General features: G+C 47.5%; 4 protein-coding genes and 1 pseudogene across 4 annotated transcripts in view; 4 read left to right on the forward strand and 1 right to left on the reverse strand.

Annotated features, from left to right (window-relative positions):
* Positions 1–661, forward strand: part of LOC142574049 (beta-1,4-glucuronyltransferase 1-like) — a 3,321-nt gene extending 2,660 nt beyond the window's left edge. The window contains exon 2 of the mRNA XM_075683225.1: positions 459–661. Within this exon, the coding sequence (XP_075539340.1) occupies positions 459–656 (198 nt within the window). The 3' untranslated portion in view covers positions 657–661. The remainder of the gene's footprint in view (positions 1–458) is intronic.
* Positions 662–19,669: 19,008 nt separating this feature from the next.
* LOC142574619 (uncharacterized) lies at positions 19,670–32,655 on the forward strand (annotated as a pseudogene).
* Positions 32,656–47,111: 14,456 nt separating this feature from the next.
* On the reverse strand, positions 47,112–70,925 carry LOC142576040 (neuferricin). Its single transcript, XM_075685944.1, has 4 exons — positions 70,566–70,925; positions 70,307–70,447; positions 66,547–66,733; positions 47,112–51,315 (listed from the first exon to the last, which is right to left on the reverse strand). Exons 1-4 carry the CDS (start codon positions 70,891–70,893, stop codon positions 51,096–51,098), a joined length of 876 nt encoding a protein of 291 aa, XP_075542059.1. The 5' UTR covers positions 70,894–70,925; the 3' UTR covers positions 47,112–51,095.
* An 8,995-nt stretch (positions 70,926–79,920) lies between these two features.
* Positions 79,921–82,454, forward strand: LOC142574050 (neprilysin-like). Its single transcript, XM_075683226.1, has one exon. It carries the CDS (start codon positions 79,928–79,930, stop codon positions 82,190–82,192), a length of 2,265 nt encoding a protein of 754 aa, XP_075539341.1. The 5' UTR covers positions 79,921–79,927; the 3' UTR covers positions 82,193–82,454.
* Positions 82,455–98,886: 16,432 nt separating this feature from the next.
* Positions 98,887–115,128, forward strand: LOC142574051 (uncharacterized). Its single transcript, XM_075683227.1, has 6 exons — positions 98,887–99,009; positions 105,037–105,153; positions 105,849–105,958; positions 107,185–107,261; positions 111,493–111,564; positions 114,709–115,128. Exons 1-6 carry the CDS (start codon positions 98,989–98,991, stop codon positions 114,882–114,884), a joined length of 573 nt encoding a protein of 190 aa, XP_075539342.1. The 5' UTR covers positions 98,887–98,988; the 3' UTR covers positions 114,885–115,128.
* Positions 115,129–118,132: the final 3,004 nt, after the last annotated feature.

A 118,132-nucleotide genomic window follows, 5' to 3' on the forward strand; every position in this document is an offset into this window, starting at 1 on the left:
TTAATTACTGAGCGTTACTGGCGCTGTGCCAAGCTCGCCATGTTCGCACTGTGCCAAGAGCGCTGTCTGCCGTATGCATCGACGTGTACATTGCCGAGCGTCGCGAATGCATCCGAAATGTGAAACTACCTCCAAAATTGCTGCCCCGAGAATACCGCCCTTGACTACTAGGCTGCGCGCCTAGCTGTAGGTTTATCCAGCTTTCTTTCGTTTTTTTTTCTGTTTTTATTCACAGCCCATGACTTGTAATCTTTCGACGACAATTGCAAGTGAAACCGCGCAAGCTGCTAGCAGGAGGAGTACGTTCGCTTGGACATTGTTCACGAACTTCCACTTGTCCGCAGAGCCTTAGGATAAGCCAATTGCGTGTGACTTTATTTGTGGAGTGTCCTTTGCTTCACAGAGCAGCCTTATAAAAAGCGGTAACCCTCTCCCCTTTCTTTTTTCTTTTCTACCAGAACTACGAAATGTGCCTACGTGGCTACGACTTTCACATCCTGGACAATGCTTTCCTGGTACACGCACCCGGTATTAAACACTCATCTGGCAGGGACAACAAGCGCATAAATCCCTTTGTGCGAAAGAACAATGCGCGCCATGCGCGCGCCACGAAACGCCTCCGGTCCCGGTACCCATCGCTTGTCAAGGACTGTTAGCAACCCTGTCCGGTACGTGCATGTATTTTCGTGCTTGCGTGCCTGTGAGTACTTGGGAACTCCTGCAGCACATAGAAATGTGTATTATGCATGCTATAAAGCGCCTCTATGTTTCGTGTTATATAAAGCAGTTGTAATGGCTGCACCGTGCGTGTCCTAGTTTTCTTGATTACGCAGTACAGACTCATATACCAACACTTTCTAAACAACAGAAGCACCTGTGCTCTCTAATTATGGCGTCATCGGAGAAAGCCGGCGCTTCCTATATGCACGTGGTGCACCGACTATACAGGCGCCACTGATGGCCACCGAGCGGGTGCTTGCGAAAGTACGCTCGGGATGTAGTAGCAGAGGACAGCATTCTGCAGCAAGGAATGACTGAAGTTCGCGGCTGCGAGTGTTATTTTTTTCGGGTGCCAGACCACTGCTTCAGCTGTGACAACTGCAGGAAAGGTGCAGTTCTCTACGAGAGTTGATATGTACAGGATCTTACGTGCCAGGCGCATTTCGCAGGCAAGCGCGACGAAGCCCAGTTATACGAACTGTCGCTCGTGTTAAGTAGCCGCGTTGTTCACACGCCGACCCTACACTTGCGCCATCTCTTGTAGTATGCTGCAACCACACCGACTGCCCCCAGCGCTTAGCCAAGGGGCGAAGCGGGATTACAGAAGACGCGATATCCATGCTGGGAAAACAACGTCAGGGGACGCGTTTGAGTCGAGCATCGTATATATTGAGCTGACAAGCGCAGAGCATACAATGCGCGCCAGCGACCGTGTTTGCAAAGAATTCCATCGCTACGCGTCGCGGAACGGCCTGAAATTCCAATCCGAATGCGGCTTCCCTCTTCATTCGCGGCCAATCCGCCCGGAGAGGGACGGGGACGTAGTCGGGCTCCTGCGCCTACGTAATCGTGTGCGCATTGTGACGTTGCTTGTGGTGACATGTTACTTCGAGAATTATTCGAGGCAACATCTGTTATCTGTGCGATCTGTTGCTTGAATGGACGAATTGAAGTTTAGAGAAATAATAAAACACACAAACGGTATATCTGCGTCGTTTGTTTTTTCTTTTTTACTTCGCACTGAAACAAGAGAGATGTACTTCAGCTTCGTCTGCTTGTTCCCACGGTCGTGCGGTCACGTAAGCAGCTACCGAAACTATGCCATCTTCTACATAGTTCCAGCGCGTGACCCCGCTCTGCGATCCGCTTGTTCTGCCTCAGTATTCGTGTAGCACTGAATTATACCGCTAGTCATGTTTCATTGTGCACAGCGCGCAAAATCATGCGCTGCGCGGACGAGACAACCGCTCTCGCGCGACGCCGTCGGCGAAAATGCGCAGCTCAGAAAAAAAAAGCTAGGGAAAAAAATTAAGGCGGGGCCCGACGTATGCGTCACGTGATCCTCGAGGTCTGGTATGGGAGAACGCATGGAAGGAATTTCGCTTGCGAAGGCTAATAATAATATAATATTTGGGGTTTTACGTGCCAAAACCACTTTCTGATTATGAGGCACGCCGTAGTGGAGGACTCCGGAAATTTTGACCACCTGGGGTTCTTTAACGTGCACCTAAATCTAAGCACACGGGTGTTTTCGCATTTCGCCCCCATCGAAATGCGGCCGCCGTGGCCGGGATTCGATCCCGCGACCTCGTGCTCAGCAGCCCAACACCATAGCCACTGAGCAACCACGGCGGGTTTTGCGAAGGCTAGACGGGGCGAGTGGAGAGAGAGCCTTGCTTGGCAGTAGAGCCCGCCTGCTGAAATCATGGGTTCGCGGCACTGAAATAATTATATCTCGGCTATTAATGAGCCCATTTGAAAGATTATTGCGGCAGAACACTTTCTAGAGGACACGTAACAACCAGCGTATAACCAATATTTCCTATGGGGCCTGGTGAGGGGCCCTTTAAGGTGCCATCTACTTCCATAATTTCACATGAATTTTTCAGGGAAAATGAAACAGCAATACCTATAGCTTGTGTCCCAACAACCGCTAGCCAAACTGTTCAAAAAAAAAAAAGATTTGACAATACGTTTAAAGATGCAATTATAAGACATATGATGTTCAGTCGTCAGCGTCCTGACAACCGAATACCGTAGTTTTTAAAATCTTATGGTACGCCGTGTTTTTAATCATTTAATTCGTTGAACAGCTTGGCTAACGTTAGCTGGGACGTCCTACATAGCAGCTAACAGCAATCTTCGCGGTCAGGTACGTTCTTTTATGACACATTTTCCACACAGCGGCAATATCCAAGATGGCCTCGAGTGAAAAGGATAAAGCTGTTAAAGAAGGATTTGCCTATAATCATTCCGATTAAACAGCGGGATTTAGGCCTGTTACAAACAAGGCGAGGTGAAACCTGGTAGAGCAAATCAGCAACAGTTCTACATGAAACAACCAGCAAACAGTTCAACATGCCGGAAGCCACGCATAAAATGGATGCAAAAACATGAACTGAGTGGCAGTTGGCGCACTGATTGAGGAGGCCGCATAAAACCAACAATATCAGTCGTCGCAGCTGCTGGGAAGGGTTCGGAGGTCGCTTCTCCGAAGATCACCAGCCCCCGTGGGCCGATCGTAACAACGCGCAGTCCTGTTATGTATAAGTTTAGGCCCTGGTCGGTGTTTGGACAATGGCGCCGATAGAAAAAAGTTGGTCATCTCGCAGCGCCCTGCTTTATCCACTAACACTTAACTGTTGCAACGCGATATAGCATAAGAGGCCTAAACACGCTCTGTATATTTGGTTAATATTAGAGGTGGGCATATATCAACGTTTTCGAGTACAAATTGAATACGATCGAATCGCAAGTATAGAATATGGAATAGAATATCGTATATTCAAACGCAGACTCGTATATTTTCAGCAGGAATATTTATTTTGGTATAGTTAGTAACCAAACTCCGTATACGGTAGCCGACAAGAAGCATCATCTGTTTGATCAGCCTTTCATACACACTTTCTTTTATCCCAGTATATGGTAGCCGGCAAGAAGTATCTGTCTGACAAGTCATTCTACAGACTTTCTTTCTTTTCCAGTATATAGTAGCCGACCCGAAGTATCATCTGTTTGATTAGTTTTCCATACACACGTTCTCTTTTCCCAGTGTATATGGTAGCCGACAAGAGTCATTTTTATTCATCTGGCATCAACGAGAGCTCATGGCTTTCCAGCATGTTTACCTTTTTGCGCACGTTCAACGCACTTCTTGTGTCAGTGTCCATGACGTGCTCCTTTAATGGTTTTATATTTGTTTATAAGCGATGACGAAACCTACGACTGCGAGTTGTCGCAGCGTTGTGGAGCAGACACAAAATGAAGAAACCCAGCAGTCGTTCTGACGCGTTCGAACGGACCCCGTGGATATCTGCCGTTTATTCATATCGCACCGATAAGAAATCCGAGGCAGTCAGTGTGCTTCCACTTTCGCGAGTGTACCAAAAAAAAAATACTGAAAAGGTTCTGACGTGCATCATCATCATCATCATCATCAGCCTGGTTACTCCCACTGCAGGGCAAAGGCCTCTCCCATACTTCTCCAACAACCCCGGTCATGTACTAATTGTGGCCATGTCGTCCCTGCAAACTTCTTTATCTCATCCGCCCGTCATTCTGCCGCCCCCTGCTGCGCTTGCCTTCCCTTCCCTACGTTCAACAACACACATTTCAGCATTCGCCAGGTATACCCGCACCGAGATCATCCCCTTCCACTAAAGGTTAGTCCTAGACTGCTAACGTACCCGCTGAGTCCATCTATACAAGCTATCGGCCCGCCTGGGCTAAACAAGTCCAACGAGGAAAAATCACTCTGTAGTTCGGCTTTCAAACCAGTGTTAGTAAACAAACAATTTTTGCGCGTCTACAGTGTCAGCACAAGAAGCGATGAGCGCCGACGTGACACTTTGCTTGTGCTATCGCCGAAGGCTGCCAGCGGAACTGATGTCTGACGCTTCCCTGACGGATATATTGACTACAGAGACTAGTCGAATGAAACGCATGGATGAAAAAATTAATTTTGCATTTGCCTTGCGCGACGAAAAAGAAACGCATATTAAAATTGGTAGTAATAGCCCCTACAGCGTCCCTGGTCGATGGTTCATTTAACACTTTTTTTAAAGTTAAAATACTAATCCCAAAGGAAAGACACTATTGTGACACTTGAAGGCATAGTATTAAATTCCTCAGGGATCCGTTATTGGGGCCCCTTTTATTTTTACGCTTAAATAATGATATTGAAAGTGATCTTACGTCTTCATTTAGAATGTTTGCGGATGTCTGTTTCATATATAGAGTCAGAGATAGCGCAAGTGACGTTTCATCATTACAGACTGATTTAGACATTACAACAACATCCTGCAATACATTGGATATGTAACTCAATGTTCAAAAATGTGTTCACGTCAGTTTTTTAAGGAAGCGCGCATTTCAGTCACGTACTTATACCTTGAGTAATGTGGCACTAAAAAAGGTTGACGAATACAAATATTCAGGAATTTAAATGACGTTAGACTTAAGATGGAACAGGCACATTACACATATTAAGAATAAGGCAATAGGTTCACTGAGACTCCTGCGCCATAATTTTAGTCAATTACCGGATAAATTAAAAGAGCAATTGTATTTCACTTATGTTGGTACTTTACTTGATTACGGTTATATCTGTTTGGATCCGTACACGGCTGATCTCACGAAACAGCTTGAAAGAGTACAGAATTGGGCTGCTAGGTATGTTCTTTATGAATATAGTAGAAAATTAAGTATGACGAAGTAAAATTAAATTATCGTGGCAAGCATTAAAAGACCGATGAAAAAGTCCCAGGTTGAAAATTTTCACGCTGTTTATTATTCAAAAACATGGATTGGGAGAGAAAGATATAAGTCGCCTACTTATAGTCGATGGGACGCGAACATGCACTGAAAGTCCGCGAGTTTTCTTTCAGGGGCGACGTCTTTAGGTATTCTTTTTTTTTTCGATCTATAAGAATGAAACGGCTGTTTCGCGTGAGATTGTTAATATTGAAAATAATGATTCATTTTATCGCGCTTTATGTATGTGATCACTTTTTTCCTCTAAAACGTAATCCCCTCTGCTGTAATGGCCGCATGTGCGATGCGGGTATGTAATAAATAAATAAATAAATAAATAAATAAATAAATAAATAAATAAATAAATAAATAAGAGGCCAATACTCTCTTTGCCATTGTGTAATGAATGATACTCTTACCGAAGTTACGTGGTTGAAGTGCTTTCACTGGAGGTTAGCGATACAAACTTGCTGTACGTGCAAATCTTTTTCGAGCAACATGGGCAGTCCTTGTTTTGTAGTGCTCCATGACCTTGGCTACACTGATTCATACCATTGTTCTATATGTCAGTCACTGTTCTTGCCCCCAACTACAGCACACGTTGTCCCTATACCGTTCCAAGTATTGCAGAATGAATGGAGAGCAGCGCGTCAGTGACAACCCTGTGATGTTTCCGACAGCTGATCCCACAGTAGAAGGGTAGAAGCGGTAATGGTTTCGCATTCGAGCGCCTTTGCACGCTTTCGCCTGAGGCAACGAGCAGCGCGGCGCTGCTGGCGCCATCTCGCTCCTCTGAGGTGAACTGCTCCACACAAGGGGAGTCTACACTCCCCGCTCAACGGCATTGGAGAAAAGGAAAGAAACAACAGTACAAAAAGGTTAGCAACAAAAACCCGCTGTAAGCACGCTTTCTGTATCGACTTGGCTGGTGGGCAATCAAGGCGTGAACTGTCAACAAAGGCGACGTTTGTAAACTGTGGTCCTGAGCCTTTTCTCAGGCATATTGTACGTGTGACCCGGGACAATAAATCGGGCTTAATGCCCGTTGTACCCTCTCTGCCTTACATGTTCTCTCTGCCTCTACATGTCCTCTGCCTGTTCTGCCTCTGCCTGCCTGCCTCTACATGTTCTCTCTGCCTTACATGTCCTCTCTGCCTTACGCGGTTGCAATATTTTGTACAATGGCACGATGCACGCTGACAACGCGCAATTCTATGTGGCAGGCTTCGCGCTATAATATTTATGTGTTGGTCTAGCATGTGTTGCGTGACCATGCACCATGCATCGTGCATGTTCCTGTTCGTCTCTTGTATGTGGTACACCGTATTTACTTACAGATTTCAAACAATAGCTGCGATTTTACAGAAAGAGAATGTTGCGTAAATAGGAGCGTGAATAGGCGTACACTTAGCACAGCAAAGAAACACTGTGCTCCAGTATTTACGCCTAATTGGTCGCGGTAATTATGATATTGGATAACGCTTGCATTGCGCAGTAGGCGATTTCTCACTTGCTCCTTGTAGTTCGGCAGCTCTGCAGCGCAAGGTGTTATGCGAAGCAACACTGCGCAAGGCTTCCTTTCCGGTCGACCTTTCCTACAAACGCTTCGGCCGTCAAAGCAACTAAAAAGAAAAATAATTTGAGCTGAGTTTGTACCTTATTCTTGTACAATGTCAAAAAATACGGCAGAAAGCATCCTTTGCTGGCGATTATCTGCGTTAATGCGATTAGAAATTAACGTGCTGGTGCCTCTGTAATTTGTGATGAGAAATTCACTATTGGTAGAGATGTTAATCACTACGTTTATGTTATGTAATTATGGAGGGTGTTTGGAGTCGGACTGCTGGTACGATCTGTTGGGAACTCGGCGCTGACGCCCGTGGTTGTACCTGGGTCGCAAGCCCCAAGGGTAGCGTTGGCCTGGCGGCCTGGGGTACAACTGGAAGCATCCGAAGGTCCCGGCAAAGCATGAGTCGACTGGTAACAACGAAACAACTTGTTTATTTTAACATCGCAAAGAGTTGGCGGTCAGGTTGACCGAAGTAGAGAGACGGGAGAGCACTTCACTCAACAGAAGAAATCGGAGCCCTCCTTTTGGCGTCCGGGGGCAGCTGTTTTTATACTCTCGCAGTTGAGGGCAAGAAGGAACCCCTCAAAAGACGAGCACGTGAATGTACAATGGGCTAATGGTGACGCACACTGTCGTAGCGATGCCGTAGCACCATGTCGAGCACGATCTCGTAGCACCCTGTCGTGGCGCTGCCGGTCGGACACAATGACTGTAATGAGAGGATGGTCCCTGCTTTGGCATCGCCTGTTTCGGGCACAATGACTGGAACGAGATCCCTGCTTTGGCATCACCTGTTTCGGGCACAATGACTGGAATGAGATCCCTGCTTTGGCATCGCCTGTTTCGGGCACAATGACTGGAATGCGAGGATGATCCCTAGGCGGTCGCATCGCCGCAGTCGCGCCTGGAAACACCTGGCGATGAGTGTTGCGGCGACGACGATCGGGCCAAAATGTCTGCCGCCCCGCCGCAGTCGCGCCGGCAAAACCACGTGTCGCAGGCGAAACGCAACAGACCGCCCCGCCGGGGGAAGGAGATCCCGATGGACAGGGGACTGCATCCGCTGTCCGGAGGGATGTCGCTCGATGATGCTCATAACCGAAGTCGGGCGTCCCTCGACGTTTCTTGAGCGCAGCGCACAGAGAAGGCCTCGTTCTCTTGTTCAGGTTCGCACGGGACACTGCAAAGTGACTTCGGGAGAGTTCACATTTTTGTTCTCGTTCCCGGCAAGCGTTAGAACTACGCTGAAACTCAACCGCTCAGTCAGCAAGCACGGCACAACCCTCACTAAGCCCTGCCAGGCTCTTTCCCCTTTTTATACCACTGCCTAGTTCCTTACAGTAGTCTAGCATCACTCAGAACGCGTCCACAAATTGAAAAATTGCACTAGAAAGCATATCATCACTTTGAAACACTAAACAAAAGCAATATGTTAAAAAAAAAATCCTGCCTCAGGAAGAAAACATCAGTAACAAACAATTTTGAGGCTGATTCCTACGTTAGGGGCTTCGACTTAAGCCATCGGCGTTACCGTTGAGACTCCCCTTTTTGTAACGCACCTCAAAGGAATATTGTTGTAAAGCGAGGCTCCAGCGCAGGAGGCGGCCATTTTTGGGAGAGATGGTCTGCAGCCATTGGAGAGGGCAGTGATCCGTCTCAATGATAAACCTCGAGCCGGCTAGATAGCATGACAATTTCTGAACGGCCCACACGAGACACGCACACTCTTTCTCGGTGGCGCTATACGCCTGCTCACGACTGGTCAGCTTACGACTAGCATACAGGACGGGGTGTTCTACTTCTCCATTTTCCCGTTGGCACAGTACAACGCCCATGCCTCGCTCACTAGCATCGCACTGAACAATGAACCCTTTTGTATAGTCTGGCGATCGTAGCACAGGCTGGCTTGTTAGGGCACTCTTTAGGGCGCTAAAAGCTCTTTCCTTTGTCTCGTCCCAGACGACTGTTTGAGGCTCTGTCTTTCTTAGAGCATCCGTCAGGGGAGCCGCGATATCAGAGTACCTAGGGATGTACCTCTGATAGTAGCCGGCGACACCTAAGAACGACCGAATATCGGTCTTTGTGCGCGGTTGCGGAAAGTCTCGCACAGCGGCCACTTTTATTTCAGAGGGGCGGCGACGACCCTGACCAATCACGTGACCGAGGTAGACAACCTCGGCCTGTGCTAACTGGCACTTAGGAGCCTTGACTGTCAAGCCCGCTTCGCGCAGGCGGGTTAGCACTGCCCGCAAGTGTGTCATATGCTCAGACCAGGATGCGGAGAATATCGCTACGTCGTCTAGATACGGTAAAGCGAATTCTTGCTGTCCCCGCAACACTTTATCCATGAGACTTGAAAAACAGTATGGCGCGTTCTTCAAACCAAAACTCAACACTTTAGGACGGAATGTTCCCATTGGTGAAATGAACGCCGCATACCTACTAGCCTCTTCTGTAAGTGGAACCTGCCAATAACCCCTGACAAGATCTAGGGTGGAAATAAACTGAGCGCTACTAACTTTCTCAAGGCGCTCCTCGATGTTAGGGATCGGATAAATTTGATCCTTAGTGATGGAATTAAGCCTGCGGTAGTCGACGCAAGGACGAGGTTCCTTGCCCGGTACCTCAACTAAAATCAAAGGGGAGGTATAATCACTCTCACCTGCCTCAATAACACCGAGCTGTAGCATTTTCTTTACCTCAGCCTCCATAATATCGCTCTGGCGGGGTGACACCCGATACGCCTTGGATCGTACTGGCTCTGTGGAGGTAAGTTCTATATCATGAGTAAGTACAGAAGTCCTACCAGGCCTCTCAGAGAACAGACCTTGAAACTCTTGTAATAGCTGGTGTAGTTCGGTTTTCTGCTCAGGCGACAGCGGCGCTTTACTGATAAGGTCCCTAATGACTTGACCGGTGTCTTCCCTGTTCGTCACTGAGCCTAGTCCTGGAAGCTCGACCGGAAGCTCTTCAGGAACGTTTACCATCATGCACACCACTGCTTCCCTTTGTCTATAAGGTTTGAGCAGATTACAGTGGTAAACTTGCTGTGCTTTCCGCTTTCCTGGCAGACTTACCACGTAGTTAACGTCCGACAGTTTCTGAACAATTCGTGCTGGGCCCTCCCACTGCACGTCTAGTTTGTTGTTTAGCGCTGTGCGCAATATCATGACCTCATCGCCAACCTCAAAACGACGGGCCCTGGCTGTCCGATCATAATAAACCTTGGCCCTCTGCTGGGCCTTTGTCATTGCTTCACCTGACAACTCCTGTGCCCTTCTTAAGCGTTCGAGGAGCTTAAGCACGTACTCCACCACGACTGGGTCGTCGCCCCTACCTTCCCACGATTCTCGAAGCATGCGAAGCGGAGATCGAAGCGAGCGACCGTACACCAGTTCAGCTGGCGAAAACCCCGTAGCCGCATGCGGCGCGGTCCTTAAAGCAAACATCACCCCAGGCAGACACAGCTCCCAGTCAGTTCGATGTTCAAAACACAACGCTCTCAACACGCGCTTCATGACGGAGTGGAGCTTCTCAACGGAATTCGACTGTGGGTGGTACACTGAGCTGTGTAACAGCTTTACCCCACACCTTTCGAGAAAAGTTGTCGTCAAAGCGCTAGTAAACACTGTGCCCTGATCTGATTGGATTTCCGCAGGAAAACCAACTCGCGCAAATATGGGCAGTAGTGCATTGACTATCTCAACTGAGCTGAGTTCTTTAAGCGGCACTGCTTCAGGGAACTTTGTCGCTGGGCAGATCACAGTCAAAATGTGTCTGTACCCCGTGGCTGTTACCGGCAGAGGTCCCACTGTATCAATAACGAGCCGTCTAAAAGGCTCCGTTATGATAGGTACCAATTTCAACGGCGCCCTTGATTTGTCCCCTGGTTTGCCCACCCGCTGACAAGTGTCACATGTCCTCACGAAATGGTCTGCGTCCCGAAAACACCCTGGCCAATAGTACTCTTGCAAGAGACGGTCCTTAGTTTTCTTAACTCCTAGGTGTCCGGACCACGAACCCCCATGTGACAAGCGCAACAGATCCTGACGATAGCATTGAGGCACGACCAGCTGATCGAACTCCACTCCTCTTCGGTCTAGATACTTCCGGTACAGGACTCCACCTCTTTCCACAAAACGCGCAGTTTTCCTGGCGATACCTTCTTTGACATTGCAGCGCACGTTTTCCAGGCTGCCATCCTTTTTTTGCTCGGCTATCAAAGCCGACCGGCTGACTTTTAGCAACCTATCAAGTCCGTCTGACGTAGGCGCGATGAGCAAATCAGTAGATAGCTCTTCTAACTTTCCCGCGTCGGGCGTTTCCTCTCCAGTATCTGGCGCCTTTAACGTTACAGACTCAAGTTTATTCAGTTCGGGCGTGCTCGGAATATCAGCTTGCTGCGCCTCTGACCCTTTTTCGTTGTTTGATAACGTCGGCCCCGCAACTACCGCCTTTGCAGCGAGCTCCCGAACCTTCGATCTGGTTAAGGCCTGAACACTAGCTTCACCAAACAAAAGCCCCTTCTCGCTCAGGAGGTGATCGGACCTGTTTGAAAATAGGTACGGGTACTGGGGTGGCAGCATAGATGACACTGCCGCCTCTGTCTCAAGCGCTCCGAAAGGTCCTTCAATAAGCACTTTTGCTACCGGCAGACACACGCTATGAGCTTCCACGGCTTGCTTGATCCATGCGCACTCGCCCGTGAACATATGGGGTTCTACGTAAGACGGGTGAACTACATCCATCGTAGCTGCGGAATCGCGAAGCACTCGGCACTCTTTCCCGTTTACGAGGAGGTCTCGCATGTAAGGCTCGAGAAGCTTCATGTTCTCGTCAGTGCTGCCTATTGAAAAAAACACAACTTTTGGTGTTGTTTCCGGACACTGCGCCGAAAAGTGACCCGGCTTCTGGCACGTATAACAAACGCCCGCTCGCCTCATCTCGAACCGCTTTCTGCGTTCGGCTTCGGCTGCCGCCGTCTCCTTAGGTTCGGTCGCACTGCTTCCACTCGCATCCGCACTACGCGTGTTCCCCTTTGCTCTCATGGGTGTGAACTTCGGCCTCTCAAACTTCGAGCCAAATTCACCCTTTTGACCGTCCTTAGCTCCGCGAGCTCGACGCGTCACAAACTCCTCGGCTAGCTCAGCGGCTCTAGCCACCGTACTCACGTCTGGCCTATCCAAGACCCAGTATCGCACGTTCTCCGGTAACCGACTATAAAACTGTTCTAGCCCGAAACACTGCAGAACTTTATCGTGGTCACCAAACGCTTTCTCTTCTTTGAGCCACTCCTGCATGTTCGACATAAGCCTATACGCAAACTCTGTATATGACTCACTTCTGCCTTTCTCATTTTCCCGAAACTTCCGACGGAACGCCTCCGCAGACAGCCGGTACTTTTTTAGAAGACTCGATTTCACTGTGTCGAAATCCTCTGCCTCCTCCCCAGGTAGCACAAAAGAGATACGTAACGTTTTCGTAGCGTTTATCCAAGACGATAAAAACGGGTTACAGAAGACACGAATGAGAGAACTTCGGCGGGAATACGTCGGATATTTCTGCTAATGTCCGGCTTAATTGCTTTCTTGAGACGATCTAGAACAGGTCTGCAAGACGTATTCGAAAAGCTGGTCTAGAAATAGGATTGGGAAAGACACAAGTAATCCCTTTGCCAAAACTATTCGTAACCAATTTCTAAACGTTTTTAGGACGTTATCAAAAAGCTGGTCTAGAAGCGGTCTTGAAAGGTTTACGATCATCTGAAGCTAATTTTCGCGGGTGACGGGCGCGATGAGACATCGTTGTTCAAAACACGCGTTTAGTTTCGCCTCACGCGACTGGCCTATGCCGCGCAGACGTCGTCAGCCGCACCCGTTGGCACGGCCTAGGCCAATCGCGTGAGGTGAAACTGATCTGGTGTTTCGAACAACGATCTCCAATCGCGCCCCAGATGAGTAGAAGCGTCCGTGTTGACTGTAAGAGCCATGGCGCAGTGCCAAGCACTGTTCCCCGCATGGCCGGCGCATCGTCTACCAAGTCGCACGAAAATGAGCCTGTTAGGAATAATAAATCCTTAATACCACCTTTAGTAAGCTACGATGCTTACAACCACAATGGGAATGACATCCTGCAAAGAACAAATGGCCACGTCTTGGCAGGTGGCCAGACCAAGCCCTTCATGCCAAGAGTGCATGAAATGAGAACATTGTGACAAAGCAAGAACACTTTATTAAAATGTAATGCTTATGCAAGGTTCGAACAAACTGTGTGAGAAATGCAAATAGAAATAAAAGTACATCAACAATGACAAAAGTCGCAGAAAGGATTCGTAATGAACTCGAAAGTGAACATTCACTAGCACATAAACAAAATTCCAAGTACACATACAAAAATGAACAGAAAAACCTGGAGTGTACTAAAGTGTCTAATTTATCATAGTAAAGTGCGCGTGCTATTAGATGGACTAGAGTTATGCAGAAGTGACATCGGAGCGAATGGAAGAAGTAGACTGAAAAATGCAAGAGTATGAATTGGATGGTAACTGCCTCCAAGCAATGTTACCAATCATCTAGAAGCTTGAAAAGAGCACAAAAAGAAATACCACCGCATACCATCATAAAACAATCCTGTGACAGAAATAAAAAAAATGGGAACAATGCAAAATTGGAAATATTGCCTTTAGGATATATCAAAGAAGGTAATGGCGAGAAAAAAATAACCATACAACAAAAAAGCAATCAAGTGAAATTAGTACAGAATACTTAAACGGGGGATTCAGTGTAACAATTAAGTGAACACTACTGTAGTACAGCGAACGATGAGACAGTAATGCTGCATCTTGCCACTCCAGAACGTGAGAAATGAATATGCAAGGCTCATATTAGAAACTTACATAAACATGGAAATAAACTGGAATGCACTGGAAGCTGCATTTGTGTAACAAAGGAAGCAATGGTCATAATAAATAGTAAGTGTTTTATCTAAAAAGCCCTTTACAAGAGGCAAAGTTGTACCTCTCTGGTAAAAACAAAGTTGCAACGAATAATTTGCAAGCCAGCAAATACAATAATTAGCACACTGACATGTCCCACTTTGCGCACATCTCCAGTCTCCTAAAGTAAAAAAAAAGCACTCTGAATGAGAAAAACGTTTAACACATGTAGCCCAGAGCAAATTCTTTGCCAGTTCACTCACACTTTCACATCCAAAAACATCTGCCACAAAGTCCAGGCACAGTTCCACTGATGTTTACCAATTCACCCCCACTTTCACGTCCAAAAATATTTGGCACACAGTCCAGACAGAGCTTCATAGATAAACAGCTTGAGAGCACCCTACTGATTATTGTGCAGTCCCGCTGCTGGAAATAGAACTGCCGCACATGCTGGTAGTGGTTTCAATCTAGACACACTTGCTGCGCTGGACAGGTATGTTCAGATATCTGCACTGGTGCTCTATTTTGTCGAAGTAGACACATTGATGCACTACGCTGGTAATTGAAATGTTTTGAATGCACAAGTATTGGCTTCACCAGAAAGACTTGCCCACATACCACCACTGGCATATATATGCACTTGCTCTTCACTCAGTAGCATTGAACTTAAAGTGTTCCCTATGTGGGAGCCATGTGTAAAACCGGTGTCACACGACCACTCTCGATCGCGATCAAGCCCGATCCGGATCGAAATTATCGATGCGACTGGCTCACTCTCGTAGCTTGCGCAGAGGAGCCATCACGACCGAGAAATTCGATTTGTAACGGACTGGATAGCGGCTAAAAGAGCCCCGTGTGAAACCGGTACCAAATAATGCACAGACGTACGCTAGGAAAATGTGTTGCACAAGGACAAAGAACTGCAACATGCCCTGTTGTGCGAAGCGCGCGAACAGAACACATGTATATATATATATTAAAAAAAACTGCGAGAGCGCTTCGCGAACTCCATGCGCACACACGGCACCCGCACGAACTCGGCAGGCCGCCGTAAAGCGCGAAGGGCGCACAGCGTACATTCCGACAAATTTCCCAAACTGCAAACAATCGTACTACCTAAAGCATACAAGTTATTTTATACCAAGGGCATACTCGACTCACGTATGCAGTATGCACAAGCGAGTTATGCAGCGTACATGCTGTATCCATTCGCCAAATAGTAAAATTGATAACAAGCACAAAGCTACAAGGGACTCAATACATTACTACCATTTGAGGCGTCAAATAAAATCGAATTTGGCCGTTTCATATATTGGACACAATATATGGACACATGTGGTACACGGTAATACCATGAAATACCCATCACGTGGGTAAAGGGGGCGAAAACAAAATCGAGAACCTGAAGCGCAAACGATAAAAGCACGATATGGTGCACGGAAAATTCTGTCAGTGCGCTGTAGCGCGAGGGAAGAAAATAGGGTGAGCACTTGACCTCACCTTTTGGGATACCGCACTAGTAGTGAATCATTAAAAAAAAAGCCTGTTTGAACCAGTTCCCTTGTCTGCAACACTCTTGCTAAACGGGAGACTAAAATACCACGATGATGGCTCTATTGCGGAGATCGGCAAGGTGCGCACAGACAGAAATTTTGTCGCCTTTCTTCGCATTCTGCAAAATGCTTTCTTGTTAGGATCACGCATAGCGGCCGACCCGACGCTAGGGACACACAGGCACGATTTCGTCCCTCTAACTTTCGTCCTTATACTGCCCTTAACGCCTTAACTACAGCGTCAGTGAAAAGGCGCCTCACATAACATGACAGTGAACTTGAAGAGCTGATTAGTGCCCTCCACTCCGCGCCCTCCAATTGAAAACACTACTGATTTCCAAATTAATCTACACAAACAGATCGCACAACCCAAACTAATCACAGAACGTCGTTTTCTTGACGGCAAAACCCTGCAACACTTACATGACAAAGGGCAGCGGCAGCACATTCAGAACAGCCGCTATCATACCACAGCGCAATGCAAGTGCGATAACGTTATTTTGCCCGGCTCAAACAGATCGCACAACCCAAACTAATCACAGAATGTCGTTTTCTTGACAGGAAAGCACTGCAACACTTACATGACAAAGGGCAGCGGCAGCACATTCAGAACAGTCGCAAACAGACCATAGTGCCATGCGAGTGCGATAACGTAACTATGCCCGGCTTCACGAATAACGTGGCCGCCTTGATCAAATAACAATTGAAAACACTACTGATTTCCAAATTAAAACCACACAAACATATCGCACAACCCAAACTGATCACAGAATATCGTTTTCTTTACAGCAAAACACTGCAACACTTACATAGCAAAGGGCAGCGGCAGCACGTTCAGAACAGCCGCAAACACACCACAGCGCAATGCGAGTGCGGTGACGTGACGACACCATGACGACTCGACTATGCCCCGGCTCGCCCGGCTGCCCGGCATCACGAATCACGTGGCCACCTTGGTCACATGATTTGACGACGGTATCGCCACCTTGCGCAAGGTTGGATCGCGTTGATGGGTTGTTGAATATTGTAGAAGCCGCTAAAGAGGCTGACGCGCCGTGGCGTGGCGGTGGCGTTTTGAGTCGTTTGCAAAACGTATTCACCCCTCGTTTTTAAGCTGTCTGGCTTCCAACGTTATCAAAACGTATTCACCCCTCGTTTTTAAGCTATCTTGTTTGGAACGTCTTTGATGCGTCGATTTTGGTCAAAAATCCTTTTCAGACGTTGAATCCCTTAATACGACGTTTTCAAGACTTTGTGTGCTACCTGGGTCTCTATCCAAGCGAGCGACTACGTCGGCCGCCTCGCCGGGTAACAAAGTGAGCAAGCGCTGTGGCCACGTTTCCCGAGAGAACCCCTGCTTCTCGCACGTTCGCTCAAAGTTAACCAGGAACAAACCAATGTCCTCTCCAAGCTTAAACGGCCGCATCAGGTCCGTCATTTTGAACAATACGCGTTCTCCTGCACCGTGTGCCTGACTTCCATTACGAGCGCGTTCCATCTCTACCTCAAGACGCTTCATTTCCAAAGCGTGTTGACGGTCACGCTCTTGTTGCTCTCGCTCTTTCTGTTCTTTAAGTTCGCGCTCCTGTTTCTCTTTTTGCTCTTTAAGTTCGCGCTCCTGTCTTTTTGACCTCTCCTCAATAGTCTCAAGGCATTCCGACAGCTCGTCATCCTCAGCCTCTAACTCAAGAATAGTCCTTAGCAGTTCAGGTTTTCTTAGTTTGTCTGAGACATCCAGACCCAACTCTCTTGCAAGCTCCAACAATTTCGGTTTGCGCAACGACTTCAAATCCATGGCTGCTCTGAATGCTGCTTTCTCTACTGCTTACTATTGTCTTGCCGCAAACTAACCCGGCAGCAACGACAACCACAATTACCAGCTCTGTTTCTAACACTAACAAAAGCCTGGCAAAGCTCAGAAGAAGAAAGTCCCGCACTCACCAAACCTCGCAGGCAGGAATTCCGCGCAGTCGTTCCGCTGCAGGCAACCAGTCGTCACACAGGGCTCGTTGCACTGCTCCCGGATCGTCGTTGAGCTGCTCAGCATACAGTCAACTGCATCTCTTCGCTGCTGGCCTCCGTTGTCGCGATCTCACCGCTGGCAGACAGTTGTTTGAAGTCGGAGGCGATCTCACCGCTGGCAACCAGATGTTTGGGATCGGACTGCTGGTACGATCTGTTGGGAACTCGGCGCTGACGCCCGTGGTTGTACCTGGGTCGCAAGCCCCAAGGGTAGCGTTGGCCTGGCGGCCTGGGGTACAACTGGAAGCATCCGAAGGTCCCGGCAAAGCATGAGTCGACTGGTAACAACGAAACAACTTGTTTATTTTAACATCGCAAAGAGTTGGCGGTCAGGTTGACCGAAGTAGAGAGACGGGAGAGCACTTCACTCAACAGAAGAAATCGGAGCCCTCCTTTTGGCGTCCGGGGGCAGCTGTTTTTATACTCTCGCAGTTGAGGGCAAGAAGGAACCCCTCAAAAGACGAGCACGTGAATGTACAATGGGCTAATGGTGACGCACACTGTCGTAGCGATGCCGTAGCACCATGTCGAGCACGATCTCGTAGCACCCTGTCGTGGCGCTGCCGGTCGGACACAATGACTGTAATGAGAGGATGGTCCCTGCTTTGGCATCGCCTGTTTCGGGCACAATGACTGGAACGAGATCCCTGCTTTGGCATCACCTGTTTCGGGCACAATGACTGGAATGAGATCCCTGCTTTGGCATCGCCTGTTTCGGGCACAATGACTGGAATGCGAGGATGATCCCTAGGCGGTCGCATCGCCGCAGTCGCGCCTGGAAACACCTGGCGATGAGTGTTGCGGCGACGACGATCGGGCCAAAATGTCTGCCGCCCCGCCGCAGTCGCGCCGGCAAAACCACGTGTCGCAGGCGAAACGCAACAAGGGTAAGTCGTCTGCTATGGCAACATACCATGTGGCACATACTCAATGTCCCAGGTTATTTACTAGATCAGACGTCAACAGCTAGTACATAACTTGGTTCACTGGGAACAGTGGAGTAAAGAGGATGGATGGATGGATGGACGGACGGACGGACGGACGGACGGACGGACGGACGGACGGACGGACGGACGGACCGGACGGACGGACGGACGGACCGGACGGACGGACGGACGGACCGGACGGACGGATTCAAAGAAGGGAGAAAGAAAGTAAGAATGAAAGGAAGTTGCTGATAGGCTAAGAGCTAGTGCTAATCGCATTAAAGCCACACTAACTGTGAGAGCAGGCGTGGTATATAAGCAAGAAAAGACAACACGAATGACGGGTGCCGACACCTCCTGCCAGTTCCTGCAGCGGTTCACCGTGACGTCACGGATATTGACGACGCGTGCCCGGGCAATTTGTAATGGCGTTGGTGAACGAAATTGTATCCTAACTCAGCGAAAGACTGAACTTAAGAAATTTCAAGCCCTTGACTTTGAGTCACAAAAGACCAAATATATGTGATAAAATGCTTTGAACTACATTCGGACACACACAACGTTTCGTCCACACTGACTTTCCGGCACTGGAGTTCCGACACGAATTTCAAGAAATGCAAGTGACCTTCATTTCCGTTTTCTAAATTAAAACCTCTCAATTACAGCAAAATGAACAATGCGAGGGTTTATGCGAAACTAAAAACTTAACCTGGGATCTTATCTTGTGATGATTCATTTTATTTCGATTACTTCTCTCGCCTCCGGTCCGCCCATTACATCGCCAGGATTAGGAATTTTAATGCCCTAACGCAGGACATCGAATATTTTTACTCATGAGCCATCTAAGGCTTTCGACTTAATACGACGCCTTTTCTACAGCCACTTTCGGTTTCGTCTCCGCTATGTTGTGACGTCATGGCGCAGTATGCGGTCTTTCATGGCTGATGTTCTCTCATGTGTCATGTTCTTTCATGTCTCATGTTCTCTCATGTCGCCGATTCACTGTTTTCAAAGAGTTCTTTAACATAAGAGTATCTATTTCTCCTTTGTGTACTTTGGCCACCAGATTCTTAGTAAATTACCCTTTGTGCATGGGTTAGTGCCACAGCAGATGAGCATCATCATTATCATAAGACGAATATGGTCCGAGCCGTCTTCCTTCGTGGACCTGGCGCTCCCTGGTGGCGAAATGGCAGTGGGTGCCATCGTCCCTTGGATGTGGCAGACGTGGCACATCAGGAGCAGCCACCGAGTCTGGCGCAGGTTTTCGAGCGGTGCTGCCCAGCTCTCCTCTCGCAACTGTAAGGCATGGACGGGAAGATGTTGGCGAGCGTCACCATATGAGGTGAGGGCACTGGAACATCTCCAGCGCGTGTGTATCGCGCTAGAATGCTGCCCGCGGTCCTGACTGAGAGGGAGGCCTCATCGCCGCGCAGTGTAGTCGACGACCTCGTCTTTATTTTGCGCCTCCTTCGCCCACATGGCAGTGACTTGGCCGATCCTGTTTCCCGTGAAGTTTCGATTTCAAGAGTTAGCCACATACGGTTTGCTCCACCGCGAAACATTTCCTTCTCTATTCCAACCAACTGGCGTGTTAAATCTGCGTTTATTTGTCTGCATGGGTTTCATTGAATCACTTGAAAAAAGAAGTGTGCTGCGTATGTCTGCGAGAGGCCGTTTTCCATCCACAAGCTCTCCTCTACAGCCTAGAAGAGAAAATAGTTCCCACTGACCTGCATAGCTTTTTTCGGCACCTAATCCCCGTACAGCCCTTTACTCTGGGTGTGCTCGGCCACGAATAAGTATATGATGTCTAGGAAGAATACTTTCCTCCTTGTGGTGAGAACATGTGTATCGGAACTAAGACATGACGTACATATTTATTATAATTTTCGGAAAGCCCTTCGTGCTCGCCCTTCCTCTCTGACAGGACAACACTGAGTAGGAGAAACGTAATCGGTGGACGAGAGCGCCTGGTTCTTAAATGAGCCCTGCAGAGAGACCAATCTTAATTAACCATGCGAATCAATTGTTGCACCGTGACACTGTGTTTAAACTGCTGTTCTCATTTGAATTACTTGCTTGCTTATTGTCGATCCTTTATAGTGGGTGAGAGACGTATTGTGCGACAGGTTTTTCTTCCTTTTTGTCGCGAGGCTCGACTTTTGATATCTGGGAGACACAACGAGTATCTTGCGCCTTAGCTAGTGAACAAGCACATCCAATATTCAGCGATGAGCACGGAATAATCAGAGTGTCGGTATTTACCGATGAGCCTCTACGTTTCCCTGAACAAGAGTCCTCTGACGCAGCGCGGGCAACACCTAAATCGTCTTTGTACAAACTGTCTTCTGTAAGCGGGTGAGGTTCGTTGACTTGTTTCCCTGGAGAACCTGTTGCAACTGCTCTTCGAATGCGTGCAGCGATATCAAACTGCAGCAAGACCGAGCTCCGCGTCGCATATTGTGCCTTCCTCACCCCAAACATCCTGTTCGTGCTGTCTAATGTGGCCTATTTCCAGACACCTCGAACGGACGTGAAACCCTGTGCGCTTGTTGTCGCCAACCACTCGCAACGAAATATTGCGGACGTTTGTGCCACGATGCCACCACATCCCATCAAAAATGCGCAGAGCATCGCCAAGCCTCGGCTCCAGATCAGGAAGCCCCGACAGTCGTAGCAAGCCGCCAGCCGCGCACCGAATGCAGCGAATCTCGATCGGATCAGCAGTGACACTACCGACGGCAGCAAGATCATCTCGTCGCCAAGCAAAAACATGCCGCCCAAGTACATAGCGCAAAAGGATAATAATAATAATAATATTTGGGGTTTTACGTGCCAAAACCACTTTCTGATTATGCGGCACGCCGTAGTGGAGGACTCCGGAAATTTTGACCACCTGGGGTTCTTTAACGTGCACCTAAATCTAAGCACACGGGTGTTTTCGCATTTCGCCCCCATCGAAATGCGGCCGCCGTGGCCGGGATTCGATCCCGCGACCTCGTGCTCAGCAGTCCAACACCATAGCCACTGAGCAACCACGGCGGGTGAGCGCAAAAGGACTTCGTACTCTCCGACATTTCTGTGCCGTTTGACGAGAGCGTCACCCTCACGACGCAGGCGACTCACGAGTTCCTGCAGCACGTTCCGGTGCTGTGCTCCCGATGGCAAGGTCCCGTCTCGGTGGCCGTGTACGCGCCGGGAACCGACTATACGCGGTGCCGCTGGACAAGGTCGCCTTCCTGCGCCGCTGCGACGACCCGTGCTTGAGCGCGAACGTGACGTGGCACGTGGTTTTTGACAAAACGCAGGAGTTTGCAACGTTTGACCTGTGATGTTGATGTTTCTCATTGATAGCGTTTTATACCCCCATTCGCCTGTCCGGCACGTTTCTCGATATTATTACTTCTGCCGAACACGCGTATTATATGTGTATATTGTTTCGTTGTTTCAAGACCAATAAAGAAGTTATGTTATGCGCAAACTGGATTCTCTTTTCGTTTTTAGTCACACGATCCTTTATATGGCTTATTGTTCACGGAATAACCAAATGGTCCACAGAAGACTGTGTGCTAATGTTTTTCCGACAAAATGTAACATTGTTCAAAAAGGCGACATTTGACTTTCGCAATATGCTGGCTATATGCTACGGTTCTAGAGTGCAAAGGGACCCATTAATTTGACTATGCCTGCGGCGGTAAAATATCTTGATACGCCTCTGCTAGTGGGTAAGTGCCATATGTAGTGCGCAGCAGCAAGCAAGCGATTCCTGTACCCCCGTTCTAATACCACAGTAAGAAGGGCAAATCGACACTTCGAGCGAGTGCATTTCGCCGTTAGCGTCACTCGCAGGCTGTCAGACGGAAATGTTTAGTAACACTTGCTGTGGAGTGTACTTGCCAGCAAGTCTGTTCGAGGAACTGGCTTCGCTGCGTTGAAGTGCGTATAGCATCGATAGCAATGCGTCAGGAATAAACAAATAAATGCTTATAAGCATCCGACTTCGACTTTCGGCACTAAATATAAGACCGCTTTTTCGTGATTTAAAATATTGTGAGCGCCTTCGCGACATCAGTGCGGCTTAAAAAAAGCTTGATACGGTCATTTTCGATGTATTCCGCCATTTGAAGCCTGTGGATCCTGGATGTGTTCCTTGCTTGTATTGGCTCAAAACAAACAGACGTGTTAATGGGATTACAGCGTGCATATTTTTGATGGCGGATGTTATTGTACATAAGCATATTTTTGTCATAAAAGTATAACCATTTCTAAAACTCAGAATGCCGAGAATCACATCTATCCCTATGGGTTCATAGGTCGTCTTTGTCGTCAATCCTGAATGGCACTTCGTCTTGCCGTCTAGCACCACGCCGCCGAAGTGACGCTCAGCGATGCCAAGCGCCTCCGAGCCACTAAATTTGCTTTTCGCACGTGCTGTAGCCGAGGAGCATCGTCATCGTCACAAAGAGCAGCCAGCGTGCTCGCAGTGCTCGCGGCAATGTCCTTCGCCTTCGCGCTCTCGGTCTCGCTGAAGAGACTCAAAAGACGGCGCGTCGCCGTCGCGCTGCTGTTCGTCATCGGCCTGGCCGCGATCAACGCCGTCCAACGCAACAACCGGCGCACGGCAGTACTGCGGAAGCTGGCCCAATTGGGCAACCGCTACCGCGAACCGCACCACCTTCCGCCTACACGCCCGGCGGAAGCCCAACTCCAACTAATCCGCCGGCCACTCGTCAATTCCCCGTCCGAAGCCTTGGCGTACGACCGCACACGAGCTGCGACGCGCCCCACTTGCGTCGAGGAGCGCGACCAGCGCGACGCCTGCTGGGAACGCCGGCGGAAAATGCGGTGCAGCTACGCAGCCGAGAGCGGCGTCGACTTCATCGTGCACGAAAACTTCGTCGCGGGCGACGACTGCCCAACGGCTTACGCCGAGAACGTCACGCTGGTCACGCACGCGACGTACGGGTTCCTGCGGCACGTCGCGGAGCTGTGCGACCGCTGGCAGGGACCGCTGTCCGTGGCCGTGTTCGCGCCCGGCACCGACTCGGGCGGGGCCCTCGCCTGGATCGACTTCCTGCGCCGCTGCGGTCGCAATGCGTGCGTGAGGAGATCCGTGACGTGGCATCTCGTCTACGATCGAGGTGTCGTAGAGATATATGCCTTCTTTCGAGATCTGGATGTATGGCCAGCTTACAGCGTTATAATACTAAAAACGCTAGAGGGAAACTTGGAAAAAAGAAAAAAGGAAACGGGGGTCAAACTAACAAAGCATTTCGTTCCTAAATGATCTTTGGCTTTGGCCGGCCGTCATCGCTAATAATATGCGTAGCGCCATGCTTGGCTTGAATTATCCCTTACGAACAATTCTAGCTAATAAGAACGTTTTTTTTAAGGTCCTTAAGTCCTTAAGTCCTTAAGGACCTTAATTCGGCTTTTGACGGTGCAGCAAATGGGGAGGATGTGGTGCCGCGTCATGAGTGTATAAAATGAGTGCTTAAAATAGCTCACTGACCTTCCACTCTGTGAAGAAGGATGACCAGCAAAGCTGTGCATGTGGACCCCTTAATGGCGAACTGCACCTCTACCGCGGGTCGGCCCGTCATTGCACAAGTTTCGGGATCGGCCCACGTATGGGGAGTGCTTAACGCCTGCTTCACCTCCGCCGCGGGTCGGCCCGGAATCGCACTTTCTCCGGGATCGGCCCACGTATGGGGAGTTTTCTTCTTACAACGACACGAAAATTTCCTTGGACGGCAGAGGTATACAGCTTCGGCTGTAAGAGGTATTATTGTCCAACTGAACGCCGCTGTGTGGTCCTTCGAGTTATGAACTCCTCGGGGGCAAGCGAGCGTAATGGGACGCTTGGCGCGTTTCGATTTGGCCTGGTGAGGTTAGAACGGAGGCGAGATTTTGCGCGGACAAGGAAAGTTTGGAAAAAAAAAAACATTTCACCAAACGAGTTTTAATGCTTTCGCGTTCCCACACGTAAGCAGTCTTGTGTTTCTGCCGAAATTTTTATACTGTAAAACCACAGTAAAAAAAAAATAGCGCAGAAAGTCCCCATTGGGGAATTTTCATATCGTGCGTAGCATTCTTTGAAATCATAACTTATGAAGCCTATACTCTACCCTTGAGACCAACATGGATCGGCGACGAAGAATTACAGCGCTTACGTACGACTTAGACTTATGAGTTCGCAGCTTGAAGATCTCCGGCACATATCGGTGCTGCGACAGCTGTTGCATTCGTAGTCCAATATTTTGTAGCAAATGATCAAGTGCAGAGTCTCAAATCTACTTGACGCTGGAAGGACGAAGCTTAGGCAAATCCATGAGTACTATTATGCCCATCTTTCCCATGCTGGCTGATCTGGCATGCTCACAGCTTTCGCAGACACTATAGCGCCAGAGTTCCCCGTAACACTTTTCGTAGGAAGCTATTCTAGTATTACGAATCAGCGAGAAGTGCCTTAGCTGCGAGTTGAGTTCTTCGTCTCTCGGCTTCTAAGACTAAATGGAACGCCTATATCCACGACGCAGAGCACACTCCTGCGTCACTTACGCCAGAAACCTCGCACTCGTCGTACTCCAAGAACTCCAGCGGAAATCGGCCGTGCTCCTCTGTGCCCGCGCAGGAAGACGTCTCCAGTTTTCGGCGGCGGCAAAGGATACCGTACCCAATCAACGTTCTGCGCAACGTGGCCCGAAGACTGGCTCCAACACATTACGTCCTCGTGCAGAACGTGCGGCTCTACCCAAGCGCGGGTATAGTGCCACGTTTCCTGAGTGAGTATAGACTTAATGGGACTGAATTAACTAACAAATTGAGGACTCTGCGTATGAATGGGTGGACGCGTGAATAGATGGACGGACGACAATCCTCCAAATCCTTTCTTACTTATCTTGCGTACATTGTAATAATTGTCCCTTGTTTCCGTTTACACCCCTTAAGTTCCAGGACATCAGTACTTGAAAAAAATTTCCTCGTCAATTTGGTTCTTCGCCACTCTTGTAAAAATATTCCCAATCACTTCACTGGCGCGTACGCAGATCTCGTGGCGGAAGAGCGACGCCTGCACTCCCTCCGAAGCGACGGCCAAGAAGTGTACGTGCTACCCGTATTCGCGATGACGGCGCGGGCCGGTGACCCTCAGGTGCAACCGCGACCGCCTCGGAGCATGCGCGAGCTGCGGGATGCGCTCAGGTCCGGAACAGTGGTGCCGCTCAACGACTCGTCGCACGGGGGCGCGCTGTTGTGGAGTCCCTTCTACTCGGCCGTGATGAATGCCTCTTCCGAGCCGTGGAACGCCGGTCCGGCCAGCGTAAAAGGGAAGCGCCTGAGAGTTCAGACGACAGTCAAGCGCGACAGAGGTGTCTTGTTGTGGGAGCCCGTGTTCCTGGGCAGCAGGGACGACCCTACGTACGGCGAAAACCTGACGTGGGAAGGGGGCCACGAGAGGGTGTCTCAGGTGAGGCAGGCTACCCTGAGGAGCGCTTTCTTAGTGACGTATGTGACTCGTCTTTGTCATAGAAGTGTGTATATCAGATAATCAAAAGGCCGAAGGCTTACCCGAAAGGTGAAGCATTTAAAACGATAGCAATGTATTCGACAACTACACGAAGTAACGTTCGTAGTTTTATCGGCAGCATAAATTGCAGTAAACATGTTCCTACCCATTAAATTAAAAATAATGGTATCGAGTGCACCGCTAAACATAAGCAGACTTAATTCGATGATCGCGAACACTCGGTATCAGAACGCTGGCGTGATGAAGAGCGCAAGCAGAGAGGAGCCATGGCTTATTGCTGCCTCTCGCTTCAACGCGTCTCCGAAACTTGAGACTACGCGACCTTGAGATCAGAACACGGCATAGAACACCCTTACGAATTTCTTGCGGGCAAGCGAGCTTGTTTAGGCGCTTAGCGCGTTTTGATTTGTCCTTACCGAGGCGCATTTAGAATTCAGGCAAGAGCTTGCGCTCGAAGGAACGCGCGGAAATCCAAGCAACAAAAGGGAGAAGCTTCTGAAAAAGCCGCGTTGGAACGCAGAAGAGCGCGTCGGCGGGCAAATTATACGAGAAAGAATTACAGTGACGTTTCACTTCGTGAACACGGGTGACACGCAAGCGTATGAGTGCTATAGCGCACCCGACGCTATCGGCACTCTGTGCGCCTAGACGCCTTCGCTGCCCGAATCGCAGATCGTGTTGAAGACAGGACTCGCGCGGCCCCGCAATAGGCAGAAGCCACCAGAGTAGAACGCCACGTTGTGTAAACATTCGCTTACTATCTAAATTACCTAGTATGGTGACAGCGCGCACAGGCAAACATGCAAGAATACTTCACACTAGATGACCGAGGACACTCGTCGTCAAAATGCTGGCGTGAGGAATCGCGGCAGCAGCAGCGAGCGAAGTGATCTTCGTGCTGTCTATGGCTTCAATGCAAACTGAGCGGTGAGAATACAGCGTATGCAAAGCGACGAGCCGTCGGCCCACCTATAGACTGGGCCTCCAAAGCAGGTCGCTTTCAAGATAAATCCCGCGCAACCGCACGCGGCAGAAGTACAATGCTCCTCTCCCTCCCCTTCTCCCGTACCATGCGCGCCAAGGCACACAGCGCGCTTCCTCCCCTTGCGCACGCGATTGAGCCGCCATCGTCGGCTCACCGTCGTACGCTTTTACTCGCACACACAGCGAACGGCGCGCGAAGACGCTGTTATCACGAGACAAACCCAGTACGTATGCATCGCAAAAAAAGAAATGCTGTGGTTGAACGCAGTTAAACCAACTTTGTCGAGCGACAGCACGGTTTTATTTGCTTCGGGAAAGAACATGTGCTATTTACGCTGCTCGGCGCCGTCAGCAACTACCATATGTACAATTGCACCGCAATACAACACACACACGCTGCTCGGCGCGGCAGCAGTAGCGAGCGAATTGAGCTTCATGCTGCATCTCGCTTCAACGCGAACTAAGCGTGTAAAGCACAGCGCATACGAAGCTACCAGCACTCAGCGCACTTTGTACATATCACAAATCGCTTTCAAGATATGGGCGCCCACGCGGCGTATGCAGGAGCCGCCGGTAGCAGCAGGCTAAGTTCCAATTTGACCTTGGCTGAGCTTGAAGGTCAGATTTACGGAACCAGGCGTTTCCTGGGTTAGCTCGAAAACCTCTAGCTAGAGGAGGTCAACCCAGCGCGCCTCCACCGACCCTCCTCCTCCGTGACGCTGCGCGCCTCGTTTCTCCATCCCCACTTCGCTCAACGTTACCTACACATTCCTACAGCTGACGTTACATTACTGCGCGCTCAGCGCGTTCCTTCGTACTTCAACCGGGGCACAATTCTCTTCACCTCCAGGCGCCTTCGTCGTTCGCTTGCTTCACGGCTTCAAACAGACACCGCCGATTTCACGAGCTGACCAGTTACGCTTGTGCGTGGAAAAACACTACAATACTTCTTGCATTTATGAAACACGAAGTTGATGGTAAAACGAGCTTACTGAGGAGATCGTCATATATTGTGCGAGATATTCTTTGGAGTTGCTTATCCCTTAAAATACAACAGTCTTGGTTTCAAGGATAGAGTATAGGCTTCATAAGTAATGATTTTATATAGTAATATAATATATATATAAAATATTGACCAAGATTATCTCCAATAGAATAAAAGCAACACTGGACTTTATACCCGTGTCACACGGGCGTTTGGAAGGCCTTCCAACCGATAGTCATTTGACTCAAAGGTCAAGTTCGAGCTGCTACACGTGCGGTTTCGAAGGCCGCCGAGTCAATAGTCTATCGAGTCAACGGAGCACCTTACAACTCAATCGAAATCTCGACGGCCTTTGAGCGACGGAAACGGAAACAGTGCGAACATGCTCTCTCGTTCACAGTGTGCTCGTACTATCGGTTAGAAAGAACAAATCAAACCAAAATGCTCCAAAATACTATATGAGTGTTATTAATTATTCAATAAAGTATTTTTGCCACTTGGTATGTGCGAACTGCACATACTCTCGACAACAGCGACATGCAGCGACGCAAACGTTGCCGCAGTTTCGCTACTCAACAACTTAAAAAGTAAACATATATGTGTGGCAATGTATAAACATTTCTTTAAATGTATAAACGAACATAAAAGAAATTATAGTGCTTTTAAGTGGTTTTAATGTTGCTTAACTTTTCGTGACATGACAACGAAAGTAAACATTCGCAGCGCCACACAATTTTACGAGAAACACCTGAACCACTCAACGGCCTTTCGAAAGTGCCGTGTAGCAGCGCGACAACTCCTTTGAGTCGATAGAGTTGTGGCATTTCGAAGGCCGTCGACTGGAAGGTCTTTCAAATGTGCCCGTGTGACACAGGTATTAGTCAATCAAGGGAACAGGGAGGTTTCAGGAAGGGATACTCTACAATGGATCACATCTATGTCATCAATCAGGTTATCGAGAAATACGCAAAGTACAATGAGCCTCTGTATATGGCTTTCATAGATTACGAGAAGGCATTTGATTCAGTCGAGATACCAGCAGTCATTGCGGCATTACGTAAGCAAGGAGTACAGGACGCTTATGTAAATATCTTGGAAAGTATCTGCAGAGATTCCACAGCTACCGTAATTCTCCAGAAGTAGGACGATACCTATAAAGAAAAGGGTCAGACAAGCAGACACAATCTCTCAAATGCTATTCACCGCATGCTTGGAAGAAGTATTCAAGCTATTAAACTGGGAAGGCTTAGGAGTAAGGATCAACGGCGAATATCTCCGCAACCTTAGATTTGCAGATAACATTGTTCTGTTCAGCAACACTGGGGACGAGTTACAACAAACGATTAAGGACCTGAACAGAGAAACTATGAGAGTGGGGTTGAAGATTAATATGCAGAAGACAAAGATAATGATCAATAGCTGGGCAAGAGAACAAGAGTTCAGGATCGCCAGTCAGCCTCTAGAGTCTGTGAAGGTGTACGTTTACTCAGGTCAATTACTCACAAGAGACCCTGATCATGAGAAGAAAATTTACAGAAGAATAAAAATGGGTTGGAGCCCATTCGGCAGACATTGTCAGATCCTGACTGGAAGCTTACCATTATCATTAAAAAGTAAAGTGTACAATCAATGCATTCTACCGGTGCTGACATATGGGGCAGAAACTTGGAGACTGACACAGAAGCTCGAAAACAAGTTAAGGACCGCGCAAAGAGCGATAGAACGAAGAATCTTAGGCGTAACGTTAAGAGACAGGAAGACCGCGGTGTGGATGAGAGCAAACAGGGATAGCCGATATTCTAATGGACATTAAGAGAAAGAAATTGAGCTGAGCAGGTCATGTAATGCCTAGGTTGGATAACCGGTGGACCATTAGGGTTACAAAATGGGTGCCAAGAGAAGGGAAACGCAGTCGAGGGCGGCAGAAGACTAGGTGGGGTGATGAAATTAAGAAATTTGCAGGCGGTAGTTAGAATCGGTTGGCGCAGGACAGGGTAATTGGAGATCGCAGGGAGAGGCCTTCGTCCTGCAGTGGACATAAAATAGGCTGATGATGAAGCAATGATTGCGAAGAATGCTATGCACTTAGTAAAAGGAAAATCAGACACCCACCCGTTAGTAGCAATTGCTACAAAGGAAACTCATTCGGGTTCCTCGAAAGAAAAGCCTCGCAGCTGAAGAAAAATTCGTCCTGGTCCGGGACTCGAACCCGGGACCAGCGCCTCTCCGAGATAGTCGCTCTACCATCTGAGCTAATTACTTCTCTCCACCTTACGGGTTTTCGCAGAACTATTACGCCAAATGCTATGCACTATATGACGACTCCCCAGATGGGAAGTTTCTACCCATGTTTTTTTACTGCAGTTTTACGGCATAATTAGGATATCTCCCGCTGCAGGCATACGCAACGTGCCTCGAGAACTACGACTTCTTCCACATGCCGGAGGACCCCTTCTTTGTGCGAGTAACTGAACCCATCGGCGGCGCGGGTGCCGTAAGGCAGGCAGGAGGGGTGAGCAAGTAGTGGAGGAATGATGATAGTGATCTAAAGAAAGGAAGAACGCTTGATTCTGCAACCCGTGAGAAAGCACGGCGAAGCGTCATCAGGGGAGAGGGAGTGGGAAGTGAAAGATGATAGAGAAAGAGGGAGGATGTGGCCTAATAGACTCCACTATGCGCGACAGGGAGCTGAGCACGCGTGGTACCGTGATCGCGCGCGTGCTAAGGGGGACAGGTGAGAGTGCGTCTCCAATTCTAGCCTCGCTGTGCGCAGCTTGCACCCTATCTCTGGCGGGCGCGAAGACAGAGCCGAGGTGGCCGGTGGCTACACGTGCGCAATCTCCGCGTGCGCCTTGTGCTGAAGGTCGCGTAATCTTAAGTTTCGGAGATGGCCTCTAGGGACTGGCACCAGAAGCGTTCGCGCGCCTCTGTTCGCCCGCCAGCACTGAGACAGCGAGTGTTCGCGGTCATGGAGTGTTACCTGTTCGTGTATGCCGCTGCGCACGTGACACCATGCTTGATAATCGAATTAATAAGCGAATGTTTGCTGCAATTTATAGACGGCCTATAATAGTACGAAGCTTACTTCGCGTAGTTGTGCAGTACTTTGCTATCGCTATCGCTGCTTTATTCTTCTGGCGTGAACGCGAATTCTTCGTTTTTTCTTGACTTGTTTGATTTTCAAGCCAGAGAAAGAAACGTATTTAGAAATTTTGTTCGTACAATAAAGCATTCCTGCAAATTCTCAGATTATCCTCACCTTTGGGGCTTCTCTATTGGGCTGTAGCCATAGCAACGTCTGCATGGCAATTTGCGGATATCTTTAAGGCGTAAGAAGACTACTAGATTTCTTGGAAGGATTATTTGTATTTTTCGCAATATTTCTGATCGTATTTTAAATCGTCTCATTATTTTCAAATCTGCTCAGTTTCGTAAATCATACGTTTTCTTTTTTTTTTCGTTTTCTTAAGCGAGCACTTCTGGTTGATCCATTCGATCTACAATTACGCTTCACCAACTGGAAGAAAAACAGGGCTGCGAATACGCGGACTAAAAGGAGAACATGTACGACGGACAGGCGCTAACTTCCAACTAAGTTTCATTTAGTCGGAAATAACTTAGTTGGAACAAAAGTTAGTTGGAAGTTAGCGCCTGTCCGTCGTGCATGTTCTTCTTTTATTCCGCGTCTTCGTAGCGCTGTTTTTCTTCAAGTACGTTGCACCAACTCGCCCATGCACATCCAGCTCCTGACGCTTCACCAAATACGCTTCCCAGTGTAAACATATCTCCCTCTGCAGGGATACGCCATGTGCCTCGAGGACTACGACTTCCACATGCTGGAGGATGCCTTCCTCGTGCAAGTTCCTAAACTGACCGGTGCTGCGGGCGCCGTGGTTCGGACCGGCAGCGGCTATCCCTCGCTGCAGAACGCGTTCAGCTTGCACCGTTTCAAGGACTCGCTCGGGTCTCTATACCCGGTCAGACGGCGTGCGATCTGTTAAAACGCTGAGAAGTTTGTGCAGCTAGGTGAAAGGGATTGAGAAAAGCGCGGTGATTCCAGCGTGCGAGTGGTGTGGGGGAGGGGAAGGACTGCATCGCAAGGCGTGTCCCATATCGGCTGCATGCAAGAAAATAAGACATCTAGATCTTGGGACTTAAAGGTAATATATACATATAGGCGTCGATGGAGATAAGTGGACAAAAATGCTGTTCTCGAATTGCACAATGGAGGGATAACTTTACTCGGCGGATCGATGATAGGCGAATCACCGCTTGCGCTGTCGTCACAAAGGCACTGCTACAGATAATAAACGCACGACATATTTTATTTTTTTTTTGTTAGCAATACGTGAGTGACAATGCGTGATTGCAGGTTTAGTGTACATGAATACAGGTTCACAATATATGACTTTCGTGACGCTGCAGACGGAAGGCGACAAAACGCCAAACAATAGGGCCTCTAGCACCACGCTACATACGTTCACCATCTTAACGGCATTGGAGAGAAAAAAGAAAATACAAAACGGTTCGCCACGAAAACACGTAGTAAGCAAACATATTATATCGGCTTGGTGGGTGGGCACGCAAGGCATGAACTGTCAACGAAGACTATTTTAGTTATTTCTCGGGTATTTCTCGATGTGCGGCGCTGGACAATAAATCGGGCTTAAAACCTGTTGCACCGTCTCCTTCCTACGTGTACAGACTCTCTCGAAGAATGACACAATGCACGGTGTCAACGCGCGATTCTACATCTCAGGCTTTGCACCATAACATTAATGAGTCGGTATGCCGTAAGTGTCGCGACCATGCATATGTGTCTTGCGCGTTCGTGTTCGTCTTTTCGGTATCCTGGACAATTCGCTTAACGATCTCAAACAATAGCTGCGATTTTGTACAGGCACAGAATGTTGCCTAAATAGGAGCGCCATGTGTACACGTAGCTCTTCGAAGCCACACGTATACGCTCCAGTATACATACATCGGTATCGCGGTAATTATGGTACGGATAACGCTTAACTTGGGCATTAGGCGAATACCCGCTAGTTCCTTGTGGTTCGGCTGCTCTGCAGTACAAGGTGTGCTGCGGGGGAACACTACGCATCGTTTCCTTTCAGCTCCAGTTTTCTGTGAGGCCTGCAAAAGAATACTTATAAATATAATAATAATTTTAGCGGTATTAGTACATTACCCTTCTACAACAGAAAAAAAGAAATCCACCTTTACTGTGAGGGTAGGCGTTGTATAAGCGAGAAAAGACACAAAAATGAAAGGCGGGTTGCATGGACCTAGCAATTTTTCTTTTATCAGTTAAGTTGGACTACATTGTATTGTAACGTAGCCAAAGTCTGAAGTTGGCAAGTTTCAAACACCTTGAGCCACAACGACCGAAGTACGATGACATGCTTTGAAATCCATGACGTCGCATCACATGACATGCCAGCGCTGTAATTTTGGCACGAAATCCAGGGAATAAGTAATGACCTTCATTTGTGTTTTCTATGTTAAAGAGCTCTTACCGCGAAATAAACGGAACAAGAGCTTTCGAAGGATACATTATTGATGCACACTGATTTGGCGATTCTGTTTAGTGTCCGTTTAATAAGGTTGCAAATGTGTTAAATTTGCAACAGAAAAAAAGAATGTTCACCTGGGCTTGTACATTTGTAACGATTCATTTAATTTCCCTTACATCTTGTCCCGACGCCGCACCACCCGTTATATCACACAGACCAGTCACACCGCCCGACAGATCACAAAAATATTATTGCACATACTTCGTCTATTGCTTCGCGATGACTGACACCTGCGTCGGTGAAGGGTCCTTCTTGCCGGATTACCGTGGCCGGTTTATCACCGTCCATCTGCGACTGGATGCTTGTATCTAGCTGCTTGTCGACCATTTTCACTCACACGCGCCGCGCCATTCGTTGGCGCTCCCCTGCTCAGCCTTGTAGCTCTATCGCTGCGTGACACTCTTCTGCCCGAACCCCAACGCGCTGGAAAAGTGAAGCTAAGAAATTAGGTAATGGGGTTCACCGTCCCTAAACCGATCAGCGGGTTATTATGTATACGCCATAGTGAAAGGCTTCAGATTAATTTTGACCACATGGGGTTCACTAATAAGTTGACCTGCAGCGAAGCATCACCCTTTCTATCATAGAAAAATAAAAGTCATTCTTAACGTGAAAGGAGGCTTGGTGGGCAAGAAAGAAAGAAACGAAATAACAGTGGCGACGCCGCCTTGAGAAGTTGTCGCACGAGCTCGCCATCGATATTGTGGGCTCCTGCTCGGGCCTAAGTTGTTCTTTAGAGCACAGCTCTTAGGCGCCCGTTCTTGCGTTTATCGTCAGCGTGCCTGGGCGTCCCTCGGCGTCGTACCTCGTAACCGAGCGAACGAGCCAGCGAAAGATGAAAGCGAACGCGGAGAGAGAGAGATTCTTGTTTGGGAAGTAGGAACATGGGGTAAAGTGCAGCGCAGTAACTGTCTCTCAGACGAGGACACCTCAACCGCGCTGCACAGGGGGGAAGGGATAGAAAGAGTGGTGAAAGAAAGAGGGAAGGAGCAGCAGCGGTCGAAACGCTGTGAGCGTGGGGAGGGGGCTTAGAGGCGATCAGCTAGGGCGATGTCCTCGGCGAACTCCAGAATCGCTCGGAAGAGGCGCTTCTGGCTTGAGATGCAGCGCAGCGGGAGATGAAAGAAGAGAGCGTGAGGAGGAAACTGGAGGAGGAGCGGAAGGTAAACGGCCTGCGCATGCGCTGAGTTGCCGGCGGCCACGGCGTCCGCAGCCGCGTGGGCAATCTCATATAAGCTTCCGAGTGGTGGGTGGCAGGGTGCCACAAAGGTGGGGAGCGCTGCGCTTGTCCGCGGCGTCAGCTGCTGAGGTCATCAGTCCGCGGTGCCACCATGTGTGACGGGGATCACTGCTCCTGCAAGGAGTGATGGCAAGAGGCTACGAGTACGGCTCGATTTGAGGCTCCCTTGGGTGTTGTCGCCGCTGACACTGGTGGCACGATTTTCCCGCGATGAAGGGCTGCTCTTGTCGTTGGTGGAACGAAAGCGTAGCACCGCGCAAGACGGGCTATGCGGTGACGATGGCTACGATATGGCGCCAGAGTAGCGCACGTCGTCTGTATGGAAACAACGCTCTGCATGAGCAGAGGTCTGTCTGCGGCGGCTGCTGTGAATCGTGCCCACGCGTCGCCCACGCGCTGCCTCTCGCGATCTCCCGATAAGCGAGGCAGTCGCGCCATATTTCGCTCCGGTTGCAATGTGCCGCACAAGACAGATTGTCCACGCCAGCTACACTACTCACAGCGTTATCTTCCTAATATGAACCGTATACCTGTATAATCATAATACAAAATATTGACTCGCGAAATGTAAACACGTATAGAGCTGCGCTGAAATTTCACATTATGGAGTATCGTAATCGTGGTGAACTTTTTGTCGGTAAAGATGGACAACGGTACACGCTTATCAAGTTTCCAGAACTCTGACTGCACCACGACGGCCCAAATGCGAAAGCATACTTCAAAGTCCGTGTGACGTCAGACTGACGCATGGGGTTCGGCGCGAAATTTAATATATGACGAAAGTGCGACCCTCACTTTCTTGTTATAATAATCAAGCTACTGGCAAGAAATTGGCAAAAGTATCGTTTTTGAATACTTTATCCCTTTAAATTGATTCAGTCGTGTAAGGTAGCAACTAAGCTTTAGTGCGTGCCTAAAGATAATCCAAAGCTGATAATGCGAAGCAGTATTATTACTGTTAGACTCACTTATTTTTTTTTAGGCAATTCTAAAGTTATCTTGAATTCTTAGCAAGGTCATAGTGTTCTGGAATGATGTGCCCATAGGGCGGCAAACTCACTGATGAGTTGACTCACTCTCAGACCGAACCGTGAGTCCGAGTCCGACTGTCTGTGTGAGCCCGGCTGAGTAGAATTTGGAGATTCCAAGTTCGAGTGAAACCGGCTGAGTGGAAGTTTGGTGAGTCTGAACACTAGAGTGAACCAGGCTGAGTAGAATTTCGGCGAGCCAGGGTCCGAGTAAGGGCCAGGCTCACTCGGAAAACAGTGGGACTTATATATTTGGTGAGTGAGTCTGAGTGAGTTGCGCTTATTCGGCCAATCGACCTGTGCATGTGCCATAACTATTGTCACGGCAGCTATCGTCAACAGAGCCCGAGGCGCTTGTCTATTGCATCAGAATCTGAAGTTATAGTCATAAAAACTATTATCGCACTGCCGCGCTATTGCGCAGTAGGCACAACGCTCGCACAAGTGATGTCAATGGGTCCAGACTAGCGGTCTGAACGCCATGACAGGAGACCTGAATACGACTAATAGTATACGCAGCTGCGAGTTTCGCATTTGCTTCTAGTCCATACACCTCAGAAACTCGATTATTATATAAGTGTTACACAATTTCTTCATTAGCAATTTTCTACGAAATGAAATTGTAACTATGTAGTTTTTCAATCGGCGAGCTCAGTGCTGTGAGCTAACTTGCCGGTGCGCACTTTCCTTCATGAGTGCGCAGAACAACCAGCTGCTGTCTCACAGGCATCTGCGTCTGCGAAGTCATCTTCTGTTTAGTAGAGCTATACGACCTACGTGATCACTTTCGCGAGATCTCGCGTGAGTAGGCACAGGATGCACCAGCGTACATTAAAGGGACTGACAACCACTTTCCATGGTACCCTTTTTTTTTCTTTAGTTCTTTAGCGGAATGGGAAGTTCACCGTTCAGTGTGTCTAATCATGAAGTGGTAAATCAGAAAACGCCGCGGAACTTATTCTACCTGAATTTTTAGATCTGCAGCGAGCATGTAGTCGTTCACTGGGAGCATGCTGAAAACAGTGATATGTGATCACGATATCGATTATACGCCGGCATTAGTGGGAAGCAGGCGACAGAGGTGCGGCTGTAGCTGCGAGAAAGTATTTTTCCAGCGAAGCTGTTTATGCAAACCTTGTGCCGTCGTTATCGGACTTCGCTAAAAAGGCGCCACGTCACCTAGCGCGAAGGGAAAAGAAGAGCTCAACAGGGGGAAAGGGGTTGGAGTGACCCCTTTCCCCCTGTAAGCATTCCATCTCATACGTGAATCTTGCACGGTTGTCACACGGTGCATTTTCGGCGATAGAGCCAGATGGGCATCGAATTCATCGACGACTGATTCCACCCTGCCGCGAAAGAAACCGCGAAGAAACAAAAAACGAACAGTGCCCAGTGATTGAAAGGCGATACTATAGGAGAGCGTGGCTGCCAGCACTTCTTGCTGGCGCAAGAAGTGCCGGCAGTCACGTCAACCATCAAAGCAATCCAACCAATCGTCAAAACGATTGCAGAGCCCGCATCTCCAGTGGTGGGCCTCGCACCCAATGTACGGAGCTTTTGGTTAGTGGTTCCGCACATTCCATCCCAGCTACAACTATGGGAAGACCACGAGTAGTACGTACTGCTGAGGAAGAAGCTGCTTGCCGCAAAAGCGAAAATGAGGTGAAAGAATATTGATGCAAAACACTTACAATATTGACTGCTTGCAAAGTTTGAATTGCATGGTGTAACGTTCAGCGTAACTAACACAGCTTCGCTTTTCGACCACCACCGCGGACTGAAAGGAGCGGCGTTTTTTTTTTCGTTCTTTTTTTGTTTATCAAGCGAATATGCCGCGAATCATGTTTTTCGATGTGTTAACTTATTTCTATAATAACAGCTACATGCTATTGTTGTTTTCTGTTCAGCATGGTTTGGTCATTACCCGGGCAAGGATGTTTTTTTTTCTAAGCCAAGCCAAGTTGTCAAAAGCGAAACGACGCTTTTACACGTGATACGCAATTCGGTGTGTTGCCGTAGCCACGCGTGTGCTAATATTGTAGTGTTGGCACCCATTTACGGCACTAGTCGATGGTATTTTAAATCTCGCAGGGAGAGCACACAACTGTGGGTACTTACTCGCAAAACTCGCGAGCATGCGCGCATGCGCGCCGCCGTGCATTGTGGGACGCGCGTGCCGCTGACTAGCGTGGATTTACTTTACTTCGTAATACACATAGAATAAAGCGCGAGCGTCTAATAATATACGAACTGCAATTTTTAATCAATAAGTATGCAATACTTAAGAGGAAGCTTTAGCTCGAGCGCTCCTATCTAAATACATGTAAAAGGAGAATTCGTTTTTCTCGGCAACCACCGCACCAAATTTGACGAGGTTTGTTGCATTTAAAAGACAAACTTAAAATCTAGTGACTGTTGGTTTCGAATTTTTGAGTTAGGTTGTCAATTTTTTATTAAATATTGGCAAAAATCGAAAATTTTCAAAAAACGAAACTATCAAGTTTACAACTCTCTCACTCAACCACTAAAAATGATAATACAATTCTGTGAATTGCACCTAATAGTACATCTAAAGCGGACAAAATTGATATATTACACATGAATATAAAAAAATTTAATCATAGGGAAATACAACTTTTGCAAAACCATTGTAACCAACGTAAAAAATTCACGTAAGATGTAAAATGACATATTTAATTTGTCCGCTTTGAATGATCTAATGGGTGCCGTTTACAGAACCGCGATATCAGTTCTTGATGCAGAGCTATCAATTTCTAAACTTCGTGCTTCTATTTTTTTCTAACGGTCAAATATTTGAAAATCGGTTTAAGAAAATTTAAGCCCTAAATCAAAATTCGGCTTCCAACAGTCACTAGAATTTAACTTTCTCTTTCAAATGCAACAAATTTCATCAAAATCGGCACAGGGGTTATCTCATAAAAACGTTTTTGCGTTTTACATGTATTTGAATAGGCCGCGTCGGAGTTGGGCCCGAGCTAAAGCTTCCTCTTAACAACAACCGGCTTACGCACAGTAGTCTTGGTACATCCGGAGCACGAAGACTTCATCGCCAGGCCGCGACACTTACTGGTTCTTGAGACTTTCTTTGCGAATTTAAAATTATAAATTCCTACTTAAATCACGAACAACGTGCTGGATTCGATCACTGTAAATCATGGTCGCTTCATTTCCAACAACCTTTTACAAAGCATTCTGGTTGGTTGTCAGTCTCCTTAATGGTCGACAGCATTCTTGGCACTCTGTCACGCTAGCTCAGTGGCGTAGCCAGAAATTTCGTTCGTTCGGAGGGGGGGGGGGGGGGGGAGGGCTCATTTTGTAGCTCGGTCTCCTCCTTATAGAAGTTGTCCAGGGATCAAATACATTAAACATTAATTACAAGTGCGTTGCCATTGCCAAAGATGCTGCAAACGAATTCTTGAACGCTGCGCACTGTAAAGACGAGTAAAATGTGTATTTGTTCGTAAGAGAATATGCACGTATGTCAGAAAAATTGTGCCGGAAATAACTGATATCAATGCTTCCATGTTTTCGGTATATTTAATAAGTAAAGCAAATATCGCACGAACTTTAGAACTATATCAGTTTCGAATCAGCAAAGCAGTGTATGCCACTGATATGAAAAATGTAAAGGCCATGAAATGAACAAGTTGAGGACAAATATTTTTATAAAACTTTATAAGCCTCCCTGCCTTTCTCTCAGTTGCATCTCTCTCTCTCTCTCTCTATCTGTGTCATTCAAGAAGCTTGTTTACATTTTTGTACATATGCAACGACCAGGGAAAAATCTCAATGACGCTGTCTTTTGTTCCAGTGTGTTGTGCAGAAGCAGCTGTCACTGGTCGTGTATTGTGAGTAATTGCACCAAAATTATAGTCTCAGCAGAGAGAATATATAGAAAACAGAAGTTCTGCAAAATGTATGAGGGCGAGGGAAATGAAAGTGAGCCAATGCGAATATATAACAAACAGGGTACTTCATTTAAAAGTAGCCTCCATGAGCATTTAGACATTTGTCCCACTGACTAACTAGTATCGTGATTGTAATAAAACTCCTTGGGTTGTTGCTTCAATATGTCTCTGACTATTTCACGTCATTGTCCGACACGAATATGGTTCCCTTGAGCTGTTCTTCTGTAATGCTCCAAAATGTGGAAGTCGCAAGCCGACAGGTCTGGGCTGTATGGCGGATGTTGCAGCGTTTCCCACTTGAAGTTTGCCAGTTTTGTATTAACCACACCAGCGACGTGGGGACGGGCATTGTCGTAGAGCAAGATGAGTCCACTCCTCAATTTTCCACGGTGTTTGTTCTTGATTGCGACACGCAGCCGATCTAACATTTCATAACATGTGAAACGATTGATAGCCTCTGCAGGCTTAGCAAATTCGATGAATAATGGCCCCTGACGATCGAAAAAAGAAGTCAACAACACCTTTCCGGCAGAGATGACGGCCTTTGCTTTCCTTAGGGGTAGTGAATTCAAATGTTTCCACAGTAAGCTTTGCCGTCGTGTTTCAGGCTCGTAGTAGTGGCACCATGATTCGTCCCCGGTCACAATTGCAGACAAAAAGTCGTCATCCTCATCATGACACCGGATTAGATCAGTCAAGGCAGCGCCGAACTTCTCCATCTTCTGGCGGTGGTTCAAAATCTTGACATCCATTGCGCACACAAGAGCTGATAACCGAGATGTTCATGAATTATGGTGGGACCCGAACCGTGACTGATGTTCACACGCCCTGCCAATTCTTCGATGCAATTATCATCCGTTCTTTTCTAATCAGCCTTTGCAATTGTGTTGGAGGTGATTGCATGGTGGCTATGGCCCGGCCTTGGATCGTCCTCGAACTTTCCTGTCCTTCTTTGAACCGTTTGCTCCAACGCTTTACAGTGGCTAATGAAATGCAATGTTCAACGTACACGGCAGCCATACGGCAACTAATTTCTTTTTGGGAAACATCTTCATCTGTCACGAACCTCACGACACTCCACCGTTCAACTTTGTAACGTCCATTACGTAACGCAACCATGTTCAACCTAGTGTATGAGAGCATTAAAGAACCTTGATCCTCACACCTGCGTGTCACCTTTGTAAATGAGAGATGCCTCTGTGCTTCGCGCATGCGTCGCAGATAATGAACCGAGTCATTATTGCGCAGGGTGAGTTGGCTCACTTTCATTTGACTCGCCTTCGTACATTAGAAATACGAAGATACAATGGAATACACAAATGCGAAGATACACCTTGATAAATGACAAAAATGTGTAACTTTAAATGTGTAAACAAAGTTCATTGCACATATACACAAAACCTCGCAAATATCTAATTATACGTATAACTATCCAATAAATCTACGTATCTAAGCAAAAGTCACTATATATGATGCGTCAACCAAGGGAAATAAACATGTTGCGCAACCACAGATTCAAAGATCACCGTCCCCTCCTCCCTCCAATCCCCCGATATATGGCACGCGACGGAAGGCGGCGCGCTTCCTCCCCGATTTTCTTCCTTGCACACACAAGACTGAGCAACCATCGTCGGCTCACCTATGCCGCCACCCCCCCCCCCCCATTTCGCTTTCCCTCGCACATGCAACAAGCCGAGCGCGGTTATCGCGCTCGGCATGTTATCGCCTTTGAACTTCATAGAGAACATGAGTTCGACGGCGACGGCAGGAATGCGCCTGGAGTTTGCATATAACTGCTATCGCAATAATATAATAAGAGTACCCGGCAACTGAAGCGTCCCGTGGCCCTTTATCCTCCGCAAAAGAAGTAACGAAATCGAACTTTCACCATGCGGCAATTCGCTGCGCCGTAACAATGTCTTTTTTCCTTTGTGGGGCGCAGGCACCGAAATGAAAAAAAAAGAGACGCGAAGGAAAGCATGTTGGCCACAATCGAATGCCCACTTTGGGCACCTCATGTGGCTACCGAATGAATATCACAGAAAACATGAGACGATTGACCTACAGAGAACCATACGCATATACTCCTCGGCATCCTACACCGGCGAGATAGCACTTTCCGGACAGATTGCGCTCAAGCGAACGCGTTGCAATCCGTCGAGTCCCCACTGTGATGGTGGCGAGGGACCATTGTTTCTTTTACTCGTCTGCTAACCAGAAAGCGTCCAAAACTCTGCCAGGCAAAAGGCCACTCGGTCAGACAAACGAATACGCACCGAAGTGCGCCGTGCGGTTGTCGAGGCAACACGAGAAAAACGCATGCGCTCTGGCTGGCTCTGGCAGCCCGCGGGTAACGAGAACAAGAAAAGTGAAGAGGCTAAATATGTACTCGCGAATAAAAGTCAAAGTCGAAAAATGCATAAAAACGTAGTTTTGGATGCTTTGGCGCGGGTGAAAAACATGTTGATATTCTTTTCTGTGACATAATGGCACAAATGAACCCCCACAACGCTTCTACTCATCGGACCTCGCTGCGTACTTAGCAAACTTGTCTGATAGTGTGTTGATTTGGTCCGTCTCATTGTATGGTCCAACGTACGACTTTAGAAAACTTAATGCACCTTTGGCGTGAAATGTTTATAACAACATTAAACCCGCAAAATTTCGAAATTTAAAATCTAAAGCACGACTTTGGAAATGTAAATGCACCTTTCGCATCAAAAGTTTATGAGAACTTTATACCCATAAAGTTTCAGAATTGAAATCCAAGCGCTCCCTAGATTCCGCGGCCTCCGCGAGATGCAGCGACAAGCCAGCTAGCCATCAAAACGCCTTTGAAACTGTGCTCGGATGGAGCTCCCTGGGAGAGGGGGAGGGGGCGTTACGATGTGACTCCCGGTGCATTGGCGTTGCCGCGAATTCCAGCCCAATTTCGTAATGTTCGCGCTGAAATGTCTTTTCGAGAGTGAAAATGCCACTGTAGACAAAATCGAGCATGATTTCCGGCGCCGGGGGTTGCTTTAGTCGGCGGGGCATGACAGCATGAAAAAATTTCGGGGCTGACTATCAGCGGGGAGTTTGTTAGACGAACAAATATATATGCCAGGAAAAAGGAGGTAAGTCAAGAAGACAGCCAACGTCAAAAATACATGCAACTACGGGCAGCGACTTTATCAGGCATCAAAAAGGGCAGGAGCTGTGGCCGGCCGGCAACTAACGCAAACTGCTATATCCCGCGGGCATACTGGAGGCACTAGTAAACAAAAGGAAAAAGAAACATCGTGATTACGCATATAAACAATTAATAACCAAAGAGACAACATAAGACAAAAGTAAAAACTGTTGTCCTTTTATGTACGAGGGACATTCCAAAAGTAAGTTACGTCATTTTTTAAAAGAGAATATGGTGCACCAGGTGAAAGAAACAATCGCCATAAGAATTCGCGTCCGTTGCTGGTTCAACGACGAAGGAGAGGAGGAATGACTCATGCGCAGAGCGCCGAAGAGAGAGTAGCAGTAGACCGGCGGTGCCCGAGGTTGTTAGAGTACAAATCACGATGGCTGACAACGTGGTCGCTAATGGAAGTGCGTGCTGTTATCCGGTATGAATGGACACATGTTCCCTGCATTGAAAGTAGCACTCTCGGGACATCATTTCCAAAACTATGTTGAGGTGGAGCAGGCTGTGCGGCAATTCCTTGCATCGCAGGGCACCGAGTTTTACCAGAATGGTTTCTTCAAACTGTTTGCACGCTACGACAAATGTCTCCATGTAGAGATGTAAGCGGTTGAAAAAAAACATTGAAAATTTAAAAAAAATTTCAGCCAGGATAACATTGAAAAAAGAATCTGAAAAAAAAAGTACAGAGCTTCCCCGCAAAATTCTGTTGCGATGCGACTCCTTTCGACGTATCTAAAAGCTTGGTCAAAAGAAAGAGTTTCGGAGTCTGCGAAGCACCTGGATCCATCAACGTGGGGACAAGCACTTTGCTTCAACCAACCCTTGAGCCCCCTTGCCTGTCGCGTACTGCAGATTCCCCCTTCTTCTGCGGCGTGTGAATGAGGCTGGTACGAGTGTGAAAATGTGCACACAAAGCTACGCAACAGGCTCCCAGGGGATGTGCACGTGCACTCGAACCTCTATGTCTGGAAGGCTTAGTCCTCTGCACAGCGAGGTGTTGGCGCGTCAAGCGGAAATGAATCGGACACAGATTGACACAAGTGTAAGTCCTGACGCTTTGATGTGAAATCAATGCCTTGACGTGAAATCGTGCTTAGATTTTGAGCCCAGATACTCTGCTGGACCTTTTGTACTGCAATAATGTAACAATTATGTTCTATTGAGTTTTAGAGAAATAAATGTGTCAGGTTTTTCATAGCTCTGTGCACAATAGTATATTTTCAATTTTTCGTATTTTCTGAAAAAAGAAACATAAAAAAACTTTTTTCGCGCCCCTCAAAATTTCCTGAACCTTTACAAAATCTCTATCTCCATGTCGGTGGCGACTAAGTGGAAAAATAGTGCAAGGTCTATAGTTCATGATGCCATGATGTATTTCTCTTTTTTTTTATATAGAGGGCAATAAAGTTTCCGTGTGAAGATAAATGAGGAAACTTAATTTCAGAACGTCTCTCGTATTTTCGTTCGCGCAGTAATCCCCCAGTAGATAGTCGACACTCGTGTGGTGTATGACTCAATCCTCGTTTCTCGCGCTGTTCCGACTACAAGATGCAATATAAATACTAGCCCAGTGCCTCACACTTTCGAGTCGTTGTCTTCTCTGTCGTCTTGCGTGCCCTGTCTGCGCTGTACAATCACGTAGCGTGTCTTAGGTTTCATCATCTTAAGCGGAATATGGCAGCTGTTTCTTCAGTTGCATATGGTTGCAAGCAGTACATGAAACACCAGACTTTCCCCACTGATGCGACTGGGGGTTCGAAGACGTGGGATTCTCTTTCCTCATGTAGGGGTAAGGGAATGTGAAGCTGGGCCCTATATTAAGGACGTTTGACAAACAGGTTTATATTTACATGTGTGCAAGAAATGCAAAGTAATACAGAAAAGTTGATGAAGTTATAGTCGCCGCTCACTTCCGCCGTCCGCTGCTCCTATTCTGCCTTGCGTGATTATTGTTCAGTTACTTTCCCCAATCCAGTCAGGAGACCGATGACATCAGGTCCCACCAATCCGGAGGTCGGTTGCCCTTTCCCACAAAAAGGGAACTTCGTCGAAAACGCACGCACATCACTGGGCACAAACAGGGAAAGGTGAGGAATGTACGCTGACTCCGATCGCATTCTTACAGGTGATTGTCGGATCATTGCACTGACCGCGTCTCCGGCTTGGACATGCCAATTTGTGCGGCTGACAGATGATGGCCGCATCATTGCATTGACCGCGTCTCCGGCTTGGACATGCCAATTTGTGCGGCTGACAGATGATGGCCGCATCATTGCATTGACCGCGTCTCCGGCTTGGACATGCCAATTTGTGCGGCTGACAGATGATGGCCGCATCATTGCACTGACCGCGTCTCCGGCTTGGACATGCCAATTTGCGCGGCTGACAAGTGATGGCCGTATCATGCTAATTGCTCAAACCTCTCCTGAACGAGGTACTCCCGCGCTGGTCATAAATCATCCGTGTCGAGAACCATTTTGACGAGGCCGTCGGCCCGTTCCCCATAATCGTGTGAGCCGTGACTGAAGGGTGTCGCGTGGCAAACGGCCGATCACAACACCATGTACCATAAGCGTTGAGACGTGTCTATATTGCGTTGCCACCAGGCGCGCGTAGCCAGGATATCTTATTCGGGGCGTGGGGGAGGGGGTACTAAGGCTGCATTTCGGGGGTAGCTACGGTTCCATTGTTATCTGTTAAGCATGTTCCTGGGTACCCAGATCCTGGGTACCCAGTCGCTTCTTGCTCTCGGCTGCACAAGCCTGTTCTTGTGCCAGGGCTGCAGCATCGGCACGCCGCAGACGAGCTCGTTCCCGGTTCTGCTCGCGGCGTTGGTGATCGAAAGCTGCCTGCTCCTTACGAGTACGTATACGGCGCGCGGCCTACCGATTTCGGAGCAGGAGAGAAACTGCTGCTCGCGCGCTTGGCTGCGACGGACAGCAACGACGTCACTACTGGCGCAGCTAATCCAACACCACCTAGATAGCAAGGACTTTTCACTCCGATCCATGACGTCATGTTACTTGGCACGACTGCCACATAATCTAATGGGAATGCTCCCGAGTAGGCAAAAAGGCAACAGTGATTTTGACGTCACCGCTTTTATCACGCTAGCCTTGTCAACGGAAAGGTAGCGTGATGACATGGATCGGAGTAAACAGGCCTTGTGCTATTAGGCAGTGTTGGCTAATCGTATGCCTCGTATGCCTGTTTTTTCGTGCATGCGCATAGGGTTGCGCCAGAGGAGTTTTCGACGTACAGGCGACCGACAGACGAATCGGCTAGCCATATACAGCTTAGCTGTAAAAGTTAAATGCATAGTCATATCGAGAATTTCATTATAGTAAAGTTTGTTATATTGAGGTTCAACTGAGCTAGCCGTCAGCTACATACAGTATTTTACTGTAGCAGCATGTTACATATATGGTTCCATGGGACAATTGTGTCAGCACTGTCAGGCCACCATGTCTTCACGTTCACCCAACCAAAGTACAATTAAAAAAGAAAACTTTGCCAACAGCCACAGCCCACAGTATTCAATTTTGAACTACTGCAACAATGTGCTGTTAGGATCTGTATGGTATAATCAGTGGGCCATCGTGCAGACTCAAAAGTGGTGGTGTCCGTGCATGTGCTTGAGAGGGCATAACAGGCAACAACATAGTGGATGGTGATGACAGTGTGTAATGCAAAGAAGTTGTTCCTGGGCAGATAGGAGTGCCTGCTCCGGGACTGCTGATGCTGCTACTGCAGTGAATAAGTTCAGAGCCAGAAGGATTGCCAAACTTGGTGGAATATCTTTTAGAAATGTTTGTGTTAAAAGTATGGCTACAGAAAAAAGTGTCTCAAAGCGTTTATCATGGTGTGACAATGCAGTATGAAGTCTGTTTAACAATCCTGTGTGATGGTGACGCATGATCCTCAAAAAAAACTGCAGCGAAATGATGGGGCTCGTAGGGATTTCCTTACGCAACCTCAAGCTTCTTGCTCATTCCAGAAGAACCGTTTACAATGACTGCATATATACTGATGTCTATACACATAGCACATCTGCAATATGTAGTACAAGGCACAAAATATTTTATTAGGCACATACAGTACTCCAGGAGAAATGTGACAATGTTGTGAACATGTACACTATCTAGAGAAAGTAAGGATACCTCTGTGCACTTCCAAGCAAAGTACTTTATGTATTTTATTTCACCTAATCTGGAAGAACATTACAGACTCCTTTTGCTTAGCCTGTTCTTGTTACTATACATCAGCACTTTCAATCCTTTGCACAACACCAACACAAATTCTGATCAAAAATTGGTTGACTCACAAAATGTGCAGAAAAATATATGTTCCATCATGTACTTTCCAACTCATGTTTCGCTTACAATTTTTTAAGTGCCGGAATATCTAAAAACAGAAGCAGCAGCATTTGTGCATTATTTCATGTAGCACATGGCATAGAAAGATTGTCTATGAAAATGACGAGACCATGAAATGAGAAAATATCATTCAATGACACAGCGCCTCTCGGGCTATGTTTTAAGTAAGAATAAAGCTGCCAGATTGCACAGTTATTCCATTTTTGCATCATCAGAAAGCAAGAGGCTAAACAAAAGCACAGCAAGAAATACCCAATGACAAACAGGCTCGTACAAATGTGGAACACAAAAAATGATGCAATGATAAAATGGTCTGGCACAAGAACTAAGTCATATGACACACTTGTCTGGACAAGCACCAAACATCCTCAATGACTTAAAAGTTACAAATTCAGCAAAATATAGTGCAGCTAAGCCTTAAGAGTTAATGATGCATTACATTGGTGAGAGATGAGAATAACAAAGCCCACGCATGTGCTTGGCTTTGTTAGAGCTTAGCGAGTCATTTTATAAACATGCCACCTTCAATTCATGACACAAAGGATCACAACCTGAATATTTACTGCTGTTTTTGTCATGCCTTCTACAAGCAAGCTTTAAATGAATGTTTAGCTGTACTTATTCTCTCATTATACCTTCATACAAATGCTACCATGTTAAAGCTTTTTCTTGTAACAGGAACAATGCCTTCGTGAACATTTCTAATTGTCCTATCTACATACTACACCGGTATACAAAATACTATTTGTCGATCCTAAGCCACTTAACGGCTCACTGGTGCAGATGCCATATAAATGGACACACGTGCAGGCAGGTCAGAAGAACATAGGTACAGATGGAAATGCAAATCACATGCATTTCCTGTTCCATATTCACTCACATTTGCGACATCGACGTGATTAATTCACAAATGCCAAGCTGTGGAGCCTTAGGCATGTTGAGTGGTCCCTTGAGCCAAGGCGCCACATGGCAAAAGTATGAGTAACCATGCTTGAAAGGTGTTCTGATGAAATTCGTAGCATATCTTTCATTATGACCTACCTGTACATTGCTGCGTGTTCATATTGAAGAGGGAAGCTGCCACAGGGAACTGTTCTGTGGCCAAGTAAAGACTTCCAGTATTACTAGAGCAGCATGGCTTTAAGGTCGGCATCCCAAAAATAATTTGACAACACAGGATAACATAAACAAGAAAGTTAATAAATTATAGAAATAAAACCAGCACAGTTTATTATTAAAACCACACAATGGGGGAAAATGCCACTTTGAATAAAAACAGAAAAGCATATCCACACAGCGAGAATATTTTTCAATTTGGAGATTGCGCCATCCAGTAATGTATGGACACAAAGCTCCCGAAAGTTCAATGACCACTGCTGGATAATGTGGAACACATACAGCAACTGTTAAGGACATCAGAATCACACAACGTTGCGATTTCCTGAATGTTGACTGTAGTTGCATGCACTGGGACCTGTAACATTAAGTCATGACTACACGCAAGAAATACAATTAGACACTAAATCAGCTTCTGCGAGACATTCATCGCAAGCCCTTAAATTCCTCTAGGATTCCATACTAATGATATATTTAACATCAGCTTATTCTCTCATCAGCTCATAGTAGTTGACAGTAAGCCAATGACAAATTGTAGTAAAAACAATGCATGGAGGATTAATGAATGGGACAGAAATCTAGGCCAATTCCTCTCTCTCTTCAAGTACATTATGCCATCACCACAAGAGAAGGCATAACAATTAAGCCACCAATCTTCAGTTTATTGTTTTGAAGCCCCTAGTTACACCTCAATTCATAAGGCTGACATACAATTTACTATGAAAGAAGTATCCGGCAGCCAAACTAAGCAAAAAGGTGCAATTGCCCTTTAACTAGCTTGCACAAGACCAGGCCTTACAAGTTCAGATACCATTCCTTGCTTTCTGAACACACTTCAGTACCACAAGTATGCAGAGAATAAAATCTAACTGCATGAATATCTGAACTCATTCATTATAAAGTTTCGACAAGTCAGATGAGGCACGTTGGGCTTAACAGCCATAAAGTCACTAACTGAACACTTCTTGCACTAGACATTTATCCTTTGCTCTTTCTTACCAACGGAAGATCTTCCAAATTCCAAACAACCATTCTCGACAATGCCACAATAAAGACGAACACAAGACTGTACACAATGTAGGTACAAAATTTCATTCATTGCGTGTTTCCCCAACTGCTTTATCATCCTGCACTACTGTCGCCCTCCGTGCTGCACTCAAATCAACTGGCGCTTACTGGGCCCAACTTGATGCTCTAAGCAATCATATCAGTCTGCATCCACAAGCATTCACACAGAATGAACATATTGACAGTCTCCCTTGAAGAGCTTTAAAGCACTGAAAGCCACAGAAATTTCAGCCTTGCACTTGAGCTCCTCGGACGGTGTGTGTATTTCCCCTCCCCGTAAGAAGGCAACACTTGGCGTGACGCAGCCCGTGAGACAGCCACGGCTGTCCAGCAAAAACAGTGCTGTGGTAGATACCAGGCATTCCACAATGCTGGTGCAATGAGGAAAAGCAGCAGCAGCATTGCAGATGTCGCACCTATAGTGTGCGCGATGAGACCGACCGAAAACCATCAGCATTTGTCAGCACCCTATAAAACAATTAAATAGCTCTAGCTTGGTGTTTGCTGTCTGTTCCGCTCGGACCAATGTACGCTCCCCAATATGGTATGCACACAGTTGCCGAGCAGGAATTTCAGTGTGTACGCGCGCAATGCTCATGCGAGCAGTGGAAGGTAGAACACTGTTCTGGCTCTGCGACAGCTGATTGAGCGAAGCGTGGCGGTGAACACAGTTGGCTTCGTCATTTTTGCAGCCAGGTGCACTGCATGTTTCTAGAGATCGTTTAAACCTCAGTACACGGGCTGTGCGTATGTCGTAGTACCATGACATCATGGTTGTGGCGACGGCTTGAACACGCCTTATGTGTCCATATAAGTGTGACTGCAATAAAAATGTTTTGACTGTTTACATCACCTCGAGTGCTCAAAGGCACCTTCAGTGCCCGTGTAATTGCTGTCGCAATAAAAATGTTATCACGATTTTCAGCATCACCTCCTCACCACAAATGAAATGCTCACTAGTGCTCGAATCACTGCACAGTGAGGTCAAGCACACTAGCACTCACACTGGAAAACAAGCTACCTTAGGCTGCATTCACACACCATTTAGCCTAGCGTCCTCAACTCATGGCATGGCTGGCTGAGACCAATTGAGATTATTTTAATGCAAAAATAGTATAAAGTTAAAATTATGCATAACAAGCTTTAGCTTTGAGCCTTTTGAAGAAAGCATACTGACACACTTCCTTGCAGGTCACTTGCCAAACATTATGGGCTGGTCTACTTGCTGATAGTGTGCCACATGTCACACAAGAATTATTGAAGCACACTGCACACTAGAAGACTATTATTTTATTTCCCATGTAAAATTGCTATGCTACAAAAATATTTTAATAGAAGAATTCTCCACAAGGCAAAGGAAATGTCATGCTTTCAAAAGTACACTCTGTAGAGGCAATATGAGATATCATATGTCACCTATTGCCACCTTTTCTATACTGACAGCTGCAAACCGGTTACGTCCTTACTATTGCCATGCAGTCTTCATGGATTGGGCAAAGAAAAAACAGAAAAAAAATGAAGAAACATTTTCTGTCAGTTCAAAGCAGAAAGTCACTAAAGAAAGTCCCAGAGGTTGTTTGTTAGGCTTTGTTCAATGTGTTTCACTGCGAGTCAGGCACCTTGCAGGTGTCAGATGTGGGAGGGCATCCGGGATACTCCTTAAGGTGAGGGTCATCCAAGTCTCCGCGGTTCTTGTGCGAAGTGCCTTGAGGGTGGTTGGTAGGGGGTCCCGTGTTGCGGACGCAGACACACCGAACAGAGCCAGAGTCGCGCTCATAATACTGCCGCGGAACTCCGGCCCAGTCACGTTCAACTCCGCCACTAAAACAAGAATCCAAAAAAATTGGTTAAATTGTGGGGTTTCACATGCCAAAGCCATGATCTGATTATGACTAGTAGGCGAAAAGACTTCGAATTAGTTTTAACCACTTGAGGTTCCTTTAACATGCATGCAATGCATAGTACATGAGTGCTCTTCCCTTTCGAACCAAACGAAATGTGGCTGCCATGGTCAAGATTGAACCCACAAACTCGAGCTAGGCAGCACAGTGCCACAGTCACTAAGCTACCACAGTGGAGAAGAATCCAGAACCAGTCAAGTTTTGAAAAAACATTTGCAACATCTGTACCCAACATCTGAAATTCTGCGTAAGCGGGAACAAGGGTTCAAAGTGAAATTTCAGCAGATTCATGTCAATGTAGATGTCTCAGTGACAGCCGCTAAAGAAACACTAGAGAGAAAAAAATAGGTTGAAGTTACCTGTATCAGTAAAGCAACCGATCACGATACCAAGAACGGCACTCTTGTCATGAGAACAAGCTTAGTAAAAGTCAGAAAAGAAGCAATAATTAAAGACACGTGGCGACATTGCCTTGAAGCTCCCACACCAGCCCGCTGTGGCATCATGGGTATTGACAGTGTCTGCTCAAGCCTAGTTAAGTATTTATTAGTAAACATGGGCTACATTGCATTCTAAAAGGGCCATACATTGAACTTGACAAGGCGCAATAACTTTTACTGAACTACAACAGCCTGAATTCGAAAAACAAATGCAGTAAAACCTCATTAAACCGTACCAACTTAAACAGCAGTTTCGTTCTAAAAGTGGCATGTATATTCAAATCTCCGACTTCGCGACCACTGAACATAAAGCGTTTTGTATCTGCATAAACAGTACGAGCTTATTACGTACGTATTGGTTAGCACATAGTGTTTCCCCTTTTGTCGCACAATCACAGCGGTGCGTCGTCTCCATTAAGACTCGGCAGAACAACAAGCCTCAGAGATCGGAATAACAGCCTACAAGTGCCCTGTGCATTTGCGTGTGAAGCCACATCAACCTAACTTTGGCGCCATGCCAGAGTGTTGCAGCTGTGGTAGTGGCGTCGTGCAAGCTAGGACTTTCATCAAGCCGAAGCTTGGATAAAAACACTGGGTGCTCAGCATAGAAGAAAAATTGCACATTGTTCGTACTATCGCATGGGGCACGAAGAAGTCAGCACTGGCACGAAACAGGGATCTACCATTGACTACGGTGTGTAGCATTTGGAACGTGAAGAAGTTGCTCAGCAGCACTGCTGCAACTGTGAAATAATGTCGGCTAAGAGGTTTGACTTTTCGCCATCGTCGCCTCTGTTGTTGCCGAAGTGGCGCCTAACGACAGTGATGCGGATGGCATGGAAAGCAACAGCATGGGCGATTCAGGCCTGACAGTGGCAGAAGCTGTATGTTACGTCAGCCACATGAATGCAATCGTTGCGACAAGAACAGCACCCCACAATGAAAAAGGCGCCCCGCGACTTCTGCAGCGCTACCACGCCCGTGCACAGAGAATATGCAACGGCAAGGATGAATCTGCCGTGCGAGTGCTTTCCGAGAAGAGGGGGCTGGTTGAAAAGCTGGCTCGCCGCTTTTCATCGCTGCTAGGCCGCAGCGGCATCAGACAAAAATAACATACTTTTGTCACGTGAAGTGAATAAATACTGGATATCTTTGCCCTTTCATCGCACTCTCGCTGAGTTCCATTTTTGACAGGTAAGTGGGCAATCTCATTTTATTTAGGTTAAGCAGTACTACTGTTTAGAACGCACTTTTTCCAAGCTCCGGCCAACTATGGTTTAGCGAGGTTTCCCTGTACATTAGAATCGTTAACATCACAGCAACACGCTGGCGTAACTTTAAAAAATGGAAGCTTGACCTTTATTTCATTTTTTTAACATTAAACCTATTAACCCTATAATGATAGTACATATAAATACTTGAAAAAAAATATTTTTGATCTACATGTGCAAATCACATAGAGAATAAGCAAAATCAACAAAAATGAAACATATTCAGCAGCCACATTTACAGCTATAGGGGGAAACCCCAGGCAAGAAACTGGAAGTGGGTTTCCCCACAAGCCACCTATGCCTTCGTTTGGAATTTGTGCACACAGCTGTCATCATATGTAATAACCAAAGGTATAGATTTCACTTCTTTCACAGCACATGTGTGACATCACTGCAGCCAGATATCTTGCATCAGTCTGTCTCCTCTGATCGTACTTTCAAGAGAAAGTAAGTTGCATGCCGAACTTTTACCTCATCCAACAAATGAAGCTTGCTGCCTGTCATTCCGTGTTTAGTCAGAAATATGACACTCAATTAACAAAACTGACAAAGAAACGAAAAACATTTCTCAAGAAAGGGTTAACGTAAAATAAATGAAAATAGAGTTTTTAAGGAACCCTGATCAGTCTTAACTCATTCTGTGTTTCTATTATGTGTCTGTATAACCAATTGGCACAGGTTACATGGATGCAGCACACGTACATATTAAGCACCACGAGGCCTGGCCTCCTCCAGAGACATTTCTCAGTGATGTGTTCCCTTTCACAAAAACCCTGTGCACCGAAAACATATCTGCAACAAGGTCTCCCTCCAGCTGTGGAAAGTGTCTGCCTACATGGCAGCACGAATTGCAGTGCTGCAGTTGATGTGATGTGCTCTTATATTGATTTCGGCGCACACAATGAATCATGCACTTGATATGCACGTTCGTATATAATCACCTTGTCCAGATTTATATTGTAGCAAGTAAATATCAGCAGCAGGTCAGCACTGCGTCATCCATTTTCTTACCTCGTCCTGTATTTTCACGCTGCTTTTACTCTGGCATATACCAGCTAGCCCATGCCTATACTCGTCTCATGAGAACAAGAAACTGTGGTGTGCACTATGTGTCTACTGCGGAATATTACATGCAATGTGTCGGAGTTCACCCACCCAGAGAGAATCAAGGTTCTCTGACGGGAGCTCTCATGACAACTACTCACATCCTTATAACCCACCGGGCTCTATGATCATTGGTTGAGGGGAGAAATACAGCCGATGTATCTGCAGCGCTCACATGGAAGAAATGCTGCAGGTTTCAGGAAGTCATATGCACAAGCGGTCATACAACGCTCGTAAAACAAGTGCAACAAGCAGTGAATATGTAAGTACATACCGTTGATAGATTAATCTAGGCAACAGACAAGGCTAAAGAAAATGCCAATATCCATTTGCAGCTGAAGCAGTAGAGTGTTCCGTATGTTAACAGGGCCTAGATAACATCTTTAACGAGGCAGACGAACTAAACAAATCTTTGCATCTTGTCATGAACATATTAAAATAGTAAACCTCGATACATGTTGGACAGCATAAAATATTAAAATGTGCATTGTCCCTTTCTTTGAAACTGTGCAAAATCCCTGCCATACAACTACCGTAAAGACACCTCATAAACATGTCTCGTAAGTCCAACTTAAGGAGATTAAGCAAAGAACCATAGCTGCTCAGTTTATCAGAGAATTCGGCTTCACTGTTGGTTTCTTTAATGAAGTCTACTGTAAGTGACATCGCAGTATGCTATGAATGAATGACAGGATCCAGATGTAAGAAAGCTACGAAGAAAGCAAATTGCACAAAAGAAACAGGCAAATCCTAATTAGAAGAACAATGGTGAAATGCACAGAGTTCTGCATCACAGACAAACTATATAAGATAGAATAAGCATGACAACATGTCACTGGGTGGAGCATTCCTCACACCAGCACTTTGTTAAAGGGACACTAAAGGCAAATTTTAAGTCAAGCTATAGTGATAGATTAGCGCTCGAGAATCTCTAAGGCGTCAATATTATTACGAACAGAGCCTTAATAATAAAAAAATTGAGGTAAATGCAAAACATGATTAGATACTCTCCCGGGTCATTCAAGTACTTGCCCGATGATGACAGCACTCCTCAGTTTAAATTGGGTCACTAGTAATGAACCACTCGTTGCAAAAAACAACCTTGTATTGTCCTATAAGATGAAATAAAATGCTACTTGTCCAGTTCTATTTCATTTTTAGAGAAAAGAACTCATTGAAATTACCCTTGACAACGACACAGGCGGTCGAAAGGTTTCATTTTCGCTCGACTCCACATTGCCCATGCTTTCGCGTTTCAGTAGTTTAATTATCAGGTAGTGCTGCGCTGGTTTTCGTGGCTCTCAAAACTCACAAACTGCAAGTTGCAGAGAATTGAAATTCCACGTGATGTCATGGGATGCCCGAACGGTCTACGCCACTTGACCAAAAAGCAGCTGCAGTGGCGAATCCACCGCTCGGTGCCGCCATCTGTCATGCACCGTTTGACTCACTGACAGTAGCAAAGGGTGGTGATGTCATTTGCAATGTCACCATGCCCCCGGTTAGGTGGAGGGAGATTTGAATTTCCAAAAATGTATTCGGACCCTTCAGATGCAATTTTTTCATAAACTAAATCTTTTTTTGGCATGGTGCAAGCGTTGCAAGGTTTCTGGAATGGTATTTAAACAGTCCACGTCGACTTAGTATTTGCCTTTAGTGTCCCTTTAACTTCCTGCCAGGAATAGCAAAAGAAGAAAGCCTCAAAGGTTGTGGAGGGCAGTACTTTTGGCTGTTCCAAAGTCCATTGAAGCGAAGACTTTTGGAGAGATTCGCACGAAAGACACATTGCAACATGAGTTTCAGGACCTCTTCAAAATGTGCTGATGAAAAGTGGGATGCACTTAGAAACTGTCATAGCATGGGCACAGCTGCTCAATGCCACCTTTCCTTTGCACTGAGTAGACATGTCATGGGTATAGCAGCAGAAAAATACACACGCTCATAAAACAGCCTGAAAAACAAACATTTTTCTCCCACGCAGAAAATGGTTCTTTGCCCAATCTTCTGTGATAACTGTTAATGGAGGAAAGGAAAAAACCTAAGCGAAGGCCTGCTGTTACACTCCACAATGCCTCCTCGAACCAGCACCTCTAACTTAAATGCTAACTTCATTTGGTAATAAATGAGTAGTATACACTACTGAAGCAATCAGGACAATGTTGCAGGCTGCTAATTTTCTTCTCAGCAGCCTTTCAAGAGCTCCTGAGCAGATGATGCATGCACCTGGTGGTTGGCAGTTATGACATAAGTACCAGAACGTCGCCTCAGAGTTTCCAGCATGTCGCAGGTGGTGCCTAAACTCTGAGGTGGTGCCTACAACTCACAAGATCCGACTCGTGCGTCATTTACACTGTGCAGTAATGGCAGCACCTATTTTTTTTTGCTTTGGTATCAAATACGTAAAATTTCACAACGTAAAATTTCGTACAGAAGCTGTTTTGTATCTGTGCTATCTGAATCTAGGCCTTTTTTTTTATGTAGCCAAAATTTTACTGCAATTAGTCCTTACGAGGCAGATCCTCCTCCATAGGCCACGAGAATGGGCTGTAAGGGACAGCACTATCGCCGCATTAGTGTGAATGGGCGGTCACGGTGGCGCTTCCCGGTGGGTGATTTGAGTCAATTGTTTAGTAATGAAATGCACTGGCTGCAGTGAAGTGATAATACATTGCCCTCCAATGCCACATTTTTGCATAAAATGCATTGAACCTTCCTACTATACGTTGTGGTGTTCTCTCACCCGTGCTCTTGGGACATAGGAACGACAACAAAGTAGTGCAAACAATCACAAGGGAATTTATTGCACCTTTCATAGATCAATGCCTGCTAGCCGAGTTGCTATCCACAAAACATGCCGATGGGCGCGCGACAAATCTAGAAGTCCGACTCACCACGACCGGACAGCGAACGAATATGTTTGCCCCATGCTGGATCCCAATGCCTGGTCGTTCGCGCGTACGGTCATGCGAACAGTGGCGCGTTCGAAGGCAGATCACGCGCGGCGGTCTCGCAGAAGCATGGATCGGCGCCTGCATGGGACGTCCGCGCCGCTTGACGATCTCGAACCAAAGAGCAAGCGCCTTGTCTTTTGGCACCCAAGTAACCCCGCCTGTCGGCAGTGTTAGCAGCGCAACACTCGCGCCCTCTCTCGTACTGCGCGTCAACCACTCCGACCGCCGCGGGCCCCAGGCCACGCGGCAAAGCCGGATTACAGGAGACGCGCCGTGCGGGAAAACAACATATCAAGGGACGCGTGAGAGTCGCGCATCCCCACAATGTGAATGGAGTGCAAGTTGCAGTTTCTATTCTGGTACATCCAGGGTACTTCTGTTCGTGCTCAGCTTGTGTTCTGCCCATTCTGCTGGCACTGCTGTTGTACAGCTCAACTTTCAGCTATTCTTGCACTAGTTGTATGAATGCCTGTATTCCCGCACAATGAAGTTAACATAGCTAGTCCTTGTGACTCTACTTCACCCCTTTCTTTATATCTGTCGAATACAAGATAGTTACTAAGTTTATTTAAACCAAGTGCCCCACTATGAGCAACTGCACTGCGGCAGGTTTGCCATATGGCTTCACACAATTTTTTTTTTTTCGCAGTAGCATTCAAAACATAGAATTTTAGCATGCATTATGTTTTTGCATGACTACCTGCATGGGACTGGCGTGAATAATTTTAATTTATCTTTAAGAGCCAACCTTAGTGCATCACTACCTTCCGGACATTACATTAGCCACCAGTAATTCAGTTTTATGATGTTCTGTGCCTAGCGATTGCAATGTTACACAGGATCCTCTTGTACTACTTTATTTCCACTTCCTTTCCATAGCAGATAATCAAAGTACGAAAGTGCAAAAATTAACTTGCAAGGCAAAATTATCTCCGCGTAATGGGATACCCACATAATAAAAGGGCACCCCAGGAACAGCCATGGATGGTCGTGCCGCCATGAAACAACAGTCATGCAATTTTATGCCCAAGATCAATTGTATCCAGTGACATCATATGAGTGCTTAAGATTTTCTTTCCTACTGCTGAGTGATCTCCCGCAACCTCATTCAAGTTTCGTGGTATCACAAAGATTGCTTTTGATCAACATATTGCTATGAGGAATCACCCAAGCACTATGTTCAAGTATTGTAGTGACAACCTCATATATTTAAAATGCCAAATGTTTTTTTTTTTTTTTTTGCGATGTGCTTAAATCACAATGCGGCAATAAAACTTAAATCATTGTGACGAACAGAGGCTGCGACAACCACACGTGGCACGCTCGATGTGAACAGTCACTAATTTTATTGCAGCACAAAGGTGACAGTGCAAAGCTAAATGTGTCTCTACATCGTAAAAAGAGGAATACGACCTTTTACGATTGCGATACAACCATAAAACAAACAGACTTTAAAGGACATGTGGACATGAACAAGTAGCGGCTAGTCGCCGACGTGACACTCCATCCACACTATCGTGGTTCCGCCAGTGGCCGCCAGGCTTGACCTTCCGGCCGATACCCGCACTTTTTTAGATAGAGCTGAGTGGGGCTGACGGAGGTGATTGTCACTTTTTTTTTTTTTAACGACCAAAGCCACACCTGGCCTCTGCCAGATGCCATAGTTTGGAGCATTTCAGAACCACTTGGATGGCGCAGGATTATTACATGTCCACCAAAATCACAATATACAAAGGTGCTGTTGCATTCCACAACCTTGCTTTCTGTAGCAGGACTCAATGTAAACTGGGTTGGCGCATGTGACTGCAAGCATAGAGTTCCATACAATAATTACCAGAGGCAACTTTGGCGCTAGTGTCTACGGAAGCTGCAAGCAGGGCGGTTCAGCCAGCATGGGAATGATGGGTAGTACATGAATTTGGCTCAACTTCGTCCTTCTGGCTTCAAACAGCTTCCTGACTTTCTAAATTCATCATCTTCACAAAAGTACTGCATAGTAAATAATTAAATAATCATCACTAAAATTGTCAGGCGGCAGGATTCGATTACACGACCTCTAGCACAAAAGCCAGAAAACGAAACCATTACACCATGCACGTATGCACTGACAAGCAGCGTGGAACGGGCTTATGAATTTCTTGCAAGTGCAAGCAAGCATGTTGACACGCTTGGCACATTTCGTTTGGCCACATCGACAGACTGAAAACGCTGCAATTAGTAGCGATTGTGGGTATTTTCAGAGTCTTCCGCATTCAGAAAAGTATAGATTGCTCTGATATTTAGGATAATGAAGGCAGATAAAGCTTAATAAACAAAGCCACAAGAACATCTGAATCCACAAGCACGAAGATCAGACAAATAAATGTGCTACCCATCATTCCCATGATGGCTGAGTGATTGCAGTGCCAGAGTTCTCTCTAGTAATTATTGTAGGAAACTATGGCTGCAATGAAAGAAAGAACTTATGATAGCCTAAATATAACAGCTCTAATGAAATAATCAATAAAAGTAGTGCAAAAGATGTCAATGGGCTTTCACTGTATATGCGACGCTACTCACGAGCCCAATCTAGCGCATCATTGTGGTTGCCATCGCCTTCGTTGCCTGAAGCCATCTCATATTCACATTCACGATGTAAAGCTCTCGGAGATAAATTAAAGGTATTCAGCAACGCTGCTGTCTGAACTACTGTATTAACACGAATATAGGTCAAACATGAATATAGCTCGGCCTCTATATACTGAACTAGCTGTGAAATAAAAATAATTCGAATATAAGTCGAGCCATATTTTTCTAGAAAAGCAACAAACTTTCAACATGATGCACCTTTATTTACCTTAAGCTAGGCTACTCAACCTCGCTAGTCGATGCCACAAGCTACATTCTCGTTGCAACATCCAGAGACCTAATTTTCGTCGCATGCTTCACAGGTGTCGTTGGCACCACAAATACCGTATTTACTCGCATAATGATCACACTCGCGTTATGATCGCACCCCTAAATTTTGTCGTCAAAATTCTATTTTTTTTCTTTCCCATGTAATGATCGCACCCTGAACTTGTCACAGCGATATGTCATGTGCCAAGTCTAGCTAATGATGATCGCGCTTACCGTCTGTGAAATGCTTAGCAAATGACTCTTCAAGACATACCAAGCGGTTTGCACGCACCCAGCAGACGCCCCATTTTATTCCTTTCATCACTTTCCGCACTTCCATGAAAAAGAAAGCTACAACCAAACTTGCCTCGGCTTTATTATTTGTAGGCTTCATAATGGTTTTGGTCAACAACAGCAACAACATAAAAGGCGCCTTTTGATTCTTCTCATCTGCACTCGTGGGCACGCAACAAATTGCGAGCGGCAACGATAGTGGCCACGTTTACACTGATACATTAAAAGTGTACCCTATTCATACACCGACGCTTGTAACACAGCTGAGATATTCGCCCACCCTTAGCGGAAACGTGCCGCATTAGGATAGCAGTGAAGACAAATGCCGCAGTTTCAGCAGCTTGCCCGCCATGTCTTTCTATGCCACTGGCAGCTAAGCGTGTCCATCTCTGTTTCTGTCCCCTCAAAGCGGACATGGGTATGTTATTATCGCAAACTTGCTGATATTAACAATATTATTCATTACTGACATGGAAGAAACTGTTTTAATGCGTGTAATGTACTCACGAGAAGAAAAATAATCGCGTTCGGCGCGTTCGGCCTGCTCCGCTGGCCGCCATTTTGTTTTGGTGTCCCGCACTATTCAGCGGCAGCCGCCTGCTTGTTGACCCATTGTCATCCCGCAGCAAACGCGGGATGAAATAAGAAAATATTTATTTTCGTGGGAAATTTAACCCGCATAATGATCGCACCCCCGAATTTGCATCACATTTTTTGACGAAAAAGTGCGATCATTATGCGAGTAAACATGGTCATGCCGTCCTCAGTGCTGTCGAGTGAATGGTTATATGGCATCATTGAAAGCCTGTCTCGATGATCTCCAGACTGACTTTAAGGCATATGCAACGAAGGAACTCCATTAGATCAGTACTATTGCTAGCTTTGCTCACAAATATAGGTGGAGATTCTTTGGTCACGAATATAGGTTGATGGCTGATATTAAGTAACATTAGCAAAAAAAGAAAAAAGCTCAACCAAGATTAGAATATGACACTACAAGAAACAGCTCTTCAGTAGACATTGCTGCCACTGGCACTCATGCGTGCTGCCATTTTTAAATCCCCAATGTCAGGCTAAACATACGGCGAAGGCATAAAACACATTTTTCTGGTCTTCTTACTGCTGTCTGGTGCTGAAAATTGAAATTGAAGCCAATGACCGATTGTAACTCTAATTTGGTGCTGCAGGCAGCACAGCATCGGGCTGAGTGAGTGCAACTGATCACTAGTGATGCTGGTACAATCTCCAATGAGTAAAGGTTGGCCTTGGGTTGAAAGGGCTAACCAAGGCTGCCTAGAAGAAACTTAAGATTCAGCTGGACAGAAGAATGGCACCAATTATATCAAAAGCTGGCGAGGATAATTTTTCTCAACCCTGTGCTTTTCCTTCCAAACTTTTTGCTTACAATGACTATACCTGTGAGCATGGGAACATCGGCCACTATTCCCGATTTCTTAGGCATGTTTAGTCAACCACGGTACTGCCACAGCAGATGTTATGGCCATATGCACCCCAGCTACTAAGTCGGAAATCCTTTTTTAACTAGCGTATTCTCTTTCGAGCACAATAGAACCCTGTTGATACATTTTTCAAGGGACAGCAGAAAAAAACATAACTGGGATAACGTAACAGTGGGGAAGGCCCGAAATCACCACAACAACGTCACAAAGAGCTCTGAATATGTGCCAGTACAGTTATTAGAAGTCTCTGCGCTCATAATATTACCACAGACTGCAAATTGCCATGTGTATAATTAATGGGCATGTAATATGCCCAGTGACAGGGGCCCCTTCAAGCTCTTAATTAATATACTTGACCATAGAGCATGGCTGTACTGCGGCAAAACTGACCATAAGAACCTGGAAGAACCACAACTGAGCCGAGACATGCTTATCAAGAGTGACGACTGCATACTTCTGGCATTTTGGGGTGACGCCAAAGGCCAGGCTTGACAGGCTTAACTGTGGGCATACATTCATTATCTTTGTAGCAACGTGCGAAAGCAAAGTGGCTACTGCACAACTAAATTTACAGGACCGCTATGTTCAAACGCTATGTAAAATGCAGGGACATTTTAGAATGATGACATATTAAATGGAAACATAATACATAGTAGTCAATGGGATTTATGTGCGGGCTGCAAAAACGCAGCAGTGAGGAACTTATCAGAGATGTTTCACTGCATTCTCTCAATACCATCATGTTCACTATGGTTAGCTGGCCTGTTTGAAGTATGAGTTGCATACATAATAAATGCTTTCCGAGTGCATGTAGTCATCGTGCATTCTTTCCTCGAACTTGAACCAAATCATGTTGGTGAGCAGGCATGCACTAACCACAGTGCACAGAGTGCCGAGGCGTAGCACTGTTGGCACCCCATCCCAATGCTGTAGCACCTGATTTAATATTGTTACCAGATATCCGTCGATGATCAAGATCGTGAAAAGACCACATTTGTTATGCCCAACGGGCTTTATCAGTTTAAGGTAATGCCCTTTGGACTGTGTAACGCTACAGCCACATTTGAAAGGATGATGGACTCCCTCCTTCGTGGATACAAATGGTAAACATGTCTGTTACCTTGGCGATGTCATCGTCTTCTCACTGACATTTGAAAGCCACCTCAGCCGCTTGTCGGCAGTTCTTGAAGTTTTCCGGCAAGCAGGCCATCAGCTCAACTCTGCCAAATGCAGTTTTGGCCGCCGCGAAATCACTGTGCTTGGCCACCTTGTGAGTGCTGAAGGCAACCTGACCCAGAAAAAATTTGGGTTCTATGCCACGTTCCACTAAAGACATACGGAGCTTTGTTGGCTTGTGCTCCTATTTCCAACGTTTTGTCATGAACTTCGCCAACGTTGCCCGTCCACTCACGCAACTCTTGAAGACGGAAACATCTTTTTTTGGGGGGCTCCTGAACAGGCCACTGCATTTCATAGGCTCACGACTTTACTTTTGTCGCCACCCATCTTGGCCCATTTTGACCCATCAGCCCCCACTGAACTTTGCACCGATGCCAGTGGACATGGCATCAGCGCTGTTCTAGCCCAGCAACAACGCGCATGCAACTGCGTCATCGTCTATGCCAGTCGCAGTCTTTACTCTCCAGAGTGCAAATTTTCTATCACTGTGCGTGAGTGCCTCACAATAGTTTGGGCTGTCGCAAGTTTCGGCCATACTTGTTTGGCCACACCTTTTCGGTCATCACGATTTGCTGGTTGTCTTCCCTCAAAGATCCGAACTGGACAACTAGGTCGCTGGGCACTGAAACTGCAAGAATACAGCTTTGAAGTCACAAGTCTGGCAGACTGCCCCAGGATGCGGACTGCCTATCCCGTCATCTCCTGGATGCTCTCAACTTCTCAGCGCACGATTCGGACGCCTGTGTCTTTGTGATATCCAATTTAACCAAAATACACAGTGAACAGCTCTGCTATGACAATTTGTGGTGAATTATCCACCGTCTACGCTCTCTTACCTCTGCCCCATCCCTACAATTATTCCTGCTTCGTGACGGAATCTTATACAGACGCAACCCTAGCTCTGATGGTCCAGAGCTTCTACTGGTTGTTCCCGAAACACTCCGTTCCACTGTTCTCGAACAGCTTCATGACGGCCCAACCACTGGACATATCGGAGAAACTCGCACATACTATCGCGTTCGGCGTCAGTTCTTCTGGCCAGGCCTCCACTGCTCTGTGAGCCCATACGTTGCTGCTTGTGACTCCTGCCAACACCACAAGCGTCCATCCTTGTCGCCAGCCGGTCCTCTTTAAACCATAGACATCCCCGGTGTCCTGTTCTACAAAGTCGGCCTTGATCTCATCGTGCCATTCCCAACATCTCCGACTGGGAACAAGTGGATTGCCGTAGCTACGGACTGCGCGACACGATACGCTATCAGGCGGGCACTGCCGGCAAGCTGTGCCACTGACGTTGCGGAATTTCTCCTTCACAACGTTATTCTTCACCACGGCACTCCTCGATAGCTGCTGCCCGAAGGACCAACAGCTGCTGCAGCACAAAGGAAAGCGACTGCTGACCCGAATCGACTCCGCAATAGAACTGTGAGCCACAGCAATAGAAATGCGAGATACAGCCAAGCGGCGTGTTTATTCTCTTCTCATGTAGGTGCACGCTATCCGGGTTCTATGCGCCGTGCAAGGGAGGGTGCCACATACTATATCTGTATAAGTGCTAATACTATATACAGCCTGAAGTGTACTCCAATACTTTAGTGTCTTACGAATGTCACTTTCTAGCTGTTTTCAGCCCACAAAGCGTGCTATTTTAGCAGTGCTTTCGGTGAGGAACCAGAACAGCTCATCCATTCTAAATATTCTTTGAATGCAAAATGAACTATGGTAGACTTTTGTTAACCCTTCAATACAACACATATAAATGTTCAAGACAAATCGAGAATAAGCACAATCAATGAGAAGAAACAGTATGTTGCAGAAACAGCTTTAGCAGGGGGAAAGAAAACTGGAAGTGGGCTTCACCCCAAGCCCCCTACGGTTTTGCTTGGAATTTTTACAGACAGCTGTCGTCATATGTGAAGTGTATATGTATATTTCATTTGCTTTACTTCAAGTGTGTGACACCACTACGGGCAGAGATCTTGCGTCAGTGTGCCTCCTCTGCACATACTTTCAAAAGAAAGCGAGTCACATGCCAAACTTCCTTCTTCACATCTTCTGTTCCTGCTCTAAACCAACAAATGACGCTTGCTACCTGTCATTCAGTGTCGGCCGAAGGTATTTAACCAGAAAGTTCGTACTCAATACCTGAACTGAGCAAAAGAAAAAAATTTTTTGGGCATGTTGCCTGTGGGCAACATTCCTCAATAAAGGATGAAAGGCCAACTGCAATGAAATTTCACTTTGGCTAAATTGGTTATATAGCAGGTCGGTAGTCTGTACGACTGAAGCAATCATGGCGAAGCTGCAGAGCTGGTTATTGTATAATTTTCTTAATTGCAGCTTTTAAGCAGTACTTAAGCAAGCAACGTATGCATCTAGTGGTTGGCGAATATAATGCAAGTCTAAGCACATCACCTCCAAGACTTCAGCGCTTCTCAGGCAGCCGCGTTCACCCTTTAATCATGGAGGTCATGCCAAGAAAGCACAAGTTCTCAGCCACGCATCACTTATGGCAAGTGGTGATGGCTGTGTTTTGTTCAGTTTCAGTATCAAAAGCGTCTATTTTTGCTAGCTTTTCCTAAGACATCCACTCTTATAACAAACATAACTATCCTTCTTATGCAGTCCAAAATTTCATTGCAGTTGGCCATAAAAATAGATGAACCCAGTCAAGCCAAATTTTCAGATGCGAAGAACAATGTGTGAATATTCAGTTGGCTTTTCCAGACCCAATGCACAGAATAAGATCTACTTAACTTGAATTACTAATTTCGTTAAGCTAAACTAACAAAGCTGCCATGAATGCCTGCTCCTTAGCTCAACAAGAGGTCCAGAGCAGCAGACTTGGAGGAGGTGGCTCTGCTAGTTACAAGAGATGCAAATAGCGTTTCTGTGGACATATACGGCTATGCCAACATCAACAATGACACGCAAAACCTCTAGGGCTCACACTAGAGAAACAATAATCGAGGAGGTCGTCAAGGTGCCTCAGGCTGAAAAATTAGGGTGTGGACACTGCCCACATTTTATTAAAGCCAATATTCATAATAAACAAGAATGCTATCAGCAAAAAAAAAAGAAAATCTCAATTTTATACTACTTCGTTATATCTGTTAATTCATTATTACATATCTGCAATCGTTGTAATGAGATTTGATTGCATGGGAACTGGCGGTTTTAACACATGATACAGCTGATAATGCCCTGAATACTTTGATGCATTTTTCAGCACCAGCAGGTGGGCAGGTAAAAGGTTGGATTTTGTGACAGTGCACTGGTTTGCACAGCAACCCTTAATTGCTTAAGTGAGAGTGCAAGAATCAATACTTTACACAGTGTAAGTTCAACGTTCTTTTTACATCTGCCTTTAGCACTATTTATTTCAAGTTGTAGATATATGGGTGCAACAGAAACACTAGATTATGAATTCTGTGGAAGGCTTCTGCCATAACAAACTTCTTATAAAACGAACAGATTTTCCCAGTTCCTTCAAGTTTAACTTAATTGGAGTCTACTGTATTCGCTGATATTCGTTAACTAACGGAAATCACAGGTTAAGTTACAATTCAGCTTACCTTTTCTTGCTGCACCAAACGCTGCTGCCTTTCTCCGGAGTCCACTCTGAATTGCAGGGGGGGAACACTTTGCTCTGCTCCTTGGCCAGGTAATCTTTCTGCTTGGCTCGCTCTATGGATGCCCAGACCGCCCGCAGCTCACTGGTTGGCTGGCCTTCATTGGTATAGTAGCGGCCAGCCAACTTCCCTGATAAGAAAAAAAAAAAAAAAGAAAGAAAGTGGCAGAATATTGATTCCAAGGGATAATAAAGAGAAAATTAAGTTACGTGGGACTATGTGATTGACGAGCACACCGACATTTTGTATAAAGCCTTCGAATAATTTCCATTAAGCAAAACTTTTACTTGGCATATTAACACTTCATAACATCCTATCTTGCTCTTGATGCCAGCTTTCTTTTTCTTTGTTTTTTGGCAAAGGTGGCAATGGAACAATTACCAGCAACTTGCAGTCCACTTCAGGCAGCGAAAAGGAACACCACGCACAGCATTCTTCTGCCATAGATGACGCATTATGCTGGAGCAATGGCATGTGAATGCACGATTAAATAAAATGCATTTTGCTGCCTGGGCTAAGCTTCACGACATGCTGGTCACAGCCTATTTGATGATACTATATAATCGCAGGTGCAGAGAAAATGTGTACGTAAGCTTGTCTTGCACCTCATTGCACAATGAGACTGAAGACTACCTGCTGAGTGCACTCTTACATGTCCATATGTCAGAGTGCCCACGTGCTTCACAGCCTTTGACCGATAGAGCTAACCAACAAGTGTTCCAGAAGCATATTTCAGCAAATCTACTAAGAAGCTATTGCTAGACTTTGGCGGGCCTCCAATTGCTTCTCCACAATTTTTAACAGTACCCACCAGGGGACCACTGGCTGCTGTTCAGTCTATGTACATGCACAAAAATTTCCCCTTTAATTGTGCCTAAAACTGTATTAGTTAATGCTGTTGCAACGAAACAACATTCATGCAAGGAATTCACTGCTACTCTAAAAAAAATTTGGCAGAACCCATCTCACAGCAAAAAGGTCAATGTTAATGTGATTAGCATTGCACTAATATAGTAGCACACCGTATTGCCAACAACGAAATGTGCCATGCATGAGACATGTATGCAGCCGGGCTCCTCTCTCATGCTTCCCGCTGAACAGGCTGCACCGCCGGCGATACCGCCAGAAAGTCCACGCATGGTGCGTGTAGTATTAGACAAAATCATCTTAATATATATGATGCAAGCTCGATTCCACCCAGCACTAGACAAATTTGAAAGGATCTTTTGGTCCTTGAAGAGTGGCGCACACCCACCGACCCAAGTTGGCATGAAAGAGGTTCACTGAAGACCGGCACATCCCCAGTGGCACATGCTCCGTGACCCAAATTGCTCCAACGGTTGACTGGAAAGTGCGCGAAGTATCCCAAGAATGCTAATTGTGTTAAAAAGTAAGTCCACTCGCTAAGCATGGCGATGCTGACCATCACACTGGCCACCTTGGGCTCACCCACGTTTTTGCGCACAGCCGTGGGGCGGCTATTGATTTTTCCTGTTCTTGCGGCAATTGTGGTGAGACTTAATGGCAGCAAAGTGAAGCACAGTTTCTGGAACAGCCGTTTTTGTGTCCAGTTGTAATGCGTGGTGGGGCACAACCCTGACGTGACACACGCTGAGTGAAGTATGCAGTAAGCAAGGCATGGCTGAACTACCACGCTTGCAGTTCCTGTAGACCACTAGCACCAGATTTCCCTCATGTTTTTTCTACTGAACACTGCAGTCCTCTATTGTAACTTCTCTTGGAGTGCTGAGTGCCCCTATTATCATGCTGAATGCTTTCAGTACGATAATTAGTGTGCCTTACGACCAATGGCACTGCACAGATCTGTGCTGGAAGGAAGGAAAGAGAAAAGCAGAAGGCAGGGATGTTAACCAGAATAACGTCCGGTACCCTACCCTACACTGGGGGAATGGGAAAGGGGAAAACAAAGATGACATGGAGAGAGAGGAGGGAAGGAAAGAAGGAAATTAGCAGTGAGTTCGCTGACACATTTGATCTAATAGCAATTGCAGTAATAGTCACAGACGTTCACACAAGCCCGTCGTCCTCAAGAAGCACAAAAGTGCCTTCACTGCTTTATGGGCCAACGAGCGACGACCTGTGCTGTGACCAGAATATACAAAGGACGTGTGACATTCAACATGGTGCAATACAGTGCTCTAAAGGCTTCTTTCAAAAGTGGAACTTCAAAACATTTTGGTGTTTTACATGCCAAAACCCCAATCTCATTATGGGGCATGCCATAGCGGGGAAGTCTGTACTAATTTTGACCACCCGGGCTGCTCTAACGTGCACCCAATGCACATTACACTAGCATTTTTAGATTCCACTTCCATCACAATGTGATGGCCAAACAAGGGAACTCTGAAAGCGTGCCCTTTGGAGATATCTTATAAATGTGAATTGCGTCTTGGAGCAGGCCTGAAGCAGCTTGAGCTGTGTATCAGAGTAGGAAGGGATCAGATTAAGTAATATTTGGCACAAATAGATACTATCATCAAGCTTATGTGCTTGCAGACAGCAGCAAGCACAATTAACTTTGTGACTAAGCTCTGCCCTTTAGCAGTAGCTCACCTATTCCTGCAGGTGTACAAAACATGAAAGGCATTAAACTGACTTTGTCAAAGCCAGGACATAAGGCTTAAAGTTTGATGCACATTGAGACAGTTGAATGTGCACGTGCAAACTATGTCCTACTCCACGTCACTTGCAATGGTTGTGAATAATGTATGATGCAAAGATTTTTCTGACAGGTTGTGCCAGTAAAGTTTGGACAGAAAGAAACTTACGAGACAAAAAAAAAAGCTATGAAAAACACAGTGACAATGTTTCCAGCACTGTATTACAAGATCTGACTAAGTATCAGTAAATAATGCAATCGAAATCAGGCAAATCTTTTCTGCTCAATGCTGTGTTTAAATGACACCACTTTTACATCAGCCTCCACACTGCTTACACTGATTTTGAAGCAAAGGCAACAGTAATGTGACAGGCTACATGGTCGATTTTGAATTGAATTCTGGGGTTTTACATGCCAAAACCACGATTTGATTATGAGGCACGCCGTAGTGGGGGGGGGGGGGGGGGGCTCTGAATTAATTTTGACCACCACCACCTGCGGTTATTAACATGCCCCCAATGCACAATAGATTTTAATTAAGCTGCATGCAAATGAATGGGTTGTGCATGCAAGCTTATTATGCACAGCTTCCATGAAACACAGCTTGACGTCTAAGGAAGCACTTAACTGAAGAAATTAAAATAATTGGCAGAAGGCCACTGTGACTTGCTCATTGACTGACGCTACATCACGTGTCACTTCGATGAGTATTGGCTAACTCTACATGCAAGGTATTGTAGTGCCCAAGTTGTGTCAATTTCCACTAAGCAAAAAAAAAAGAGAGAAACCCGCAAAAAAAAAAAAAGAAATAGAAAGGACGTACTGCTCTTCCAGTGTTGCGAAAAAAGGCTAAGCCCAAGTTTAGGCAATTTAAGAAGTCGACGAATACTAACGTGCTATGCTGGGCCGCTGCCCACTATGAAAGCCAGGTGCACGACGCTAACGTCACGCCCCTTTTCAATAAGATTAGGCACCAGCATTTGTCCTCGTTTACGCAGGGCATTATTATCTGCAACGCACCTAATTTAGCGCGTTGTCCAGAAAAGACAGCTATATATGACATGACAAATATCGTCAACATACCTACGAAGGTGTAGTCCTTTTCGTAGAAATCTACCCATTGCGAGAATGACAGCAGGGTTTCATCCGACAAGCCGTTGAGATCGTCCGTCAGGCCTTCCTCGGTGAATTCGCCCGTGATGTATGCCCTCGACGCATCTCGACCTGGAAGTGACCACGATTGAATCCCGTTTCGCAACGTAAGCGGGAAGTTTCGGCACCAGGAAACGCTCGCGCCGGCCTCGATCGAACGGGTCGCGCCGCAAGACACGCTGAAGCTTACCGGCGAATTGCGAGTAGCCGCCTCCCGGCCTGTAGTGCTCGGCGCCTTTGGAGACGTCGTACACGCGTCCCAGCACGGCCAAATAAAGACCGAGGGAGTCGCCGCTGCCGTCGTAACGGGCGAGCTCCTCCGGAGTGAACACTCCCTTGGCAGTAACCTTCGTGCGACAGAAGAAGCTCCCCACGTACTTCACCGACTTGAGCAACTCGTGGTGGACTTTGCGCACGAGTACTGGGTACTTTTCTCGAGGAATGGGTTCGAAGTACACGAAGGCGACGGCGATCAGCACCACGACGAGCGCGGAGCCGTATATTAGTTTCGCCGCCATTTTCGTACTGAAGAGAGACACAGCGTTGCCGAACGAGCAGCGAGCGAGCGCTAACCGGCTCTGTCCTCCTCACTTCGTGCGGACAACGACCAAGTCAAGGAAGCCAATGGTAAAGAGCACGGGAACTTGCACGGAAAACGGAGTGCGCTCCGCACGACTCTGACCTGTGGCGGCCCACTATCGCGGCAAGGAATAAGAAGAAAACTCGAATTGCGTTTTTATAACTCGAGTTTTGCAGAAAAAAGGAAGCATGGAGAAAAGAAACAAAATAGGAGAAGCCCTGACGCATGGAGGAAAGAAACAATTAATTAATGCAAGGCTGTACAGTCTTTCCAAAGAAAACAGCGATTAATCTGCAGTGCGCGTTGTTTTTTTTTTAATTGGAAAATTTTTTCGTAATGCCTGCAAATAACTTACTCGACTTACATCACGACAGACAAATTGTCTGTCGAGGCAGACATCACTTGCAAAGAAACCTAATTAAGGTAGTACATTACAACTACAGTTAATAACGTTACGGCCCATGTTTATATTGGAAAGTTGAAGGAAATCGTCATAAAAGTTATAGGTCTGTGTTTCTGCACTTCATAATGGCCCATGTCGACTAAAAAAATTCCTATTCCGCAGCTACCTATCTTCACAAGAAATCAAGAGCCATTCCACTCTGTGAAGGTGATTGACCAGCGAAGTTGTTTAGCACACGACACGGAGGCGACACATAATTTTGAACAAAGGTACGAACTCATTTATTGTCTTGATGAGTGGTCATCATGACGAAAGGTACGCACACTCATTTGTTGTCTTGATCGCTGGTCATTATTTCACTCGCAACTGCAATCACATTCTTTTATATTGTCAAATCGATGCACGTACGCCGCTGGGTGGTCGGTTGGGCCGGATCGGTGTGGCATCGCAAGAGATATGTTTGCTACAGGGAAGGCGTAAACCGCTCCCTTTTCGGTACCGACACATCCACATTGAAATCACCGATAACGACAACAGGGGTAATGTCATCGCAGCTAATTCACGCAAAGTGAGTAGCCATGGACCTTACGGGAGTATGAGCCATTGGTGATGACAGTTTTTGATATACTGCTCTGTATGTTGTATGCGTGATTAGAAAGAAGTTAAGCACTGTTCGCTCCACTTTGCTGAGTGCTTGTAACCTCTGCCTTACGGGGCTATGAGCCATTGCATTTTTTGCTTGTTTACGGGGGTATACATGAGCCATTGGTGATGAGAGTTTTTGTTCACGGAGATCAAAAATGCACGGAACCTTAGCCATATACAGCTTCGCTGTAATAACCACTGTACATTTATCTGTTAATACCCAGGCAGAATCGCGAAGCGTGCCTCGCGGTACAACCATCCTGTGACCAGTGGTGTAGCACGGGGGGTTACACACAGGGAAACTCGACTGTCAGCGGATTAGAGGGCCCGTCATGCGTGTTCCACAACCTTAACTTAATTACAGCTGCACGACTAAGAAGTTTTGGTGTATCTGAAAACAATGCCAAATCCTGCGTATTCTCCTACGTTGATTTCAGCACTTTCGCTTCCTTTTGGCACAGTAGAAGATGGTACTGCTCTTACTTCGTTTTTATTTATTCACACATGTTTGGCTTCTTTCAATCAATGGCAGTTTCGTACTTAACCTGAAACCATGGGACATTTCTTTTTACAGTGTCGCAGATTTGCAAATCGAAGAAAACGCCATCTGGAAGCCCTCCGGTCAGCTTGTGGTGGACTTAAGACTTGCCGTGGTACTCTTCCTGTAAACTCTAAAAACAGTTGCACCCTTTGGGGTGTATATTTGCCACGGAACGATAATCGTCATCTGTCTTGGCCACATTCCCTTTCTTTAACGCTGCGAGCCCGGTACTTCCCAGTAACGAACGGCATGCGCGTTATCAGCATGACATAGCATTCCCGACAGTAAAGTGACGAGCGCAGTGTTTTTAAGAAAGGAAACGCAAGCAAGACAGGTGACGATTATCGTTCCGTGGCAAATATACACCCCAAAGGGTGTAACCGTTTTTAGTGTATGTATAGGAGCGTCGCCAGGAGGTTCCTGCAACAGGAATGTAAGTGATGTCATGCTTAAATAAACTGACTGACATATGCCAATTTTATCATTTCTATCCACATATCAATAAACTAATAGCTAATCGTTTCTTTTCTTCTTTAATACATTTCTAAAATTCTCGGTAACATATGTATGGTTCGGAGCATATATCTGAGCTCCTCCGTTGTGAATATTTATTTATCTACTTACATTATCCATTATTATTGTTATGTAGATAGAGGCTTGGTTTTTCTTGCAGATGATGTCCGCCTGGGTAGATAGTCTGTAGAGGCGCGATTCGAGTGACAATTGTGGACTTTAAATAAAAATGTGTTCGAAGCGTGCGCGCACGCACGCAGGCACGCACACACACGCACACACACACGCGCGCGCTCGCACCAAGAACGATGTACTGTACAGCTCAACCCAATAGGCCACGAACCGAGCGGTAGTAGGAACAAATAACTACTAGAAAATAATTTTGTGAATAAACAGAAGATATTAAAGAGATAATGCGCAAATTATGGAAAACACGATCTGGAATATCAGGTAATAGACATGTTAAATAACTGTGCTTCTATTTGAATTTCTGCCTACCCAGAAAAACGTTCAAACGAGAACTGAGGTCAATTTTGTTTTCCGTTGAAATTGTTAAGTAACAATGAGAAATGTAAATTTGCGTTTCAATTGTTGACTTCCTTTTAAGTGCTTTTGTGATATGAGCGAATCTTCAATGTGATTTTTTAAAAATAAGCTGTCCACAGTGCTTAAGTACAGCCATATTGTATAGGATGTATGATGTACGTATGGTGTAGGATGTATGCGTGTACTATTTGTAACGCCACTTCTCTTTTTTGTACCAGCTCTCTGCTGTACTGCTGTAGACTGCTCCTTTTGTTGTGGGGACAGAGACCTCGTCAGGCAATCATGCCTTTAGTCTCTGCCACCACCAAGATGATGTGATTTTCCTGCAAATAAAAACTGACTGACCGACCTACCGACCGACCGACCGACCGACCGACCGACCGACCGACCGACCGACCGACTGACTGACTGACTGATAATAATCGCATAAATTCATCACGGCAGTCACGTCACCGCATTCATCTCGTAAAACGCAAGAATTGTACAGCCAACCACAAAAGGTTACGGACCACGGTATCTAAGAAAACGTTCAATTTCCAAGCAGCCTGTAACAGTAGTCAGTGAAACTGAACATCGCAATGTTATTTATACATACTGGTAGAGACTGTAAATGCGATTACTAAGCTGCGTTGTGAGGCTGCGCAGATATTCAGCGTTTTCTCATATTTCGTGTTCCGTGGAAATATAGTGGTTGACCGTGCAAATCCGCTTTTATATATGCGGCGGTTATTCTCATTAGACTGCATTGAAGACCGCCAAAAATGACTTGTCTCTTCGATAATTCAAACCAGTTTTACACGTTCTCACCGGCATGGAAGCTGACTGCCTAGCTTCGGCCAGCATAAAGCAAACCGGACAGGCAACCGCCGGTAGCCAGCACTAAAAAGTCGAGACTTTTTTGTTTCGAAATGTCCTTTACAAATCCAAACGTGTGTCTAACCGGAATAGACAGGCAGCGCGATTAACTGAAAGGGTAAAGGAATAGTGACAAGGTATACGCTTTAAAAAAGTTAAGCGTAAACTAGTTTCAAGCTTGCGACGTTATCTGCACGAGCACTCATCGTGAGTGTCGTCGGCATATTAACGATCTCAGCACGGCCACTTTGCCGAGAAGTTTGATTGTAGGTGACCCTAACCAATAAGTTGCCACGATAACAGCTAGTACTGTCAGTGCAGATCAAGCACCCGTGGCTCGACTGCTTAGCACGTGCCCAGCATGTATACGTTTGTCACTTACAGGTGTGTCCTTCTTGCGCATAATTTCCGTTTGTTTTGTCTGCGCAACAGCGTCAGCTCTTCTGTAGCAGGGTTACTCGGAAGAGTTCCCACTTGCATCAATCTATCTCCCTGTATAAGCTGCAAAAACTGTTGTATATAGTTCACTGTTAGTGTCCAGGCGGAACGAGCGTTCGACAACTTCGAATAGCGAATTCTGAAATCAAATACGAATCAAACAGCGGTTATGGACTATTGGATTCGTATTCGAGATTTCGAATATTCGCCATACTCCTAAATAAATTATATTTATTATTTATTGAATAATTCGCTTTTCAGACTTCTGCATTGTAACGCGCTATAGGCTGTTGTGCAACGTGTATTTTGTCCACGGTTTACGTTAAACGACTTGCCATCCTGCATAAGTTCCTACAATAAATACTGGTGAAAACCAACGGTTTACCCTTTTAAAACGCGGCTTCCTCGACCAGCCTTGGGTACAGCCAGAGCGAGGGCCAAGAACGTCGCTATGTCCTGCTTCAATGCGACCCTCTTCTGTGTCATGATCGACGTCACGACGCATACACTTCCCGTAAAACGAAGATGCTGGGGCCGAATTCACAAAGCGTTTTGTTCGTAAGTGATATTTATCCGATTGGCTGACCGCATTGTCTAATAATCTATGTCCAGCAACGATCAGGAAAGTCCGGGAGGGCCCGCAAAAGACTTCGCTGGGATACTGTATATCACAACATTTCGGCCACGGATATAGACGCTCTTCACCGCGCTCCCGCAGGCGCCGCCGAGTCTAGTCATCCCCTGTCAGGCAAAGCGACGTGACGCCTGACCCAATACGCGAATACAGCAGTTCAGACGTCGACGTTGGTGCCTCCTATAAACGAAACCGAGATGCGGGAGGAATGCCGTAGTCGGCACTGAAGTCCCTAGATATTTCTCGGTGTTTAAAAGAAAGCAGGAAACCTAGGAACTTGAGTCGGCACGAGTCACGCTTTGCTTCGACGTGGTGTTTCTGGAAGTGCGCCTTCGAACTTGAACGTCTCCCTTATACATAGCGCCTCGTGGATCCGCGCGCGGCGTGTGCCAACCACTGCGGGTGACACAGGTAGCGACGGCTCCTGTCCTCTCTCTTCGTTCTCGTCTTTGTGCGCTTCACCAGTTTCAAGATCGTTTACACAAGGATCAATAGCTATCGCTTCGAGTAACAAACTATCGCTTCGAGTGCACGCCACGGACACGACTCTGCCGAGTTTCATGGCCCGACGACTACGTGGTCACACCACGACAGGTGCAGGGAGAGAGAGAGAAGGGAGGAAGGAAAGGCAGGGAGGTTAACTAGACTGAGCCTAGTTTGCTGTCCTACAAACAGGTGCAGGCGTTTCTGTGGTTCCTGTGCCATGACTTGACCGCAGGACCATGACTTTTGCCCGGGGACGGCCGTGGATGAACCAGAGAAGAAAGACCCCATGCAAGGGTGGTTTTAAGCAGACCTTAGGTATAGGGTCTGGATCGAGAGACGGAATTCGGTACGCGCTGTGCGCATCGGGCAATAAACCAGCTCCATTTTAGAGCACTGCAAGGGCGTGGCCCGAGCCAAGAAGTGCTATGCGGCGGCCCGCCCTAGCCCGACTCGGTAGTTTCAAACCCGGGCCCGAAAGATCTGGGCCCGGCCCGACGCGGCCCGGCCCAAATCCCATGAGCGTAAGCGAAGCATGGTCCAATTCTCGGTAATCTTGAAGATACCATCTCCACAGGACATTTTCTATAGAGATAGTTTTGGTTGTGTCAGGACTTGGTCTGGCGTTGTTGCTGACAAATGAACAGGTAAAATAGAAAGAAAGATTACATATCCAACTGAATATGCTCGTGCGTTAACGTGGGATACTAAAGCTTGTGCTATAATTACCAAATAGTTGCGCCGTCCTCCAGCATGCCCGACATTGGAGGTCACGTGTTTAAAAGATAGCGCAGGAGCGGGGGGGGGGGGGGTGAATAGTGAGTGCGCGCTAGGGGGAGGGAGGAAGAGGTAAGCGCGTTTTTTCCTCCTCGGCCAGGCGGTAAACCGCTGTCCACGCGGCTGAATCCACTCTGTAGATGCTATCGGGAACTATAGCAACACTAAATCACATATAATATTGGACTGCGATGAAGACAAGCCTCCTCCTAACCTGATGGCCTCTCCCTGACCTGAAGCATGGGAGGCTGTGCTGCGCAGTTCTAGCCTGGACACCACACTCCAGGCCATAAAACGAGTTGAAGAGGTTGCTGTCAAACATCGATTGACGGCCATCTGCCCCGCCTGAAGAGAGAGAGAGAGAGATAGCAAAAAGAGTAAAGGCAAGGAGGCCAACCAGACGAGCATCCGGTTTGCTACCCTACACTGGGGGAAGGGAAAGGGTGAACAGAAAGTGGAAAGCGGGATAGAGGGAAAACTGTGTGTGCACGCAGCAAAGCGCCTTGAAATCAGTCAAGTCCAAGCAAGTGCTCCGCCGATACGTTAGGCTGCCGTCATTCTGCTGTCTGAAGCTTATCTTGGTGCTTCCCCATAGCTGGTGATGCGCGTTGAAGTCACCTGTGTAGACCAAGGAGCCGGTGGGCGTCAGCAGCACACTGCTGTACGTGGCAGTATATTGTTAAGGTAAACCCGAGCCTTTTTTGACTTCAGTGCGAATAGAATGCTGCGGGTGAACCATGATGCTTACTCAAGACTTGCTGAATTGAGAGCATCCAACACTTGCATTTCGCGCTGACGGAGTGTGCAGGTTATTCAAGAGCATTCGAAAAGTATTCATGAGAGATCGCAGTATCATAACCACTTGCCGGTCTTCTTCGGGCAATTTTTCAGGAACCCGCGCTGTGCACTGTTGCGTATACTCCAGGGTAGCGTATCGCACTGCTGCCGAGTTGTAGCGGCGCCTGCCTATCGAAGCTCGACCGACGATACTTATTGGGTAGCGTGGCGTTGTCGGCGGGCTGCAGGCATCCGGTAGACCATGGCGACCAAGCAAGGGCGAGACGATTTCTAGTGCGAAATTTGCACGGTTTATTCAAAAGTTGGTGAAAGAAAATGAGAAGAGCATGAAGTGAGTAAAAATACATTTCGGAGCCCCTTAAATAGGCTCTCTACAATCGTGGGAGGGATCTTGCTTCCGCCGACGTCACGTGACCGGCACAGAAAGCCTGCTGCAAGGAAGAGGAGGGCTTCCCGCTTCCGGTTATACCAAGCCTCAGGTCCGGGAAGTGCAGACGCTTGTCCTTCTCTTTTGAGCGTTGCTGGTTCGCGGAAGTTCCCCTGTAGAGCTTGACAGTTCGAGGAAGGGGTCCCTCTAATGTCACAAACACACACACACACACACACACACACACACACACGCACACACAAAAGAGTCCTGTAAACACTGCAGGGCTTCCGCCAGACCGGCAGACACTCGAAATGGTCATGGCGAATTAGGAAGTCATGCTTCATTTCGACGAAGAAGGTCGGGTGAGAGAAATTCCTTTCTGCACGTGGTGCAGGACGAACAACCGTAGTAGGAGCAGTCACGCCTCATTTCGACGGGGCATGGTGAGAGAAGGTCGGGTGAAATCCCTCTCTGCACGTGGTACCAGACGCCAACCGTAACAGCACTCTACAGCGATGCGCAGCTGTATCACTTTACGTGGCTCCGGCTCCGGCAGTGGCATCGGCTGCGGCTTCGGTTGTGACTTCCGCTGTTGTTTCGGCTTCACTTAGTAGTGCGGACCAAGTTGTATTGTTCTCCGCCATGACCTTGTCAGATTTAGATTGAATTCCGCCAGGCCTGGAGGGCAGAGGGGAAGGTGTTGTCGGATGGGGCGTACTCTTCACAGAGCAATCAGAGTTCTTTGAAGTCCGACGGCGCCGGGAGCGTCGCTTTCTGACGGCCGAAACAGCTTTCCGACGAGACGAACGGTCTCTCTCCATCTGGCGCGCCTAATCATTCCGCCTAACGCTGACGAAATAAAATTTTTCCTACATAGGCAGTTTTCAAAAGTCACCAATAGCATACCCGGCCTATTACGGACCTGATGGAGACCCGGGCCGATTACGGGCCCAAGCCGAGCCCGAAAATCCTTGGCCCGAACCCATCCCGAGTCCGTAATAGAGATAGCTTACCCGACCCCGATAACCTGCCTCCAATTTCCGGCCGGCCCGTGCCCGTGCAGTGCTCTACTCCATTTATCCCAGTGTCTCTTCGCATCAGCGACATACCGGAGCCATGCTTTCTCAATAGTGGCCTGCACCGGAACATCGCTACCCCTATCGCCGAAAAAAAAAATCCTGGTTACGGCACTGGCAATAAGAAATTGCGTAATTTTCTTGATAGAACCTTTGTGGTACTACTATTTCTCATGTCTTTAAATGTACCTAAGACGTCCGATTATGTAACAGTAATTTGTTGCATAATCACACGAGGCCGCACGAGACCTAACTCACCGTGCGAGCCCGGACTCCCTCTCATAGGATGGGTGAGCGAGCGCGACCCCCTCGTCACTTACAACGACCTCACTCAGCACTATAAGTTAGTCAAGCGAAACATGCCGCTACCGCACAAAGCACTCAATAAAGCACAAGAAGTCACGTACAGGCGGCTTCAGACGGGCACCTACCCATGCCCGGCCTTTCTGCACAAAACCTTTCGGGGCGCGCACCCTAACAATGCGCTTCGCTTTTGTAAAGATATAGCCAGCCTTGCTCATATGCTCTGGGGTTACCCCCTGGCGCTGGGGGCCGGGACCGAGCTCTACGCAGGTCGGACCTTTAAGCACAGCTTTGGGCTGTCCATCGGGCCCGCGACGCGACGGAGGGGTATGACCCCTCTGTCCCGGCGTGGGAGCGGACCGCTGCGCTCTCATCGCGCGCACCGGGGGACTTCAATAAGGTTATTCATCCATCCATCCATACATCCGACCGCATATCCTCCATAGTGGGTATGACCCATATGTAGAAGCAAACCAAACCAACAAACTGCCACAGCGGCATACGGGTACGCGCCAAACTCATCAAGGTCATCATCACCACCATCATACGGGCTCTCGGACTCAGTCTCGCGCAGCCCATTTCGAGCGGACATGCTGGATACGCGACCACTGATAACACCTCGGCGATACCTGTGCTTCTGCAACTACGCCGTCTTCTCGTCCCTGCTCATCGTGCTCACCATCGTGGCCATGGGCGTGCTCAGTTACCTAGTCGTGCCAAAACGCCCCAAGCCCGTTTACATCGTCGTCAATTTCACCGACGAAGAGTTCGAGAACGCGTCGGCACCGTCCTCTTCATCGGTTAGACGCGAGGTCGTCGACGCGGCAGAGGCGGATCGCGATCTCTGTTCATCGCGGCAGTGTGACCGCGAAGCCGAACGCATCTTGGATGCCATCAACACTTCGCTGGGCCCGTGCGACGACTTTTACGCCTACGTCTGCTCGGCCTGGATGCGGAAGCACGAGCCCGGCAGCCTCCAGGACAGGACGTCCGTGGACTACGACATATTGGACGCCTATTCGCGCTTTCTGGTCAGCGTACTCGGTTGGAAGAACAGCGAACTGCCGGCTGCCAAGACATTGTTCGACGCGTGCATCGAGCCACCCGTCGGTCTCTTCGGAGAGCTCATCACCATGCTCTTCTACATGGTTGGACTGCAGCGTTGGCCCTACTCGGAGTCGGAACGCGTGCTACCTAACGAAGTCTCCGCCAGCGTTGGCAGCCTGTACCGGGTGCTCGGAGAGGACAGTCTGTTCCACTTGGCCGTCGTCGAGCGGCCCGACTCGACGACGCATCCGACCATTTCCATCGCCGAGCCCAGGCTGCTTGTCGGTCGCGCCGAGGGTGGTCTGCCGCTGGCCGACTTCGTTTTCCTGTCGAAGGCGCACGGGATACTGATGGACCATCTCCACAAACCCATGACCACCAATGTGGCCGCTGTCGAGATGGACCTGGCGAGACGCGCCGCGGCCAAGCGAGCTGCCGACTGCACCGACCCGCTGAGCGAGTGCATGACGACGCACATCGACCACCTGCCCGCATCCCGAGTGCTGCACTGGTCTTTGCTCGTTCAGGAGGCCTTCGGCGAAAAGATGGTAGCGCTCAACCAGCTGGTCGAGACGCCCAACTTTGAGTACCTGGTCAGCTTTAGCGACAAAGTGGACCAGCCACTGAAGAAGGCCGACCTGCTCAACTACCTGGCCTTCCGCATCTGCATGACGCTGTCGCCGCTCATTGAGGACGCTGAGGTGCGGCACCATCTGGCCTCCATTGCGTACGGTCGCAACCCTCGCTTCGCGGAACCCCTGCCCGTGGCTCGCTACTGCCTCCGGCTCCTGGACCACTTCGAGCCGGCGCTCGTAACACTTCTCGCATACGACCGCTCCGTGATCAAGCTGAGCTGGAAGGTGCTCCAGTTTCTAGTATTGGACCATCTCAACTCCACATTGTTCACGTTCCTGGGTCAAGACTTCAGCCGGCGGTTCTCGCCGGAGTTTTCAGATCACGTCGCACGCCGGCTCGCCACCATCAAGTGGGAGCCGTTGATGCCCCTGCGCTTCTTCAATAAGACCTTCAGGGACAAGTACTTCGCCGGCTTCACGAGAGAAAACTCGAGCATATCGCTGTCTTCTTTCGTCCTCTTCTGGCTCCAGCGAGCCGTGAAGCGCCGGCGCGGTCCCGTCGAGACGGACGACAGCGAAGATCTCAGGACCGGTTGGGGGCACGGCTTCCTTCGCACGTGGCCCGCCCTCGGCTCGCCCTTCGGACACCTCGAGATACCGCTGCCGGTCTTCGACCCTGCCATGTCGACTGACGCGAAGCTGCACGCTTTTCACGTAGCGAGGGCTGGCGCCCGCATATATCGAGTCGTCTTGGGCTACGTGTATTCGCTGGCGTACGGTTTCTTCTACAACACCAGCACGTCCGACCCAGCGTCCGTGTTCGAAAACCTCCGAAGCTGTCTGCAGCAGAGCTACACCGAGATGACGGCGCCAGCCGCTGGCCATGGCGCGATTCCGTCCATCGAATACGAGAAGACGTCGGCGTCGGACATGCTGGACCTTATGGCAGCCAAGCTGGCCTTCGCGGCCTTCGAACAGTGGACGCGAAAGGAAGGCCTCAACTTCTACTTCGCCAAGGCCCTCCAATTTGACCAGAAGCAGTTGTTCTTTATCTACTACGGGCTCAGCTTTTGCGAGAACGTGAACCCGGCAGCGACGCGGGGAGAAGGCGACGCGCACAGCTCTGCCAGGAACCGTGTCAACGGTCCCCTTCGGCACATGAAGGAATTCGCGGACGCATTTCATTGTGCCGAGGGCTCATTCATGAATCCCCCGAAGAAGTGCAGGGCTTAGCAACTTTTAAGCGATATGCTAGAAATGTTTTTTACTCACTCTCCGCCCTTGCGCTTCTTCCTCCCTGTGCAAAAATGTGGCCGCAGTATATATACCATATAGCGCTCCATGGAATAGGCACGAACACAGAACCTCCATATTATAGAGTGATGCTCACTGATGCGATTGCGTTTACGTTTCTTTTATGATCACGCCGTGTGGCTATCTGCTTCTCCGATACTGGTCCCAAGTTTTCTAACTCTTCTTTAATACAACTCTGAGAATTGAAATATGTGTCGTCAGGTTGATAGCATGATAAAGCAAATAAGAACGCGTTGATCGTAGTCTGCGCGTTTACTGGTAGCTGCTGCAAACAGAGTTTCTATTGGAAGTGTTATTTCGATTGATTTGAGGAGCACGTGGGGAGTGGGAGGAATAAGCATTCAGCCTGCGGAACCGTATTTGTACCAGTACAGCTGAGTGCGAACGTAGAACGGGACTGTGGCCTTGAACTAAATAATAAGCTTGAACCTTGGCCATAGTATACCGGTCAGAGGGGATATTCGCGTACTGATACAATGACCTATCTGTCCTCTGTTGTGTTCAATATTGCAGCCAAGTGTCTCCACGGATAAGTTGTATGCATGCACCGCGAGCACTGCTTATTTGAGCGTAATTAACGGGCCGTCCACGTGAGAGTGTTATTTCCAAAGCATCGTTAGTTTTTAGAGGTTTGTGAGTATCGCTGTGCTACTGCAGCTCTGTCAATTGCCAGCAGGACACTATTGTAAATTTTAAATTTTGCGGGCCAGAGCACAAATACGAGCAAGTAAACGGTTAACTTGTATACAGACCTATGATGTTCAAGTATATAATGGCGAAAGTAAAAGCGCCTGTCATCCTCAGCAGCCCTGTATTGTGTTTGCAAAAAACGAACTTGGAAATTTGCGCTAAGTGGGGGCGTCTCAAGTTCGCAGAGAGATACGTCGCTTTCTCCGAATAGCAACGCCACCTATGAGTTAGGAGTTGTTTTGCGAAAGTGTTGACTTGTGCTCGAGGCGAAAAACAATGCAAGGAAATATGCCTCGCACCGCAGCTGCTGAACTTAATATCGCATTTCACTATTTCAATATCGCTTCGACTGAATGTCCGCATCGACCAGAGCCGTTTCGGCTATATCGCTACTGTACCCACCTTTTGAATGCTCGAGAAAAGAGGAGCCGCAAGGATCATCTTCTGAGAGACCTTGGAGGCCCTGCATAGTGTGACGACCCGAATAGGCAACGAATATGTGAGAGGGGCAGACAGCAATGCCGAGCACATGGAAACGTCACTACAGGCTATACGGAAGTGGCGGCCGGCCCACACAATTTAAGATGTGCTTGGTCCGGCAATGATATATAGGCTTCAAAACATTTTACAACTTCCCGCGACCGAGCTCTGCAGGTGCCCGCACCAAATGTGTACTAAAGGAGTTGTACTACGCAGCACATACTGTATGCACGCCTGTAACCGGCATTTAGGTAGGTCAATATCAACAGCGGTCGAAGACGGTTTATGTCTCTGGAGTCAACGTTTCGACACGAGGACCTGATTGTCTTCTTCAGGGCAACAAGTGTTTTCCTATTTCACTCTCCCCCACCCATAATGAGGGAGGAGAATATACAGGGTATTTTTTTTTAGCTGCAATAAATTCTCAAATATTGCCTGTGGCCGATAGCACGATTATAGCCCTTGAGCTTAATTGTCCGATGAGGCGGCCCGTTACTTCGAGAAATCAAAATGCTCACCTCAATAATTAACATAAATATAATAATTAACCTTCCTAATTATTTCATTTACGACAGATATTTCAATCTACGAAGTGTAGCTGGATCAAATACCGGCCGTGGCGGCTGCATTTATATGGGGGCGAAATGCAAAAACGTCCGTGCCCCGTGCAGTGGGGTCACGTTAAAGATCCCCCGGCGGTCAAAATTAATCCGAGCGCCTTATAATGAAATCGTTGTTTTTGGCACCAAAACACCCCAAAATTCAATATAAATTCAATTGTAGCTAGTGAGTTTGCCAGGCATACCCGTTTGGAATTAATTTTGAGGAAGGCACTGGTTTCGCGATATATACGCCACCAAACATGCGGTAAAAATACACTATTGCTCCACTCGCTTCTTAAAAAAAGTGCTATTTTATGCATCGCGATGCTCAAAAGTAACTAGTGTTTTTTCGAGTTTTAGAGTTTTCTCGTGTTACAGGCGCACACCAGGATTCTCCCTTGAACGTTGCTTTCCGTTAATATGATGTACAGCCGTTTGCACAGTGGTCTGCACCCAAGAGAAAAGGACGACTGGATAACATACTGTGATTCCTCACCAAAACAGGGCATGCATATAGTCACCGATGGGCGCTTTCCCCACAGAGCGCGGTCTCCACAATTTAAATATCAAGTCATCCGGTCCCACCGCATTTGCCATTGTGGTCACAACGAGAGTACTGCATAGCGTCAAGCCGTTGGCGCACTAAGGCATCCAGGACGCGTATGTAGCACTTCCCCCAATCACCCAACGCCTCTGTGATGCACGCCGCTAAGTAGAAACGGCACTGAAGCATTAAAGGGGCAAATGCTCCGCGCATCGCCCCTTCCCGTGCGCGCATGAGAAACCGAAACGACGTTCGAAGCTGTTACTGCCGTGGACCGACGAACAGCACACGTCTACTCACGCTCTCTGTGATGCTAATCGTCGTTGCCCGTCCGGCGGACAAGACACAAGAGCGTGTCTCAAGCTTACCTCCCAGCGTCGTCGGTAAAAAAAAAAATGCAGAGCAAGGAAAAGTCGAGGTGAAGAGCAGGCACGGACAGGTGTTATACGTGTATAGACAAGCGTTAGACACGATCCATGGGCTCAGACACGACGTTGCTCCTCAGAGACGACGACACGTACACGCTCTTGAAGAAAGAAAGCTCGACGAGTGTCGAGAGGCGTGTTTTCTTTTTCCATTCATCCAGACGACGTAAATCCAAGCGCGTATAAATGTGGACGCGGCAGAAGTGAAGAATTCGGTCTTGTCTTCTTAGCTCAAAAGTACAAACAAACATCGACTGCTAAAACATCCAGATCAAAAGAAAACGATGGGAGATGGAGTTCCTTAGACACGTGCGCAGGGCGAGCGCGATGCATGCATTCGCCAAAGCGAACCTGGTGAGCGCTGGTGCTGGGACTGCTCAGAAATGGCAAGCTCCGTGGCGTCCACACTACAGACGCAGGATGTAGTGCCTACGCAGCGCAAACAAAGGGAGAACAAAGTACAGACGCTGAACTTCAATTAAATGTTTGCTCAATGGAATACAACCTGCACACTTTCGTCAGTACTCTCGACGTATGGAACTCTCGCTGTAGACTATATCGAACGTGTCATGTCGACGCATGTCAGGAAGTGCTGATGCTATGAACTTGCGGTCAACTGTTATTCTGTGTTTTTTTAGCCTTCTTGCCACGAGCGTGTATTGCGCAGTACACTTAATGACGGGTAAAATTTTTATTCAACGATTGCTCTCTTTTTCCTAATATTGTCCGTGCGAGAACAGTTGGAATGCAGTGGAAAAGCTTTATTATGCACAATTAGAGAATAAGGTTTGCTAGCTGTTGCGTATTCCAGAACGTAGACATAGGATTTATATATAGCTAGACGCGAAACTGTCTTCTGTACTTCTGGTTCTCATCCTACGGCTTTTTAGCGCTAGTTAAGCATATCTCACTTTAATATGCAAGTTGATGGTACGCTGGCATACGTTAAAGGAAATCGGCAATAGGAAGAAAAGCGTGAAATTACATCCTTCTAGTGATTCCTGCTTCAACATCGAAATCTTACAGCAGCTTTCTTTTACCTGAACTCGACGCCAGCGGGTCGAGTCAGAAGTCGAGCTGACCCAACCGGGTTGCTATATCTTGCTGCTCAGCTTGGACCCAGAGGAGCAGCTCTGCGCCGTCCGGATGGCCGAAGACGCCGCAAGAAAGCAAGGACTGGCCGCCGTCTGAGGAAGGGGTGGACAGGGGGTTAGTCTCCCGACCCCCGCCGCCCCTGAACCCCATCAAGGACACAATAAAGTTATATATCTCTCTCCATCTTGCCAAGCGGATTGGGCGAGTCACCCGACATTGAACACGCTCGACACTCGCTGGGCTCGCCCCATTAGCAAACTTACCACGATCCCGACAATCGGATTTCGGCCCGACTTCATCAGTGTTTTCTAGATCCGATAAAGTCGGGTTTCGTCGATATATAGCCGAACCGAGTATATATGCCCGGTTCATGGCCACTTGAGGCCACGAGAAACAGCAGAAATATAAACCAGGAGCAGCAGCAGATAAACCAGGAGCTCATCAACGGGACTGGCGCAGATTTGGAGAATGTACAACGATCATGACTGCCACTGACACCAAAGAATACCGGCGAACAGGGACCATAGGCTGAAGCAGAAGAATCGGCTCTGTCGCCCAATAGTCATTTCGCAATCTCAGTCACTTAGGAGATCAACCAGGGAACGACGTCCATTACTGCGTTGTTTCCCCTGAGGCATGAACATTCTCTCTAAATGAGAGGACTGTAGCGATATGTAACGACCAACCGTTGGTGGCACTCGCACGGTTAAGATAGGAAGACAAGCAGTGACGGTTAACCGAAGCTTTGCGGAAGCGCCGGCATGGGCATCGTGTATATACCTAATGAATGTTCAACATGTTGCTATCATTACTGCCCCTTCATATCAGTAGTTACATACTACACGACCGGGTAGCGTCGGCTTATGGACGACCCATATTCGTACGGTATAGAGTGCCCGAGTAGCCTCGCTCTAGACCTGGGCAATTCCAAACGAGATCCTTGTAAAGCTCGAAACTGGGTGTGCAAAGTGTCCGTCCTTTCTGTTACGCCGTCTCGTGTTGAGGCCACCTCCTCAACTGCGCCCTCGCCATAAGCGAAGTAAACCCAATACTATGTCTACTTCCACCACTGGACATCCAACTCCTTCTCCCTGCTGAAGTGTGAAGCTGTTACCAGGTCGTGCTTTAACAGCTGAGCTATCCTGCAATTGTACGCGCCGAGTGATTTGTTTGGAGGTTTGCGCACCATGCGGAATATGCGAATGGTGGTGTGTGCGCATGTTCTTTTTTTTTTTAGGAAGCCACGACCGACAATAATCAAAGGGCAGAAACACGTCGTGGGGTTTCCGGGACATTAATTATAATGTACATCTACCACGACGGCAACGCGCCCCGAGTGTAGGTGGAATGCGCTTCTGCAATAGACCTATGCGGACAGTTTTCATCTTTCCGGATTAGGGCCGGGGAGGGGGGGGGGAGTTGCACTTGAAGAAAATTTGTGTGACCTCGAAGGATTGTTCACTGGAGTGACTGCCTTATATTACAATACATCATAGTGGGAGACAGTTCATTACCACAGCCTGGGGCCCCCTCACACCACCAAGAGACTGGCGTCTCTCGGATGAACCATACAAGTGGATTAAGTGAAACACGCTAGGAAAATATATGCTTTTTGTGCGCAGTAGGTCGCACGAGTACACATCAATGAATAATGCCATGTAACGGCTTCTGAAAGCTTTAATACACATAGATGCAATCAAGAAATATTTTCCTGACGAAAGGTCATTTGAGAAGATAAGACATAACATACATAAAAATTGCATAAAATATAACAGTTTCTGATCACAAGATATAACTAGAATTGTTAGCGTAAAGCAACGTCACTCCATAACGTAATAGTTTGATCACTTGTAAAGCATGCCTTATGTGCCATTGGTATCACTTATTTCCTGGCGGAGGAATAAAGGATTTTTAGGTAATAAACTGTCAGGCACACAAATAAAGAAAAGCTATACTAAAAAATAGATGTACAAATAATAAGACGCAGCGATATTTCAAAAGCACGAAAGGACACAAGAGCAATAGGAACAGAGTCGATTAGGTTATTGGGCAGCTTATAAAGCACATGGACGAAGAAAAATCAATAAAGAAAATGCACAGCATTGACTATGGACATTTAAGTAGCGCGATTAAGCGTCTTTGCGTACGCAAAAGGCCTCAGCCTGCTAGCGCTGTTATGTATCCCATTCTCTTTTCTTTGTATGAAATTCAGCGTTGTTTTCTAAGCCACGTAGTTTGCTTGAACCTTGCCTCATTTCCCTGAATCTTCCCTCCCTGCGTCCTCGCCTCGTATTAGCGCCTAATAACTTTTGATAAATGAATACCTCGTGTATGCCTTACTGTAGACGGAGCACTCAGTAAAACTAGCGCCCTAGTACAGAACGGGTCAGAGCTATGCGATATCTCCCAGTGAGTGAGTGAGTGAGTGAGTGAGTGAGTGAGTGAGTGAGTGAGTGAGTGAGTGAGTGAGTGAGTGAGTGAGTGAGTGAGTGAGTGAGTGAGTGAGTGAGTGAGTGAGTGAGTGAGTGAATAAATTTTTATTTGGTCCAGCAAAGCGCGATAAAACGCGCACCCGGCTAATCCAACGACGGGACTGACAGATCTAGTCTGCCGGCCCGATCGCGGGCGCGCTGGACGGCCAAGATTTGGTCCTCAAAGACGAGACTTCGCAGGAGCGCGTCCCACTCTTCCTTGGTGAACTTCGGGCCCAGCGACCCGCACTCCCAGAGCATATCTCCCAACTTATGCTAATCGCCACGTAACATTCATGAAGGCTCACCCCGCCATTACAACGAGAGCCAACCATCTCCAGAATACGTCAGTTACGCCAAGTCAGTCAGTTAAACGCGCGTTTTCTCCTAGTTAGTATGTAGTGACTGCGCTTGAGTATCCGTGCGCCCGAGGGGTACTACATGCCCGGGTGGCGCGCTTTATTTTGGAGGTAATCTGCGCCAGGTTCCAGCTTGCTATCCGAGATGGCTAATGCTTTCGCGTGCGCTGTCTCCCCAGGTGCTTATACGGTGGAAAATACGCTTCCTTCTCAGCGTAAGACAGGGTTCTGGCTAAGTACCGATAAGCGACGTGACTTGTGTTGACTTTGTCGTTGGTGCTCATGCCGTGTCATTAGGTGGTGCATATTGCACCACCACCACCAGCCGCGGTATAGGAGCGAACTCGGCGCATGTTTCTTTCTCTCGATTGATTTCTCATCGTCGCCGTGATGTTCCGTATAAAGTCCCGAAGCCATACGAACGAGCGACCCACATGTTGTATAGTATGGTACGGTATGGTAAAACTTTAATGAAGGTCCTGCAGATCGTGAGAGTAATGTTTCGTTCGTTCTCCGTCCTCGCTTCACCGTTGGAACTTGAAGCTTCTCGGACGATGATCGGCAGTTGTTGATCAAACGCAGGCAGGAAGCGATGAGATCAGATGTACAAGAAATATTTATAGGTAAACTTTTCTATATACATGGCAGGTAAAACAAATACATTACAAACTTGAACAATTGAGAAACAAAGTCTCACTCTTCGACTGTCTCAATGACTGTTAGAGCCCAGACTCGTTTTAACGTACATAGTACGGAGGCTCACTGATCTATCAGCAATCCTGATTTCAGCCAAGTCTAACGTACATGGTACGGAGCCTCACTGATCTATCAGTAATCCTGATTTCAGCCAAGTCTGAGGGACAGCATGTCGTCCCGATTTTTATAGCCCAAATATACAAAGAAAAAAAAGGCGGTAGGGCCGTTGGCCCGTCCCACAGGTTCAGTTGCCAATCAGGGTCAACCGTTTGTTAAGCCACAACCCACAGGGATGGGCTTACTCTTAAAAATAAACATATTGGAAAACAAAGCTCTTTTCCTTCTTCGCCAAAACTCCGTTGCCCTCTCATTTCTCCGTAGTTAGTGACGGGCTCAGCAAAACACGCCAGGCCCGAACAAGTTATCGCTAGACCGTTTCAAATCCCAACGGCGTCTAGGCCGCAAATGTCTCGGAAGCAGGGGCATCGATACCACGTAGTGCGGCCGTACTCAAAGTTTGTCCGCGTGGGAGACTGATGGCCCTCCTTGTACTTCAGAGTTATTGTCTACAAGACAAAGTTCTTCGAGTGCGTGTTTCCAAGACGCCGTCGTCCGAACGCACTCTTTACGTGTGCCCCGCATTCCTGCAGCGTGCACTGTAAGCTGGCCTTCGACACCACACAGGCAGTCGCACCCAACAACAAGGCTGGCGATTGCGTTCCGGACGCGTAGAAGATTAGGTCCATGCTCACTGCTGCGGAACGGGGTCAGAGTTGCTAAGCCCTTCTTAACCTCGGCGGCGCCTCCAATTAGTCAGGCACTCGGGAGCCACACTCACAATACCTTGTACAGCGGTCCCTTTCAAGGCTGGTCTGTGTGGACTCGTGTGACCGTCGGCGGACTGCCAACACCGTGCGCACAATGCCGACTTCCCGGAATCGGCACTCGCCCACCTGGCACCTGCCGCGACGCGTCACCCAACACCGCGCGGTGCCTGTGACCCCACATAACACAGCAACTGTCGCCCGGCTGACACGGGGGCAAGTGAACCCCCTCTCTATGCACAACGCACGTGGCCGATTCGTGACACTTAAGAACCCGAACAATCAGAGCGACCTTACACGTCCCTCCTAAAGAGTATACTGGGCTCACAATGTGCCCAGCTATACTACAAGAGCCAAAGGGCGCTGTATCGTAAAATTTAGGCCCTGAAGGTTCCGTCAAAGAAAATTGACATACGCTGCCCAACACGGGTGCTGCGGAGTCCGTAAGGAACATGAAAATGAACTGAAAGGACCACGAAAAAAAAACAATTTTCTCACAGCGATAAAAGAAAAGGGCGAAAGCTCAACACATTCATGGCAGTGAGCATGCAAAAGAAATACTCATGTAAGTACAGGAACACTCCAACGCACTGCACGTCACAACAGCAGCAAAGTAACATATGCAGGTTATATACATAGTATGTCCACAGTCTTATAACCCTCACACACATGGACGACAACAACCACAGAAAGTTCCATCAAGGCTGAACTGTCCCACGCACACGTCCTTCGGGTGAACGGGAACATTCACGCCTGTCCCAGCTGGCATGGCTGTTTTTGTCTATCCTTTCTTTTCTGCTCTTTACTCGATTGGCTCCCATGAACGATTCGAGAGCCTTGATAATGCATCAACATTGGCGTTACCTGTTCCTTTCCGGTGACGCACCGTTACATTGTAGCGCTGTAGTGAAAGCGCCCATCTTGCTAACTTGTCCCCCTGCGGATTGCTGATTGTCAAATATGACAATGGGTTATGATCAGAGACAACATTCACCACTGCTCCGAAAAGCCAGTAGTCAAATTTCTTGAGTGCCCAAATATTAGCAAAGGCTTCTCTCTCTATAGTCGACCAGCGCGCCTGTGTCGGGTTAAAGCGATGGCTAGGAAAAGCGATCGGCTTTTCTTTTCCGTCCGCTGACATTTGAGCTAAACAGGCACCGGCCGCCGTCGCCGACGCATCAGTGAATAGCCAGTACGGCTGATGAGGCTCAGGAGTGTTCATGGCGACAGCCTGACAGAGAGCTAATTTCAGACTTTCGAACGCGCACTGCGCTTCTTCCGACCATGGAATTGAATTAGGAACCCCTCGCCTTGTCAAAGCTGTAAGCGGGCTAGCCACGTCGGCGTAGTTTGAGACATAGTCCCGATAATATCCGCAAAGCCCCAAAAGACTTCGCAACTCTTTCTTTGTGTGAGGTGGCACAAGACCTTCTATGGCAGCTATCTTGGTTGCCCGATCTGTGTCAAAGAGGAGTACTTGGTCCCCGACATTAAATTCTTTAGTCCGTGCCCTCCTAATGTAAACTTCAACATATTTGCTCTGGCACTCGGTGCTTGTCAACTCAGCTACACTCGCGGCTAGTTCTAGTTGCTCCCGCCGCTGCTGCAAATACTTGGCAGGTTTCTCTCTCAGAGTTGAGGGCACCGCGATCTCACCCGTCCAAGTTTGCTGCAATATTGATAGGGGCCCATTTGGGTTTCTACCGTACAATAGCCTGAACGGCGCCACCCCGGTGGTATCATGCGGCACTTCGCGATAAGCCCACAGAACGAATGGGATGAGTTTGTCCCAGTTTCTTCGGTCCCGCTCCATTACATGATACAACATATTTTTGAGGACTCTGTTCCATCTCTCAACCACCCCGTTGCTCTCAGGGTGTTCGGCAGTGGAGAACCTAGGTGCACAGCCCAGTTTTTCTAACATTAAATGTGTCAGTAGAGATTTAAAGTTAGTTCCTTGGTCTGAACAGATCGTTTCCGGCACTCCAGTACGACTGAAAATTTCCAGTAAAGCCTCGCATGTGGCCCTCGCTGTCAGGGATCGGAGCGGCACTGCCTCATTGCGTCTTTCTTCTGGTAGGACCAGTTGTCTGACTTTGACTCCCGCTAGGGAATCCCAATGGCACAAAAGTCCGTCTGACACGAACTTGTCAGCTTTGCCATTTCTAGCATTATTCCAGGCCTTTTCCAGGCTTTCATCGGCCAGCTGAGCAGCTCGAAATTCCTCCCGCTGACTGGGCACCCCATTGATATCTTGTATCAAACTATTCCCTTGCAATTTAGGGATTTCATCTGTCGTTTCTTCGCAACTTAGACCGCAGTCTGGGTCAGTGTTATCGACCATTTCAACTGATCGGACCCCAACGGAATTGGCTACCCGCGGAAAATTTTCTCCTCCAAACTCCTCTTTTTCGTGCGCCTGTAGTAGTTCCCAATCTTCCTTTGACAGCAGGCAGTCAACCCCGTTTGCAAGTTCGTCTGTAACCGCGCACACCAGATCGATCCTCTGCGGTTGTATCACAGCCCCCGGGCGATGCTTGCCTACGGGCAGCGTAGCTAGGTTAGCTCGAATGGTGTTTCCGAATGCCGACTCGAGTCTTACTGTTCGTGATGGCTCCTGTAACACGACGGGCAACATACTTTTACGGACCACCGTTATCTCACTACCTGTGTCCAACACAGCTACTGTTGCTATACCCCCGCACATGATAGGGATAAGGTCCAGCTTTGACCTCCCTGAACTAGCATTTTGAGCTAACACTTGTACTCTAGCGCTTAGCACCCTTTCTTGCTCTGGTGGAGGTTCTTCACTTACAACAGCAACCTTCTGTACCCTTTGTTTTTGCACAGTCGGCGCCTTCCCCTGCGGTTCTCTATCTGAAGCTTTTGGGCAGTCTCTGGCTAGGTGACCCTGTACATGACACACGTGGCATTTCAAATTTGTCCTCTGCGGGCTAGCTAGTTTTGCGTGCTGCAGCAGTGAGGCTGTTGCGGCTGGCTTAGTTGCTCGTCCTTTCCCTTTAGCTTGCTCGAAAGTCTCGAGCACTTTCGCCACCTCCACTGGCTTAAACCAATCTTCGCCCTCCCGCAAAAGAACATATTCCAGGGCTTCTGAGCTTAGACTGGCTTTCATACGGTCAGCGACCATAAGCTCCGTCATAGCTTCTTTGGTGTTTGCATTTCGAGATTGAAGGTAATAGGCCAAATAAGTTCTCCCGCGAGACGCGAACTGAGCCCAAGTTTCCTCCTTTCGTTTAGATGCCTTTTCAAAACTCTCCAAGTATTTAGCTGGCGTGAGCTTAAGTTCATCTAATACCGCCTTCTTTACAGTCTCATAATCTGTACATTCCTCGTCATTGAGGCCACGCAACAGATAACGAACCCGCTCGGCCAGCGCAGGCATGATCAAATGTACACGGCTATGTGCTGGTACTTGAAAAGATGCAAACAACTTTTCGACCTCATCAAACCATATCGGAACGTCAGCGTCACACGGCAACCGGTATGCCTTAAGCACTTTAGCACATTGTGCTATTCCATCCGTGATGGCACCGCGCCGATCGCTTCCTTCCGACACCGAAGGCGGCCTGCCCGACTGCTCAAGCTCCACTCTCCGTAGAGCAATGCGCTCGCACTCTAGCTGTAGGCGCACCTTTTCCAGCTCCAGCTCCAGGCGTCTCACCGCCATGGCTTCTGGATCCGTCGTGCTCGGAGCCTGCGCAGCGCCTTGCGCCTCACTATCCATTTCAGTATCCGACGTCTCAGACTCGGTCTCTCCGACGCGTTGCAGTTCCTGCCGTCTCTGACCCTCTCTTTGTTCAAATGCAGTATCAATGTTTACGTTAGCCTCAATCGCGCTTGCTGTTCTGCGCGTGAACACCATTAACCTCACTGAACAACAGCCATGCCAACCTCGACAAAACGCAAGGAATCCCGCTCACCCGTTGCTGCTGGGGGCGCCGCCTGACGTCCTTGTCCAGATGAATTGCAACCCTTGCGGAATTCGCTGGTGGCCCTCTGATTCCTTGCGCCTGGCTCGCCGCTCGTTGCTCGTTGTGGGGCTTGCCGATCCTGTCGGCTGCGCCAGTAATGTTTCGTTCGTTCTCCGTCCTCGCTTCACCGTTGGAACTTGAAGCTTCTCGGACGATGATCGGCAGTTGTTGATCAAACGCAGGCAGGAAGCGATGAGATCAGATGTACAAGAAATATTTATAGGTAAACTTTTCTATATACATGGCAGGTAAAACAAATACATTACAAACTTGAACAATTGAGAAACAAAGTCTCACTCTTCGACTGTCTCAATGACTGTTAGAGCCCAGACTCGTTTTAACGTACATAGTACGGAGGCTCACTGATCTATCAGCAATCCTGATTTCAGCCAAGTCTAACGTACATGGTACGGAGCCTCACTGATCTATCAGTAATCCTGATTTCAGCCAAGTCTGAGGGACAGCATGTCGTCCCGATTTTTATAGCCCAAATATACAAAGAAAAAAAAGGCGGTAGGGCCGTTGGCCCGTCCCACAGGTTCAGTTGCCAATCAGGGTCAACCGTTTGTTAAGCCACAACCCACAGGGATGGGCTTACTCTTAAAAATAAACATATTGGAAAACAAAGCTCTTTTCCTTCTTCGCCAAAACTCCGTTGCCCTCTCATTTCTCCGTAGTTAGTGACGGGCTCAGCAAAACACGCCAGGCCCGAACAAGTTATCGCTAGACCGTTTCAAATCCCAACGGCGTCTAGGCCGCAAATGTCTCGGAAGCAGGGGCATCGATACCACGTAGTGCGGCCGTACTCAAAGTTTGTCCGCGTGGGAGACTGATGGCCCTCCTTGTACTTCAGAGTTATTGTCTACAAGACAAAGTTCTTCGAGTGCGTGTTTCCAAGACGCCGTCGTCCGAACGCACTCTTTACGTGTGCCCCGCATTCCTGCAGCGTGCACTGTAAGCTGGCCTTCGACACCACACAGGCAGTCGCACCCAACAACAAGGCTGGCGATTGCGTTCCGGACGCGTAGAAGATTAGGTCCATGCTCACTGCTGCGGAACGGGGTCAGAGTTGCTAAGCCCTTCTTAACCTCGGCGGCGCCTCCAATTAGTCAGGCACTCGGGAGCCACACTCACAATACCTTGTACAGCGGTCCCTTTCAAGGCTGGTCTGTGTGGACTCGTGTGACCGTCGGCGGACTGCCAACACCGTGCGCACAATGCCGACTTCCCGGAATCGGCACTCGCCCACCTGGCACCTGCCGCGACGCGTCACCCAACACCGCGCGGTGCCTGTGACCCCACATAACACAGCAACTGTCGCCCGGCTGACACGGGGGCAAGTGAACCCCCTCTCTATGCACAACGCACGTGGCCGATTCGTGACACTTAAGAACCCGAACAATCAGAGCGACCTTACAGTGAGCCTTCACGAAGCGGGCGGCTCCCACGTAGTAAGCGGAAGGCCGAGCCTCTCGGCCGCATCGTGGGCCTGCTGGACAGCCCAGAGTTGGTCAGCCAGGAGAGGGCTGCGGAGAACCGCCTCCCATCTGGCCGAGCTGTTAGCGATGATAGAGCGTGACCGGGCACACCACCAGAGCATATGGTCTAACGTGGCTGTATCTCCACAATCGTGGCAGGTAGCGTTGGTGTAAGTATCCGGATAGATTTTATGTAAGAGCGACGGATTCGGATAGGTATTCGTTTGTAGTAGACGGAACGTTAATGCTTGAGCTCTATTGAGGCGCGGATGAGGAACAAAGTAGGTTCTACGGCTGAGATAGTAGTGTTTAGTAATCTCGTAGGTGGAAGGCGTGTCCCTGTTCTCTGGGGAGACGGCTTCCGATTGGTCGAGGGTAGCGCGGTGGGCAAGTTCACGCGCAGCCCCGTGAGCCGACTCGTTGAGGTGGGAGGAGCACCCTTTATCTGACCCTGATGTGCCGGAAACCAATAAATGAAGTGGTGCGTGATTGGCTTGCCCCCAATAAGTCTGCGGGTCTGTATGCAAACGGTGCCTTTTTCAAATGCTCTGACTGCAGATCTTGAATCACTATAGATGACGTCCCGTGAGCTATCCAGCAGGGCTAGTGCAATAGCCATTTGTTCAGCTATTTCGTAGTCCCTCGTCCGAACCGAGGCAGCATTGGTGATTCCTTGCCGACCATCAACAGTGACGATGGTGAACGCTCGACGCCCCTTACAGGAAGCGGCGTCCACAAAGCTGACCTGTCGCTGATCACTGTGTATTTGCCTAAGGAGGTTGGCCGCCCTTGCCCTCCTTTTACTGCGATTATGATCGGGGTGCATGTTCCTAGGTATTGGCGCGACCGTAATGTTCTCACGAATCGACGGAGGAACGTCAGAGAACTCCTCCGCTACTCGATCGGGGTGTTATCCGAGTTCCTGCAAGATGGATCTCCCTGCATTCGTTGTTGTGAGGCGAGTTAGCTATGCGCGCTCCTGGGCCTCTGCAATCTCTTCAAGAGTGTTATGAATGCCAAGCTGCATTAAGCGCTCTGTACAAGTGTATACCGGTAACCCGAGAACCCGCTTGGTAATCTTCCTAAGCTGTGCATTCAATTTATCCCGCTCTGCCCGTTTCCATCGATGCATGGCTGCCACGTATCTAAAGTGGCACAGAACGAAGGCATGCATTAGTCGAATGAGGTTATCCTCTTTGAGTCCATGTCGTGAACGCGAGAAAATGCACGTAACAGCGAGCCGCGAAAAGGATGGCGGCTTGATGGGCATTATTTTCCCACGCGCTCAATATTTGTGTTAGTTGGATGTCACGTGATCAAACGCGCGCTTGGGAAGGAGAGCGCGCGTCTATTCCTCTATCCCTGCCGTGGCTGCGAATGACTGTGCGCAGCTGACGTTTACGCGGGCCGCGGGCCGTATATTATTTTTGGTACGGGTAGGTGCAATGACAAAGGGCGAGCAGGGATGGCTGCTCACTTCAAGCGTCCAGGGCTCTCTTTCCAAGCCCCTAGTGATGCAGATCGTGTAGTCTAAAAGAGAGTGGCAAGTGGAGATATCGCTGACAAAGACCGCGTCTTGTAGTGGACATAAACATAGGCAGATGATGATGGTGATGATGATGAATGTAATATTTGGAGCCGCGGTGAATCGCGCGGCTGTACGAAACATTCGCCCCCGCTACCGGCGTTCTTCATAATGCCAGCGTTATGACTGCGGGTGCTCGTGGTCATGCAGTGAGATATCTGCAGGCTTACATGGTCCATGCGTTACGCTATGCTTGGTATTTTAATTAGTAAGTGAATTTCTACTACCATTTATACGGTTGATATAACTAACGTATAGACTGGTGCAAGGGCTGCACTTTTTTATCGCGATTTCGACGAGCCATATATGTGACCGGGCCATCTGACCTGATTTTCCCAACTATATGTATGAAATCCACCGTAAACCTCTGCAATCGCCTCTGTTCGCCATCTACTAACGGCACGCGACAGTACGCTGCGCGCGAAAATTCGTTGCTGAGCTTGATCGGAATCAGAGCCCCGAAAGCAACTGCTTCTCGCTTGGATTTTTTTAAAATATTGACTGTCAAGTTGGGGGTGCCGCCCTTGCACGGATTTATACGGTAAGAATTTTCCTTCGTGTCATTGTTTTATACTTCGCTGTCACTAATAATGAGTCGCCTTCCCGGCGAAACCACCGCCTCTTTCTCTTTCTTTTATGTTCCTTGAGTCCGAGTATAAGCACCGCTTCGCATGATTGCTATGGAATCTGATTTCGAGTGAATCCTGTTTGGCTTCATTTCGGTTACGGAAAACTTTGGAGGGGGCTCAGGCCCCAGACCCCCCTCCCCTCCCCCCTCCCGTAGTCGGCGCCTATGGCAACAGATGTGGAAAACATCTTCCCTTCTGTCACAGGAACGACGACGATAACAACGACAACCGCAGCTATTATAAATGTGGCAGGAAAAAAAAAAAGAAAGGATGAGTTGGTGGGCAAGCGGCTAGATGTAAAGGCGTGTTGAGCCTGTCGTGCTCCTTGGCAACAGCGTATACCGTATTTTCGAACATGAATGGAAAAAAAACTACAAAATCAAATAAAATACGCTTTGAGAAAAGAACGATTCAGCAGAGGCAGGCTTAAAAGAGCAGCTTAGTGCTTCTTTGGGAACGCTTTAAGAAGAAAGAAAGAAAGAAAGAAAGAAAGGAAGGAAGAAAGGCTGTAGGTATTCGTGACCATGGCAGACACTGTGAAAAGACGAACGGAGACATCGCGACCTGCTGGCCCGGCCCCTGGAGTACATATGTTTGCGAGCGCTCATCCCCTAGACCTTCCTTCGCATTCTCGCCTGCGTTCTGCCACCTCACCACAGAAAAAGGAAATAGAAAGAAAACAAGACAAAAAAAAAAGCAGCTGATACTTTGCTCGCGCAGCTCTAGCAGCTAAGCTGTTCTGTCGGCTGAGTGCGCGCCGTATTCCTCGCACCATTGCCTCTCTTCTGTCTGCGTTGATTCAACGTACAGGCCAAACGTGCGGGTGAAGTGCCTTGCAGAGCACTATGCCACCGTCTGACGCACGGGTGAGTATGCATTCAGGAGCTTCGTTCGATCTCCGGTGCGTTTATAATGTTTGTAGTGTGTGTGTACGTGCACATGAATGCTCACAGTATACCGACGCAAAAATTTTTGTGTTTCTTCTTCGACGGCCCGACGTATACAAAAAAAGACTGCAACGGTAGCAGTCGTATACTGCCAGAAATGTAAAGAAGAAAGAACCTCTTGCATTTCCGCGCTCTATTTCTCGTGAAGACAATAGTGTAACAAAGAAAGTCAGTATCGTTCGTTACTTTAACATTTCAAGGTCCGTGTAACCTGGTTTTACTTCTCATCAGCCCATAAGTCGCACTAAAGCTTATTAAATAATGGCTTAGTATGTTGCTAAAAAAGATAGCGTACTCGTGACGCCTGCGGCAGAAAGTATGTTCCACGCCCACCGCCAAAGTTTGTGAGGGGAGTGGGGGAGGGGGGGGTGCGCTGGCTAACACTCGCAGGGTTAGTCATAGTCAGTGGCGTACCTAGGTCGTCTGGCACCCGGGGCCCATAGGTTTTCTGTAACCCCCCCCCCCCCCCCCGCAGGTGTAGCCGGCGGAAAGAGGAGTGTCTTCAGACGTATATGACAACCCCCCTCCCCCCACTGGCCCCTTGCACCCGGGGCCCACGGCCCCCCGGCTCCCCCTGTTGTTACGCCACCCGGGGCCCACGGCCCCCCCTGTTGTTACGCCACTGGACATAGTAAAAAAAAAACACACACAAATACTCCAGAAAGTGGATCGGAAAACGGCGCCGCGGCATCTTAAATGGTACGAGCATCACACGCGTAATGCGAATACACGGGATCGTTCCCCTTCCTGCGGCCAGCTGTTTTTTCATCCATTTTCATTCTTCATTAATTTATCATTTCGTTAATTCGATTAGTACGTACAAGTAATTTTCCCTATGTTGTCATTGGTGTCTCTGTTTGTTGGCATTTTATGATATAGCTTAATAATTAAAGCCGTACGAGCACTTCTGACGCGATTCTGATCGCTTTTGCAGTATACTTGATGGAAATGGAATTCAGTGGATTCAAGGCACGCTGCGCCCTGTATAATGCTCATCACCGATTTGAACTTCGGTCTGTTCTCTCTTTTTTTTGCTCCTCCTCTCCACGTGCAGGGTATCCTTCCTTTCCTCTCTCTCTCTCTCTCTCTCTCTTAAGATTGCACAATATCTGCACAAACTGCTGTTGGAAGTATAATTTGACTTCCAGCCCACCTACAAGTGTTGATTAAGCTTTGAAAACATAAGACAATTCAAAGCTACGGCTGGGCACCAACTTAAAATCTTAATCAAGAGATTTGTACATTAACTTCGAAGAAAAGAACTGTGCTACGTGAATCGTCAGTTGACCTTCATATTGGGTCAGTGACAGCTTTCATGAGTGGACATAAGTATCAATGTATATGAAGCATGTCTTCCTACCATCCCAAAACTCCTCACCTCCCCTCTCCCAAATGTAGGGTAGCAAAACGGATTTTTGCTCTGGTTAACTTTCCAGTATTTTTTTTCTTCTTGCTTCTTTCTTCCTTGATGTAATAAAACAAGACACCGACAACAAAAGATTCGGTAAGGCTAACATTTCCGTTTACTCACCCGAGCCTTGTTCATAAGTGAGACTAACAGCGCTAAAACAGCCGTTTAACGTGTCCGGGATACCTAGCGTACACAGGTGGCAAATTTCCATCGTTTCGATTGAGAGTTTCCGTCATATGGTTTGAATATGAAGCGACTCTAGATAATGACGCATGTTTGGTTCTTTTCTTTCGCAATCACACATGCCTGATCGCATTTAATGACGTGCCCTGACTAAACACAATGATGGAAATTAAGCGCGCCCGAACACACGTGTTTATTCTAGACGTCATTTTAACTGGAATCAGGAACGCGCTATTTCGCAAGAAAAGAATCTAAATATGCGTATTTATCTACAGAGTCGCTTCATATTCAAACCACAATGGACACTGGATTTTAATCGAAACGATTGAAATTTGCCACCTACGTACGCATATGTGCCCCGACACGTCATACGATGTAATTAAGCGACATGTTTTATCGATTTTAGTCGCATTTGTGAACAAGGCTCTCGTGTGGGAGCCGAACGTTGACCTTACCAAAGCTTTTGTATTGGGTGCCTTGTTTTATTTCATCGTATGCCATCCCTACCCGGCCGGACTCTGTTCCACTCTCAATTTCATACTCTTCGTCTCAAACACACACAGACGCAATCATAAGTGTAGCCGCAGTGAGGGCACTTACTTCCCTATTTGCCCCGCTGACTTGAAGTGCTGCGCGCGTGAGTGGGCTTTTCTGTCCTGATCCCCGAGGGACATGAAGTCAGTCGTAACATTGTAGTTCTTTCTGTGGTCCTTTTCCTTGCTGTTGACAAACGCGAAGCTCACAAAATATTCTCTGGAAATGCGCCGCTCAGCAAAAGAAAGAAAGAAAGAAAGAAAGAAAGAAAGAAAGAAAGAAAGAAAGAAAGAAAGAAAGAAAGAAAGAAAGAAAGAATAAACATTCACCGACGATTACGATACCCCTAATGATAAATTTGAGCGCAGCTTAATGTATTGCCTGGCGTGGACAATCTGTCTGGCGCGGCACATTAAAAACGGGGCGAAGTGTGGCGCGACTGCCTCGCTAATCGGGAGATCGCAAGAGGAAACACGTGAGTGACGCGTAGGCGCGATTCATGCAGCAGCCGTCGCAGACAGACCTCCGCTCATGCAGCGCTTTGTTTCCATATATGAGTTGCGTTTGGTATCGAGTTCAGGCTGCTGTTGCCTGTCCGCCGCTCCTTATGCCACCCTTCTCGGTCTGGGCTCCTGGCCCTCAATTTACCGTTCGTTGTCAGGCTAAACATTGCAAACAGACTCGTAGCAAATCCTCCGTTGTGTACAGCTTTATTTAGATATATACATTTTACCAACAGATTGCGGAGTGATCGACTCCAGCTCTCTCCCCTAAATAGAAACCGGACTTCTCGTTTTAAGCAATTCGATTCACATACGAATTCCACCTCTCCGCCCTTCGGCAGCGTAGGGCTTGAGAACTCTACCAATCACAAGCGGTTTCCCAAGCACACAACTGTCACGAACCGACGGTTAGCTCAAATCAGCCCAAAAGTTTTCTTTCGGCTTCTCCTGTTGGTTCCTTTCGCTCTTTCCCGTTTCCCTCTAGCCACTCCTTATTTTTGTGGCCTCACTTCCAAGCAAACACAAACTAACAAAAAGAAACAGTAGCAATAAAGTAGATCAACAAAAGCCAGGAAAAGCATTTCCCCTTCATTTTTTTGTATCCACTCGTTACCCAGCCCATGCACTCGAGCAAGCTGCACACTGGAGAGAGCGCCGTGCAATTACTTGAAAATAGGCGGAGGCCTATACTCCACGTGACTAAGACCGCCTGAGACACGCGGCTCACATCTGCCCATCAGCCTCACAAGGAGCGCTGCCGGAGCGCGCCTTTTTATCCTTTGTCAAGCTTCACGACACCGCGGGGGCGACAACGGTGGCGATCGGCAAGTGAAGCGCTTGTCGGCACCGCTTTGTCGCGTTTTTCGGTTCAAAACATCCTGCCCGTGTGGTCAACGGCCATCGGCTCGGCGACACCCGCCACCTCCTCTATATTAGCAATCTTGCTAGGCAATGGCGTGCGCACTTCCCGGACCTACACACATATGGAAACATTTTTCTAAAGTCTGGCTATGCCCATCTACATGTAAATAAATAATACATAAGCCAACGTCGCCGACCTTAAGACCAAAGTACCCTTGTGCCCCGTCTACATGCAAATAAATAAAATATACAATGGTAGATGGTATAGGTGGACGCGCTCGCCGCGTGCCATCGGTGAACAGACGACGGCGTGCTACTCTGGCGCCATCTCGTAGCAGCTGTCGCCGAAGAGCCAGTCTCGCGCGGCACTACGCTTTCCTTCTCGCAATTTCGCCATACCCTCCTCCTCCGCTTTCCTCCTCGCTCTCTTCGCTATGGCCGTCTTTCATCTCTCGCTGCGCTCCACGTTCGTTCTTTCATCCTTCGCTGTGCTCGTTCACTCGGTTGCGCCGATGGACGACGCCGAGGGACGCCGACGCTAAACGCAGGGACGGGCAACTAGCTATGAACTAAAAGGAGGCGGGGCTTATGAGGAATACCCTCGGCTCCAACGGCATGAAGAAAGGAAAGAAACCATGCAGGTCGGAGCCTGATGTCGCGCAGCTAGCCTTCGCGAGCCAACTCTCCGTGTAGCGGTCCCCTTCAACTTCTTTTTCTCTCGCCCGTGCCTCCAAAAGTTGGCCCAACACGTGATCCTGCGCTCGGCTGGCTCGTCCCAGTGTGTTTGGTTTCTGGCAGGTTTTAATCGACGCGCACTTGTTCCAGGTCCTTTGCCAATCCCTGTGCACATTTAACATTCTCCCGATGTGCTCGCGCAACTTTTGAGTTTCCTGCTACTTATACATTTTATCGTAGTCACTGCAACGTGCCAGTACGGCAGCCGCACGTTGCTGTCGAGCCCGTTGTCTCCTCGGAGTAGATAGAGTGCGCTGAACCGACTGAGCCGCTGAGCGCGGACACACTGGAAGCCTACCGGGACATGATCGCACGGTTGATCGACTTCTAATGCTCCATCCTAGTCTCTTTTTCTTCTTCTTTTTTTAATTCCTCAATGTCTGATACGGGAGAAACACAAGGGGAACGTCGCTTATGTCGCCACTGGCCAGTGAGCGCTGTAACCGTGGCATAGGGAGCGTGTCTTACCTACAGCTCTCCTCCTTGCACCATGGCATCAACATTTCATTTCCTTCTACCTCGTCTACTGCTTAAACTATTTTTAAAATATTGCGGTAGAAGGCTCCCTCAAGAGCGTTGTAAATCTTCTAGTGTGTAACTGACATTTCACATGGGTTCTGCTCATGAGTGGCTTTTTCAGTACCCCCTCCCCCTCTCACCAACCCAGTCGGCCCTTTTGTGCAGAAGTCTCTGCGCTCCACGCAACTCTTTGGAGATGTTCGTACGCTCTTGCCTGGTGGCGCTCTTTCCCTCCTCGCTCGCACTGCATTCTTGCGGCTCTTGCCTCCTCACCTAGGACCGCAGTTCCCCCTCTTCTCTTCTGTATGCAAAACACCACCTATAGTCCATAACCATGTCGCGCTGCCGTACTATACTGAGCGGAACTAGCTCAACCATACCTTAATTTATATACCTTTCTTGGTATATTTCAAGCAAAATAATGCATCTCAATTCAGTGCGTGTATTACAGAGAAATAGGGGAATTCCAGAGTCAGTATCGGCAATACATTGGGGTGAGCATTCACGAAAGTGCTGTTGCGCTAGACCTCTTCGCAAGAACAGGTGTCAGCCAATCGGGATGCGGGACATGGCGTTTTAAAAGGCGTCCCGCCAAACAGCAAACACCACTTACGAACGAGAAGCTCTGTGAATTAGATACCCAGTGTCCCGGTACGATCATGATTTCATTTCATTTATTGAGTTCTTCCCGATATACTTCAAGAAAGGTACAGGAGGTAAACGCGCGGAGCGGAGCACTTGACGGGGGCTCCTGCACCTGCAGCGCACGATTCATGGTTCACACAAAGTTCACAGCACCGTGCTACTCAGTTATTTATTTTTCTTTCTTTTTCCTTTTTCTTAGAACAGCAATATCACACAAAATAGGTATATTATTTATTTACAAAGAATACCAATTGTTAGGTTCAAATGTCACATTCTGCCTCAATAGCAAGTATATCACCTGATATGTCAACGCACGGTAAACAGCAGGGCCGGTGCAACATGCAGAGAGGTATGCATCGGAAGCAGCGGCCAGTACAAAAAGCAATGTTTGAAAAGACCTCGTGTATCGCGAATACAAAATAAAATTTCCTCAGATATAGCAGAACGTTCGTGCAAAGATTTGTGCGCTCTGTATGATGCACGAGTCCTTTGGATCTGCATTTATATCTTCAAGCATCTTCTTTCTTCTTGTTCTTTTTTTGTTCTCTCGTTAAGAGTCTCCGGAGTTTGCGTATGCTGCCGATAGCGTCGGTTTTTCTGGCGTTGTGTGTGCTAGCCGCTTCTGGACGCTGTCCTGTGCTACAGACTGCAGCTCAAGTGGACTGGTCAGCGGTGCGTATATGTACATATCCGACAGTAATGTCGCATATAGTGGCTTACGTATAACGCATAGGTTACTTTAAAGGACCAGCACTACCATTTAAATAAAGATACACTACGCCCAACAGTTGCATATCTGACAATATATCTCGCACGGTCGTAATTGCCTCATGCCAATGTGTTCCCCGAAGCGTATACACTCTTGAAAAACAAACTTGAATCTTAAACTATAATCTTGAATATCCCGCTGAGGCCATATAAAATGACACTTTGTTACGTCGTCAGATTTATGTATACGTAAGCGGCGATATATCGTGTAGTAGCATATACGGATACGGGTCCTGTAAAATATGCGTAAATATATGGTTTGCCCGTCAACAGTTGTATAACTTGCATTGCATTGAACGTATACCTCATCGCCTGGGTACGAGACCTCTCCGAAATCTTGGTGAATACTATGGAGGACACAGCGTTACTCCCGCAGAAGGAGTCACCCGAGTTCTATTTTTGTTAGTTCAGAGCATACTCTGCATCTGAAATGTTCGCACACGCCCAACGAAGCGATATTTTGGTACAGAGAAGACTCGCGCAGACGCACCGACATTATATGTATTCAAAGTACGAGCGAAACACATTGAATGTGACGTGCGCATTTCGAACAAGTCTGTTTCAGCGAGGGACTGATGCCATGCGCGTCGTGGTGACAGCTCGCAGGCAAGTTCTGGCTCGAGATCGCCACCAACCCACCCATCCAGCAGTGCATCGTGAGGGCCTACTACCCGCGACGAGCCACTATGATGTGGTATCGACTCGAAGGGTAAGTCTCCCCCTCTCTGCTTTCCCCTCGCACCTTTTATCTTTATCCAAAGTTGAACTTAGCCGGGACACCTCCACTACACGGTGATCCTCCAGTGTTGCACTGGGATGTTTAAAAAAAACTACAAGTCATTGCACAGTTCTAGCCTCGGCTGATTGGAATGGTGGAATGGCCGGCGCCACATGACGATGTTTCATCAATGGTGACAGCTCACGGATCACGTGATGTCCTGTGCACCTGGTATCGAGCGCGGCCGAATCTTCAAAGGGCAGTGCAAGGAATTGCCAGGAAAACGATTGCTGCGGGCCAACCCAGCAAGAGCGCGCGCGCGAGGCGCGTCGGAGTGCACGAGTAATATAGGCCATGTGTTCGACGATTGTTGCAGGCGGAGTAGACAAGTTTGTTGATTAATGTTCGATTCGTTCGTTGCGCGCGCAGTTCGTTTCGTTTTGTGAAGTTTATTTATTGAGTAGAGGTTTTGTTCGCGTCAATCACTGCTGCCTCCTTCCTGGTACGTGAGCACTATACCTCGTTCCCCACGGAGGAAGCCACGTCGCTTCATCTGGCGTTCAAGGTGCGGTCCAGGGCGCACGAGTAAAGTGGTTAAGCAAAGCACATGGGCACGGACGCTCAGTCATGGAATGTGCAGCCTTCCAAGAAGCGTAATTATAGCTAACATGGACAAAATCGCGACGAAGGAAGTTTACAGTGGAGGCCGCAGAATCAGCTGCACAAGATACACACTTGACCCGTTTTTTCCCCTTCTTTTTTGCCTTGCTTCGTCCCGTGTAACTGTTGAACCGGTATATCATGCTCCGCGATGCACCTTTTACAATGTGTCGAAAGAAGCTGCGGGATATTCCCTATCAGTAAAAGACAACAACACTACAGGCGGACCTATATAGTTAGCGTTATAATTAAACGTATGCCGGCTATTGCTCCGTCTCCCGAGCGCCCTCTTCCAAAGCGTGTGAAATTCCGCTTACGTTGCAGCGTTATAATCAGCGACACGCAAGTTACGTGGAACTAAATATCGCCGAAAGGGAAGGTGAGTAAGCAGCAGCGGTAGACTAAACTTGACAAAGCGCAGGTTGAATGCTCGCGTTTTCTCAACTGAAACTAAAGAAGAACACGGCTTCACGACGAAATAGAGCGGTGCCATTCCTGGTATGCTTTCTGAAGGAATAAAATATTACCGCTTTCCTTTTGTTTTCTTTTTTTTTTAGATACGGCGGAGTGGTAATGAAGAAGAGGCAGTACGACTTCTTCATCGATCAGGACGTGCAGTACCTGCAAAGAGACGGTGAGACAAACAGTCTCCTTTTGATTTCGACGTCCCACATATATTACCAGGTCATGCTGTGGTGCAAGATATTGCAGCGTTCTAATATATGCTGATTCGTAGTGAATTTGTTAGCGCGGTGCTAGAAAGAGCGGTTCTACGTACTGATGCATAGCGTGTGCACGTGTGCGTGATCTGATTATGAGGGACGCCGTAATGGGGTACAGCCCGGATTATTTTTGGCAACTCGGGATTATTTAACTCGCACTTAAATCTGAGTACACGAGTGATCTTTTTTTAAATTCGCCCCCGTTGAAATGCAGCCTCCGCGGGTGCGCACGCGTGGGTGCGTGTCAATTGAGACTCTCTATGTGGGTGAGCTAGTATTCACATATATATACTCTCAGGGCCTTCGGGCACTGAGAGAGGGTGAATGGGTTAAGTGAGTGAGTGAGTGAGTGAGTGAGTGAGTGAGTGAGTGAGTGAGTGAGTGAGTGAGTGAGTGAGTGAGTGACTCAGTAAGTTAAGTAAGTGAGTGAGTAAATAAGTAAGTAAATAAATAAAGCCGCGCAGTAATTAAGTCGTATCTGCTTCGAAGAAATCCAGAATGTAGCACGGCTTTCAAGATATTTATTCCGAAAATGTGCGCCGAATTAGTTACCGATAAGCGTTCCCCATGCTTTCCGAGAAAGAAGTAACTGCAACGCCAATGCATTTTTAATCAAAATTTAGGGACCGATATCTCGAAAAGTTTTTGCGGCGCACCCATTCCAGCGTTGTACGTCTGCGGTGCTTTCCCAAGAGAATCTCAGTCTTTGCAATGAGATGTGTTCACTTTGAAGTGTTCTTAATGGAAGGGAACATGGACATCTGTTCATAAGTCATGGTGCCGCTTAAAAAAAGCAATCAAAATGCAGCGATCACTCAGTGAAACTGAAGAAAGAAAGAAAGAAAGAAAGAAAGAAAGAAAGAAAGAAAGAAAGAAAGAAAGAAAGAAAGAAAGAAAGAAAGAAAGAAAATGGGATGTCTCTCACAATTGAAACTAATGTCACAACATTTCACTCGTATTCGCTTCCCCTCTGAGTCGGACAGCGTTTTTCTCCCACCAGAGCTTGTTTTCAGCGTTTCCCGGAATGCCTTCACTTTTCTTTTTTTTCTCTTTTTTTAACTTCAATCAAGTAATGAGAACACAGGTGTCTAATGAAGTGTCTGAAGCAACATAATACCGAGGACAGAGGAATAGGGAGGTTATATGTTTACAGCGAGTGATTATCACACTAGAAGCTTATACAGGATGCCTTGTTTAATTTTGAATTATAAAGAATAAAAAAAAATCGTTTGTGGAAATTGGCACAATTCTAGTGCTTGAGCTAGATTACTAAAAAAAGGCGACCACTACTCACACGAGGAATCGGAATGCGTATGGGTCACTCCACGCCAAACGTACGAGCCGGAAATTTGAACCTTTCCGATTTATTAAAAAGAATTGTGAGCAAATGGTAAGTCTTAAGAAATGCATTCCAGAACTATTCTGTCGGCCCGAGCGCCATGTAAACTGTATCCTTTTAAAAGCAAAACACACGAATTTTTCAGCTGCGAGGCTTTATTTCTGTGAAAACCTTATGGGTCTTTGTAGCTTTATGCTACATTCAGGTGGAATAACTCATCTGCCGTAATACTGATTTCCATCAGAACGATTAATGACTCGAGATGCTTTTGTGCCACAGAAAACGAATACGTCTACCATGAAATCCGAAAAGAATAAAAGGCCCGAATCTAGTGACTTTGATTACGTTAACTGAATTAATGTAACATGAGCAATGAACCCCCATCTGCTGACTGCATGTGCACGTTGGGACAATCCCACGTGGTCTTGCGAAGAACCGTTCGGTACTCGTGCAAAACATTGACAGGGCTATTGGAAGAATTCCTGGACACCGGCAGCCAACGATATTAAGCTTCTTAGAAATACGAAGAACCATGTAGCTTGCGAGCGGCGGCGGACACGCCGACACACGCTGGCTGCATCGTCATACATATTGAAGCAGGGTGTGCTGGACCAAGGACTCTGAGGTTTGACGGCGAGCGTTGTTGAAAGCGCGTGCACAACGACTTAACCCGGAGGTCAGTGCGGGACACGCGTGCGCGGTCGTGGCGAGCTTTCCGCGGGGGGTCCTTGGCCAGTCCTCTGTAACTGGGTATTCGGCATATCTACAGGGGAACGAAACGAATTCAAATCACCGCGTCTTGATCGAAGCACAGCGTCTGGCTCTGCAGTGCTGGCCGTGAAGGGCACATAGTACGAGCCCGATATAGCAAAGCGTCGATGTTTCTCAAATAGGTACGATCTTGTAACGGTTCAGAAAGCGGGCCGTTTGCTTGCCCGTCTCGTGATTGTTCGCAACCACTCTTTTGATGACGAAAGTGCAATTTTAACCAATCACGCGAGAGCAAGCGAACGGTTCGCTTTCGGAATCGTTACAAGATCGCGAGTGTCCGCTCGTGTAGGGCGCTGTCCTTGAGCGGTCACGTCAAGACTGAAATGCACATGCAGATACTGACCCGCCTATATAAAGCTTCTGAAAAATAGATTCACCTGCACACACACACCTATGCAGTGTTCACATGGACACACATTCCGCATGTTCACACATGTTCAGCTACACGCAACGTAGTTCAACTTCCCACACAAGCGCGCGCATGTGCCTGATGATTATGTACCGACATCCACGCGACTTCCCTACATCATCTGTGTATTATGACATAATGGTCTACCGCTGCTTAATGTAGCTGTCATCTGGTCTACAACAGTACCTATATGGACGACCGTGGCATAACAGCTCGACTGCATTTTGTTTATTGTTTTTAACCGCGATACAGAGTACAGACGGCAGATGTTGCTATATAATATACGATAAAGCTATGCAACTGACCATACACCAAAATGTGTCGACATAGCGCTGCTTAGGTCTGCGTCTCCAGTATTCCAGTTTTTTTACACATATATATATGGGTTTTTTGACATACGCAAGCTTTGCTTCCTTAGTACACCCGTATAATTACATCGATGACCACATTTTCATTTAAAAGAAATTGCGGCAGAACCCATCCCACGATGACTGTCGACGAATCAATAATATTGATCCGACGAATCAAATCAATATAGCGGCACAATGTAATTCCACCGTCGAAACGAGCTATACGTGTGAGGTCTTTACGGAAGCGGGACTCATCTTTCGCGCTTCCCTAAAAACACTCGGTGCCATCTAGCGCCACCACCGCGAAGCCTGCACAGAAAAGCATGGCACCCGAGAAACGATGTAACAACCAGGGTTCTCTTTCTCGCTTCCTTCTGGACACTCTGAGCCACCTAGTGGTACTGCCGCGAACTCCGCGCGTTGCCTCCGAGACGAGAAGCGTGGCGCGCCGATGCCTGCCAACGCTGAAAATAGCTCCCTCTATTGCAGCACACTCAGTGGCACATACCCAGTTGGCGAGAGGTTCATTGGAGAGCGGCACATATACCGAGTGCATTCATGACGCATCTCGTTAATACGTTGACCTGAGAGGCGTTCATTGATAAGAGGCGTATACCCAGTGCACTTGTACCGCACTTCTGTCATTGAGGATCCCTTGTGACGTTGCTTCGATTCCACTCAGCATTGGAGAAATTTAAGGGACCTTATTCGTCATTGTAGAGCGGCGCGTTCTTATACCTATAGCTACCCACGTTGGCATCAAAGGCGTTCATTGAAGAGCGGCACACACCTACTGGTCCGTACCCAGTGACCCAAGCTGGCATCAAAGAGGTTCATTGAAGACCAGCTCAGACAGAGTAGCACTGCGGCACATACCCAGTGCTTTAACTCGACGCCAAAGAGTTTCTTCGAGAAGCGGTGCCTTCCCAGCCACGCGTCTACAGTGACCCATGTCGGCGTGAAATATGTTCGATGAAGAGCGGTACGTACGTACACATTGGCACACTCAGCGACTCAAGGTGGTCAGATGGTTGGTTTCGAACTCTGTTACTTGAGCACAGTTGCGCAATGTGCTACTCATTCCACCACTAACTACGCAGTGACGTAGGTAGGTGGGAAAACCGTTAGGTACAAGCATATACATAAATATATACATAGATAGAAACTAAATAAAGTACATAGAGACCCTGAGAGTGCTAACGCATTTAAAAAAATGGAAAGGGGGGGGGCACGCCAAACAGGGCGCGCTAACATTCTACTACTTTTTGTTGCAGGAAGGTTCTTTCAGCAGATACTGGACACCGACAACGAGTCCTGGGCCCTCGTTCACGTGTGTTCCAAAAACGGTAAGAAAAATGGTAGGCCTAGTTCCCCTGTGCTTTCAGCGCCTGACGTTCCGGAAACTGCACGCCGGTTGCCACTTGCCTCACTCACCGCGTGTTGATGTGGACGGCTCCGAAATTTCTCTTTAGGCAAATGTTGCGCAATATGCGCTGGGTCAAGGTGACGCGTGCGGGTTCCCGGTGTGCGCGCGGTCCACGCAAGCGGCTGAATTGCACCTGCTAGAAGTGATGGCTCGCAAAGAACCCGTGGATTGCGGTCCTTTCGAAAGAACCTTCCCTTTGCAAGGCAGGGTATCTGATCTACTCGTTTTGGGGGTGTACAGCTATGGCGAAGATGCTGTGTAAGGGTTGGGGTCGGGCATGAAATAGGTGGTAGCTGCCCCATGCCGTCGTCCAACTCATCCACGCTGAGGACGTTGTCGAAGGGAAGGACTTGTTCTCATCGAGAACGAGGAATATGGGATTTATTTACAATATCTACATGAAGGGTGGAGAAGGTTACAGTTCATCAGTCTAGTATGACTGAAAAAGAATGCACACCCAGCAGCCGCGCAACAGCTGCTTAAAAACACTCTGTCGTCCCTGTATCCCTAGGTGAGGGAAAACGGCCGTACAACCTTCGACCATTGGGAGCGTCCAAAGCCATCGTAGCCAACCCGCCTTTGAGGGGGAGGGTTTACACACTCACTTCCACACAGGTTTCACTGAACACATCGAAGCGAGAGTGTTCTCGCAGACAGGGGTCTTGCACCGAGAGGCGCCTCTTGATCCCAGAGTTGACCCCGCAGTCAGTGGCCGCCGCCTCTGTCCATTGACTGTGACGACTTCTGGGGCCCGTGAGACCACACCGCAAAACATCCCCTTCCAGGAGTTCCCCACTCCAAATAAACCGTGAAGGCGACGGCGAATCCACTAACAATACTTGGTCCGCCGACCGCGTCTAGACATGCCGGCGCCGACGGGCTGTTGACGAGGCGCATTGTCGTCCTTGCAAAGCGAGTCGCCGCAGCGGGCTGGCGGGGGGGGGGGGGGAGGGGGTTCCAAGGTCGCTTCTTCGAAGCTCGTCATCCCCGCGGCTGCGGCGGGCTGGGGAAATATTGCAGGTCGGTACCCCTGCAGGCCAATCGTAACAGCTGCGATTGCATTGGCGTACGCGCAAGTGTATCCACCAAAAGAGGTGGGTTCGGTGGCGAAAATAAGGGTGCTTTCATAATCTCCTGCTGTCCGTACAAAAGCAGTATGCCCTCTCTTCCTTCCGCGCTCTCCCTAGTGGCAACTATTTAGAGTGACAAATAGCGGCAATATATGTGTTCCTAGACCGAGCGGCGCGCGCCGCACAACGTTGTAGGTAATGGGCAAGGTGGCTACCGTGAGCGAGGCTATAAGCGGAGTGATAATTTTCAGGATTGCAGGAATTTTTAAAGATCGCCTATGGCAGATAGCGTAATTCCTGCCTTTGAGCTGGATTATTGGAAGAGGCTGACATTACCGGCACGATAAATTGAAACACATATTCAGCCAAATAACAAAAATTCACTAATTTACTTCCTAATTAGTTACTCTATATGGCACATATTGCAATTTACGAATCGTAGCCACTAAGGTTGCAAGTTCATATTTCAACTAGCTCGCACCCAAACACTTCTGAAGGTTGCAAGGCTTATCCACTTCAACTGAATCTCCAGGATGACACCGTGTTTCGAGATACTGTTTTCCAAAATGTGGGACGGAATACGTGGGCTTTTGTTAAAAACGTAAGTGGAACAACACTGCATTATTAGGCCGGGTTTGATGGCGGATATCTCCAAATTGGCGTCGCTGGAAATTCATTCCAAGTGAATACGTCTTGGAACATCATCGGCTACACTTCGTAAATTGCAATATGTGTCATAAAGCAATGTATTAAGAAATTCATTGGTGGTTATTTAAATTACAGTTGAATATATACATTGCTTCGATTTATCGTGCAGGTAATGTCCGCCTCCATGTATGCTTCAGCTCAAGGACTAGAATTACGTTATCTGCAGCAGGCAAAATTTTTTTTTTAATTCCGGAGAACTTATAAATGATCAGCCCGTATAGGCGCAAATGGAAAACTGTTCGTAACGCCCTTACTATTCCTTAGGGAGCACGGTGTAAGAAAAGTAAGTTCTAGCGAGCCTCCTCGGCCGCCTCGGGTTCGCTCCACGACAGCTAGCTCCAAAGCCCACCAAGCGTCCGAAATCCAGCCACTTTAAATTGCTTGATGAAACATGAAGGAACGCAAAGCTTGCTTGAATTTTTCAGCTCTCTTAAGTTCACAAGGTAGACGCGCGTTCCAAGCTGTCCTTCACACGGAAACGCTGACGGAAATCACAGTGATAGAATGCCCCCCCCCCCCCCACACACACACACAAAATAAAAAAAAAGGAAATAAGTAAGAAGAGCGCTTGGCAGAGCAAGTGAGCAGTTTCGTGATCTTGTAGAAAGTGGTCTACGCTCATTTATGAGCCTTCCTCCTCTTCCTTCATCTTTTTCTTTTTTCATTTTTGCAAAACTAACTTGCTTAATCAAATTAATGTTTTTTTTTTCTCTGATTGAACACTCCAAGGCCAACTGCAACGAAATTTCACTTTGGCTGAATTTGTGATATAAATTAATGGTACGATATCACTGGAGCATTCTTTGAAAGCCGCACGGCTGTTGATCAGCCATGTTGTTCGTCAGCCACGCCGGCTTCGCGCGGCGCAACCGAACGCATGCTCCGCACAACGATCCCCGCGGTCGCGCCCCGGCAGACTGCGCACATTGAAGATACATCAATAGCAAGTGTACTTGTGGTCTCGGTTTATCTCGGAGGTCACGCAGGCGAAGAGCGTTTGGACATGCTTCACTTCCGGCGAACGGTAATGGCGGCGTTTCTTTTTTTTTTTTCTTCTTTCAGTTTCGCCGTCAGATAAGGCTATTTTTGATAGTTTTTCGTGAAGCTTCTGCTAGTATATCAAACGCCAAACTTTGCACGGAGGTTCCTTATTACCTACACTATCTTAAACTATAGGCGTGTTTATGTGGTCAAAAATTTCGTTGCAGTTGGCCTTTGATATGCACGATCCGACAACTGCATTCGTGCGCGGTCATCTGTATACCGGGTCCCTCGTGTGCGCGCAGACGGCAAGTCCAAGATCCTGTTCACCACCCTGGAACCGTGGACCATGATCCCCGTCGATGTGCAGCAGCGGGTCGCCGTGGCGCTCCACACCGCGGGGCTGCCCATGCTGCCGCTGGTGCAGTCCCAATGCGTACCGCGCCGGGAGCTTATCCCGAGTAGTGACTACGGGAAGTAAAGGAGACGCTGCCGCACCGAGTGTCTCGCTCGCATTTATGCATGCAGTAATTAGGTGCAACGGAATCGCTTTATTCGAACTATCGCTTTACCCGATGCTTCTCGCTCCTCCGACCAGCGCGCATGCATTTTAGCCCAGATATACGTCCGAGTGCAGCAGGAAATTTGCGCGGGATCGTGCGGTGCAGCATACCGTGCATTTCAGTGCGGTGCTGGACGCAGGGGAGTCAAGTCTCAGTCAAGAGTGCCAGCCTTACGCCCGACGCCTTCTACGTAATATTTTTTTTTTTTTAGAAGAGAAATACTCCTGACACGCAATCTGGCCGCGGTGGATTGGTGGCTGTGGGACTGCGCTGCTAAGCACGAGGTAGCGAGATCGACTACCAGCTGAACTTCGATGTGGGCGAAATGCAAAAGCGCTTTTGTACCGGGTAGAGTTGCGGCGTGGCAACTCCGGAATCGGAATGAATCCAGAATCATTCCGCACTTTTTAAGCACCCGGAATGGAATGGTTGCCCGTGATTACGGAATGGAGCTGAAACGGTATGCGCACATATCCCTTGAGCGCTAGCTAAACGTTGATTTTCAGCGATGCTACAAAGCAGGTAAATTTGCCAATTAGACTAAACTGGATGTTTGCCAATTTATTATATATCTATACGTTTCGGTGACTACCACTCCTGCGATATGGTTATCAACAACACAACATTCTACACATTCTACTTTGCCTAGAGCTAGAAACTTTTCAGTTGCAAGGTTTAAATGCGCATAAAGAAGGCAACCTTTAGTAGTCGAGAATTATTCGATTTAGCTTGACTTTCAACATGAAGAGGACACAAATGATGCATCCTGCGCGATTCCAAGGTGATTTGGAACACATGCCGTTTTTTTGCACAACGTCGAGTATCCGGAAGGCACAATTACAGCTGGTCAGAGAGGTGTGCTACAAAAGAAATTGTTCACTGTTACTATGCCACCAAATGTGAAACAGCATCCTGCAAAACATATCAGTGCATTTCACTTTTAAATGTTAGTCATCAAAGTGAAAATAATAGCACGTACCAGAAAAGATAGTACGCAACATTATTTGTAGGGTTGTGCGAACATTTGAAGGTTTCGACTGACGAATCGAATGCTGTCCTATTCAATTCGGTCCTCTAATTGGACAGTCACCGCTTAATTAGGTCTTCTAATTGAATAGACCACATTTGAAAATCCGAATAGTTTTGGAATACTTTACTTCGTTGACTGTACATGATCAAACACAAAATTGATGCAGAAATGCGACAGCTTTTGTCCCATCCACAGTGGACAGCACACAGCGTCGCTCAGATAGGCAGACTTTTCCGGTAAACACAACTGCTGGCAAAAAAAAAAGGAATAAGAAAGGAAGACAGAAAGTAAGAAAGAAAGTTGTTTAGCCATACCAGTCAGCGGCAGGTATTGTTTGGTAATATTTAAAGATGCAGCACATGTATCCTTCTATATAATAATGCACGATCACATATACTCTTTAGAGCCCTGAATTTGTTAACAAACTGCTGAGTTAATTGTTCCTAATGCTCCCTCCGTGCTTTTAATAAAGCATTCTTTATCATGTGCAATGTAATGACAGCAACATTTACTGCTGTGAACACCAGGATGAGAAAACAGTTTGACATTAATGATATGGGATATGTTAAATGGCACATTGTTCACAAACTATTAGAAAAATATGTGAAAATCAATTCAATTCACTTCTAGCACTAATAATGTTCAATCCAGTCTCAAAAACTGCTATCCACAGACTTCCAGAATATATTTTAGTTATATATATATATATATACATATGTACGCAAGGCACAAATAGAATTGCTTTATTCCACGAGTGGGACTGGTACAACTCTCACCATTCCGAGGAGTTAAAAGGATAATTACGAAGATCTCCACTCTCCAGAATGGAGTGGGAATGGAAAGGAGGGCCGCCCCTGGGGAACTCTGGTACCGAGCATTGAGTGAACATTAAAAAACCCCAAGACTATCAAAATAATTCCGGAGTCCCCTGGCCACTACGGCATGCCTCATAATCGTATCATGGTTTTGGCAACATAATTTGCGTTCCCTTTGTCATGGTCACTTAAATTTGTGCAGTTAGCTACACTGCCGCCAAGAATAACTCACACGAGCCGAAGCATGTATTTGCTGTATACTTACTGACATATTTTTTTTTTAAAGGTATCGTTGCACATTTGCCACACAGGATTAGGAACATGCATCGAGGAGTGAACCATGGTTGAGCATCGTTCGGTGCTTCAGAAGCGTGCTTGAATGATGCCACTGCCCAAATTTGTGAGAAAATGTGTTGCAATACGGTGATGCCCATGGAGCGAAGCTAACGTTCAGCCCTGGCATCTTTTTTTGGGCTCAATGGCGGAAGGTATAGGAGGTCCATTGGATGCATATTCAGGCTTCTGGAAGTTGTTTGCACTATCGTTTAGAAACAATGTTAGAGTAATGAATTGAGGTATCGAGCACCGGTGTTATGCATGCGTCCTTGTGGCTTCCACTGTTCGCTGGTATTGTCTCTCAAACTGGCCAGCAATGCAGATGTCAATTTCTTTGCATCACAGCCCATTGAGTCAGGGCTCTAGACAGAAGTGTAAACGATTAACTTAAGATCTGCAAAAAAATAAAAAGAAAAGCAGGGATCTTTATGTAGCACTACGTGATAGAATGGCATCTGCAAGCCCGAAGGTCTTGCCGGTGATTGTTTGGCAATTGCACAAGAATCAGAGAGGACCTATGCACATAGTGAGCAGTCCCGAAAAACTGATTACGTGACATGCACCACTTCTTTATCAAGGTGTGATCTAACGCAGCTCATCCATGACTGCATTAAACATCTGTGCTCACATTCCCGTTTTTTTGTATGCCAATCACGTTCGCGACAAAGCGCTTTCCCACCTCGCTCAAATTTATGAATGCAGCTATACTCCAGAACTGCGTCAAGGCGAGCGGAAACTGACCCACCTGCGCCGTCACCCAGAACTGCCGAATCTACAGGCACGGCCACGGGTCACATAAACGGCACGGCAACCGTTGGCAAATGGTGGCAACCAGGCTGGCGATGAAGCAATGCGGCTATGGACACTCCTTGTCGCCAACTCCATGCAAAGGAATGAAAGCTATGGTTCCCATCACCCAACCACAAACTATTTTCTTAAAGAGTAAGGCCTTGCCTTTAGCACATAGCATATGCATTGCAAGCTA

The sequence above is a fragment of the Dermacentor variabilis genome, chromosome 3 (genome assembly GCF_050947875.1).
Source record: "Dermacentor variabilis isolate Ectoservices chromosome 3, ASM5094787v1, whole genome shotgun sequence".
Classification (NCBI taxonomy): Eukaryota; Metazoa; Arthropoda; class Arachnida; order Ixodida; family Ixodidae; genus Dermacentor; species Dermacentor variabilis.

Bases quoted from the DNA above. Each gene is read 5' to 3' on its own strand.
- LOC142576040 (XM_075685944.1), bottom strand. From the start codon at position 70,893: ATGGCGGCGAAACTAATATACGGCTCCGCGCTCGTCGTGGTGCTGATC. The intron at 66,734-70,306 runs GTATGTTGACGA...TTTTCTTATCAG, and splicing joins AAAGGACTACACCTTCGTAG to GGAAGTTGGCTGGCCGCTAC. The intron at 51,316-66,546 runs GTAAGCTGAATT...TTCTTGTTTTAG, and splicing joins GTTTGGTGCAGCAAGAAAAG to TGGCGGAGTTGAACGTGACT.
- LOC142574050 (XM_075683226.1), top strand. From the start codon at position 79,928: ATGCTGGATACGCGACCACTGATAACACCTCGGCGATACCTGTGCTTC.
- LOC142574051 (XM_075683227.1), top strand. From the start codon at position 98,989: ATGCCACCGTCTGACGCACGG. The intron at 105,154-105,848 runs GTGCGTATATGT...TCGTGGTGACAG, and splicing joins CTCAAGTGGACTGGTCAGCG to CTCGCAGGCAAGTTCTGGCT. The intron at 111,565-114,708 runs GTAAGAAAAATG...GTGTGCGCGCAG, and splicing joins TCACGTGTGTTCCAAAAACG to ACGGCAAGTCCAAGATCCTG.